Raw genomic sequence first — 107431 nt, forward strand, 5'->3', positions numbered from 1 at the left:
GCAAACAACAAACAACAATGGTCAATTGATAAATGACCCAGACTATATTAAAATACAGGTATAGCTCCAAGGTCCACACAACACAAAGAAGCATGACTCATCCTGTAAACATTAGAATTGTGAAATTGGAACTATAGGGAGCGATGCCTGTATTTTTAGCTATTGGGTTTGTGTTTGGCAAACACTACTTCTAACGGTCAAAACGTGTTGACAAAAAGATTACTCCTTAATCACAACTCAAACACTGAAATAATAAATAGCAGATCATAGCTACCACATGGAGACGGCAAACTTTTATACGATTTCTACCTAATAAACTATAGTAGGCTTAGAAAAAAACCTTATCGCATGGTTCAAAGATCCTGGACACTTTTGGTAATTGTCAAAGACCAGTCTTCTCACTTGCTGTGTCTCAATATGCATAATAATATAACAAACCTGTGAAAATTTGAGCTCAATCGGTCGTCGAAGTTGAAGAAAAGCACCTTTGTCACACGAAGTTGTGTGGGTTTTTTGATGCTTCATTTCGAGACCTCAAATTCTAAATCTGAGGTCTCGAAATCAACTTCGTGGAAAATTACTTCTTTCTCGAAAACTACATTACTTCAGAGGGAGCCGTTTCTCACAATGTCTTATTCTATCAACTTCTCCCCATTACTCGTAACCAAGAAAGGTTTTATGCTCATAATTATTTTGAGTAACCATGGAGCAATAAACTAGGTCGTTCTAACTCCTTCTAGTTTATTGCTCCATGGAGTAACTGACAATAGTGTCCACTGCCTTTAATATGTTTCAAGAGAGGGCGTATTATTTTATATCGTTTGGATCTGAAGTGTTTCAGTCGCGCATAGGCCTACTTCGTCTGTCACAGTTTTTAAAGTTATCGGTGGGATTTTCATTGAAAATTTGTTTCAAAGAATTATTTAAATTATCTGTACCTGTGTGAGCTTTTTATAAGAAAACAGGATGAAATGTGCGTGTAGATCTCCGGCGAAGTTGTAAGGTCCATATTCATAGAATTTCTCTATGGCCTATTGGAACCTCACTTCAAATTTTAAGGGCGAGCGTTGACAATGCGAAAACACATTGGTATTCCTTTACTACAGTGACATTGGTAACACAAACACCAGGTAAACATTTTTAAAACGGTCAACTTTTAAAAAATTAGTCTTAAAAGGACACATGCATGCAGGCCGTACAATCAATCCTCTTCTGTAAACAAAAGCAAAATTTTTTTTTTTTTAATTATAGAAATACACAAATTTGAAAATGAAACACACAGCTGCATAAAACCGTTGTTCTAGATTCCTTGAATCGCTAGCTGCTTATGCTGATAAAGGGGTTTTCTTTTGTATACAATTTTGGTGTAGATAAGCTTTATGAGCGCCATATTGTTTGTTGGAGCACGTGTGGACGCGACGTTGAGCAGTTCAAGGTTGGACTATATACTACAGTTGCGGGTTCTCCATAACGTCTCGCACGTGTGTCGCTCACAATAATGATATTGTTATTACTTTTAAATGCAGTTGAATTGAATTTTGGCAATGGGTTTGTAATTAAATTAACATAATTTTTTTTTTTTGCAAGGACGTTTTTCTTAACGGGGGAATAGTTTAATTGTTTATGTTAAAGGCATACCTTTGGTTGTCAACTTCCAGTATTCTCGCTTGGTGTATCCGAACATAAAAATGTATAATAAAATTTAAAAAAACCTGTGAACGTGGTCTCAATTATTGGTCATCGAAGTTGTCAGAGATTATTAAAGAACACCCTTGTTCCAAATGCTTAATAAAAGGCTTCAGCCGAAGTCTTTTGTTTATCAATTGAGTGAGAAATAACCTCTATCTCAAAAACTACTTCAAATGGATCCGAATGTTTAAATACTACCAACAGCTTGCTATTGCTCGATAAGTTTCTGCGTAACAATTGTTTTGAGTAAGTGCCTTCAAGTACGGCTACTTTGGTTTGCAAGAAAATAGGCACACTCGGAAAACGCCATGAAAAAAAAAAAACATGGCCGAAAATTTTGGACCTTGCCTCCACGCGCTTCTCGCTAGTTTATTTCTGTCTTTTATATTGATATGTATGCATTACAATGTAGTTGTTTTTGTGGAAATAAATGTGAATTGAAGTGAATTGAATTGAATTGATTTGAATTGAATGGAGATGAAAATAACTTGGCATGAAGCCACGAGACCGAATGCACACATTGCGTTTGACTCCTTTTTATGATGTCGAACAAGAATAAGCCAACTCTCCAGAACAAAATGACACATGTCATTATTAAAGATCGCTATTTCCCGACCGACTCAAATCAAATCAAGCATTTTGACAATTTCTTGAACTTTTAACTCCAGCTGTTTGTTTTCCATAATCACAACGGTTACGTCCAATGGCTTTACCCAGAATGGACCACAAACTAATGAAAAGGGTTTTAAGCACTTAATCCATGGCATGGTTGAGATAAGGGGTTGCTACACTACAGGCTAAACTCAAAAATGATAATCCATTGTTGGATATCTTGATCCACTTATGTGCAATTACAATTTAATTTATAACGGTCAATCAGTTTGTGTCAAAATGTCATTCACGTTAGCACCTTTAGACGGCTGGAGTACTCCTCGACGTTATGCCATCCCTCTACACGTGAAAACCAGTAGTGACGAACGAAACAGGAGGAAACTGACCGTCGGTCTCGTCAGTAGGCCCATTGAGTATATTCTATTATAAACAAATTTAAAGGCGGTGGACACTATTGGTAATTACTAAAAATAATTATTATCATAAAACCTTACTTGGTAACCAGTAATGGGGAGAGGTTGATAATATACAACATTGTGAGAAACGGCTCCCTCTGAAGTATTCGAGAGATAAGTAATTTTTCCACGGATTTGATTTATAGACCTCAGATTTAGAATTTGTGACAAGGGTATTTTTTCTCGCTATTATCTCGCAACTTCGATGACCGATTGAGCTCAAATTATCACAGGTTTGTTATTTTATGCATATGTTGAGATACACCAACCGTAAGTAATAGTCTTTGACCATTACCAACAGTGTCCAGTGTCTGTAAGTGGGGTGTCGTGGCCGAGCGGATAAGAGCACCGAATTCAAGCTCTGATGCTCTGATGCTTCTGTTCAGCAGAGTGTGGGTTCGAATCCCGGTCATGACACTTGTGTCCCTGAGCAAGACACTTAACTATAATTGCTTCTCTCCACCCAGGGGTAAATGGGTACCTGTGAGGGCAGAGATGGTTCTTGTGATTGATTTAGCCGAGTAGCGCATATTAATGTTGCACAGGCTGCATACTCCCCACCAGGGAGTTGAGATGGTTTAAGGAGTGAATTAAGGCCCAGTGACCAGGGGTAATAATGTGAAGCGCTTTGGGACGCCCTCCGGGTGTGAAAAGCGCTATATAAAAACGGGTTATTATTATTATTATTGTAAGTATATTCTATTAAAAACAGACTTAAGAGCACAGGAATTGATAAGAGTGTAAAACATGTGCCCAATGGCACTATTGTGATCTTGGGGTTGGTTTTGTTTTCCAACTTGTTTTTTGTTTGGATGACAAAGGCCCTGAAATAAATTTGTCTTAATTTTCGAGGGGTGTAGGGTTTTCAAGACTGATGAGCTCGTACGTTTGTAAAAGTTATTGCACAAGTTGGGAGTGTTTTTACTTGGAGGGAGAATAACTCGATTGGTCCCGATGGGACTCCCCATAATTATCAACTTGAGCAGATGAAAAAAAGTCAAGAGTCTATAAATACTACTTCTCCATTTACAGTAAAAATCTCAGGTGACTTATTCAAAGGACTTGTATTGTTTTCATACTAATTTGCATTTTGCACTTTATGATAAATGGGAGTTTATTAGTGGGGTGCACGAAACCTTAAAGTAAATTATCATGGGCTGAAGGAGGCTGATTCAAAAGATGGCGCTATTATAGAACAAGTTTGTAGAACGGGACTTCGCATAACAGGCGAACGGTGTATAATATCCTTAACTGGTTTCGATTTTGTACACAAAGTATGCTGACAGAGTCTGTCCTACCCCCTCCTAACCAAAACCCTTACCAGTGTTGATTGACACCACCTCGAAAACGAGTGGTGTGGTCCAGCTAAGGATATCACGACATAGGTCTATGTGTGTACATGTAGAATGTCAGCATTATTTAGCTGACAGCGGCCCCATCACTACATGGTTTTAAATTCTAAAAACTACATTGAGAATTAATCAAGGCTGAAAACAGCTAAAATTCACTGCACAAGAATAAAACACAGAAATTCCAAAGAGTTCGTTATTATACTCGATCTGTATTCCACACAAGAGATACCATCCTGGGGTCTCCACAACAATTAATATAATCTGAATCTGAAATATCATCTGAATGAACGATATGATATTCAAATTTGCAATTTGGCTTTGCATAAATTATCATACATTATCAATAAAACTTGTAAAATTACGCAAAGTAGTTAACAGTAAATAATACACACTATTTTATGTTATGACACACAAATAAAGGCACATTGACTTCACTAAGACAAACAAATTAAAACAAACTCCCCAAAAACAAAACAATATGCATTTTTCATGATTGTCTATTATGTCAGTGTCATCTCAATGCGAATTGAGACATAAAAATAACGCTCCTTTTTTATATTAAAATACTAGTGTTCAATTGACAATACTAAAATACATTCATAGTTAAGAAAGATTTAATTAGAAAGTATCAGGTTTCCTACAAAAATCCTCCATGTCACAGTTTAAATCCTGTAGATGCTTCGGATAATTTACCCCTCATTTGGCACATCGCGTAGCTCTATTGGTTCAAGCCCACCTGCAGTCCAGTCTTTACAATAAAATAACATAGTTCTACAAACCAGTGATTTTTAAAAATAAGTTAAAGGAACATGTTGCCTTGGATCGGTCGAGTCGGTCGGTCATACCGTGTTTGTCGACGAGGTAAAAGGAAAACCACGCAGTTTCGAGTGATACTTGCGTGGATCGATCATTATATTCTACTTTTAAAATATGCATGCTACAACAAACGGTTACATTTGCTTTTCCAACTCGACCGATCCAAGGCAACATGTTCCTTTTTAACATTACTTAAAGATAGGCACTGGACACTTTTGGAAATTGTCAAAGACCAGTATTCTGTTCTCACTTGCATAAAATGAAAAATCTGTGAACAAATTAACTTAATTGGTCATCAAAGTTGCAAGAGAATAATGAAAGAAAACACATCCTTGTTGCAAAAAATTTGAATGCATTCAGAGATGCTTGAGAAAGGCTCCAGGCCTAAAGTCTTTCTCAGATTCAATGTTTCTCAATGTTTTATACTATTAACAGCTCTCTCCATTGCTCGTTACCGAGTTAGTTTTTGTGCTAACATTTTGAGTAAATACAAATAGTGTCCAGTGACTTTAAACACAGTGATGGTGAAGGGGTGAACAAACAACAAACTCACTACCAATATGGAATGTCCGTCAAAATTCTATGCTCTAAAATACTAGGGTATAAAATCCAATATCAGAATCTTAAATTTCATTTCCTCCTAAGAATCAAATTAAATATGGAATGACTCTGACAGGAACACTATCTCCTTACAAGAAATCTGAGACATCGTCCTTGATGGATTACAAAGAAAACTGCTCCATTTGACTTTGACATTCTGTTGAGATTTCAGGAGTGATATTACAGTCTAACATTGTGTTTTTACAACGCTTACTGAAGTTTCAAAGCGCTCCAACAGTTTTGTTAAAAAACAACAACTTTTAAACCATAAGCTGATATTTTTGTAGTACAATCTTGATAATAGTACTAATTGTCTCCCAAAATAATTCCGTCTGAAATACTACAATGTTTGACAACATGAAAAAAAAAAACCGTCGCACTTAACGATCTCTATATTTAAAGACTAAAGAGACTTGCACAACTCAAATAATAAAAACTTATGCAGTATGTCTGCTGCCCTCTGTTGCCCAAAAGTCTCCCGGTTACACAGTACTGTTAAATGTTTGCTCATCCCCAGCACCTTGCTTTAACCAAAGGCGCTGGGATGGGCAAACGTTTCATGCATGCTCATTGGTTTAATAATGCGCAGTCCCATCATGCATCACACTCACACTGCGCCATATTTCTATGCACTGCATACATGACGTGCTTCCTGAACAAAAAAAATCTGTGCAAGCTGATTAGCCAATCCCAGCGTTCCTGGATAGACTGGCCGCTGGGGCCGAGCGAATGTTAAATGAGGCCTATGATTTACATAAAAAGTAGGTCCCCTATTTCAGGGTTATCTCTTACCTGCAACATTATAGCAAAATTGGGCAATCATGTCAAACTATAATCTATACCACACACAAGTAATCGCAAAAAAATCTGTTTTATGTACAATAAGAAGGCAAGCTACAAGCAATAGCACACAAACTAAATTCATAATCCTGGATCTTTTGCACCACGTCCATAGCTAAAAAGAACTTACTGCTAACTGAGGGCCCAATTTCATAAAGCCTGTAAGCATAAAAAAACCTTGCAAAGCACAATAAATAATTGCTTTACAGAAACTGGTTACAAGCCAAAATTCAAAAATTTGAACACTCTTGCAACTGGTGCACCACTGATTTTCTGCTCAGCAAAAAAATGCTGAGCAGTATTTTCTGCTTAACAGCTTTATGAGACTGGGATCTAAGTGATAAAAGCATCCCAAAGATATGGTACAACATTGGTTTGTAGACAAAAATACAATCCTTTCACTGTTCATTGTTTTAAAATAAAACATAAAAAATAAAAGCAGTGTGAAGGCCTGAAGTCTTTCTCAGATTCAAATACTTAGTGAGAAATTACCTTTTTCTCAAAAACTACTATCAACAGCTCTCTGTTACTCAAGTTAGTTTTTATGCTAATATAAATTTTAAGTAATTACCAAACGTGTCCAGTGCCTTTATTAAGTGATCTATTCAATTCTGTTTTGTGAATATTGAGTATTGTTTGTAACCAATGTTGTACCATCACACCAATGAGAAGGCAAGTGCATATGAAATAATAACACCAACCTCTAGTGGGTGTGTGGTTTCATCAAATAAAATGGCTGTTTTAGAAAATTAAAACATATGTTGACATTTTAAAATCCAAACCCAACTTTCTACTTTAATAAATAAAAGCAAGAAGCTTATACAAGAATCTGCTTTCAGACAAAGAATCTATGTCATCATGTACATAATATTGAAGCTTCTTGCCTAGCTTAAATCCTAAACATTTCCGTTTTAGTTGTAGTAAATACTGATGCTAAACTTCTCTTAAAGACATGGACACTATTGGTAACTGTCAAAGACCAGTCTTCTCACTTGGTGTTTCTCAACATATGCATAAAATAACAAACCTGTGAAAATTTGAGCTCAGTTGGTCGTTCAAGTTGCAAATTATTAATGAAAGAAAAAATCACCCTTGTCACACGAAGTTCTGTGCTTTCAAATGCTTGATTTCGAGACCTCAAAATCTAATTCTAATGTTTTGAAATCAAATTCGTGGAAGATTAAACTACTTCAGAGGGAGCCGTTTCTCACAATGTTTTATACTATCAACAGCTCCCAATTACTTAATACCAAGTTAGGTTTAATGTTATTTTGAGTAGGTACCAATAGTGTCCAGTGCCCTGAGGGTGAGGAAGTAAACTTTAAATCTATGGTGTGGTTTGAAGTATACATACATACCCACTTGGTCCACTTAATTTAACAAGTACATTTTCTCAATTAAAATATTTTGTCCATTTCGTTATTTACAATTTCAATATCTGTTAAATAGCTTTGTCTGATACAAAAATACTTTACACGTGTCACTATCAGTCTAAGAACTGTTGATATAACAATGAATTTAGGAATGTTCACGCAAGACAACAATAAAAAGCCACTTACTTAAAAAAAAAAAAAAAAAAAAAAAACGACTTTCAGCAAGTGTAAAAAAATAGTCACACCAACTTAGAATTTCTGCTTGCATAAAAATCACACACTACATTAAAAAAAATAGGCGGATGATATTTTGAAGACGGTATTTCTTTTAAAATAACCACTATTTTTAGAGGAACTTGTGCAATAATTTAGCGAAGAGTTTTAGACTTTACAGACCACCTTGTTCCTTAAAGCATACAGACAACATTGGTAATAGACCGAACCATTAGGCTCCATTAGAACACGTGAGCCTCTCAATGCCTTTCTGCACAACTCTGCCGCATGCGCCAAGCATACGCGCACGCATGTCGGACTTTATTTGTCGGACCTTCGTTGAGTTGTGATTGGTTAATACACAATGGGGCGGAGCTTAATGGATCTGTCTATTGTCTAAGGCCGGTATCCTCACTTTATGTGACACCAATATAAACATGAAATATGAAACCTGTGGAGGTTTAAGCTCCACCAGTCATCAATGGACAAAATAGTAAAACCACTTGATTAATTTTCACTGTTTTCAAACATTGGGGTTGACAGTGGCGAGCCTGTGTCAAACCACACGCCCGTTTATCCGACGTCACAATTTCACAAGGTCTAACAATCCATTGAACAACAGAGAGATGTTGCCAGTAATGCCCATGTATGGTATCGATCGTTTATTGAACGGACGTAAAAAACATGGTGAATGAAATGACTCTTGGAAATAGTTGAAGGATATTGCCAAAATAAAGACGCAAAATAAGGCGCTTGAAGCGAGATGTATGAGATGAAATACCTTGCTTGTTTGACAACCAGATCTGTCTTTTTTGTGCCTAGTGATTGCTTCAGTAAATCTGCATATTAGTATTCGACCTACAGCCTAAACTTGTCTTCCAAACTGCTTTTTATTGCAAAGATTTTAACTTTTTTCACACAAATGCTACTTAATTTTTTTAAAGCATCCATCACAAGGGCAAGAATTAATTAAAATTGTTCTAATAAATTTCTGTTCAACTCTTAAATAGGGTTTGCTGGTACATCTGCAACAAGTATGAACAAAAGTGTAAGACTTCTTACGGCCTTGAATGTGCTCAATGAGCTGACGTTTTTTTAAGTGTCATATACTTGGCGGATTTCGAATTCAGCAAAGTGATCAATTCTTTGATGGTGACGTTGCCAAAAGAACAGCCCTGTATTGTTCTCTGAAGGAGATGAGAGCCTGAGCAGAAACTTTGAGACTCATACAAGCCATGTATCCAACAATCACATCCCAAGTTATAATAATAATAATAATTTGGGAGGCGTATCATCCTTACCCCCAACTGAGAAACTGAATTGCAAAAGGATGCGGCTACAACACAGTCAAACAAAAGAAATGTAACGCCACCTTTTGGAAGCCATCCTCATCAACACATATAATGACCACTGAACAGAGGCAGAAATTGAAAATGTTTGGCTTTTCCAAAGGGAGGAAAAATTGAAAGGTCTGGAGAAAAAAACCTCATGGCAAAGGAGAGAACTAACGAACAACTCTACTAACAGCTGGCCCTAAACAGGAATAGAACAAGAGCCACAGCGATCGAGAGGCCAGAGCTTTAAGCACTAGCTGACTATGCTAGTCAGAGAGTGTACACTTGCAGTGTTCATCTCAGAGGGTGTACACCCCGATATGTGGAGAGTATGCAGTATTTCACCTAGTTTACCAGAGTCTAGTCAGAATCCATGAGACCCATACAGGAATCGAACCAGAGCCACAGCGATGATACTGTCAAGCGCTTTAAAGCACTAGCTACCATACCACCCAAATACCTGGGTAATCGCAATCAGGGGATCACTCCGAAAGTCTAGTCAGTATCCACAAGACCCGAACAAGCCACGCGGCTAGTCATCACATCCCAAGTTATGATGCTTTCCGTAGGAAGCAAGTATTGAGTGCGTCACTCCAAGACAGTCTCTTCCTTATAACATTCATGATTCATGACTTGGTGTAATGGTGTCTTTCTTTGCCTTCCACCTCTGGGACCCCAGTTCGAATCCCACCAGGGGTACCGTGTGGATTGGGTTTTCCCGTCTCTACATGACAGGTGGGTTTTCCCAGGAATTATTCTCTGAGGGTTTTCCACCTACATCTAAAACTAAGAATTTCTTCATCGTCTTCATGTTTGCTCTAATAAGAGCATTAAAATATTTGTCCTGATCCAGATCCAGAAATATTTGTACATCAGTTTTTTTTTATAAGGAGCTATGTAAAGACTGTCTTACAAGAGCAAACCGTTGTCATGTGTCCATGCTCATGAGTGATGCTACGCTACCGTGTCTCTTGGGTCGGATCTCAAGAAGTCCCGGGTTACTATCGAGGATTCTGGAGAGGATGCGACCGATGTACTCCCGTAAGTCTCGATTCAATTGCTCTTCCTCCCTCAAGGCTTGCATAATCTAAAGGTTCGAGGAAAAGGGAATCAAGATGAAATGATTTAAGACGATGGAGTCCTCTGTGATTAATGGCAATTTCTTAGAACAAAAAAAAGAGGAAAGAAGTAAAAATGTAGACTCTAAAGCAATTCAATTTGTTTAGGTTTCTTATTCGACTAAAATTACACGGCTGTAGTTTAAAAGACTAAAATTGATGTGTTTACAAAAGTATGTAAATATAATAAGAACAATTTTTTTTGAAAGCTATACAACCTGTAAATACTAAACAAACAAACCAAAAAGGACAACAGAAAAATTATTTCAAAAGATTGCTGATGTTTACTTTGAGACAAAAAAGAACTAAGAAGAAATTATAAATGCACAACAAAAATTTAACGCAATAGCAGCCAACAAGAAACCCTAGTTTGATTAAATTAGGAAAAAAACGCATGAACTTTGATACATTTGAATGAAATTTAATAATCTTTTTCCTTTAAATTTTTTTCTTTGAGTTTCTATGTTTGTGTTAGAATTTGGGATGAGAGTTACTTACATCATCCTTTGAAGACTTTTCCAGTTCGGATGCAAATGATTCTGATTTGGACGTCCCTCTGTGAAGTAAACTTCTTCCTATCTGTACACTGTTATTTAGAAGTTGAGCACTCATCTCTTCATTTGTATCCTTTAAGTTTGCATTCTCCTGTTAGATTTAAAGAAAACAGCAACGGTGAGTGTCAATGTTGAAAATTTAACCATAACAAAAAATCTGAAACTAGCAAGGCTCAATTTAGACATTAGCCCGTCTTGCAAACACTAGTCAAGATTGGTGTATGGGCAGGTCAAATCTGCTCTTAGGCGGGCTAGTCCAAAACTAGCAAGTACTAACTAACTCTCACAGGCTATATATGGAAAGGTTTGCGGTAACACCATGTAGTGACTATCTCTAATGAGTTGGGGTGGTTCTGAAAAGAACCGTTGTTTTTTAAGCAATAGAACCACCCCGACTCATTAGAGATAGTCATTACATGGTGTTACCGCAAACCTTTCCATATAATTTTTCCACCATGCAAAGTTTCAAATACTACTTCTCACAGGGTAGTTAACATTTGTGCGGGCAAGTCGCAGGCAAGTCAACATACAGCTGACTAGTTCCGGCGGGCTAGTCAAGAAAAACAGTTAGCGTCAGGCCTGACAAGGATTCAAATTTGATAAGGAATCCACCCCTTGGCAAATACTTAGGGCTTAAATTTCACAGAGATTTAAGGAAACAGTTTCCTCAGTAGTCGGCACAAGAGAAGAAGCTCATACAGCATTTCTTTATAATGCGGAAAAAAAATAACAGCTGTTTTTTCCTTCACCAGGCTGACTTAAAGTACATGTGTCACATTGGAAATTGTCAAAGACCAGGGGTGGATTTTACAAAGAGTTAAGACTAGTCTTATCTCGAGTAAGGACGAGTTACTCAACCTAATTTTGGACTAGCCGCACGTTTTTTTTATATCTCCTAATCCTAACTCTTTGTGAAATCGGCCCCAGTATCTTACAAATACATGACAAAATTACAAAAAAAAACCCTTTAAGAATCTTTTAGGAATATTATAGGAATCAAAAAGTGCCAAAAAATCTATAGGGATTCTGTCAGAATCCTATATCAATCCTATAGGATTCTATAGGTATTTGCCTATAGGAAGGACTTTTTTGTAAGGGATAACAAAGCTCAACCGGCCATCGAATGGTGTTATTCTAAAAAAAAAACAGAAGATGTAAATGAAATTTGTCTTTCAAACAAAGCATTGATGTTTGTCTTCAATCATTAAACTTGTGCTTGACCTTTAGACAGAATTTATATGGTGTTCACCTTCTTAAGACGTTTGACTTCATCTTTGATCTCCGAGTATCTGCTTGGAAGGTCGGAAACACTTGGACTTCGCATCAGCCGAGCACCGTATTCTCGTTGCTCTAGATTCTCGTGTCTTAACGCTTCAAGCTCGAGGGATAAATCGTCTACAAGCTACAGTTCAGACACCACGAAAAAATATAAGACAAACAGGTTAAGTCTAGAAACAAAAATCAGTTAAAGATTTGAGAATAATTTCAAGAATAGTAAGTAAATTTAGTGAAGTTGAAACGAGAATAATGCGAAACAACAAAATGATTATCAGCATTGGACAAATCTTGTACAACTATTATATTTAAGACCTGAAAAAAAAAAAAAAAAGTGATACAATTTAAAGATAAAGACGAGCAGAGCATAGACGAGCAGAACGTACTGTTCAAAACTTTGAGATCACACCGACCCTTTTCAGAGCCAACACAGAGATTATACACAAAGTGGTACTTGCAAGTTACTAGTACTGGTTAATTCTTATTTTATTTTCTATTGACCCAGTTCACCTGACGTCACCATCGAATAATCTTGGATGCGCCATATTGGTGGGCAACGTCAATGTGTATTATTCAGTCAAGTGCGCATTTGACGTGGGGCGGCCTCACTGCCAACCAAAATGGTGAGCGTGGCACAGTCGCCGCATGTGACGTGCGTGCAAGGGGTCAATACCATGCAAGGCTTCAAACAAAATGCTCTAGGGATCATGCCAAACAACTCAAACTAGGATACCATCACAAACACTTGAGGTACCTCCTGACACCACTAAGCGTTTCAATAGAAAACGTAATGTAAACGTACCACATTACTAGCTTTGATAGTTTCTTCCATGTCTCTCATTTCCCTGTGGTGTGTATCTTGCTTCTGTTGATAATCAACCGACAACGCCAACCACTTGTTATCAAGGTCTAGTACCTGTGCTTCTAGTCTGCTGTTCTCCTGTTACAAAGAAACCAAATCAAATGTCATCAACTCAAATTAATCTGTGTATTTTTTTGATTAGACCTGTACAGGATTATTATTGTTTTTTCTATCATGTACTTTGACGATTGGCAAACGATTGTCAAAGATTGTGATTGCTTCGAGTGTGGGCTCGAATTCCAGCTATGACTTGTGCCCTTTGAGTGAGGCACTTAATCATAATTGCTTCAAAAAAGTTGAGAAGGTACTGCATTCTGCTCCACCAATCACGCTCCTAGAGGATGATACCCATTTTAATTTTGTTTAATGCAAGTCGCCAGACCGACAAGGCCTATAAAGGCCACTTCAAGGTGTGGGCTACAATTATTTTATTCCAGAGGCCGTTGCCACCTACTCCTGGGGCTGAAACAGGGTTACCCCTTTTACAGTCCATATGGATGTAGGCTTGGGTATCATCAGTCCGAAGCCTGGCCAGTAAAGCAGAAAGCACTACCTCCCCAATTTTACAAAGCAAGTGTCATGACCGGGATTCGAACCCACACTCTGCTGATCAAACACTAGAGCTTGAATCCGGTGCTCTTAACCGCTCGGCCATGACACGCCACATGCCAACATCCTTATGGACTGTGAAGGGGGGAGTAACCCTATTTCAGCCCCAGGAGTATGCGTCAACGGGCCCGTGGTAACAGTTGATCTGGGTTGACAGCCTAAATCAGTTGAGGGTAGCTCTCAGCTTGAAGTGGCTGTCTGCTGGACTTAGGAGTTGGGCGATACCCGTAGAGTTATGTATAACAACTAGAGGGCGCACTAGCCTATATACGCGCCTCGGCATGCGCGCAGATGGCCATTTTCTTAGTTGACAAAACAGCCATCTCACAGCTTGTGTTGGTGCGGCCATTTTGTAAGTTGAACAAACAGCATCGCGTGAGCGTTCAATAAAAACAACTCCAACGTGTACTTCATATTCAACGCGCGTACAGAATGGCGCGCTTGTCATCTTGCGGCATCACCAGTGTGCCCTCTAGTTCTTATGTATAACTCTATGGCGATACCTCATAAAAAATGAAATTGAATCAAATTAAAAAAATCTTAAGATCTTTGACTTACTTGTTTCAGGTTCTCCATGTGTAGTTTCAGACGGTCCATCTCCGTCTCATGCTGACACTTCTCCTGGTCAAGAAATAATATTCTGCGAGGAAAATAACAATAGAATCTTAAAACATCTTTCTGTCTTAATGAACTTCCCTGTCCAGGAAACTTTACAAACTCCTGCATTGGGATACACACCAAGCTGGCAACAGTCAATCTCTCTCATACAAACATTGATTTAATTAAAGCCATTGGACCCTTTCGGTACAGGAAAAAAAAAAATCACAGATTTACAAATAACTTACAGGGTTTACAGAAGGTAGTGGTGAAAGACTTCCCTTGAAATATTATTCCATGAAATGCTTTACTTTTTGAGAAAACAGTAAAACAATATCAATTCTCGTTAGCGAGAATTACGGATTTATTTTAAAAACATGTCATGACACGGCAAACTGCGCGGATACACGGGTGGGTTTTCCCATTATTTTCTCCAGACTCCGATGACCGATTGAGCCTAAATTTTCACAGGTTTGTTATTTGATATAGAAGTTGTGATACACTAAGTGTGGGCCTTGGACAATAGTGTTTACTGAAAGGGTCCAATGGCTCTAACCTCTATGATTATGAATTGCAAAAAATCAAGAAATTGTGATTCTGTAACTAGACAACGCTACTTATTCTAGTCATTGTGAAATCAGCGGTTAGCTTAGTAGGATTTGAACCCACAATCTTGTGATTGCAGGCCCTACAGTCTAACCACTGGATCACAATCATATAAAAGTTCGCAAATCAAGGGGTCCGTTGTGCGTTAAGCATAACTGATTTAGAGTTTACCAATATATGTTTCAGTGACTTTTCGCAGAGTCTTTGGGAACAAAATAAAACGATAATATTCTTTATCGCCAAAGTTGAACCTCACCTGTTTGATAAGAGCTCTATCTGCTCCTCCATCTCTTTCTCATTCTTAGACTGAGGGAAGAACAAAAAAGGAATAACATCAAGATTATGCGATGTTTGAACCCAGCTACCTTAAAGGCAGTGGACACTAATGGTAATTACTCAAAATATTTATCAGCATAAAACCTCACTTGGTAACGAGTAATGGGGAGAGGTTTATAGTATAAAACATTGTGAGAAACAGCTCCCTCTGAAGTGACGTAGTTTTCGAGAAAGAAGTAATTTTCCACGATTTTGATTTCGAGACCTCAAGTTTAGAATTTGAGGTCTCGAAATCAAGCATCTTAAAGCACACAACTTCGTGTGACAGGGGTGCTTTTTCTTTCATAGTTATCTCGCAACTCCGACGACCAATCGAGCTCAAATTTTCACAGGTTTGTTATTTTATGCATATGTTGAGATACACCAACTGTGAAGACTAGTCTTTGACAATTACCAACAGTGTCCACTGTCTTTAAAGGGGAAGAATACCTTTGGGTTTTTTAAATATTTCAAAAGGTGGTCGTGTTTTTGAGATATCGCCGAACATCCGGAGCAAATATATTCATGCAGGAAGAATAATCCGTAATTGGAATATTTTTGCAAACAAAAACTATGATTCTCAAAACGCTTTGACTACTGTTAGTAAGTAGATATTGCCAATAGATATTGGTTACTTCAACACATACATTTCCCCTTTTAATTAAGTGCCTCCAGTTGCAGCCTCCAACTCAGAAACAGGCTTAATGTAGGTAAAGTAATTCCTTTGACCTCTACATGCAGCATAAGAATAAGAAATACATACCAGTTGATCTTTATGTCTCCTGACTCTGTCTTCAACACTTTCTTGATGTCTCATCTCGGCTTCTCTTAACTGTTCCTCAAGACTCTGTACCCTGGGCAATGACAATACAGGATAAAATATTAATTTATCATCCTCCTATAGAGAAATAGGTCTGAATGATAGTATAAATAGCAAGTTAACCCTCCTATTCTTAATTTGTAAAATTTCTTCTTTTTTTTTTTCATCACCCATATACACCGATGCATGTTGGCACTGTATACTCAGTTACGATCCCGAGTCCGGTGAAAAAAACAATTACAGGGATATTACTCAGGTGGGATTTGCACCCACGATCGTTGCAATTCTAGAGCAGTGTCTTAACCAACTAGCCCATCACACAGATTACCCGTTAGCTAGAGGCAGTTTGAATCCTAGATCTTGATAACATATTCCTGCAAATTGACCAACCATTTGAAACTATTCAACTACACAAGATGTGTTTTGTGGCACAGTAACCACACTCCTTCTTATTAATTGAAAAAAGATGCAAATCTTTTTAATTGAATTTGTTTGTATGTAATGAGGTTAATTATTTTGAATCCGTTGGTCGTTGGTTCAAATCCTACTCTTGTAAATTTTTCTTTGTTCAACTCAAAATCATATAAAATTTACCAAGTCATTTTCCCCCGTTGTTGATATCAAAAGTAACACCTTCTTATTTCTTTGAATACTCCACTCAAAATTATATAAAACTGCCATTTTGTACTTCACTCTAGCCCAGCCTAGCAAAATAAATGACAGCTTTGACCATCACAAACATGACATTATCTCTCTTGTCTACATTCTACTAGGGTGGGGGGGGGGTGTCGATTGATGCACACCTGCTTGCTGTCATGGGGGGCAGGTGGCGCAACTAAAAAAAAACCATAATTGATTGATAACTCTCCCATTGGATTGTATTGTATATGCACTTAACAATAGACCCAACCTGAAATAGCTTTAGGGTCAAGCGTAGCTACTGCAACCGCACTTGACTTTTGCCCCCGAATGACAAAGTGTTTCTTTAAAAGCGAGAAACTACTGTGTACATTGTTCTCGTATATTTGATAGAAAAGATATTTTATTAATTGAGACAAATTCTGTGGAAAACACAATTAAGGTTTTTCAATAGTCTGAGTATGTGCAAAGATAAAACCTAACAGGGAAAAAATAGAGAGAAAAAAAAACAGTGTCAGCTGCTTTTACATCATGGGGGGTTGGTGTCACATAAATTATTAATGGCACTTTGGCTTGAAGGGACAATTGAAAATCTACTTCTTGACTAAACAAACCGAGACAGGGATCAATGGTGCACACTTTACCTGCATGCAAATGATGCAGGCAATCAATTCGGTTGTACACAACAATAAGAAGTGAAACAAAATGGCTGCCATCTGTACCAGGAAATAACTATGGATCTTTAAAAATAACATGAGCAATTTTTTTTCTGAATGATACCATGTCAATGTTCTACCGTTAAGGTACAACATAAGTAGGATTTGAAACTTTGCATAAAGGAAGTATATCTACAATAGGAGAGGTTTGCAAATACACCATATGAATATTTCTTTTTGAGTAGTGGTGGTTCTGAAGATAACTGGAGTGGTTAAAGTATAACATGTTTGTATGTTGAATGTGAAATTAAATCGGGTTTTTGTCTGTGGATTTTTTTCACAGGTCTGGAGGAGGGGGGGAGGAGTATTGAGTAAACCGTGGTTAACACATTGGTGTATGGGTAAAAAAAACAAATAATATTCTTTATCTTGATGCAAATTTAATGTTCGTTGAAATCACTGCAGATGTCACTGCTCAAATAAAGGATTCAAACTGCCTCTAGCCACCGGGCAAGCACCGTGGTCGAGTGGTAAGACATCTGCGCAGGAATGGCAAAAGTTGGGTGTTTGAATCCCAAGCGAGTTATATACCTGTGGTTTACAAGCGCGCACACATAATGCACGCACAAGCAGAAGGACAATAATAATAATAAAAATAATAATAATAATAATGATAATAATAATAGACCATTTTTATATTGTGCTCTCATGCCTGAGGGGTGTCTCAAAGCACTTCTGACATTATTACCCCTGGTCACTGGGCCAAAAATCATTTCTTAAACCATCTCAGCTGCGTGGGGAGTATACAGCCTGTGCGCAATATATGCGCTTCTCGGCTAAACCAATCACAAGAACCATCTCTGCCCTCACATACCCCTGAGTGGAGAGAAGCTATTATAGCCAAGTGTCTTGCTCAGGGACACAAGGGTCACGACCGGGATTCAAACACACACTCTGCCGGACAGAATCATCAGAGCTTGAGTTCGATGCTCTTATCCACTCGGCCACGACACCCCACATGCATTAAGCCCTTTCTGAACCACCCCCCCTCCACCTGGAATAACTGGTTGACATTAACGAGGGGTCCATACCCCCAAGCTTTGACCCACCCATTGGATCCTCGCCTCGGTATATACCAAGTCCGACTGAAATTTTTTTTAGCCTTCGAGAAAGACTCTGCTAGGGTTGAAACGTCAGGCCATTAACTATTTTTTGCATATACTCTCGGTCCATTTGGTTGGTAAGTTGTTTGCAAACAGCTAATTCTATTTTCTAAAAAATAATTTGAGTTTGATCCATACACAACCTTTGTAGGTCATGACAGCACCAGGAATTTTGACACAGAGATCTGAGCGCCATCGAAGAAGATGTTTACTCAGACAAAAAACATTGGGGACACTTACTGGTGCATGAGCATGATCTTATCACTCTTCAATCGTCCTTGCTGTCCAGCTCGGCTCACCTGATCCTGCTCCAAGACGGTGAGTTGAGATTCTAATTCCAGCACCTGCGGATAGCGACAATGGTGATAAACACTGCTAAAGGGATCATTCAACAATGGTCTTTTTTTTTTTAAAGTAACATTTCTCCCCAAGATTCTCTAGTTTTAAACCCGGTTAAAGGCAGTGGACACTATTGGTAATTGTCAAAGACTAGCCTTCACAGTTGGTGTATCTCAACATATGCATACGTACCTGTGAAAATTTTGAGCTCAATCGGTCATCGAACTTCCGAGATAATAATGAAAGAAAAAAACACCCATGTCACACAAAGTTATGTGCGTTTAAATGGTTGATTTCGAGACCTTAAGTTCTAAATCTGAGGTCTCGAAATCAAATTCGTGGAAAATTACTTCTTTCTCGAAAACTATGGCACTTCAAAGGGATCCGTTTCTCACAATGTTTTATACCATCAACCTCTCACCATTACTCGTCACCAAGAAAGGTTTTATGCTAATAATTATTTTGAGTAATTACCAATAGTGTCCACTGCCTTTAATACTTCCTGCGAACGCGAAGCGAAGTTTTGAAGTTACAAATTTGTAACAATTAATTCGCAACAGTTGCCCTGTGCTCTACTTCTGTGAAATATTTGCAGAGAAAACGGAGCGGCGACGTCAAAATCGTTCTTCCGCAAATCATTTGCAGGAAGCATGAACCGGGCTTTTTCTAATCACAGCAATAACAAATAAAAAACACTCCGTTCAGAAAGGTTTTCAAAAATAAATTTTCTCCGCTTTTGATGGTATTTCGATGATGGAAATGTTTCTTTGGAGGATTTCTCCTCGTGTGAAATTGACATACTAGGACTGAACTTTACATTCAGTCGGCTTTCAATTTTCTCTTGAAGGATTACCAATCCTACCTTTAAAACTCTAATAAAAGCCACTTTATATCAAGAGTAGAAAGAAACCGCCTGAAACACAACACATTCATCACCTCTCAGGTGACTGCCATCTTAAAAAGGTGATTGGGTGAAGAGTCGCTTTAACTCTCTAAGGAGTTAATTGACAAGGAATTCTGGAGTACAAGAAGGGTTAGTTTCCATGCACGACTTTCTTGTTGAGATTTTCTCGTTGAGTTTTAAGGAAGTGTCATGACAGGTTCTAGAGGGCCATGACCCTCGGAGCGAGAAAGCCTTGCTCTTGTACGTGTAAATCGCTTATTGAGTCGGAGAAGTAAACAGGAAAGATGCTAAATATAGAGTATCTTCGGCCTGGATCAGGCTTAATTTTATACAGCTTTGAACATGACAAATCTGGGCCCAGTTCCATAAAGATAGTTACCACAAAAAAGTCTTACTTAGCAGAAATATGTTACGAAAAATGACACAAAGTCTGCATTATTTTGACTTGTGCCCTACTCAATTTTATGCTTAGCAATAAATTTGTCATGCAGTATTTTCTGCTAAACAGCTTTATGAAACTATTTGGTTTGGGTAAATACTTGTACACTATTTGGTTTGGAGACATTGCTCTGTAATCATCCACAGCAAACAGTGCACTTCTAGATAGTGTCCAACACATACAAAAAGGGCTAATAATGGAAAGTGGTTCTGATCGTAAACCAACTCTGCAATAATACCTTATCATTAAGTTCTAAGACGTCCGTATCTGATGCAGCATATTCTCCATAGGCATCTTCCATTGCTCCTCCTTTATTGGGTAGATTGTGTGAAGATGATGAACGGTACAAATGGCTGAAGAGCAGAATAAAAACAGGTCATGATTATGGTGGTGTCTTGAACTTTAGGAGTATGAACAAATAAGTAATAATAATAATAACCCAGGTCAAATTCCAGTTGAACCTAGTTAACTGGTGTCAACTGGTTCAACTGGATAGTGACCAAACTCGTCCATTTTCCATATTAACCAACTGGTTTGGACTAGGTTTAACTGAGTTCAACTAGGTTGAAATTATAAACCAGTAGGTTTCTGTCCATTTTCCATATTAAACCAACTGGTATTAACTGAGTTTAACTAGTTTATCAACTGGTTTTCAACTAGTTCCAGTTAAACCCAGTTTAACTAGGTTCAACTGGAATTTTGACCTGGGAAGTAGGGAGACCGCCAGCATAGGGCTGGATAGCTAGCCTCATTTGGTAGATGTAATGATGAAGGAATGCAGGATTATTTTTTAAACAACTTCTAAATGAAGGCCTAGAACCTAACCATTAAATTGATAAAGTTTAAATGGCGAGCCCCGCTCTATAGTGGTAAACTGTTGGATTACATCCAAGTGGGGTCACGGTGCCATTCACGAGTTGCACAGAAAGCAGCGTACTAATTGACAGTCTACAACATGTACAACCGGCCCTAATGGTTGTAAACCGGTCAATATAACGTCCATTTCAGACAAAATTACTACATTCCTTATAAAGAAAAGTGAACAAATAAAAAAAAAAAATATTTTTTTTAAATAGTTGAGCTGAAAATAGTTGAGCAATATTTTCTGCCAAGAAGTGCTCTGAAATTGGGCCTAAAAATCTAGTTTTCCAAACTATATTTTGGACTTGATTTGGTAGGATTTGCTACAAAATGCAACCAGCAACCCTCTTTTTCTGATTCCTTTGGTCAATTAAAATATGAATCACTAAATAGATGCTCTGTTGCTATATTTGTTTTCCGGATATCATCTGGATCTATAATTTGTTTTAATCTGGTACATGTATATTAAAGGCGTTCTGTCAGTATCACGCAATGTTCAAAGGTACAAAGGTCTCATGTAGATCGTGCAATACTAAACAATACATGGTCACTTATCAGACCCCTACAATCAGTACCCCAATATCAGGAATTATAAAACTAACACAGAGCTAATCAGGAATTATAAAACTAACACAGAGCTAATCAGGAATTATAAAACTAACACAGAGCTAATCAGGGTCAAATTTAATGGCAAGAATAATGGGATCAGCGACACATCTTTAAAAGGAATTGTATACAGGTCAAATTGATGATCACTGTCCAGGAATTACATGTTTGAAAGGGCAAGGCCTTAAGTATTTTGCGAAAGGGGATTCTATGGGAAAATCTGAAAGCCTATTGGAAAATCTGAAAGCATATGGTAAATTTTTGACAGGGCAACCAAGGCAAAGATTAGGGGCAACAGAGACCATGGCATATTTTGTGTCAGCCTACATGGTCACCATGTATTCTAAATAGCCATTATGATATAGGGTGGAAAAAAATGCGATGACACCATTAGGTTTGGGTAAATTTTGTTGAATACACCCAAACCAAAAAGTGCACTCTTACAATGTCGACCATTAATAAAAAGGTCAATGGCGGTAATACTGCAGTGATCATAAAAAAAAAACCTAAAACCAACAAAGCAAATGTTTACATGTTCAAAAAGCACAAACTGAAAAAGAAAAAGAAAACCAAAACCCCCAAGAAGAACCCCCTCCCACAATAACAATTGGAACAACAACAACAATAAAAACAGCAACAACAACAAACACATAAAAAAGACATGAATAATTTCTTACTTGTTGTTAAACTTACTTTGCAAATTCCTTGGATGATATTCTGCGTACCGGGCTGCTCCAAAGGGCAAAAAAAATAATAAAAAAATAGTTTAGCCAAATATTACCAACATATCAGATATTCAACATTGGCGATTCAAATAATGTGGCCACAACTCCATCAAAATTTTACATTCTCTTCTAAGCTTCATGAATAAACAAGACAGCATTGATTTTGGACACGTAGTCAAAACATTTGTGGCTACATTTTGCATAACGTTTGTATGGCTTCAAGAAAAGCCTAAACGCCCTGATTTATATTTATATCAGAATCTCAAAATTTAAAGGAACATGTTGCCTTGGATCGGACGAGTTGGTCTATAAAAAGCGTTTGTAACCCTTTTTTATAAAATGCATATGGTTGGAAAGATGTTTTAAAAGTAGAATACAATGATCCACACAAGTTTGCCTCGAAATTGCGTGGTTTTCCTTTTACTGTGCGAACTAACACGGTCGGCCATTTATGGGAGTCAAAAAATTTGACTCCCATAAATAGCCGACCGTGTTAGTCGACGAGGTAAAAGGAAAACCGTGCAATTTCAATGCATGTTTGTGTGGATCATTGTATTCTACTTTTACAACATCTTTCTACCCATATGCATTTTATAAAAAACGGTTACAAACGCTTTTCAAAGACCAACTCGACCGATGTCCCAAGGCAACATGTTCCTTTAATAAGCAATTATATTCGAGGATTAAGCAAATGCCAAGAAAATGTTCACAGAGGCAGTTGTTTGTGTTGAATAGACAGTGCATTTACAATGTACCATCCCTTCCATCCACAGCACATCAAACACCAAGCAATGAACTAAAACTTAAAACTGATACAAGCAAGATTTATTTAGTCAAATTCACAAACATGCTCAATTAACTCATGAAATGTTTTGAGGCACAGGAAAAAGAGCGATGCATGTGACTACTTAAAAGCCTTCCACTAATTATCACAGCAAAACAGTTAAAACTGCGTCACATCAAAACACACTCAACAATAATTTTCCTTACTTTGTTCTCTTGCAAAACAGTTACCTATAGGCCCAATTTAAAGCCGCTTATTTACGCACTAGCACAACCAAATTTTGCTTACCAGAATTTGGTTACCAATCAAAATAGCAATGCATATGTCATGTATGTTCAATCTGTGACTGGTAACATGCTTATTTCTGCCAAGCAGAAAACTGTTAAGCAGTATTTTCTGTTTTAGCAGCTCTATGAAATTGGCTCCTGGTGCATGTAATGTTAGATGCTCCACATTTCAGGTGCGGAAAGTTAACATTTTGATCTGGCAATTTGGCAACTGTCATTTTGCATAACACTTTTTCAATACTGTTTTTTAGGCAAATTCAGAAACCCAATATTGTTACTTTTATATAATCTGAGAGTAAGAGAAACTGAAAAACGTTAGGGTTATAATTTTATTGTTCAGGAGTTTGTTATAGTTTCGGAGAAATATATGTACATGAGTAGATTGAAGTGTTGATATAGAAAATAGAAAGAATTACAAAGTTAATATTCACAGACGCCAAGCTACAATTGAAACTAAAACAGTTATCAGCTGAAAAGGAAAGAATTAATAAAGTCATTATTCAGTATAGAACAAAAGGAACCGTTAAGATATTATCAGGAATTTCAAAAGAATAACAAAAGTGTTAGTTGATTTAGTAAAATTACACAGAGGTTGTTTGAGGGAATTGCAGAAAGCTAATAAAACTCGTAATCGTCTATTTTTCTCCCCGATTTGACAGCTCTCAGACAAGGGCGATAACAGTGCTACACTGTATCAGTAATGTGGGAGCCGTAGAACATGTAAATTGCTGCTTGACTTTCTCACAGCAACCTTCGTTATTCAAATAGTGGGAGGACGTTTTATAAATCTTTATATCACTACAATCGGTGGGTAACTAAATGTCTAGGGCTCTCGGCCTTTCATCTAGAATAATCAACACAAATTAATGTGAAATGAGGCAATTCACAGGCAAAAATCTAAACATCTTCAAGAAGATTTTCAATTTCTCTCCCAATTTCTCGGGAAAAGAGAGAAAACAAGTCACTTGTGCTGTCAAAGTATTGTGTTTGATTGGTTGCCTTAGAGGTCGACGTGAACAAATCTAGCGACATGAAACACTTCAGAATTGGCTGTGTTTCTCTTCTGCGTAGAATGAGACTGACAAAATATTGTATTACAACATTACTATGCAGACAGTTTGAAGTCTGTTTCTTTAGCTCACACCTGACATTCTATCTTAAAGATGACAGGGTCATTTTCATCTTGCAAAGGGCATTTTGCATTGGAAAATGATAAAGTCTATTGAAGGGACACCAGGACCAATGGCAACATATGCCATTGCCCCTGTGTCGTTTCAGGCCCGTTGTTCCTACATACGGAATGCAGTGTGCAACAGTTCCACTCTATATAAAAATATACACTTTATTGTAAAATTATTCAACATCTCCCAAATATTGCTATAGAAGAAAATAAACACAGGCAACACATCTTTAAAATATATGAAACTCGCTGAATAGATTGAAATTGAAACAGGAAGTAAATGATTGAAATATGAAAATGTGAATCATGCAAAATGGTATACACCACCAGTGTACTGATTTAGCAGGAGAGAGAATTAGCTACATGTACATGTACCTCCATGGTTAATAAAGGCAGTGGACACTATTGGTAATTACTCAGAACAATTATTAGCATAAAACCTTACTTGGTAACGAGTAATGGTGAGCTATTGATAGTATAAAACATTGTTAGAAACGGCTACCTCTGAAGTAATGTAGTTTTCGAGAAAGAAGTAATTTTCCGCCAATTTGATACCTCAGATTTAGAATTTGAGGTCTCGAAATCAAGCATCCGAGAGCACACAACTTCGTGTGACAAGGTGTTTTTTCTTTCATTATTATCTTGCAATTTCGACGACCAATTGAGCTCAAATTTTTACAGGTTTCTTATTTTATGCATATGTTGAGATACACCAAGTGAGAAGACTCGTCTTTGACAATTACCAAAGGTGTCCATGTCTTTAAAGTAGAAGGAAGAGAATAAAAGGGAAAGATGGGTTGACAATCTTTGGTAAGATGATATCCAATAACATGGAGAGAGAGAGGAATATTGCCTGGAGGTAACGCTAAGTATTCCTTGTGCATACCTTGGATTAAACCCCATTATGAATGAGTTTACTGCTGCATTTTAACGAGGTGTTTGGGTCCGTAAGAGGTGAATGTGCTTAGAATACGAACATTCCATTTAGGCAGGGTTGGTAACACATTATTATTAAAGGGATTATACAGGATTGCTGGAGACGACCAAATAGTCGCAAACAGTGGTCATATTTTGTGTGATAAACTTATTCATGAAGTACAAAACCTGTGAAAATTGTGTGAGGCAGGAGAAAATAGTGAAAACCATGCAAATTGTCCAGCATGTAAACACATTGTCTTTAAATTTTGATCCAACAACTGAAATCAGCTGAAATTGCGTTGTGTTAATTATGAGAAAATGGTGAATCCATTTACAATTTTCAGCATGTTAATATATTGTTTATTATTATTTTGGATGGACCCAAAATCATATGTAGTTTTCTTTTTTAAGGGTTGAATACAGATTTCTTAAATATTATGACTTCATCTCAGAGGTAAATATTTCACAGAAAAATATTTAGATCAGTAAAGCTTTCAAGACTAAAATCAAACAATGGTATTGTCTATCCTCCCAGTCCTATATTAATACGGCTACATGTTGTTTATTGACCGCTTGCACCAACGTCACTTGGCTTCTGTCTACCATTTAAGGGGTCAAATTACACGAAAGAATTATGGCAAGTCTGTAAGTTGCGACGCCATAAATACGCACAACAAACTGTGGCGCAACCTGTTGACTGGTTGTCTGTTAGAGAATTCCTTCACTTAAAGGCACCTATGGTAATTGTCTAAGACCAGTATTCTCACTTTGTGTATCTCAACATATGCAGAAAATTACAAATCTGTGAAAATTTGGGCTGGGCTCATTTGGTCTTCGAAGTTGCAAGAAAATATTGAAAAAGAAAAAAACACCCTTGTTGCACTTATTATTGGGCTTTTAGATGCCAAATAAAAGGCTTCAGGCCTGATGTCCTTTAATAGTGTGTAAGGCTACCTGCCTAAATTTGTATTAAACTTTAATAGTTGCCTGCACTAGTAAAGTGGACCTACATGAAGTTGTTTTTGATGTAACGTTTCTGTTTTACAAAAGAACATTTAAGATTTTACAGTAGGCTTAAAGACTGCTGCAAGAATCCAAAAGCACTCTGCATTTGTGTAGGTCAAAGCTAAATCATATTAAATCAGTTGAGCATGCCACTGAACCAACTAAATTGTTGTCCTTGGCCCTAATATCTAGGTTGATACAATTGTGTCTGACATCGATTTTACAAACATGCCCTCAAAATAAAACATCAATATCTGAAATTGAATTACACAATCCGACATGGCAATGTACAGCCAAAGTAAAGTATAAAAAAAAACAAATAAAAAAAAACAATAAAAAAAAACAACAACAACAAAGACTAAAGCGCTTTTATAGCAACACATGACCAAATCCTTCAAAAGGCATGCTTCAATCAACACGATACTGTACAACAATGACTTCTAAAAGTAACTCATTTGGAGTACAAAGATAAACACAACATAGTTACCTCAGGTAGAGTCTGCTATTACAGAGATTGCTACCGAACGAGGGGAAAATATTACCGAAGTAAATGTTAGTGAAGGTTAACTGTGAAAAAAACAACCTTGAGGGTATTTAAGGGACATGATTATGTTTGGCACGATGTACAAACAAACTTCACAAAAGGATATGAGTAAGGTTTAGATATTGGCAAGAGGGGTCTACTGGCAGAAATGTAAACCAATTAAATAAACAAATGAGAAGTTAGAAAAACAGGTCCCTCGCTACATAAACTTTCCATTGCTTTTGATTGAAAAAATTTCTGACTGAATGTTTCATTTATTTGTCTCTTTAAATCAATCAATTTTACCTGTAAATAATCACAGATAACCAGCCACAAAATGTTGCTTTTGAACCCAAACTGATGCCCGACAACAAAATATATTTCTTTCTATTCTTAGGAGAAATGGAAACCTTTTTTTAAACAAAAAAAATTACACAAATTTGTGCAACGATGATATAGAATATGCTCTAGCAATTCAAAGGTCGTGGGTTTTAAATCCCAACTGAGTGGTTTGCCTGTGGATTTTTTTTTCACAGAACTCAGGAAAGTACAGAGTAAACAGTGCTCAATACACATCAGTCTGATTGTTAAAACTAAATTATATAAAAATACATGAAATAATAATAAAAAAAAAACCCCAAACATGGTGGTTAATAATTACATTTAGTTAGTAAACACTGAATTACAGGTCGCACAAAACAAACAACGGACTAGTACATGTACATCATCTCTAAGGGACGTCATCTCCAAAGACTCATTACCAAAAGAAAAATGGTGAAAGAAAACACTCCACTTCATTTCTGAGTGAACCCTAGTTTCTTAAATATGTTGACTTAAGTCTTATTGTAGGACTAGTCCAACCATTCCTCAGACGATTCTCTCTTACTCTCTCCCTCCTTCACCCTCTACTTCATTCCTTTGCCTTTGTCCCTCTCTCATCATTCCTCATGTGATGCTCACTTTGTCTGCTTCCGCTTCTTATTGATGCGACATCTTCAGTTTCATTCGTCTTCATGACTTATTTGTCTTCCTTAATATTGCTTTTCCAATCGACTGCCTCCCCCCTCAGGATTCACTCACATCATTTGCTCTTCTCTCCTCAACTCATTTTCATAAAAAAAAAAACATTATTTCTATTATCTCCACTTGTTTCTGGAAAAAAATTTGGTTACCAGTGAAGATGTGCAACTCTAAAGATATATACTCAGTGAACATTTTCCCACGATGTCTAGCAGAGCAAAATGCTACACACAATGTCTCGGATGCTACTCAAAAATCATCATTTACTATATCAGCATTCAGACTGCACAAAACATATTCATAGTCTCAATATTTTTGCAATGCAAAATTGCTGGATGAAATCGATCCCTGATACCGTAGGCCCCACATAAGAGAACAAAATCTTAATGGAATTCGCATTTTTCGCAACCAGTCCAGACGTGCCACTCTAAAGATATGTACTTGTGCTAACAAAATTTGAATGCATTTTTGCAGTTTCTTGGTTGAAACACTCACTCGTCAGAAACTGTTTTGCAGTTTCTTGGTTGAAACACTCACTCGTCAGACACTGTTTTGCAGTTTCTTGGTTGAAACACTCACTCGTCAGACACTGTTTTGCAGTTTCTTGGTTGAAACACTCACTCGTCAGAAACTGTTTTGCAGTTTCTTGGTTGAAACACTCACTCGTCAGAAACTGTTTTGCAGTTTCTTGGTTGAAACACTCACTCGTCAGAAACTGTTTTGCAGTTTCTTTGTTGAAACACTCACTCGTCAGAAACTGTTTTGCAGTTTCTTGGTTGAAACACTCACTCGTCAGAAACTGTTTTGCAGTTTCTTGGTTGAAACACTCACTCGTCAGAAACTGTTTTGCAGTTTCTTGGTTGAAACACTCACTTGTCAGAAACTGTTTCTTGGTTGAAACACTCACTCGTCAGAAACTGTTCTGTACAGTGCCCAATTTCTTTTGCAAAAAAGAAGAAGTATGGCCAAGTTAAAAGAGCATTGCCTGGCGCCACAATTTGATCACTAAAATGGGGCATTCTATTTGTTAAGTCTGTGAATAATGTATTCTCGCATTTTCAAGCCCCAATTGTATTCTCTCTTTCTCAGTGTTTCCATTTATGTAATCACACGCACACTTTCCTCTTACAAATAAAGGTAAGTCAAAAGGGATGACGGCATAATGAAAGTACCTGACATGCAGCAGACAATTAACAATACACTCAGAATAAAAAACATTTAGTTCTTATTAATTTTGTGAGACTGTCTGAAATGGGAGTCTTTGGCTAGGGTTGGATAGCCGCACTGATACAATGTTGTGGCATAATGATCTAGCCAGAGCCGCAGCCATGATTGGCTTTGGCTTTACATGCATGTATACACCTTAGGCTCTTTGAAAACTGGCTCCGGCTCAAGCTTGGGCTTCGCCATCAATGTTAGAGCAGTGTACATTTCAAACGGAGCTGAGGTTTGGACAAATCTCATTCTCAACATCATCATTTCACTGTAGTGCAGCGGATAAGCAAACAAATTGTGCACTTTTTGACTATGTCTTGTTCCCTGAATACAACGTGAAATAACCAAAAAGACTGCACAAAAAACGAATGTGTGGGTACCAGTATAATGACTCTTTAAGATAATCATCATGGTTACCAGACTATTTTTGTCTGTTTGCAGAGGCGACTTCGCCATCAAAATTCTTTTGGGAAATAAAATCTGCGTTCAGCAAACTTCCCCAAGATCGATAACTGATGTACGCAACTATTAACCAGCAGAGGGGAGGGGACGATATTCATGCGACAGGCTCTCTTTCAAACCTTTAAGGGAACAGGTTGCCCAATGGATCGGACGAGTTGGTCTATGAAAAGTGTTCGAAACAGTTTGTTTTGAAATGCATGGGTTAGAAAGATACTTTAAAAATAGAATATAATGATCCACACAAGTATAACTCGAAATTGCAGAGTTTTCCTTTAACGTCGCAAACTAACACGGTCAGCCATTTAATGGAGTCAAATATTTGAATTCACAAAATGGCCCACAGTGTTTGTTCTCTACGTAAAAGGAAAACCGTGCAATTTTGAGGCATGGATGTTTGTGTGAATCATTATATTCTACTTTTAAATAATCTATCTACCCATTTGCACTTCATAACAAACGCTTTTCAACGACCAACTCGACAGATCCAAGGTATCCTGTTCCTTTGAGATATTTTAGCTACGCCAGTATCCCCAAGGCACATCAGATCCAGTCAATCGTCCAACCACAGCAACAAGTATCAACTCAAAAAGGGCCAAATATTTCTTGACTCATCCTCACTCAAACCTCACCACCTTTCTCCCCCCTCAAAAAGTTAAGATGCATGCTGAAAGTGACTTGTCGAATGTAGTTCACATGAAAGGTGTGGTGAACCACTAACAATTAAGTGCTATTCACACGACAGCAATTTAACAGCGGTCCCTTGCTTAATTCTAGCATGGTTGTAAAATGTAGCAATTGTTTGACAGGATTTTACAAAATAATATATTATTGTTGTCCTTTTACACAAGGTACATTTTGTTAAAATGGTATAACCATGCTAAAATTTAGCAAGGGACCCTTGCTAGATGGCTCTTGTGTGACAGTGACTTTAGAATACAGATGTTACAAAGTGGTTTGATGTTACAAAGTGGTTTGATGATAGAAATCGGAATGTAGAGATGTGTCTCATGACAGACTCAACTAAAAATCCACACTTTCCGACATTCAACACACGGTACAGCTTTGATTCAACAACAAAAACATCACCAAATTTGTTAGGAATTAAATTTTTCCTTTGGGACGATAATCTGGACGGTTTCTCTTTTGAAATTTATTCAAAACTCAAATTTGAATTGTCCCTGCAACAACAGAGCCTCTGAAGGAATGAATTTGTCTATAATTTCTCCCCTCGTTGCGATTAAAACCGCAAATTTGCACTGTTCAATTTAAGACCCTAATTAGAAATTCCCAGGTGTCTTTCTTTCGCCTCCAACACAGCGCATACTACAAAGTACCTCAAAGCACTATTATCATCAGATCATAAGCACATCATTAGTACCCTTTGATACCTTGGATGTCTTGCGCAGAAGCCCCTTTGTAGCTTACAATTTCATCAATGAATTTGACGTGCGTATGGAAAGGCAAATTTGAAAGTAGTGTTTTTTGTTGGCGATCAAAGCTACATCTTTCCTTTGAGATATAATGTTATGTGACAGTGATACACAGCATGCAGTGAGTTACAAGTGTTACAAAACATGGAAAGGGGAGGGCAGTGAGTGGGGGGGGGGTTGGTTGTTATTACTCGGTCTGTACCATTTCATTCGTCGCATGTGAGACCAAACGTCTCTCTTCATCATGATCTGCCGTGAGCGGGTATCAAATGGCTGCAGAGAACTATGGGAAGGAATAAGTAAGCAGGTAATAAGGAAATAGATGGCTGACTGAATAGTGGGGGGTCGTCTTGAAACTGAAGGAGTTTGGACAGGGAGTGGCACATTTTGTTATACAATGAATCATCTAGTACAAGTTGAAGGTGGGAAACAGTGATTTGGCTGTCAATTTATTCACTGTTTGTTTGTTTATTTTTGTGCGAATTATTACGGCCAATGAATTTCCTTTGGGTGGGTTACAGGTTTTAAGTCAATGAAATGGTTTTGTACAACACATATTTTGTTTATGTATTTCCACTGGTACCACTCACTATACATGTACATCTAACAGGGTGTTTCTGGTCTGCGACCAGTTGGCGATTTGCGAACACACAATTTGCGTTTTGCAGAAAACGGAAAATCCTTGGCCGTAATTATTTATTAATGCATTAGGTGTCATCAATTGTCATCTGTCAAACAACACAAATGATTAATGAACATTTAATAGTACACATTTAAAATATTTGATTACTATCAGTTATAGTTAATATATGAAATGCAGCGATAAAATGTGTTATGACAATGAGTTAGCATAATTAATATCAACAATTATTTGAGTTTTCCTTACATGAGTACATAGTAAACACTTCAACTTTAATTATGATAAACGGAAAAGACACGAAAACTGTGTTCAATTATTACTATGTAAAGCACAATTCAAACACCTCTCCGAAGTTGTGGGTGCTCTGAAAACATAAGCATGCGATATTGTACACAAAACCCTGTGTCATACATTACTGGTCTTGGTCCAAGACTAAGTCATACCCTAAACTTGATTAGCTTTGTTCTTGAATTCATCTCGATCGAGGGCACGCTTTTTGTTTATAAATTCATCGTGGCTGATGACTATCTGTTGTAGTCAAACTAACGATAGTGACGCCCTCCATTATTGGAATTGATCCATTTTGGTGCGAATGTCTTGAAACCAAGACTATACTTTCACACCTGAGCTATGAATTCCCCGGGAAATTCCTGGGAAACTCTGGTTGACCTTCTCACACCAACGCTGTAACAGTTTGTCAGTCTGAACATGGTCCGAAACACCCAAAAGTGAGCAGTGGTGTCTGGTAAGGTTGTTCCTTTTCTTTGATTCTGAACAAAAGATGCACGAGATTGCAGGCTAGTTTGACAAACATTGGCTTGTGATGAATTCGATTGAAAACTTGATGATCAGATGGCAAAGAAATTGCTTTTTGAAGATTGCTATCGTACAGCTCTCTGAAGACCTTACAAGATTTCTTTTTTCAATCTTCTAGGGGGCAACTGGTTTGTGATATTCATACCTTCATTCCCCATCCAGTCAATATTATAATGTAATTCAACATTGCGGTTGCCTGTACGTGCTTTTAAATGAGTTTTTTTTCCCCCTCTGCAGTCGCAAACATCTTCTGTACCCTGCAGGCAAGTACTACATGTTATCTGCACGTGCATCTTCCACACTTTTTAAACAATTTTCTTGTTTTGCTTTTACTAAGGCAAATAGGCACTTCAGATTCAGGCAAACATATTCATTTTATATACACTGTGGATTGTAAATAATACATTGTACATTATATTTAACTTGTAAATATTAATAATGAATAGGGTAGATGGCCTTAGCTTTCGATCCAAACTGGACCTGCTTCAGAGGCAACTTGTAAATATTAGTTATGTTTTGGACGATGACTGTTTGGAAATTGGATTAAAAACTTGCAAGCAAGTGATGTTGACAAAGGGAAACTAGCTTTATGCAAACGTTATAAATGTAAGAAGTTAAAAGTATTAAGATAGATAGAGCTGGGAATTTTTTTTTATCACAAATTGAGTTGTGTGTTCAAATATAAACTATTTTTTTTTTGGGGGGGGAGGGTAAACAAAGAATTGACTAGAGTGGGATTCGAACCAACGACCTCCGGATTAACGTGCCGGCGCTCTACCAACTGAGCTATCTAACCCTATGTTGGCGGTGTCCCTATTTTATCAATATCTTTGTTCGGGGGGTGCCAGTCAGCAACAATATAGAAAATAGTGAGCCTTTTCATTCACCATTTAGTTTTTGAGAAAGAATTTGCTGGGGTTTGAAACGTCAGGCCATTAACTAATTTTTGCATTTATACCATCGGTCCATGTGGAAGGTAAGTTGTTTGCAACAGCTAATTCTATTTTACCATTTAGTTGAGTGACAACACTTTAGGTCACAATAGCACCCTTATTAGAGTTCTGTTTACCATTCTGAAAACTGTGTGGCTGTTCAGTCTTTATTTTTCGTTTAACAACTATTTTTCTGATGGGATTAAAACCGATCACTAGTGACCAGCCGGCGCCGGCCGGCGCTTGCAAGAGTTAAATCAACTCTTTTTAACCGTATTAATTTTGGATTTTACCCATACACCGATGTGTAATAGCACTGTATACTCAGTACTTTCCCCCCGAGTCATGTGAACAAATATCACAGGCATGTTACTCGGGTGGGATTCGAACCCACGACCCTTGCAATTCTAGAGCAGTGTCTTATTAACTAGACTACAGAGGTTGCCCCGTAGCTAGAGGCAGTCCGAATCCTATGTTTTGGCAGCGGGTACCGATATGACAATAAGAGATGTTAAATTTGCATCGGGGCTAAAGAATATTAATTTTGGTTTTTACCCATACACCGATGTGTGTTAGCACTGTCTTCTTAACCGCTTCAATGATGGACGCTACAGTACATGTACTATGCCTACATGCAGTAACAATGTATGAACGAACAAAATTTACAAAGACTCTGGACACATTTGGAGTGAATCGAATGAAACTTTGGTTTAGAATCCTTCACACTTCTCCAAATTGCAATTACTTCGCAGTGTGCCTTGAAGCCAGTCTCGCTTTATCGAGTCCTGTGGCTCTAGGTCATATCGAGTCAAAGACAATTCCTCGTGGTTGAATGGCGATACGGCCACACACTCGTTGAATGTGATTAGAATGTAATATACAGCTGGGGGATTAGTGTACTTCGTATGGAGTGTGACAGACATTTCATGCTCACTTGAGCCCACTGTTAAAAAGAGCGGTCGTCAACTAAAGTGGAATACTCAACGGGATTCAAATGCCAGGACTTGGCTATACGGTATTTGATTCATTTATTTTAAAACATTTTCTTGGTTACTGAACCTAAACTCTGTCTCGACTTGTAAGCCTGGGGACGTCTTCGCACAAAGGGAGGAGAAACGTATTAAAGAATCATATTAAATGTGGGAGGGCAGACGGTAGACAGGACGACCCATGAGGGATCAGAACCCAGGTTTGCAGAGTTGAGCAACTTTGCGTGTCAGTGATCTGATGCGGCATTTAGAGTGCATGATAGGTAACATCCGAGTCTAATTTAATTGCAATACCTTCGTTTTACAGCGCCCACTGGAGCACAGACTTCTTTGAGCCTTAATCACAAAATTTCATACTAAGCAGCATCAAAGTATGGGACCGATTGTCTCAGGCCGGAGTTTGATCCTCCGTAGTCGGATTGAGTCTGAGAGGGATTTGAACCTAGGTCTGCAGAGGTGAGTTACCTTGCATCTACAGTGACCTGTAGGGTACATCAAGTGAGGGTAGGTATGTTTCAGAGTCTAATCTTGGACCTGACCATAAATTCTCAATGGTCGCAGAACTGGAATTTCATCTTTGTGAGGGCAGGGCCAATTTCTTTTTGAAAAGGGCAAAGTTTCCATTTGAAAATTTAAAAATAGATGAGAAAGAGAAAACCAGGGCCGAGACCAGGGCAACAGTGGCCAGGCCTGAGTCACTCTGAGACCAGGGGGACAACGGACCCATTAAGGGTTTGCAGAGACAATGTTTAAGTTTCTTTAGGATTGTAAAATAGTAAGACACTTTCAGTTGGCTGTCTCTAGAAATTGCCTTGTGTGACAAGACACTTGTGTCCAATGAAGCAATGAGATGGGTTTGGTTGTCAGCAACCTCTCTCCTACTCGCATCAGTCAAGTAGAGTTTGAGAGCAAATGGCATCTTATGATTTGCAGAGATGAGCTACCTAAGGATGTACATCAATCTGATAATGAGGAACTTCAAAAGATTACCTTGGTTGCATCGGTTGTGCCTGCAAAACCCTAAACCTGATCCAATATGCTAGATTCAGTTCGCTTGGGTTGACAGTTGTCAGCGGCAATCTTAGAGACACTGGACACTATTGGTAATTGTCAAAGACCATCCTTCTCACTTAGTGTATCTCAACATATGCATAAATTAACAAACCTGTGAAAATTTGAGCTTGATTGGTCGTGGGAGTTGCGAGATAACTATGAAAGAAAAAAACACCCTTGTCACACGAAGTTGTGTGCTTTCAGATGCTTGATTTCGAGACCTCAAATTCTAAACTTGAGGTCTCGAAATCAAATTCATGGAAAATTACTTCTTTCTCGAAAACTACATCACTTCAGAGGGAGCCGTTTCTCACAATGTTTTATACTATCAACCTCTCCCCATTAAGCGTTACCAAGTGAGGTTTTATGTTGATAATTATTTTGAGTAATTACCAATTGTGTCCACTGCCTTAAAGTCGATCCAATAATGGCATTCACTGTACAGAGTCCACTGAATGTGATCTGGCCATCTCATTGAGATCTCATGTCGGCGCTGACGGTAATAATGTGTTAAACCCAATGTCATCAAGAGTGTCATTATTTGGCAACGTGTCTGGACCCAAATTCAATCAAATCCAAGCTGCTCGATGATACATCAGACACAGTTCACAATTCCAAATTGTTGAAGCTGATCTTGAGATTTGCTGTCGACTTCCTTTGTACTTAATTGTTGCATAAATGATCGGTCAGCAGATGATTTTCACTCTCTGCCTTACTTTGGTGATATTAATTTAAATGAACAAGAAGCACGATAGCTACACAATGATGCTGATTACCATTTTCATAAAAACATACAAATGAGGATTTTTGAGACGCTGGCTGACAAAAATCAGTAAAATGTAATTTGTCCTTTAAAATCAGAATGTAATTTTACTCAAGAAAAAACATATTGAGGAATGAAAATATTATGAACCATGCAACAATGTTAGGGTCAACATCATTTGAACTTTGAATGACCTTTGACAACTAGACGACCTTAGAGGTACCTACCCATTGTTCGTGCTCGTCGGTGTTTGTCTCTCCACGGTATCAGCCGAATCGCTGAGGCTGGCAACATCTTGCACCTCTAAATCGATGCCGGTGGGATTCTGACCAAAGTCTTCAAATCTCTGCTCTTCATCGCTGGGTAGAGAGGAGGTGGCATTGTCATCCACAAGCTTGGGAACTCTGAGCATGGGGTGAGAACAAATCCTTAAGAAAATCTGAAGACAAGTTTCATTCAGGAACACTTTATTGGGTGGTCAGGTTGGTGAAGGGTGATCTCTGGTCGCCTTCCAGCTCTGGAACCCTGGTTCAAGTCCCACCAGGGGCACCATGTGGACTGGGTTTCAGTCTTGACTGGGGTGGTTTTTCTCTTGAATAATTCTCTGGGGTTTTCCTCCCACAACTCTGAAAGTTCTTCATGGTCTTCTCTCTTCTTGTTTGATTCTAAGAAGAGCGTTAGGAATATTTTTCAAAATACAAATGTCCAAACAGAGCCTACATGTATGTACATGTTGACAAGTAGTCTGGCCCCTTTTATGGGGGAAGTCTAAGTTACAGCACACTGGGAACCCTAGCAAAATGGCCACCTCTTAATTTGCACATGCCTGACTGCATTCCAGGTACCGTTCATAGAGTTATATATAAGAACTAGAGGGCGCACTGACCTATAAACGCGCCCCGGCATGCGTATAGGCGGCCATTTTCTAAGTTGACAAATCAGCCATCTCACAGCGTGTGTTTGTGCGGCCATTTTGTAAGTTGAACAAACAGCATCGCGTGAGGGTTCGATAAAAAAAACCTCAAACGTGTATTTCATATTCAACGCGCGTACAGAATGGCGCGCTTGTCATATTGCAGTCCCGTCGCATTTGTGCACGCAGCATCACCAGTGCGCCCTCTAGTTCTTGTATATAACTCTATGGTACCGTTAGAGGATATACAGCATACTACGCAGTGCAAACACACAAACATGTATGGCAAAATGGCGACACGCTTTGGGCTTTGTATAATTTTTTTCTTGGACAAACTAAATGATACTTACATTGTACCTGTATGGTAATTTTTGCTATATATAGACACATGTTACACAATATGGATTTTGCATTCGAATCCATTATTAAAATGTGCAGCGTTCAAACATGACTCACTCAGTGGTCCATGGGTTCTGTGTAAACGACTACATCATGTTTTTTTACTATGGTGGTACCATATGCTGAGATTTTTATCAAGCGTTATCCTATAGTTTCTTCAACGACGTAAAAATGTACAAGTAACATGTTTCATAGTTTCTGTAGTTGATTTACAATATTTCCTGCATACAATGTTTAGACATTTTAACTATACTTATGTGCACCGTGTTCTACATGTATCGCGGCACATTTGGGTGATTTTTTTAACACTATTTAGAACCATAAAAATGTAAATGTTCAATCGAATGGTTGGTCGGTTAAACCATCACAGGCTTACCTCACTGACCCAAAATGTAGCAGTCAGTGAAGTGGTAGGCTGGCTTAATAACACTCCGCACTAATACTTTTACAAATCTATTTCTAATACAAATTTCCCCTACAGAAATGCCCCTTCATGAGGGAAGTTCAAGGCCAGCTTATCAAACCTAACTCTTTTTTCTTCTTCATCGCTTTCACTTTTAAATGTCACTGAATGAAACAAATTCAAATTCTCACTGTTTGATTGTGAGCAATTACATGGTAAGAAGGAAGAAACAATCACACTAATATTGAGAATTAAGATCTCATCAAGGGACGTTGCATCAGTAAACATTGCATAACATTCCTCGCAATTTAACAAACGAAGGAGAAATCCTGAGTAATCACAATGCACTTACCTCAAACCATCCGAAGAGAAAAATCCATTCATGTTAACAGAGGGAACGGCAATAGCACTATCCGTATCGTCACCATCTATCGCGGGACTGTAACCGTCGTATAGCAAAGGCGACGTGTTATCCTCGCTCATGTCCGTAAGGGCACTATCGTCATATTCGTTGAATGTACTCTCCGATGTCTGTAAATCACACGGAAACACGAAGTACATGTATTGTTATTAATTTAATAAATTACAGAGGACTTGTTCAACGCCAAATTTGATCACACAGTGCTTTTCATTTCTGCCCGTGGTGCGTGTAGCAGACACTGCGGTTGATGATACAAAATACCAGTGCACAAATGTAGAGCTGTATTGGAACTTTAATTTGTGGTGAGAAGAAAATACATTTGGGCATTCAGCTATTCAAGACAGCGTTGTGAATAACAGCGGGGAAAAACAAGTCTTAATAGATAGGTTTTCCTGTTTGTTCAGCGTTACTGCCCACTCTCATCCACTAATGGGTAAAGTAGCTGCCGGTGAGCTGATTAAATATCTGTCAGGTCATTTTAGTTGTTTGTTTACTTTCCCAGTGCTAAATTATTATGTAAAACATTCATTCTGTGGGTTAGATGTTTAGTTTCACTAAATACTTTCCTAAAATTCAGTACACATTATTAGTTTTCTTTCAAATCAACTCTTTTAAAGTCTTGAATGTATTTAAATTTAGAAAACAAAAGCAAATGAAGACCAGGCATATTTTTTTGAGATCAAATTTTCTTTCTAATACAATAAAAGAACAAACAAATTTAAAGCAATCTTTACATTTATACTATCGATAATTTTCAGGATAAAAATATTATCCTAGAGTTAACTTACAACAAAATTAAAGCTAATACATGGGACAAGGATACTTGTTGCCAGATAAATTAACGCTAGCATGCGTTCTAAGAATGTATGACACAAATATTTTTTGTTAGAATCCTGATATGCGAATCACACCCGAATGTGAGCAACCACTACGTGGTTCTCAGTTAGGCAAAGTTCAAGATTGTTTCCAACTACATGTAACCTGAAACGGAGGTCAAGACTTGTTCTCAGTTTTCTACATTGAGCCGTGAAAAATTGATTTACTTTCATATTTTTTCGGCTTAATTTGACTTTCCCCAAAATATTGTCTAATTTTATGACTGTGATTTACGCCAAACTAAAGTATTTGGAGAAACAGAATCGCGCACATGAAAACAAAAAATGGTTGGGAAACCAGCCGCGGATTACACCAAACTCATCCTAACTTAGGAATAATCTTACAACTTAAGACAAGTTAAGTTCCCTATCTGAAGACGTAGGACGCATTGAACACATCCTTAGCTAGGACGGGTTACTCGTCCTAACTCGAGATAGGATTAATCCTAGTGTTTCGTGAAATCTGTCGCAGCTCTTTTCAGAGCCAACACTCACACAAAAGATATTTACACATGGTTGTACCTTCAAGTTTACCATGTTCACTATTTTCTATCTATGGTTAGGGACCATTGGGATCATCTTTGCACCTGATGTTCAAATACGCACAAGACTTGAACAGTCTATTGATATTACATATTGTCAGTTAAAGGCAGTGGACACTATTGGTAATTACTCAAAATAATTATTAGCATAAAACCTTACTTGGTTTTGACGAGTAATGGGGAGAGGTTGATAGTCTAAAACATCGTGAGAAACGGCTCTCTCTGAGGTGCCATAGTTTTCGAGAAAGAAGTAATTTTCCACGAATTTGATTTTGAGACCTCCAGTTTAGAACTTGAGGTCTCGAAATCAACCGTCTAAACGCACACAACTTTGTGCGACAAGGGTGTTTTTTTTTCTTTCATTATTATCCAAGGTCGATGACCGATTGAGCTCAGATTTGCACAGGTTTGTTATTTTATGCATATTATAATGTTGAGATACACCAACTGTGAAGGCTAGTCTTTGACAATTACCAATAGTGTCCATTGCCTTTAAAGAGTTACCCATGAAGCACCCAGCAGGTCATGTGCAGTGCCCTTCAACTTCTTACCTCAACCTTTCTCAGGTTCAGTCTTGAATTCAAACAAGTACACTTGGGACCACTGTACTATTATTTCAGACGGAAGAAGGAAAACAAAACCTGATCTGGCTGAGAGGGCACCATGTATTGAACTTTTGTCCATGATATAAAAAACATGCCCATCTTGTTGTGTTATTCCCAGCACACATCAGAAAGGGAATTGACGTGGAGAGAAAATTGATTTCCTTTTCATCGAAATGTGGATTTACCGGAGATTGTTGCCTACGGTGCACACTCCACAGGGAACTGAAAAATACATATCGATACTGGTGGCAATACATGTTATCATTCTATTGTCTATTATTCCAGAAGCGCATATATGCAATCAATTTGCACCGAGGATAAAGACTTTGAATTTTGGTTTTACCCATTTATACACCAACGTGTGTAAGCATGCACGCACTGTATACTCAGTACTTTTCTTGAGCTCTGTGAAAAAAATATCACAGGCATAATACTCGGGTGGGATTCGAACCCACAACTTTTGCAGTTCTCGAGCAGTGTCCACTACCAACCAAATAGTCCATGAATATACTTGGACACAACTGATCGCTGCCAATTTTCATGTCAATTGTCAACATTAAAAACCTCCTCTATGGAATAAACAGCCGATTTATAATTCCAATCATAAGTTAAAATAAATTAAAGGAATTGATTAATGATTTCCAACACAATTATAGACTTGATCAATATCTATTAAGAAAGCCACATCCTGTGTGTCCCTTTAAATTAAATTAAACTTTCCTTTACACATTGGACATTATAGACCATGTGACCTGTGACATCACTTGTATGAAAAAAAAAAGAACAACGGAGCCTGGACTTCCAACAGGCATAAATGTTCAAAGCTCAATGGAGGAAAACATAAAATCTTGTACTGTACATTTGTCAATACAAAGAAAGGGAGCACTTCTCATAACTGCTAGTAATTGTGTAGCTCATGTAATATGGAATTTTTGATGCAAAATATACAATTTCCCATCTGACCAGGGAGCCCCCCTGTCATGCATCCATATGTACACACTTTCCATATGACATGTACAAAATAATAACCCTGGTATTTTATCTCAGAGAATTAAGTGTACATTTTCATGGTACCTGTACCATTCCTATTAATTAGCCCACACAACCACTCTATAGGTCATGTAGATGCATGTATCACTCAATCCATACATGTTAATTGAAAGCTGACTCATTCATGGAAAAAAATTATATATATAAAAAGGAAAATCTAACAACTAACATCAAATAAAATGGCGGCCTATAAAGCTCATTGCAATACATACTGTACTCTCTCAACATAAAGCAAATTGACTAAACTTTTCTTTATTTCATTGATAGGTTGACAAATTGTTTCTTGTGGAAATCTTGAATAATGTTAGCATTCCGGTAAAGTACATGGAGAACTTGAAACATGTCAACATTTTCAAAGGTGCACAAGCCTTGTCTATAAAAACAGTGTCCATGGCCATAGTGAAGTCCTTTTAATTTCCCACTAAAAACAGATGGCATTAAACTGGCTAGTTGGAAGGTAATGCGGTCTGGTCCCTCAATCAAAAATTAAAAAACCAACAGGTTGGTAACAATAGGACAGGGACTACACTGGCATTCACTGCTCCTCAATCAGTCGTTACGCATACTTGATATTTAACCATAGTCCATGATGTTTGCAGCCAAACTCCTTAGCGACAGCGCAAACAATTTATGCATAATACATGCAAGGTTTGATCATACGAAAGACAAAATACTCGCTGCACTTGGGCCAACGAAAGTTGATTATAATTTGTTGTCAGCGCCGGTGCGTGTAATTAGGGCAAGCATGGCAAATTTTTAATATTTATAACTTGTATGGTATAAAAATTACACCGAAAAATTTCTATCACCAAACTGTTTGCAGTAAAACTTCTTAGTGACGAAGCAAACAGTTTATGTATGTGCGGGGTTTGATCTAGCCTTGATCAAGGCTGTGTAATAGTTTGCTTACTTTAAAGCTAAAAATGTGCATAACCACAGCCGCACGAATGCGATGCCCGAATGCAATGCAACTCCTGTTCCGGTCTCCCCGACTGTCTTTAAATAGCACACCACGCTCTCACCCAAGGAAGCACACAACCGCTCGTTTCCACAGTTCTAGTCCCACACACACGTCCGCTATTCCACACACCGCTATCGCCCACAATCCTAGCACGTGAGCCGTCAGGCTCACAGCATTGACGATCTTGTACACTTCCGGGTCTTGCGGTTACGGTAATGAGCGTGCTCTACTTGTAATAAAAGGCTCTTGATTGGCCATTGGAAGTGGTCATGTTTGAATATAATGACGACGACGCGATTCCCATTGGGGCGGTCTGTTATAAAGGTCAAAATAAAGGTCAAATTTTGTGCAGCTGATTGGACGGCTGCAAATTAATGATTCATATCCATTTCCTCTAGACCAACAATAATGGTGTGTGATTGGCTATTAGGAATGATGTATTATTTATGAAATAAATCTTTGCATATCCACTCACACCCCCCCCCCCCCCATTTTCCACGGATTTGCGAAGAAAAACAATGATACACATAAGCCACTCGGTTTACAAGATCATCAAGGCTGTGAGCCTGACGGCTCACGGGCTAGGATTGTGGGCGATAGCGGTGTGTGGAATAGCGGTGTGTGTGGGGGGCTGCGTACAGGCGCTGTGTGGTGCGTGAGAGAGTGCGGTGTGCTATTCTTTTTAGAGTCAGTCGGGGGACTGGTTGTATTATATCGCATTCGGGCGGCTTAGGTTTATCCTTGCTCTATGGTTTTAGCTAGAGTAATTGTCTACACAGCCTTGATCAAGGCTAGGTTTGATCATACGACAGACAAAATACTTGCTGCATGCACTCGGGTCAATAAAAGTTGCTCATCACTCAGTTTCTTGTCAGCATCTGCATGCAATTTGCAAGCATGGCAAATTTTCATTATTCATAATTTATAAAGTACCAACAAAAATTACACAAAAAGACTTCAATCGACCATGCTGTTTTCAGTCAAACTCCTGATTGTGACGAAGCAAACAATTTATGCATAAATACACGTGAGGTTTTATCGACATACAACAGACAAAATACTCGCTGCACTCGTGCTAACAAAAGTTGACTAATATCAGTTTCTTTTCAGTGCCTGCATTTAATTTCAACCAGTACAAAAATTACAAAAAACCAGCATAGCCAGATAACATTTATTTTTAGCCACACTGTCATTATTTTCCAGCAAATGTACCCATACCTTCACACACAAACCATGTCAAAGGATCTAAGCCCAGCATAGATTCATTGTTCTGCTACAAAACAGCAACAGCAATACGAGGGAAAAAAAACAAATTTTTGACAACCTTGCCAAAAAGGGTAAAAAATAATGAATTTATGACAATTTTTCCCTTGTTTCTTCAATGGATTGATTGACTAACAATCACTGTTCCTATAGACTTCAACAAACACACAGAAGTTCCATATGGCTATGATGTGAGCTGTATCCATGCCTGGAGATCCATGTAACACTTCCTTCAGGACTTTTATTCTACGTGATACTCGGCAATGTCCGTAAGTCAGGGTATAACGCCAAGCATTGTAATTGTAATTTATGATCAGAATCTTAACATCTATCATTCTCACACAAACAATCACCATGATTCTTTTGTCCGTGTGTTGTACTCACCAGAACTTCCATGTCCATGTTTAAATCCCCGGTCAAGATTAACAAGGACGAACAGCCATGTGTTAAAGTACTGGCTCTGCCTAAAGCTAGTTGTTCAATCAATCTGCATCCTAAAAAGCCATCATGGATTTCCTTATTGTCCAGCAAAAGCACCCATACCATCACACACCACACACAACCATGTCTATACATGATGATCTATTGAGTCCATATACTCATTATGAAGCGTCTCTTAAAATCAGAAACAAAACTTTTGACAAGGGTAAAAAGTAATGAATAACGAAAACTACCTTATCAACTTTCAGAATCGATTGGAAAACATTCAATTCTCATAGGCGTCAACAAACCATGGAGCAATAAACCATGGAGGTAGAAATACCTCCATGAATAAACACACAGAAGTTCCCTATGATGTTAACTGTATCCATGTGGACACTTCCCTTTAGGGTTTTGAATGTAATTTATACGTGCAGAATCCTGTCACAGAGTCCCTTTACTTATTCGTTCCCACACAAACCATTACCATGATTAACGTATCTGTGGACTCACCAGAACTTCCATGTTCACGTTTAAATCCTCGGTGGTCGGTGATAACAACTCAACAAGAATGGACGCCACGTGTAAAAGTACTGGCTTTTCCTAAAGCTTGTGATTCAATCAATCTGCATGAAGACTAGGTACTACTTAAGTCAACCTCCAACACACTCACTTAATACATAACACATCCAGGAAGTGGCAACAACCTTGTGAACGATGTATGAATTTGCTGATCTAATCATCAACATAAAAACCATTCAGATTTTACATGAGTTTCCTGTATTGGTTTCCATGTGTGGTTTGCGACTGCAATGTCACCCACTCAGTTTCTGTAGTCTTGCATTGTGAGAATTAATAATAACACAACCTTTGACCGGCAATTTTTTTTATAAGTATCATTGGACACACAATACTCCACCCCTCACAATAGCAAACAAGGTCGCAGGACAATTAAGTTGAACACACCTGTTCAGTGACATGGCTCATTTGCATATCAAAATAATGGCTTACAAAAAAATAGACTTGTAAAAGGTATTTAGCGTCTCACTTAAAAACAAATGGATTGTGTATTTGTTACTAATTTAAAGGGAATACAATTTTGAAACAGTCTCTGCCAGACATGGCCAGACTAGTAAATATGTCAACAAAAACAACTAAGTTGAACTTCTACCTCCATGGTTGAACACACCTGTTCAGTGACATGGCTCATTTGAATATCAAAATAATGGCTTACAAAAATAGGCTTGTAAGTAAAAGGCATTAAGCTTCTCACTTAAAAAATGACTTGTGTATTTGCTACTACATGTGTAATTAAAAAGGAATAAATTTTGAAACAGTCTCTGCCACATTTCCAGTAAACATGTCACCAGAAACAATATTAGCCTACACAAAATTTAAACTGAAACCATGGAAGAAATAATTTATTCCTACATGCTAAAACTAACAGCATCTGCAAGATTTCAAATCAGCACTGCCCCCCCCCCCCCCAACTTAAGTGAAATAAATCCTCCAAGAAACTTAAGCTTAAATACAAATAATGGGCCATTGGTGACCACTGAAATGTGTGTGCAGGATGTTTACACGGCAACAAAGAAAACTCAGACCAATTAATCATAAACGTCAACAACTCTCAATTAGGTCATCACTTCCCCTCAGGAAATTTTGTTTTGAAATCTGAGGGAAATTTCACCCGCCAGAAATACACTCTCCCCGCAATATAACTTGTCCGCAACCCCTTTGGGTAAAAATAGATTATTCCTAATAAAAGTGAAAAGTCATCCAGCCGCTTCCATTTTTATCAAGGGTGAAACAACTACTGAAACATTTATTATTTTAAAAAATTTGAAAAGTTATTCAAGACACTTCCATTTTCATAACGGGGATGGGAAAAACTACTAAAAGTAGCTTATTATAAAACAAATTAAAAAGTTATTCAGGGCGCTACCATTTTCATCAAGGGGGAAATAACTAATGAAAAACAGATGACTCTGAAATAAAATTGAAAACTTGTTTAATAAGCTTTACATTTTAATTGAGGGAGAAAACATATTGGGAGGGTGGAAAATTCAACAAAAAGCTGAGTGCCATATGAAAAAAAGATTCAGATAAATTTGTTGTTTACCAAGCAACATTTTAATGATATTCAATCATTTAACTGAATAATTTGTTTATAAAAACTGTGACTGATGTAAAACAATTAAATATTTATATGTTTACAGACACTAAAAATTACTCATACAAGAAATGTCATTACCAGAACAACAAATCAAGTATGTACTCTGTAATAAATTAAAACAATTTATTTAGAGTATGATTCATACATTCATTCATTCATTCATTCAAACTTATATTTATTTTCATAATTCATGAAAACAGAGTACAAACAATTTTTTTAAAAGAAATAACCAATGAACAAAGCTATTTAATGAGTGTGAGAAAAAAAAATAGATGCATCATCTGGAAGCCGAGGCTTATGTAGGGATGCCTGGGGACAGACAATACACGGGGATCACAGAAATGTTTAAATGTGTCACAGAAAAACTCTGAATCACAAGTCTTTTATCTCATATCATTTATAATCAAAGGCACAGAGTAAAGTTTTCTAGATTTTAAGTTTCACAGGTGGGAGAATTCTCAACTTTAGCCCACCTCTAATTGAAGCATTTGAAGGGACAATAGTTCAAGGTATTGACCCCCCCCATGGTAACCAATTATGGTCTTAACAGAAACCCAGCAGGTCAGTACCATGGATTTAATACTGAGCATTTCTCTGGATGATTGGTTCTGAGTTTGAACCAACTAATCTAGGAGCATTCACATTACACTATTGGTAATTACTCAAAATAATTATTAGCATAAAACCTTACTTGGGAACGAGTAATGGGGAGTTGTTGATAGTATAAAACATTGTGAGAAACGGCTCCTTCTGAAGTAACATAGTTTTCAAGAAAGAGGTATGTTTCCACAATTTGATTTCGAGACCTTTGATTTAGAATTTGAAGTCTCGAAATCAAGCATCTGAAAGCACACAACTTCGTGTGACAAGGATGTTTTTTCTTTCATTATTATCTCGCAACTTCGATGACCAATTGAGCTCAAATTTTCACAGGTTTGTTACTTTTATGCATATGAGATACAGCAATTGAGAAGACAGTGTCTTTAAACATTTTCCAAAGACCTACATTGACCCTACTCCAAAACTCCACCATTAAAGGCACTGGAAACCTTTGGTAATTGTCAAAGACCAGTATTCTTACTTGGTGTAGCCCAACATATGCTGCATAAAAATGTATAATGCGCATTAAATAACAAATCTGTGAACATTTGCACTCATTTGGTCATCGAAGTTGCAAGAGAACAAATAAGGAAAGTAAAGACACCCTTGTTGCACAAATTTGCGTGCTTTCAGATGCCTTATAAAAGGCTATGGCTTGAAGTCTTTTAGTGAGAAATTACCTCTTTCTCAAAAACCAAGTTACTTCAGAGGGAGCCGTTGCTGACAATGTTTTATACTACCAACAGCTCTCCCCTGCTCATTTCCAAGTGAGTTTTTATGCTAACAATTATTTTGAGTAATTACCAAAAGTGTCCAGTCGCTTTAACCATAGAGCAAGGACTAGATGTTTCTTTTTAAAACCAACAAATGAAGAGATTGTTTGAATTCACTTGAGACAAACAAAATACTTTCTGCAAAAAATCAGTGTACTCAATCTCACCTGCCGTCCGGAAAACAAATGCAATGCAGCGAACAAAATAATCAGACCAAGAAATCTCAAAGCATGAGCGTCGAACAAGACATTGGACATCACAGACTTCACGCCAAAGGAAATCAATACGGTGTTCGCAAACTGTGCACCGTTCATAAATGAAGCTTCACTGTACAGTTCATTGACAACACGCTAGATATAAGCCTTCCGACATTCGCCATCGTCTGTTCTGAGTACTACATAATCCACTCTCAGACTCTGCGAATAATAAAAGGTGCATCCAGGAATACTTACACTTACAGATGGTCTGACGTGACATGTCCGCTAACACGAATGTTTACTAATGCAAGTTTATCTTTGACAAGGCCCTCATGCTATCAGCTAAAAGCTATCGCATTCTTACACAGCACAGGACAGCTGAGTCCCTACAAGCCGGCTGCATTTGTCGTTACAAACGAGTGACAACCGCCCCCCTAAACACACAGATTACAATTTCAGCTCATCATACCCATATTTCGCACAGTACAGTGCATTTTAAAACAAATTATCATCCATACACCAACAGTACATCGTTGCTAGTTTGAGGTTACTGCAACAAAATTCTTAAATAGTACTAATTAAGAAATTTAAACTTACCTTTTTTTCACTCAATTAGTAGGCCCCAAATCCCACTGAGTAAAGACCACTCTGCATGCATGATGAAGAACCATACTGACTAATAACTGTCAATAGAGGGCAGTGTTTACAGCTAACAGTTACAGTTCCTGACACTTCACAGAGACTTTGATGATAATGATAGTGCTACTAATTTTGGGTGTGGTGCCGATGCATCATATGATTAAGCATATTGAACTATCTCAACAGACCTTTGGCTTGCAGGTGCAATCAGGACAAGAAACCGTGAATAAATTATAATTTCAGATCAATAGCAATCTCCATGTAGACTTCTAATATAATATGGATTCACTCTCCTACATCAAATGTATGCAAGTTGCGTATTAAATGCATGGATTACCATTCTCAAACCATGTCAAACATTTTTTTTTTATTTCTGTAGATTTAAGTCCCTCAAACAAGAGGACATTGTAGGTCATACCCAAACCATTGCACAAATTCACTGGACACATTTGGTAATTGTCAAAGACCAGTATTATCACTTGGTGTATCCCAAAATAATTATTATGCATGCATACAATAACAAATCTGTAAAAATTCGGACCCACTTGGTCATCAAAGTTGTGAGAGAATAAAAAAACACATCCTTGTTGCACAAAAGTGGTATTTCAGGTGCATAATGAAAGGCTTCCTGAAGCCTTTTAATTTTGAGTGAGAAACTGCCTCTTTCTAAAGAACTGTACTACTGTACTTCAGAGGGAGCCGTTTCTCGCAATGTTTTATATACTAACAACAGCTCTCTATTGCTCATATCAAGTAAGTTTTTATAACAATTATTTTGAGTGATTATCAACAAATTAGTGTCACTGCCTTTAACAAGTAGCGGCCATTCTGTTTTTCATGTATTCATATAAGCGTAACCGCAATTGGGTTGAAAAAAAAAACCAAAAAAAAAACAAGTCTGTTACAGGGAAGTTTTTCATTGATTAGCCAGCTAGACCTTAGCTTGTCTTGAGCAAGTCAATTCAATTCAAAATTAACTCAATTCAAATCATTTCAATTAGATCCCAAAAAGGATAATTCAATTATACTTGCACACAGTAAAAACATTGAAATATTGAAAATGGTTCTAGGGCTTTGTACAATTACAAGAAAACAAAACAAAAAACACAAGTCCGTCAGCTTTCTAACTCCTATCCCTATTTTTAAGTTTTGTTGAGAAAATCTACCATTTAAACAATCATTGCAAATATATTGTTTTTACATGTATCCAAGTAAACTGGGGTTTCCCTTTTACAATAGAAAAGAAGCTTGCAAACTTGCCTTAGTTGCATGTTTAAATATTGCTTTTTTCTTCAACAGAATTTGTATGGGATTTTAGACTGGATGTATAGAACTTCGTTAGCATAAAATGTTCAAGATCTAATGATTGGTTGATGCATTGTTACAGTACATTGGGGAAACAGCCAGACTGATTAATTGCATGAATGTTTAATGTCTGTTTACTGAAACAGCCAATCTCAACCACTGAGCCACTAAGAGCATTTTTTCTGAAATTAAAAACAATCACTCTTTGGAATTTGACCATAGTAACCATCATTTATTGTGACAGGTATAATTGACTCGCCCGCCGATGTTATCAATAAAGTGAAAGGACCAAAAGTCAATTCGCCAGAAAAAAAAGTCAGAAAATCAGAATTCTGCCTTAAAGACAGTGGACACTATTGGTAATTGTCAAAGACTAGTCTTCACAGTTGGTGTATCTCAACATATGCATAAAATAACAAACCTGTGAAAATTTGAGCTCAATCGGTCGTCGAATTTGCGAGATAATAATGAAAGAAAAAAAAAAAACCTTGTGTCACAAAGTTGTGTGCTTTCTGATGCTTGATTTTGAGACCTCAAATTCTAAACTTGAGGTCTCGAAATCAAATTCGTGGAAAATAACTTCTTTCTCGAAAACTACGTCACTTCAGAGGGAGCTGTTTCTCACAATGTTTTATACCATCAACCTCTCCCCATTACTCGTAATCAAGTAAAGTTTTATGATGATAATTATTTTGAGTAATTACCAATAGTGTCCACTGCCTTTAAAAGTAAAAAAATAAAAATCATCATTGTAATGAATACATTGTGGTAGATTTCACATGTAAGCATTAGCAAATTATAGAGCAGTGCCAAAGTGGTGGAATGTACACACGATCATCTCTGAATTAACTATAATTAAATGCAGCCTTGATGGCAATACCCATCTACACATCTGACATCCAAATACTTCCCTCCGCCCATTTTTTCGTCCTGTTAAAATAAACCAAGGCCATTGCTTCATTTCCATGAAATCCCGACACCGTCATCATATCCCAACCACTAACTATAAGACATTCAGTAATGCAGTAAATACTTGGCGTACCAAGGTATCTACCTACGCAATCCTCTACAAAATATTGATGTCTACATTTTCATCACAAGACCTACTTTCCTTCAATTCCCGCCATCTAACCTTGTGATAACGCAAAGCTCGCAATCGTAATTCATTGTCATGTTGTGTACGGCAAGTACACGCTGTTGCTATGGTTACAAAAAACAAGACCTCATCATCATAAAATATCAGGGTGCTTGAGTTAGCGATAGCTGTGTATCTCATGTAGCACTGTGTACATGTATGGCTTATTATAATACAAATAATGGTTACTACAGTATTGTGTAGTATAAAAACCATTGTTCATCTTTTAAAATTTTCCAGAGAATCGTTCAAGGGTCTGTATAAATGTTTGGTTTGGTATTGACTCCGAAAATATTTATTTCTTTTGTGATAAGAAGCATAGCAGCTTTGAATAGTAAAATGCATTTTGTGAAACATTTTCACTTCAATGTGCTGCAGTTATGGGGAAAAACACCTTTTTATTCACAACATTTGAATATGGGAAGTCATACTGGTCACGCTTCTAAGATTACGTGGGTTCCTAATAGGGATTAAATGCTTCTTCCTGCGTGGACATCACTCGGCAATATCTCAACAAATTGAATCTTGGCGATATCTCAAAAACTCGACTTTTGAACTGAAATTTTCATTGGTTAGGTTTATTGTTGTCTTATTATAGGATTGAAACATTTGAATGATTCAAAATTCCCCCCAAAATTTTTCTAAAGGGAGGTATACCTTGCTAATTACTCCAAAAATGAATGACCATAACAACTTAAATTCGTCAGGGAGCACTGCAGCTGTTGATAATGTATAAATGGTTTATGGTTTACATTTTTTATTTAACTCCGGGACTGTGTGCTTGTTCATTGAAAGCTTATATTGCAACTGTCAAGTTTCTCACTCCTCCTCGATTATAACGATTATTATTCTGTTGTTTGACCTTTAAACAACTTCCTCAATTAAGTGAAACAAACATTTCATGTTGGAAAACAGGAAATAAATGTACCTATCTGGATGAAAAAAAAAAAAAAAAAAAAAAAAAAAAGCAAATTATTTCAACTTTGTGTGTATTATACATGTGTATTGCATAAATCAAGTGTAACTGTTTTAACCTACATACGAAGTGTGGACCTAATAACAGAAGAGGTCCACATGAATGATGTGGGAACTTTAAACACTACGTGGACTTAAACACGCCCACAGTGTTATTTACGGTGTTGAAGCATAGGATTTTTCCTCAAATGTACATAAATGTCAACCGCAGTGACTGAAACACAGAGCTGCGTGTATGGGCGTGTGCAGGAGATAAAAATGTTGTTTCCACGACCTTGTCTGTTGATGTTTTCATAACATACAATCTACACAATGCAAGGCTTTGTGTAATTTTTAAGTAATTTTTCATGCAGCGCATAATTGCAGACGGTAAAATAGACAGTTTCTTTGTCTTTTTTTTAAGGACATTTGTGCCATAAAAGAACCGTATTTTTTTAATGCTTATATCTACAGCAATCCAGACTGAAAGTAAACTTGCTCAATCACTGCTCGGGTAAGCAGGTGCAGACAGAGCTAACTAATGATACAGTGTAATGATACAAGTCAAAGATACGCTCCTTAAAATGCTACAAGATTGAAGGATAAGATGCGACCGAGATGGATTTTAAAGACTTGAGGGGGGAGATATGATTTATGCATTTAAAGGGAAGGTAGACGTTTGATAATCACTCTAAAAAAATTAATGGCAATAAAAACTTTTGGTTAGAAGCCCCATGACAGCTTTTCCTTTGAAAGAAATATTTCACTTTGAATTAATCTAGATGTAAAAAGAACAGTTTAAATTATGCAAGTTTCTTTTTCAATTCTGAGCATTACTGTTGGTAATGCATTTCAGGTGGTGTATTCTAATTAGGGATTATTCTTTCTTCGATTTTTTTAATTTTCAGTGATATCTCAAAAACACAAGCACTTTTTGAAATGAAACTCTCACAGACTAGTTTTATTGTATACATACACTACATGTACATGTACATAATTTTAGGGAAAAAACAATCATGGTTAAAAAAAAAACTTATAGGTAATACTTTGCCTTTAAGTTCGTTGTATTTGTTAAAAGTCTGCTGTCAATGATGTGTATTTGAACTGAAAAGACAGAGGCGACAGAGGTATTTTCTTTCTTAGGGTCAATCATAGTAGAAGAATGATGTTTACTTTCTTTCTGTTAGTGTTAGCGAAATTGTCTGCCTAGAGCAGCTATGAGATCAGGCCAACTGGCAAGCTACTCAAACACATCTTCTCACTTTGTTTTTTTTAATTTGTAATAACAATTAGACATCTGATATTTTGCCGCCAGCAATTTTGGTTGGAAATCACAATAAGTAACATGAAACCGTTGATTTCCAATAGTAATCAGTAAGTACAGTATTTTTAAAGGAACACTACAGAATTGGTTTTTTGTAACTATACAGTTGCTGGAGCTGTATGTAAACACATCATGTAGTCTACCATTACATAAACTGACCCACCTGGAGAAGTTTGAAATCATTCCGCCATCTGGGTCACGAGAAAATAGTGAAAAACCAATTACACATTTTGCATGACATCGGTGCAAAAAAAAAAAAATTAATAAAACGCTCACTGAGCAATAAACTCCTAACGCAAAGTAAAATTATTTATTTCTCACCAGATATGGCATTTCAGGCAGAACTTTTTTAGGGGATGTTTTCTACTATCATCATCATTAGACCGTGTAAGTTTTATGTAATTTGTGATCTTGCGATTTCGTTTCTCACCAATTCTTTAACAATACTTTAAATAAGAAACACAATACTCCAGATGTGTTGATATTTTATCTCAAAGAGGAATGGATTAATTGATTTAATATTCAACTCTGATCTTTAAGGCACTGGACACTTTTGGTAATTACAAGAGGTATTCCAACATAGGCATAAAATAACAAGCATGTGAAAATTTGGGCTCAATTGGTCTTCAAAGTTGCAAGAAAATGATGAAAGAAAAAAAAACACGCTTGAAACTATGTTACTTCAGAGGGAGTCGTTTCTCACACTATACACAAGAATTACTTTGAATATCTTTCCAAAACTACAGGCCTTACATGTCACTATTCAATCAAGAACATTTCAAGGGATGTTTTCCACCATGACTAGGATATCCAGTCAATTACATGCAAATTAATTATTTTTTTACAACCTTATGTAGGCCTACATTGATTATAAAACAGTGACACAGGTTAACTGTCAGCGGAGCCTACTTGTATGTTCGACAATGTCGTCAAAAAGCTACCAGCAACTTTTGGTGCACATCATTGTGGGATATATTACTGTACATTACTTACCGGCTTTACAAACATGTAGGAATCCAAATTTCATTTTGTCAGTGACAGATACCAAATATTGCATTGCTTGGCAAAACGCTATTTTAATTGCAGTTTGTGTGGTCTTCTTGAAAATAGAGAATCTAAATATTGTTTTATCCTCGCAGTTTCTGTCAAATATTTTGTTCAGAAGCAATCTTCTACATGAACAGAGACTTTCAAAGCTTTAAGGGAGGGGATACCTTTGGTTATAACCCCACAAAGGAATGAAAGTAAAATCTTACTACCATTGGAATAAATGAATGAAAACTCTTTGATTTCTTTAAGGAATAACTGGGAGATTTGTGTCAAAAATTGTTTTCTAAAGCAGTGGGTTCCCAAACGCTTCGGCCAGCGACCCATTGAAAGTTTCAGGGACTCGACGACTGCAACCCACCTTCCAATCGCTAGCCAATGGAACCCCCTGCTGCTGATTTAATGTCTAAAAAAACAGGCCAAAATCAACAGGAGTAAATTATTTATTGAAATCTTTTGTTAGTACAGGTTGATGATAAAAGGTGAAATGCAAAATAATTAAATCCCCCAGAGACCCTTTTAATCTAAAAGAGAGAGAGTCCACAAATCATCATTGCTTATTTTGATTCTGCTAGTGGTTCCACCGGTTGATGAATTGAGCAAGGTGATTTCAAACTGATGATTCTCCTGGTTAATGGTTGTTTTGCTGTTGTGATTGATTGCTTTTATCTGTTTTACTTTATCCTTTAAAAACGCCATGTCAGATTTTTGGCCGATTTGACCCCAAAAATGTTGATTTAAAATTCAATAGGTAATTTGATGGGGGTCGAGAAAGTTACAAGCTTTCATTTGAGCCATTGCTCGAAAAAGTCCGCCAATTATTAGTAGCAGTTAAATAAAGTGCTCAAAATTAGTTTTTGTCGGGATCCCGACAATACATGTATATCACATGACCAATTCTTATGTGTTTTTTAAGAAACGTTTTAAATTTTTGTCATGGTTCCTGACCATTAAAAGTAAAAGTTTAACTTTTTTTTGTTAGAGCGGGTGATACTCTTTGAATTTTTTAATGTTTGGGGCTAAAAATCTGACATAACATCTTTAAAGTGCTTTATAATGATCGCATCTGTGGACCTTATTGTTGCCTTTTTCATGATTTCACTGTTCATTGTTAAAAATAAAAGTTATGAGTTTTCTTATTTTGATTGCTTAAAAGCGCCTCTCGGACTCGGAGCATTTCTGCAATGAAATCAGCGCTACATCACTGTATTTTATTATGTATTATTAATGAAATGAGTGAGTTGATAACATTTCAAACTGATGATCTAAGCAAAATTTATGCAGACTGCAAACTGACAAGAGTGCTGCACAAAATCTACAAATTTGAACTGTGAGCTCTTGATGCAAAGAACCTAGAGACAAGGTTCTAGCCAAGATTTGGTAAAAGGGTAGTCAAAATTTGCTGGAAATATTAAAAATGTTCACGTACTAAACATTGAAGTGCAAATGACAGACAAAACAAGGTGTCCAAATTTGATAAAGAGTGTCCAACAAATACAAAGACACCCCCCTCTGGCTAACACTTTTTAAATGAGAGATGAAGGGAAAAGCTCATAAATGACACAAAATGAGCATCTTTTTCAATAGGCATTTCTTTCATGCTAAATCTTGGCATGGCGAGGTGGTGATTTGGGCAAGAAGTTAGCAAGTGGAGACTCCGTCTACCTGTTTGAAGCCAAGTACCGGAAGCACAGTCTTTGAATTATGGGCGCACGCAAAGCAGAAAAGCTTGCGAGTGAAAAAGCTTGCGGCTACAAAGTCTGCTTAAATACATTTATCTTTCGTTTTGAATGTCTCTGTAATCTGGGGTGTTCCATATGGTTTTGTTTTAATTTTCGTATGTATTTGATTTAAGTTAAAAAAATATACTATAAAAAAAAGCCCCAGAGAAATCACATCCCTAAATAACTGACAAAAGCCTAAACCTCAGCCAAAGCCTAAGCCTAAGCTTGGGCTAAAGCCTAAGCCTCAGCGATAGAATAAGCCTCAGTCAAAGCCTAAGCCAGAGCCTTAGCCCAAGTCTAAGCCCAAGCAGTAGTTTGAAAAGGTTCTGGGAATGATTTTAGTGTACTTACTCCGTTGCTATGCGTGTCATCATCATCTATCTTTGTCTTTCCATCTGACCAAAGGAGGGGAGAGTCGCAGGATCCATAGACTAAGCTTCAGTCAAAGCCTGATCATAAGCTTGAGCTAAAGCCTAAGCCTCAGCCATAGACTAAGCCTCAGTCAAAGCCTTAGCATAAGCTTGAGCTAAAGCCTAAGCCTCAGCCATAAACTAAGCATCAGCCAAAGCCTTAGCATAAGCTTGAGCTAAAGCCTAAGCCTCAGCCATAGACTAAGCCTCAGCCAAAGCCTAAGCATAAGCTTGAGCTAAAGCCTAAGCCTCAGCCATAAACTAAGCATCAGCCAAAGCCTAAGCCTAAGCTTGAGCTAAAGCCTAAGCCTCAGCCATAGACTAAGCCTCAGTCAAAGCCTAATCATAAGCTTGAGCTAAAGCCTAAGCCTCAGCCATAGACTAAGCCTCAGTCAAATCCTTAGCATAAGCTTGAGCTAAAGCCTAAGCCTCAGCCATAGACTAAGCCTCAGCCAAAGCCTAAGCATAAGCTTGAGCTAAAGCCTAAGCCTCAGCCATAAACTAAGCCTCAGCCAAAGCCTAAGCATAAGCTTGAGCTAAAGCCTAAGCCTCAGCGATAGAATAAGCCTCAGTCAAAGCCTAAGCCAGAGCCTTAGCCCAAGTCTAAGCCCAAGCAGTAGTTTTGAAAAGGTTCTGGGAATGATTTTAGTGTACTTACTCCGTTGCTATGCGTGTCATCATCATCTATCTTTGTCTTTCCATCTGACCAAAGGAGGGGAGAGTCGCAGGATCTTACTTGCGCTAAAAAAAATAATAACAAGAGAGACAGCTGTTAAAAATGGTTTTTCTTTGGCTTTGCATCTTGCAGTTGCAGGTATTTTTGTTAGGGTAAGCGTTTTTTTTTCTTCTTCTCACATGATTATAACACTTATGGAACAAATGTACAGTACACAAATTTTTCATTAATTTATTCATTCACAATGATTTGAGCCCCAAGTACATACATGAAGGGCCTACCTGCACGGGGCACAGACTGAATCCAATATTAATAAAGTGTTTCTAATAAAAAATCACATATAAAAGGCCTGAATGCTTAAATCCTGTGTCCCAATGTTTTTAAGTATTTACCAAAATGTTTACTTCTTTGCAAATATTCCTTCTTAGAAAACCCACAATCGGCTATGTACTATTTCAGCTCATTTGTTTGTTTTGAAAGCACTCAATAGTGTTGCTCAATACATTGTAGTTCAGATGGGAATTCCCTGTTCAGCACCAGTCTTCCTCCACAGGTACCCAGTCTTGGTTCCTGGACCATTGGTGTTGCGCACTCACACACAAGCAACGTTCGGATCTATATGCACAGCAAAGTGTATATCATTGTGATGAATGAACTAAAAGGGCGCTCTGTATTTCTGATTTCAAGATCCCACCGAGAAAATCAGAAAATACAGAGCTCCCTCTACGTTCATTCATTACAATGCGTATACAGTTTTTGCCGTGCATATCATAGATCGGAACATTGGTTGTGTGTGGCCTCGCAACATCGATGGTCTTGGAACCAAGACTACAGGTACCAGGCACTTAAAGGGACACATCGCCTTCGTTCGGGCGATTTGTGCTATACAAAGCTCCTGAAAGGGTTTGGTATGAAAAGAATATGATGGGAAATACAATGTTTTAAAAGTAGCATAAAATGCTCCACACAAATGGCTTAAAAATTGTGAGGTTTTCCTTTTACTTTGTGAACCAACACAATCATTTTGTAAACTAATATATAATAGGCCTTTGAATCCACAAAATTGGGGACTGTGTTAGTTCACAAAGAACACAATATTGAGGCATATGTACTTGTGTGAATCATATTCTACTTTTAAAACATCTTTTTTTCGTTCATTTCATGTGGAACGTTTTCAAATGTTTTCTTTTACAGCCCAGTTTGTACATCCAAGTCGCACATCCAAGTCGTACATCCAATCCAAGTCGTACATCCCTTTTAAGTTAAGTTAGTGAACAACATTGGGGTTTATTCCTGTTGGAAATATGATTCCTGTTAGAGGAGCCCATAGGTCAGGACTTTGGAATGTTATCTTTCTAGTAGAAAGAGATCAGTCCAAAGTGATGTCAACCAGCTGCTCATTGGTGACACTCAAGTTCTGACCTCTTGGTCTTTTCTCAATGTTTTGACTGTTAGGGAAGAAACCACACACAAGCTCTGACTCCATGCTCTGATATTTCTCATATCTCTGAATATCTGAAAAGGGTTGACCTAAGGGGGGGGGGGGGCTGACTGATCAACCATGCACTGCATGCTCTGACCAGACTATGCTCTGACCATTACATGTACATGTATAATAGCTTTATAACACCCTTACAAATATTCTGCCTTTACATTGGTTTAGAGCGCATCACATGATATATCTTAGTTTTACTAGAAACGGCGGCCGTGTGATAGTGCATCGTTTGCCGTGTGATAGTCTGACGACTATCACAAGGCGCGCAGTACCCAGACGTCTTCTTACCCACCTCGAACCCAATCAGTTGTGCATCTGTGTATCTAAAACGCGCGTACAAACGGTATGTGTACGAGGATGATAAATAGTCTGTTGGGGTGTTATAAAACAAATATGACTGATTTTACTCGTGCTATGGTTATAAAACTCTGACTCCCTCGGTGATCCCCGGACCGTTCCATTTTCCAAAATAGAAGTCGCTCCAGGGATTACCTCCGGAGTCGTAGTTTGAACCATAGCACTTGAAGTAGTAATTTGTTTGTATACTATGAGGATGACCATCATCTGACCACCTTTCTCTTCTGAGTAAAAACCTGAAGAAGGCCTGAAACTTCATGGAGGCAATCAAGTTGGTGTCTTAAAATCCTCCATTAGAAATTTACAATTTCCTCGTAGGTTGCCCTTTACCAATTACCAATAAGGAGAAAATGCCTTGGTGACTGCCCTTGCCCTTTCAAAAACAAAGCATACAGTACAGGCCTAAACCTGGTTCAATTGGCAACTTATTTTGTTTCAGGGACTTTTTTAAGGTCCATTCTCTTGTTTTGAGGTACCGGCCATCACCATCTAACCAACATGAATGACCTGTGAATATTTCATACATTAATTAGGTGATCTTGTTTTAACAAAAACCACAACAAATGGATGATGTTTTTATGAGGTTTTTATTTATTGCAGCCCCTGTTTTTGTTGTTGTGTGTCATGAAAACAGCACAAGATGGTTGTTTTTTTGTGTACAAAATAGGCTACTTTACTCTTGATTGTGAGAAATAAAGTAAGAAAGGGTGACTTTACAAAACTATTTCTCAAGAAAGAAATTTCTGTAGAAGTGAGAAAACTTTCTTGGCAGAAGACTTATCACCTTTCTTATATGACATAGACAGCAAATTTGTAAAGTAAAATTAAATGATAAAGCATCATTTTTTTCCAGCCCCTGAAAGCATTGAGGAATACCATGAGGCCTACATTTACAACTCGCAAACTTTCCTACATGTTGCAACAAAGGACTTATTTACAAGCAATAAATTATAATTGAGTTGAAATGTGAGATTTAGGGGTCAATGTTTCTGGTTTAACAGTGGCACCACGCAGCGTCTAGGCCCTGACTACACCATGGGTTAAAAATACACATTGAGGTCACAGAGTTGCTTGAATTCTGCAAAAAATCCCTACTCTGTTATTTCATCACTTTGTGGTGCTATTGTTCATTCAGATGCAATAACAATAGATTGGCTCTCAGAGTTGCTATTGCGAAAAACAAAGTAAAACTACCACTCTGTTCCCCATGAAGTTATTCAAAACCCCCAAAGTCTGCAATAATAAACGAATGTATTCACAAAATACTGGTGTTGTGTAAGACAATAACTTACCAGGGTAAGGGTTTACTTAAAACTTTGTTTGCCAAAACCACACACGGTGTCAGTCCATTTCAATTCCAGGGAAAAGTTTTCTTGACAGATTATATTTTGAGGGAAACATATGATGAGTTCGTGAGAAGAGTTGTCACAAGAATGAAGAAGAAAAAGCACGAGAGCCCTTTTCAAGAAAAAACATTTCCATTTAAAAGACCAGGAGTGGATTTCACAAAGGTAGCATGCTAAGAGATAGGTCCAGTCCTAAGTTAGGATGAGTTACTGGTCCTAACTTAGGACCAGTCCTATCTCTTAGCATTGCCAAGGACTAGTCCTAAGCTAGGACTACCTTTGTGAAATCCACCCCAGACAAAACACAATTGGTTTTAACACTTTTTAAAATTCTACTGTTAAGTGTGTGACCACTGATTTCGATCAAACATGTACAGTTTAGTTTGTTTAAAATTGCAAGATGGAAAATTATACACACTTGTTGTCCCTGTGCCCGAATTTACCCCAGTTGTTTTGCCCAAATACAAGAGAGCAGAAGAACCCCACCCCCACAGCCATCCCATGGGTCATACACCTATGCCGGAATACTAGTAAAATTTCTCCTAAACTGGTCGAGCCGGCTAACGCATTCATATTTCATAGAATAAGGTTGACTGGTACTAGCGAAAAAGCTGACAAGCTAACTGGTTCAGCTGTCAGGTCAATGAACAACTCTGATTTTCTCTTCCAAACACCAAAGAGTATGATTTTTTTCTTCTTCATCCTGTTAAAGAGCTGCATACCTTTTACTGTAGGTTCTGTGGCAACGGCTTGAATTCCTTGGCAAAAAGAGTTATAATTTATTTCCCCAGTGTGTGCTGGATCCAAAAGTCCCAATAGACGTCCAAGTTCCTGCAGAGGGGAAATAAGGATTCAAAGAGGAAAACAATTAATGCAAAAATTGGAGACTAAAAAAAGATTGTTTTTGAGTTTCGCAGTTTTGATTGAATCTATTTCAGGTCACACATAGGGAAAGTAAGGAAGCAAAACAGCCAGTGTATATTTCATCAGGAATTTATCAAACTACACAAGAAAAGCATCAAACCCTTTATTAACGATTCCACCCCCATTGCTCTGCATTTAACGATTCGGCTTATTAACATTACAGGTGTTATAACATCATTTATTTATGATTCCTTGTTTAATAACCATTGAAATCTGAGCCTAAAATTGTAAACAGTGTATTGTGACTTTATTGGGATTTTTATTCTTTGAGTGAAGGAACTCCACCCCCCCCAAAAAAAAAAAAACAAAGTTAAACAAATCAAACAAATTTAAAACCAGAAAAAAAATCTCCAAAACAACAAAATTTGATCAAACACGTTCTCTCCTGAATTGTGGATTTAGGCCTATTAAGGGGAAAAAACACAGAAAATCACACAAAAACAAATGTATGCAAACTCAAAGGTTGAAGCAGGCGGAGGCATATCATTTAACTTTATTTCTAATTTAGTGTAAACCTTGGGATCACCCAAGTTACCCATTCTAGTCAATATGTCTGTTTTCACCTAAAATTTATTTATGTACGGGTCCAGTCAGTTTTTACTTGGGGTTTATAAGCTTGATATAACTTAATAATAACAAAAATCACTTGTTACGTAACACAAATGAAAAAGTTCAACATCATAATTTTACAGATATTTCAACAACACCACCACTTGTCTTTGAATTTGAGGAAGTATTGTATCCTACAGTTGAACAAACAATTTGAAATCAAACTGCAATTTCAATTGTAATTGCATTTATATCAAATAATGAGACAAAAATTATTAACATGGGGCCTAACTACAATGACTGTAGGCAAAGAAAAATGAATACATTGTAAATGCACCTGACTACAATTGGTTTATATTTGGACAGTAGCCCACTGTATTATTTCTGGATTTAAATCCAAAGAATTTGCAACTAACTTTTTAAAGTAATTTTTTCACCTGTTTAAAAATTAAACACAGCTACATGTATAGTGCAAACAATCGATTTTGATTGAGGCTTTATTCACAGCAGAATGAAAAAGACATGTCCTTAACGCCCATTTGTGGGAAAAGCAAACACTCATACCCCCCTCCAAAAACCGTTAGATTCTTTTGTCCATTGAGATCGTTGGTCACCCTTTTCATTGTGTGCGTAACAAAAGACCCTGTACTTAACATGACAATGAGGGCAGAAAGCGCCTAGTTTTGAACCAGTACTACTTCGATCGGTTTGGGTCTTATTATGGTTTTAGACTGAGTCATGTGGGGTTAGGACAAGTGTGTACATCCGTGTTGAGAAATTGAGAGGTATTACATTGCACTGGTATTGATCATCAACAGGGGGGGGGGCTAAATGTGGGGGCGGGCGGTTAGGAAATGTTTGGGGGGGGGGGTAAATAAATGTGGGGGGGGGTGCGGGAAGCCTGTTGGCCCACACCCACTTTTTGTATTCTTATTTATTTTTGTTGGTGGGCGAGCAACAACAATTAGTAAAAATAAAATGAAACAAGTGCCATTCTCATCTAATAGATGAAATTTCAGGGTCTCCCCATACATGTGTCGGGCTGATACGTGCACATTTCAAGACTATTCTCAGAAGGGCAAGTCAGTTTTCCTTTGGTGAAGGGCACGTCAATGAAGACAACATTGATGTTGATAATAACCGGGCCATGGAGACAATTATGTCCGTAATTAGCTACAGGACAAAGTCAGTTGGCTCAATAAGGACAATGTGCATACAATGTGCTTTAGACTAATCCGCCATCAGAGAACATAAGGAATATAGCTTTAAATGTTCACTGTTTTGGAACATCAAATGTTGGTGTACCAAGATCAAAGTTCCTTAATTTATTGAATGACTTATTTCTCCCAAACTTTCAGGCAAAAATACTTCAAGGGAAGTTTTCCAACCTGACCGCCCTTTATACAATAATGCACATCCTTTTAAATCCCCAACACGAGAGGTGGTGGAAATACCGATCCATGACAAACACTATGAACGTCATCCACTTTGCTAGTTTCATATTTGAACATTGTAACAATGATAGCATCAGGTTTTTAATCAATAATTCTCGTATTAGATTTTTATCGGCTGCATTGTATGAGTCATACCGTTTTTAAAATTAACAAATACAGCTGCTGGTAAAACAACTGTGGTCCCCACCCTAGACAGAATACTGTAGAGTTCATGAACCACACTGGCATGTAGCGCACATATTTTATGTACGTCATAAACACTCATTCATGGAAAAGATAATGGATTTTGACAATTGATGGTCTAAAAATGTTTGTGCAGTGAAATGTCTGACAAGATTTGAAAGACTTGAAAAATCAATGACAAATCGTAAATTGTAATACTACTATCTTTTGACTCGAATGAATTATTTCCACCAAGAATAACATTCTTCCACACACATCAATTCTTTTTAAAGAACGCTCTACAGACATTTGTTGTACTGGATGTGTTTCTCTGCGCAATAAATTTCAATAAATAAAAATAAAAAAAATTATTCTCGGATAGCTTTCAGTTTCTAGCCTGGAGTTTCGTCTAGAAACAGAAGGCTGTTTTTGGCAAATGCCACCCAAGTAGATTACTTTTAAGTACTTCTGTTATTTAAAGTCTATACTTTGCTGGGGAACCAAGCAGTGAAAGCACATTGTTTGGTCGTTATGGCTCCAAAGTTTTAACATCTATATTTTTTAACATAAGCGACTATAAAAACGACCAATGTCAAAAGGGAAGCATGATGTATTATGACTAATGGCAACGTGTATGAGAAAAGTCCATAGCAGCCCAACATTAATGGACGAGACAACACTAATCCTACCTAGAACTATGAGGTTTGTTTTACTATCAAGTATCTGCTATCGCTTCCACGAACCATGACTATGAAATTTGTGGAGACAATAGTAGCTGAACAACCTCAACATTGGTCTCCCTCCGCTTATTACATGGGGCTAGGGGGAGACCCTCCCCCTTCGGGCAGAAGAGGTCATGGCCTCTCCTGCTTTGGAATGTCTCTATTCTCAACTGTTCTCCATGGTTCTACCATAGACCTTATTGCAAATACCAATGCGCAAGCGCAGACTGTTGAATGAGGTGCATTGTGGGATAGATATCGATCAAATTTTGATATCAGCTAGACCACAATGCACCTAATTCCAAGCTTCACGCGTGCGCCCCAGTATTTGCGAAAAGGTCTATGGAGCTATAAGGTTCTACCAATACCATGGTTCTTATACAACAAAGCTTTTGAAATAAACATCTAAAACAATGCCTGATTTTCCTACACTACAATTTCTAATAATATAGTATAATATCAAGGGATAACATTCCGTATGGCGCCACCACTTTTTTACTAATTTTTACAAAAAAGGATATCTCATTGAGGTAAATTAGATACTATATTATTTCATATGGAATGAAAAAGTGGTGGCGCCATACGGAAACTTTTCCATATCAAGTTACATTTCTCAGTTCATTGACTCTTGAATAGGGCCCTCCTTAGTTCAAATCATTGTTCATAAATTTCCATTTTAGTAAAAAAATTTGCAGGCAAAATTTTCAAAACATGGGGGTCCTTCCTCCTGATCAAAATACACCAACTTAGTCCATGGAAGAAGGAAAATCCTCCATGCTTAGTCCAGCTACCAAACCTCCTAAATTGTATAATCGTGTATTGTACTCAACAGAAAACATGAACACATCTAGCTGACTGCCGCTGCCGACATCAATTTGTGAATCTGTTTGTATCCTGTTAATCCTGGCAACTGACTGACTATCAAATAGAAGTACTCACGTCTTGATCGTGAACTCCGAAGTCTTTCGCCAAATCTGCAAATCTATCCGCCGTGATGTACCCGAGGTTTCCTTCGTCCAGAGCCTCAAAAACAGTCCTAAGATGCCGATCAGAGGCCATGGCCTAAATAAGATTATCAATTCCTTTCTCCATGAAAGACTTGCCTCACAATTTCGCTGACATTTTCGAGGAAACTCCGGGAGGAAAATTCAAGCGTTGCTTTCGTATCCTGTTGTTACCGCATCATCAGCTGTGTGCGTGTGTTGTGTCTGCTGCTGTTTTGTGTACATTTTCCTTACCGTCCCGTATAAAGGACCGCACCACGCGCTAAACATAAACTTGTACAAGCCTGTCTGTCACTACTTTATTGCGGTACCTCCCAACGTTGGGATAATCATGGAGGAATAAATTAGAATAAAATCTTGGATCGCCAATTCAAAAATCGCCGTAAAAACTTTGGCTTATTATTGCAGTGGTTTTGCACTGTTTTTGGTATGAGTACTGTTTTTATAGTTTATCGTCAACACCCCACCCATAAGATAACAGTTTAATTATCATATTCTCACAACAGCTCAAAAGTTACAAAGGACTTGGAGCAACTTTAAAACACAGCGTTTGTTGACTTTCATCTTTGGTCAACCATGGAGGATGGGTCACCAACTCAATTTCTAAAAAACTTGTGTTTCGGTCACTTCAAGGCTAAGGTCTATTCGCGAAAAGATTCAAGGTGAATCAGCTATAATAGACTCAAACAATGGATGTCTGACAAACAATAATAAAGTGTGACGCATACTGTGTATGTGTTATTGGTGGTGGTTTGGGACGGAGGGGGGGGGGGGGGGGGGGGGGGCTAGATGCAACTCGGAGAACACATCGTTTTAGAGGTAGATAGTGATGGATTATCGGTGACAACCTCCACGATACAAGCTAGATTCAGGAAGATAAATTACCATAGTCAAAGTTACATACATTATATCGTACATGTTACTCCTTTTTAATCTGATTAATTGAACTCTGAACTTGTCACTCACATAACCGTTAAATTTAACAATGAGAGTGTAGGGCAACATCACCCCCCCCCCCCCCAAAAAAAAAAAAAAAAAAAAAAAAAACTCGTGATTTTAAAGTTCAAGCATCGGAGATAAATGATGGTTGGAGTAATTACAAACATACAATTTGGATAGTGTTTTTTTTTCTGTGCAAGAACTTTATTGAGTGCGAAAGTGGTACATTCAATAGCCATGAAACGTTTAAAAATATTCTTTAAAAAAATAAAAGAATAAAATGAAAGAATAAACGAACTACATAAGAATACATAAATAAGTAGCAACAAATAATAAGGAATAGCTAAATAAAAAAAAGTCAACAAATTAATTAACAAATATAATAATAAGAGATATGGGCCTATATATAAGCAAACAACATCATTTTTTTTTTTTTTTCATTTTCAGCGATTTCATCTCAGTTATTGTACCGTATGATATACTGCATAACCAAAAGAGGGCGCTATTCTATACTAACGGGGCCGGCCAAAATAAATTGACTAATAGAACTGTGAGGTAGGCCAACGCTGAGTAAACTAATCATAGCAAAATGTAGGAGCATTTTTTTTTAAACAAAGTAACTACAGGACAAAAATGTAATATTGACATGCCTGCACATTTACATTGAGCCTCCTCTCAAATAATCCATTGTTTTTTTTTTAAATAATAATAATAATAATGTTATAAACACTGGGTGCAGGAGAACTACTTTTAGGAAAATTAATGGTTTTACAAATTTACGTGGTAAGAAAGAATATTCCAGAAATGTGTAAACCTCACTAGTTTAGTAATTCTTAGACGGCCTCTTTAAGAATTAAATCAGTTTCAGATACTTTAAACAAAATTGAGAAACATTTTACTTCGAAGTTATCATGGTTATATAAAAAGATACAATTTTTTTGCCTCCAAAACAAATTTGAAAATAAAAGGCTTTACTGCGGTAACGCTTCTCAGATTGTGTATTCCTTTAGGAATTATTCTGTATTTCTGCGTCGGACATTCGCTCCGGAGTTCAGGGGATATCTATAACGCAACCACCTTTTGAAATGAAATTTTCACTGGTAAATAATTGTTATTGTACGTACACTTAACTAACATTAATACATTTTTGGTTTTTGCTGGCCGTGTAAGAACTTTATGTAATCCGCCATCTTGGTCACGAGAGAATAGTGAGAAGAAAAAAAAAACGATTACAAATTTTGCATTGTATCGATGCCAAAACAAACAAATTAATGAATAAAACGCTCACTGAGCGATAAACTCCAAACGCGAAATTAGATTATTTATTTCTCATCAAATATGAAATTTCAGACAGAAATATTTCAAGGGATGTTTATCATCATCATTAGAACGTGTAAGTTGGGGGTGTTTGAAGTTGTCTTTCCCACGAAGTTGGTTCATAACTGTGTTGTCTCCTACAACCACATACTGATTCGATCATTCTGTCTTTTAAACCGTCAAGTTTGTTTTCAAGGAACACGTTGCCTTGGATCGGTCGAGTTGGTCTTTGAAAAGCGTTTGTAACCGTTTGTTATGAAGTACATTATGGTTAGAAAGATGTTTTAAAGTAGAATACAATGATCTACACAAATTTGCCTCGAAATTGCGTGGTTTTCCTTTTACTTTGCGAACTAACACCGTCGGCCATTTTTGGGAGTCAAAAATTTGACTCCCATAAAACAAATGGCCGACCGTGTTAGTCGGCAAGGTAAAACGAAAACCACGCAATTTGGAGTGTCACTCTAAACACAGTTTTCCCACAAGTGTCATCAAAATACCATAGGTTACCACACCATGTAAAATGACACGTACCCGTCGCACGAGTGACAAGCTCAGTTGTGTTATATATTTACCTTCGTGCTTGAACAATAATTTTGGAGAGAGCACAATGGTGTTTACATTTCGAACTATTGGTGCGTAAGTAAATTTTGCAAATTAGCTGGCTACAGCCAAACGGTTGGGATGGCAACCTGAAAACACACAATAATAATAATACAATCGAAGTCTTATATAGCGCACGTATCTACTAAACAACGTACTATTTGTTTATACAAACTTTCAGAAAGATAGGTTATTGCAGTGATGAATTTTGAAACCCAATTAGTTGGCACATTATAAGAATTTACAAGGTGCTGTGTCGCATACAGCAGCCACAGCCAGGAAAACCGGGGTGAACTCCTTCTCTTTTCGATAAGTGCACTGGGTTCGTTTACATGCGTTTACACAACACATGGGACCAACGGCTTTACGTCCCATCCGAAAGACGAAGCAATGGTTAAGTGTCTTGCTTAAAGACACTGGATACTATTGGTAATTGTCAAAAGACCAGTCGTCCCACTTGTTGTATCACCCTTGTCACACGAAGTTGTGTGCGTTCAGATGCTTGATTTTGAGACCTCAAATTCTAAACCTGAGGTCTCGTAATCAAATTCGTGGAAAATTACTTCTTTCTCAAAAACTACTCCACTTCAGCCGTTTCTCACAATGTTTTATTCTACCAACCTCTCCCCATTGCTCGTTACCAAGTAAGGTTTTACGCTAATAATTATTTTGAGTAATGACCAATAGTGTCCACTGCCTTTAAGGAAAGTGTCACGGCTTGGGATTCGAACCCACACTCTGCTGATCAGAAACACCAGAGTTTGAATTCGGTGCTCCTAATCGCTCGGCCACGAAACTTCCACAAGTGTCACCGATGTTTTAAAGAGCCAGTCAAGAGACAATAAGAGCACACCGAGATCCTGGGGACTATTGTAGTTATTATATATTATTCTGATCCAATTTAGCCAGGGCAGAATTATCCCAGTTCACACCGGTCGCACGGAGAGTGGGCGGGGTGGGGGGGGGGGTTCAGCCGATGGGTGTCTTCCTTTGAAAATGCTGTTTGTCTTTATCTAATGAAGTTGATTTATGCTGTCTCTTACACATGCACTTAATGCTTCAGTTAGTCTATTGTATATTCTGTTTTAAACTGCCAAAGTTTGTTTTAAACTGTCTCGGAGTAAACGCACTATTGAAGGTGTTCCCTGTCGGTTCATGCCGGTCATTGCCGGTGATTAGACTGCCGTGAAGAACAAAACAGATTGGTGTGAATTGAAATACTCATACAAGTCAAAAGTGAAAGTTCAGCTGAATACAGTGCTGCCTAAACTTGCTGCTAAATCAGGAAATATTCATGGCGACTTCACAGGAACGTCGAATACATCCACGGTGAGTGATTTCAGCGGGTATCGTATCTCTGGCCACATCAATCGCTAACGGACACCGTTATAGTTCAAAGTAGACACAACCCTCAATATCCTTGCAGGCTGACCTCCACACAACCAAACTCCTTCTTGAACAACATCTGTGCAGCCGATCCACATACCAACGCTCTCTTTCACTGCCCATTCGTAGATGAAGTGGTTTTCTTCTCTTGAATCAGGCACTACGAGGTTGCTCCCTGGTCGCTTGCATATCGCATCGGCTTGCATCCAGTTCATCTTATCAGGGAGTAAGATGTAGCAAGACTCACGCCATTTTACCCAGCCAGTTGGACACGAGGAGAGGACGATACCAATGCGTTGCATTGTCGTCAATATTAAGAGATGAAACAGAATGGTATTCATGCTTTGAAGAAACAACATTATCTTGCTGCTCATCAACTCGGGTCTTGTCACTTATAAACACGGTCTGCCTACTGAATTTAAAGTGACATACGACACCACACCATAGGCCTTTCGTCGCAACATGGTCAAAATAGACGAGCTCGGTTGTTTACATACGACACCACACCATAGGCCTTTTGTCACAACATGGTCAAAATAGACGAGCTCGGTTGTTTACATACTACACCACACAATAGACCCTTCGTAGACAAGCTGAGTTGTTGCTATCCTAAACTGACGAGTTACTTGGAGCTTATGGCACGTATAACTTATAAAAACACTTTATTACCAAACCGTAATGACAAAGGCCCGTTATCCGTTCGACAAGCTCAGTTATTGGTTCTTTATTAAATTTCTAGCATACACTTATTTATTGGAGATACCCTTGGGACTGTTGTTAGCATAAAGACCTTCACATTGTTCGCAAAATTAGCTATACGGGCAACCGGAAAACCTCTTGTACCTGACATTTTCAAGGATCTGTATCAAAGATAGCATGAACACAACAGGGGATATTAACTATGGATCCACGGCCCATCTCATAATAGCCACCAACAAAGGATCGTGCGAGCTTGGCTTCGCACATCACAATACGCCTACTTCGGACTCAATATTGCCACGATGACGTCAGACTGTTCTTAATGGACACGAAGCAACCATGTTGGGGAATTAATTAACCGATTTTGTGAATTTTTTTAGGGTTTTATTTGAGCCACGGGAATGATTTGTTGAAATCAGTGAGTAAAGTTGCGCAGCTAGCGACAGAATCGAGACCTCTAAAAGTCAGAGTAATGAGGCTTATATTTTATGCAAATGAATATAACACTAAGAATACGTTCACTGTGTAGTCTAGGATCGGTTCCCGTCATGGGGGGGGGGGGGGGGGCGTTCAGCAGGAACTAATGAAAGCGGAAAAGCATTCATCAAATTCTATCAAAATGTATAAATCAATGGAACGATTTTTTATTTCTAAACACATAATTACAATAACACAGCACTTTCAAATTATATTGTTTATGGAATAACAACACGGAGATTAGAGTTAAAAACACGTTTGGCTAGTACACAAAATATTGACTGCTTAGAGTGCTATGGTTAAAACTACGACTCCCGAGGTGATCCCCGGAGAGTTCTATTTTAGAATAGAACGGTCCGGGGATCACCGAACTTGAAACTCAAGAAAACATGTAATTTTTAGAAAACGGAGTCCAAAAATCTTTGAGGGCGCACTTGGTATCCTTGTACGAGAGCACGAGAGTTACGGCAATTTGCGATTCAGAAGCCATTTTATTCCCCAAGAAACGCACGGACGAACACGGAGTAGTCGGCCCATTAGGTTGGGAGACAACATGGCGTCCAGCAATCACGTGACAAAAAACTGCATTTTTTTGTTTCACCTTCGTGTCGCAACTCCCTCAGTACACAGCTCCGCCCTGCAATAGCAACACATTATTTGCCGATCATTTGGGTGACATGATTGGCTTGTTGGCTCGCCTCTTACCAAGGTGACCCCGGTTCGATTCCCGGACAGGGCCATATGTGAGTTGAGTTGTGCGTTGGTTCTCTGCTGTGCCATGAGGGTTCTCCAGAACATTCGGTTTTCCCCCCCTCGGGAAAAATCAAACACTTTCGATCTTTGGCTATGCTTCGTGGTTATAATGGGTTGATGTGGCTGGCAGCCAAAGGGGCCCTTGCATGCCTGCTTCTCTAACACGTTGTAGCCGCGTCATTCGCAATATTCAGCACTTCGCTGTGAGTAAGGTTTTGTTTAGCCCCCCCCCCCAAAAAAAAAAAAACAAAATAAATAAATAAAAAAAATTATGTTATGTTAAACGCAACGAGTTTGATAATAGGAGGCGTTGAGAACAAAAATGTGCATTGTCATTATCATCCAGATATAAAGTTGAATTGTACTTAGTGCTCAGGATTTAAGGAAAAAGACTATTGACGTTATTGGCGTCAATAATTTGTGAAAATTGGTCAAGAAGATTACGTCACAAGACGCATGTGCGTGGACTGTCCAATCACACACACACGATGGTGCATTGCAGTTGCTTTTGCCAACTTTCTGCAATTTGAGGAATAAATGAAACAATTCAATAATTTATGTCAAATGAATTCAGGACCTAACACGACTGCGCTCCTACAATAAAATTGAGTAGTTTCTACATAGCAGTATGGGTGCCAAACAATAATGTTGCGAGAGGAATCTACTTCACAAAAAAATATCGACTTGTGATTATAAAGTTTTCTCTTCATAAAACCTGTATATCGCCGTGTATTATTTACTGTTGACTCCAGTTAAACTGGTGTATTTCAAGCGAATACACACTTAAGGTTCTTCTCACTGGATGTATCTCAACATATTATGCATTATAACACACCTGTGGAAATTTGAGCTCAATTTGTAGACGAAGTTGCGAGATAATAATGAAGAAAAAAAACCTTGTCATACGAAAGTTGTGTGCTTTAAGATGCTTATTTTCGAGACCTCAAAATCTAGTTCTGAGGTCTCGGAATCAAATTCGTGTAAAATTACTTCTATCTCGAAAACTACGTCACTTCAGAGGGAGCCGTTTCTCACAATGTTTTATACTATCAACCTCTCCCCATTACTCGTTACCAAGTAAGGTTTTATGCTAACAATTGATTTGAGTAATGACCAATAGTGTCAACTGCCTTTGTTTACCTAACTATCTGATGATGCCTGTAATTTGTGCAAGAAAGAAGATGGCAGCCGTCTCTTTACGAAACATCCACCCGAGCCAAAATGGCCCTACGTGACGTTAATTGCTATTAAGAATCCGTCGATTTTTGTTAACATCTGCGGTTTAAAGTCACCTGGAAGTGGTATTTTGTCAAAATAAAGCTTTTGTCACTAAAATATGTGTTTTGATGAGTGGAATATTAGTAAAACAATAAATTAACTTAAGGTTTATAACAAATTAGTTTCCATGTTATTTACTCGAGAGGGCGCTGATCGCGACGTCAATCGAGGCGCGATGAATCGCATGTTCAGTGCCAGCACAAGATAGTGAGGCTTGGCGCAAGCTAAAAACATACCCTCAAAGTTGATTGAAACAATACCTGATTTTTTTCACGTTAGGCAAATGCTCCTTTAGGTTCGTTACGTCTTTCTGGTACCTTCTTCCACTTCCCCACTAGATGGAAAAATTGTTAGGATGGCGTCATGTTTTAGAAAAGAACTTTTCTCTTCATGTCAAAATGTGTATTGTATTCGACCGGATTCTTGCAGCACGACGCGTCGTGACGGATCGGAGTGTTTGCTGCACAGCGCTGGAAAAGACGTCGGACCGGACCATATTGCAAACTGACCCCAGCTTTAGTTGTTTTGCTGCATCAAGCAGCAATACACCTGGTCGACATTGCCGGAAAAATGAAAACAAAAAAAAACTTTTTCGAAACGTACAAACTCACGACTAGGACTTGAATGTTAGATCGAGGCAAAGTCTGCCTCGATTGACGTCACAAAATGGGTAGGCGGAGTCACCCCACACAACTTTTTTTTAAAGCATATAAATCGTTTAAAACAATTACTCAAAAAAATGTATTGTTCAAGAACATACTCTTGCATGCCGCCTCGGCTTGTATCCAGTTCATCTTCTCAGGGAGTAAGATGTAGCAAGACTGACGCCATTTTACCCAGCCAATTGGACAAGAGGAGAGGACGATAACAATGCTTTGTACTGTCATCAATATCAAGAGATGAAACAGAATGAAATTCTTTCTTTGAAGAAAAAACATCATCTTGATGCACAACAACTCTGGTTTCCATGTCACTCTAAACACAGTTTTCCACAAGTGTCATCAAAACACCATAGGTTACCACACCATGTAAAATGACACGTACCCGTCGCACGAACGACAAGCTCAGTTGTGTTGTTTATTTACCTTCATGCTTGAACAATAATTTTGGAGAGAGCACAATGGTGATACACTTCGAACTGCTGGTGCGTAAGTAAATTTTGCAAATTAGCTGGCTACAGCCAAACGGTTGGGATGGCAACCAGAAAACACACAATAATAATAATAATAATAATAATATCGAAATCGTATATATTGCACGTATCTACCAAACAAGGTACTCAATGCGCCGAGTATTTTTTTATACAAACTTTCAGAAAGATAGGTTATTGCAGTGATGAATTTTGAAACCCAATTAGTTAGCGCCTTATTAGGGTTTACAATGTGCTGTGGCGCATACAGCAGCCACAGCCAGAAACATCGGGGCGCACCCCTTCTCTTTTCGATACGTGCACTGGGTTCTTTTACATGCGTTTACACAACACATGTGACCAACAGCTTTACGTCCCATCCGAAGGACGAAGCAATGGTTAAGTGTCTTGCTTAAAACACTGGACACTATTGGCAATTGTCAAAGACCAGTCTTCTCACTTGTTGTATCTCAACATATGCATAAAATAACGAACCAGTGAAAATTTGAGCTCAATCGGTCGTCGAAGTTGCGAGATAATAATGAAAGAAAAAACACCCTTGTCACACGAAGTTGTGTGCGTTCAGATGCTTGATTTTGAGACCTCAAATTCTAAACCTGAGGTCTCGTAATCAAATGCGTGGAAAATTACCTCTTTGTCAAAAACTACTCCACTTCAGCCGTTTCTCACAATGTTTTATTCTACCAACCTCTCCCCATTGCTCGTTACCAAGTAATTTTACGCTAATAATTATTTTGAGTAATGACCAATAGTGTCCACTGCCTTTAAGGACACAAGTGTCACGGCTTGGGATTGGAACCCACGCTCTGCTGATCAGAAACGCCAGAGTTTGAATTCGGTGCTCTTACCCGCTCGGCCACGACACTTCCACAAGTGTTACCGATGTTTTAAAGAGCCTGTCAAGAGACAATAAGAGCACACCGAGATCCTGGGGACTATTGTAGTTATTATATATTATTCTGATCCGATTTATCCAGGGCAGAATTATCCCAGTTCACACCGGTCGAACGGAGAGTGGGCGGGGTGGGGGGGGGGGTTCAGCCGATGGGTGTCTTCCTTTGAAAATGCTGTTTGTCTTTATCTAATGAAGTTGATTTATAATGTCTTTTACACATGCACTTAATGCTTCAGTTAGTCTATTGTATATTCTGTTTTAAACTGCCAAAGTTTGTTTTAAACTGTCTCGGAGTAAACGCACTATTGAAGGTGTTCCCTGTCGGTTCATGCCGGTCATTGCCGGTGATTAGACTGCCTTGAAGAACAAAACAGATTGGGGTGAATTGAAATACTCATACAAGTCAAAAGTGAAAGTTTCGGCTGAATACAGTGCTGCCTAAACTTGCTGTAAATCAGGAAATATTCATGGCGATTTCATAGGAACGTCGAATACATCCACGGTGAGTGATTTGACAGCGGGTATCGTATCTCTGGCCACATCAATCGCTAACGGACACCGTTATAGTTCAAAGTAGACACAACCCTCAATATCCTTGGAGTCGGTTTGATCGTCCTCAAGAATGGTGACGTTGTTGAGTTGACACTTCTTCTCGTTCTCGCTGCTCTGCCGAACATTAAAGGAGCGGCATCGAGGATCTGATGTACACGCCCAGCCACAAGCAACCACACCCTCTACGGCCAGGTTGTCGATGACGTGTTTGATGGGGCAGTATTGAGAGACACGCCCATTGTGATCAATCAGGGTGTGGTAAACTGGCACGGTAGGGACCGGCATCTCACATACGGCTTCTTTATAAAATGTGGTATCGACATATTTGCAACTTACGTCATCAGACCAAGCTCCACCTTTGAATATAGTCATTCGGGCACAGTTCAACCCTGCGTCGCTGTGAGGCTGGTTCGGATACCAGTTGGTGAATTTTGCAGGCTGACCTCCACACAGCCAAACTCCTTCTTGAGCAGCATCTGTGCAGCCGATCCATAGACCTCCCTGTCCTTTCACTGCCCACTCGAAGATGAAGTCGTTTTCTTCTTTTGACTCAGGCACTATGAGGTTGCTCCCTGGTCGCTTGCATGCCATCTCGGCTTGCATCCAGTTCATCTTCTCAGGGAGTAAGATGTAGCAAGACTGACGCCATTTTACCCAGCCAGTTGGACAAGAGGAGTGGACGATAACAATGCTTTGCATTGTCATCAATATAAAGAGATGAAACAGAATGAAATTCATTTTTTGAAGAAAACACAACAACTATGGTTTCCATGTGTCACTCTAAACACAGTTTTCCACAAGTGTCATCAAAATACCATAGGTTACCACACCATGTAAAACGACACGTACCCGTCGCACGAGTGACAAGCACAGTTGTGTTACATATTTACCTTCATGCTTGAACAATAATTTTGGAGAGAGCACAATGGTGATACACTTCGAACTGCTGGTGCGTAAGTAAATTTTGCAAATTAGCTGGCTACAGCCAAACGGTTGGGATGGCAACCAGAAAACACACAATAATAATAATAATAATAATAATATCGAAATCGTATATATTGCACGTATCTACCAAACAAGGTACTCAATGCGCCGAGTATTTTTTTATACAAACTTTCAGAAAGATAGGTTTATTGCAGTGATGAATTTTGAAACCTAATTAGTTAGCGCCTTATCAGAGTTTACAATGTGCTGTGGCGCATACAGCAGCCACAGCCAGGAACATCGGGGCGCACCCCTTCTCTTTTCGATACGTGCACTGGGTTCTTTTACATGCGTTTACACAACACATGGGACCAACAGTTTTACGTCCCATCCGAAGGACGAAGCAATGGTTAAGTGTCTTGCTTAAAGACACTGGACACTAATGGCGATTGTCAAAGACTAGTCTTCTCACTTGTTGTATCTCAACGTATGCATTAAATAACGAACCAGTGAAAATTTGAGCTCAATCGGTCGTCGAAGTTGCGAGATAATAATGAAAGAAAAAAACACCCTTGTCACACGAAGTTGTGTGCGTTCAGATGCTTGATTTTGAGACCTCAAATTCTAAACCTGAGGTCTCGTAATCAAATTCGTGGAAAATTACTTCTTTCTCAAAAACTACTCCACTTCAGCCGTTTCTCACAATGTTTTATTCTACCAACCTCTCCCCATTGCTCGTTACCAAGTAAGGTTTTATGATAATAATTATTTTGAGTAATGACCAATAGTGTCCACTGCCTTTAAAGGAAACAATTGTCACGGCTTGGGATTCGAACCCACACTCTGCTGATCAGTAACACCAGAGTTTGAATTCGGTGCTCTTAACCGCTCGGCCACGACACTTCCACAATAGTGTTACCGATGTTTTAAAGAGCCTGTCAAGAGACAATAGGAGCACACCGAGATCCTGGGAGTATTGTAATTATTATATATTATTCTGATCCGATTTATCCAGGGCAGAATTATCCCAGTTCACACCGGTCGAACGGAGAGTGGGCGGGGTGGGGGGGGGGGGGGGTTCAGCCGATGGGTGTCTTCCTTTGAAAATGTTGATTTATAATGTCTCTTACACATGCACTTAATGCTTCAGTTAGTCTATTGTTCTGTTTTAAACTGCCAAAGTTTGTTTTAAACTGTCTCGGAGTAAACGCACTATTGAAGGTGTTCCCTTACGGTTCATGCCGGTCATTGCCAGTGGTTAGACTGCATTGAAGAACAAAACAGATTGGTGTGAATTGAAATACTCATACAAGTAAAAAGTGAAAGTTCAGCTGAATACAGTGCTGCCTAAACTTGCTGCTAGATCAGGAAATAACTGTCATGGCGATTTCACAGGAACGTGGAATACATCCACGATGAGTAAGTTGACAGCGGGTACATCGTACGTCTGGCCACATCAATCGCTAACGGACATCGTTACAGTTCAAAGTAGACACAACCCTCAATATCCTTGGTGTCGGTTTGATCGTCCTCAAGAATGATGACGTTGTTGAGTTGACGCTTCATCTCGTTCTCGCTGCTGTGCCAAACATTAAAGGAGCGGCAACGAGGATCTGATGTACACGCCCAGCCACAAGCAATCACACCCTCTACGGCCAGGTTGTCGATGACGTGATTGAGGGGCCAGTATTGAGAGACACGCCCATTGTGATCAATTAGGGTGTGGTAGACTGGCACGGTAGGGACCGGCATCTCACATACGGCTGCTTTAGATGCGGTGCTATTGCATTTTATGGTATCAGCCCAAAGTCCATCTTGATATCGCGTCATTCGGGCACAGTTCAACCCTGCGTCGCTGTGAGGATTGTTCGGATACCAGTTGGTAAACTTTGCAGGCTGACCTCCACACAGCCAAACTCCTTCTTGAGCAGCATCTGTGCAGCCGATCCACAAACCTCCATTTGCTACTGCTACCCACCTGAGGATGAAGTCGTTTTCTTCTCTTGAATAAGGTACTACGAGGTTGCTCCCTGGTCGCTTGCATATCGCCTCAGCTTGCATCCAGTTCATCTTCTCAGGTAGTAAGATGTAGCAAGACTGACGCCATTTTACCCAGGCAGTTGGACAAGAGGAGAGGACGATAATAATGCTTTGCAATGTCATCAATATCAAGAGATGGAACAGAATGGTATTCATGCTTTGAAGAAACATTGTAATCACACGCCACAGTAACTCTGGTTTCATTTGAAACATAAACTGACACACAACTGTCTTTCACCAATCATGGATTGAACATGCAATCAACAGTGGATACACCACAAGTATACAGCCGAGAGTGTGTGTCCTATCGTCATCTTCACCGATATCAACCGCTTCTGTCAAATCATCTAAAATTAATAACTGTTTTTGTTTTAAGTGCTCTAAGTGTCTCTTACAAGTTCACTAAATAATGAGCCTAATGGATTCGAAGCCAGCGAAAACAAGGGACCCGATGGAGGTAGACGATCAAATAATTACACTAAGAATAATTTATTCGATTTCTGAAAAAGGATGATTATACAAATAATGGATGCATATGCATTAGAGATTATCGCAGCATTATATAATCCCAAGGTAGATATTGTCTTCTTTGTTTCATAAATAAATAAGGGAATAAAAGGGTAGCGACGAGTTCTTATACACTACCGTTTAAAACCGGCTGGGTCGTGGCCGTGCGATAAAGGCTCGAGCCGAAGGTTTTAAACTACAAGGTTTTAAACGACAAGGTTAAACGGCAGTTTAAGAACGAGTCACTGCTCTTCTATACCCATGCATAATTGCCTTTTTGGTTAACAGGAGTAATGAAGTAAAAAACAAAATTGACTCCCATAAATGGCCGACCATGTTAGTCGACGAGGTAAACAGAAAAACTGTGCAATTTCGAGGCATGTTTATGCGGATCATTGTATTCTACTTTTACAGCATCTTTCCATCTATGCGCATTTATTAACAAACGGTTACAAACGCTTTTCAAAGATCAACTCGATCTATCCGAGGCAACGTGTTCCTTTAAATGCAAAAGAGTGAAAAACAAAACACTCAATGAAGAACAACAGTGGTTAAGAACTCATCAATTAACAGTCGCAACAACAGTCAGGCGGTTGCAATACTAATGGAAATATCCAGCAACACACCGAGAACATTGATTCACTTTCTACATGATAGTGTTTTTTGTTGTCAACGCAACTTGTAGGTTAAGTTACAAGGAAAGAGATATTACAGTCACAAGTGAAAAGTTAAGCTGTGAACGTTATTATACTTATTGAGATATCAGGAAGATATCATAAAGATGTTGAATAAAGAAAGTTAGCCTGCACGGTCTCAAAAAGTCGTGCTGTTCAAGAAAACCAATTCACGCGACTTGTGCTATAGACATAAAACAATCCCCCAAAATACAGCACAAAAAGATACTAACCTTTCTCTAATATCAAGAATAATTGTCAGTGAATGAAAATGAAATGCTTTCATAAGAATCACCTGCTTAGCACATGGAAATCTTGCTTAATAGTAAAAACAGTTCACGAAAGACAGTGGATACTATTGGCAATTACTCAAAATAATTATTAGCATAAAACCTAACTTGGTAATGAGTTATGGGGAGAGGTTGACAGTGTAAAACATTGTGAGAAACGGCTCCCTCTGAAGTGATGTAGTTTTCGAGAAGGAAGTAATTCTCTACGAATTTGATTTCGAGGCCTCCAGTTTAGAATTTTGAGGTCTTGAAATCAAGCACCTGAAAGCACACAACTTCGTGTGACCAGGGTGTTTTTTCTTTGATTAATATCTCGCAACTTCGATGACCAATTGAGCTAAAATGTTCACAGGTTGGTTATTTTATGCATATGTTGAGATACATCAAGTGAGAAGACTTGTCATTGACAATTACCAATAGTGTCCAGCGTCTTTAAAGGGTCTATGTACTTTTTGTAGGACAAAAAACACAATGTCCACAGATTTACATTAAACTTACACCGTTTGAAGATAATGATAGTAGAAAGCTTCTCGAAAAATATAACTTGCCTCGGTGCTGTAGTTTTTGAGAAATGAGTAAAAGAATTCAAGAAAATAAGTTTCGTCTCAGTGATCATGAGACGAAAATTATTTTAGCATGTAAAAACGTAATTTCATGACATTGTTTTACTCATTTCTCAACAACTACAACACCTCAGCAAGTAATATTTTCAGGAAAGCTTTCTACTATCATTATCATCAAACGGTGTAAGTTTAATGTAAATCTGTGGACATTGTGTTTTGTGTTACAAAAAGTACCCAAACAGCCAATATTCCATAAAGTTTTCATTATTGCGATTGTCGTTTTGTCCTAAGCAAAACAATGTTTCAAGCTTTTTTCTGCTAAACAGCTTTGTAAAAAACTGTGCAATACCGATCATATTTGCTGATATCCGATTCATCCAGAGCAGGATTGTTCCAGTTCACAAGGATCGACCGGGTGGTATTCAGCCAATGGGACCTTCATTAATTTGAAGATGTTTGTCTCATAAAATTGATTCATACGTCTCTTACATTAACATAATGCTTCGGTTAGTCTGGATTTACTTTTAAACCGTCAATTTTGTTTAGAACTGCCGCAATCGAACGCACTACTGTGAATGAGTGTCAGTTCATGTCAGTCTTTGGCGGTGATTAGACTGCATCAAACAACAACAAAGCAGAAGTTTCCAAAATATATGATTTGCTGATTTAAATACTCAAAGGTTAAAGTAGACACAACCCTCGACGTCATGGGAATCGGTCTGATCATTCTCAAGACGAGTGACGTCATTGAGCTGAGATTTCTTCTCTTTCTCGCTTCTCTGCCAAACATTAAAGGAGCGGCATTGAGGATCTGATGTACACGCCCAGCCACAAGCAATCACACCCTCTACGGCCAGGTTGTCGATGACGTGATTGAGGGGGCAGTATTGATAGACACGCCCATCGGGACCTAGCAGGGTGTGGTAGATTGGCACAGTAGGGGCCGGCATCTCACATGCAGCAAATTTATGGATGCCATTCTTGCAACTTATGTTATCAGACCAAACTCCAGGTGCTTGAACTGTCATTCGGGCACAGTTCAAGTTCATGTCGTTTCTTGGGTTGTCGTTTTTCCAATTTGTGAATCTTGCAGGCTGACCTCCGCACAGCCAAACTCCTTCTTGAGCAGCATCTGTGCAGCCGATCCACAGACCTCCCTTCCCTTTCACTGCCCACTCGAAGATGAAGTCGTTTTCTTCTTTTGACTCAGGCACTATGAGGTTGCTCCCTGGTCGCTTGCATATCGCCTCGGCTTGCACCCAGTTCATCTTCTCAGGTAGTAAGATGTAGCAAGACTGACGCCATTTTACCCAGCCAGTTGGACAAGAGGAGAGGACGATAACAATGCTTTGCATTGTCATCAATATCAAGAGATGGAACAGAATGGAGTTCATGCTTTGAAGAAACATTGTAATCACACGCCACAGTAACTCTGGTTTCATTTGAAACATAAACTGACACATCTGTCTTTCACCAATCATGGATTGAACATGCAATCAACAGTGGATACACCACAATTATACAGCCGATAGTGTGTGTCCTATCGTCACCTTCACCGATTTCAACCGCTTCTGTCAAATCATCTAAAATTAATAACTGTTTTTGTTTTAAGTGCTCTGAGTGTCTCTTACAAGTTTACTAAAATAATGAGCCGAATGGATTCGAAGCCAGAAAGCATAATTTATTCAATTTTTGAAAAAGGATGACTATACAAATAATGGATGCATCTGCATTAGAGAATTATCGCAGCAATATATAATCCTAAGGTAGATATTGTTTTCTTTGTTTCATAAATAAATAAGGGAATACAAGGGTAGCGACGAGTTCTGACACTACCGTTTAAACCGGCAGGGTCGTGGCCGTGCGATGAAGGCTCGAGCCGAAGGTTTTAAACTACAAGGTTTTAAACGACAAGGTTTAACGGCAGTTTAAGAACGAGTCACTGCTCTTCTATTCCCATGCATAAATGCCTTTTTGGTTATAAAGGGGTAATGAAGTAAAACAAAAAATGTACTCCCATAAATGGCCGACCATGTTAGTCTACGAGGTAAAAAGAAAACTGTGCAATTTCGAGGCATGTTTATGTGGATCATTGTATTCTACTTTTACAGCATCTTTCCAACCATGTGCATTTATTAACAAACGGTTACAAACGCGTTTCAAAGATCAACTCGACCGAAACGAGGCAACGTGTTCCTTTAAATGCAAAAGAGTGAAAAACAAAACACTCAATGAAGAACAACAGTGTTTAAGCACTCATCAATTAACAGTCGCAACAACAGTCAGGCGGTTGCAATACTAATGGGAATATTCAGCAACACACCGAGAACATTGATTCACTTTCTACATGATAGTTTTTTTTGTTGTCAACGCAACTTGTAGGTTAAGTTACAAGGAAAGAGATATTACAGTCACAAGTGAAAAGTTAAGGTGTGAACGTTATTATACTTATTGAGATATCAGGAAGATATCATAAAGATATTGAATAAAGAAAGTAAGCCTGGTCTCAAAAAGTCGTGCTGTTCATTGGCCTCCCTTTGTCTGAGATCCTGACGTAAATACGAGACAACACACATGAAAGTGAGTCTGGTGCTTTTTTGTACATTCATTCTCTATAATAAACTGCGTGGTTTTGTTTTCATTACACGTCAAAGCAATGTAGGTTGAAACCCAATGTTAAAAAGAAAACCAATTCTCGCGACTCGTGCTATAGACATGTAAAATCCCCCTGAAATACAGTACAAAAAGATACTAACCTTTCTCTAATATCAAGAATCATTGTCAGTGAATGAAAATGAAATGCTTTCATAAGAATCACCTGCTTAGCACATGGAAATCTTGCTTAATAGTAAAAACAGGTCACGGTGAAGAACGGCTCCCTCTGAAGTGATATAGTTTTCGAGAAAGAAGTAATTCTCTACGAATTTGATTTCGAGACCTCAAATGCAGAACTTGAGGTTTTGAAATCAAGCACCTGAAAGCACACAACTTCGTGTGACCAGGGTGTTTTTTCTTTGATTAATATCTCGCAACTTCGATGACCAATTGAGCTCAAATTTTCACAGGTTGGTTATTTTATGCATATGTTGAGATACATCAGGTGAGAAGACTTGTCGTTGACAATTACCAATAGTGTCCAGCGTCTTTAAAGGACAAAAAACACAATGTCCACAGATTTACATTAAACTTACACCGTTTGAAGATAATGATAGTAGAAAGCTTCTCGAAAAATATAACTTGCCTCGGTGCTGTAGTTTTTGAGAAATGAGTAAAAAATTTCAAGAAAATAAGTTTCGTCTCAGTGATCATGAGACGAAAATTATTTTAGCATGTAAAAACGTATTTTCATGACATTGTTTTACTCATTTCTCAAAACCTACAGCACCTCAGCAAGTAATATTTTCAGGAAAGCTTTCTACTATCATTATCATCAAACGGTGTAAGTTTAATGTAAATCTGTGGACATTGTGTTTTGTGTTACAAAAAGTACCCAAACAGCCAATATTCCATAAAGTTTTCATTATTGCGACTGGTGCTCCACTCGTTTTGTCCTAAGCAAAACAATGTTCCAAGTTTTTTTTCTGCTAAACAGCTTTATAAAAAACTGTGCAATACTGATCACATTTGCTGATCCGATTCATTAATTTGAAGATGTTTGTCTCATAAAATTGATTCATTACGTCTCTTACATTAACATAATGCTTCGGTTAGTCTGGATTTACTTTTAAACCGTCAATTTTGTTTAGAACTGCCGCAATCGAACGCACTACTGTGAATGAGTGTCAGTTCATGTCAGTCTTTGGCGGTGACTAGACTGCATCAAACAACAACAAAGCAGAAGTTTCCAAAAGATATGATTTGCTGATTTAAATACTCAAAGGTTAAAGTAGACACAACCTTCGACGTCATGGGAATCGGTCTGATCATTCTCAAGACGAGTGACGTCATTGAGCTGACATTTCTTCTCTTTCTCGCTTCTCTGCCAAACATTAAAGGAGCAGCATCGAGGATCTGATGTACACGCCCAGCCACAAGCAATCACACCCTCTACGGCCAGGTTGTCGATGACGTGATTGAGGGGGCAGTATTGAGAGACGCGCCCATCGGGACCTAGCAGGGTGTGGTAAACTGGCATGGTAGGGGCCGGCATCTCACATACGACTGCTTTAGTTGCGGTGCCATTGCATTTTAAGTTATCAGACCAAGGTCCATTTTTTATCATTCGGGCACAGTTATAACGTGTGTCTTCCAACGTGAAGTCTGTTTTCCAGTTGGTAAATCTTGCAGGCTGACCTCCACACAACCAAACTCCTTCTTGAGCAGCATCTGTGCAGCCGATCCACATACCGCCATTCCCTTTCACTGCCCACTCGAAGATGAAGTCGTTTTCTTCTCTTGAATCAGGTACTACGAGGTTGCTCCCTGGTCGCTTGCATATCGCCTCGGCTTGCATCCAGTTCATCTTCTCAGGGAGTAAGATGTAGCAAGACTGACGCCATTTTACCCAGCCAGTTGGACAAGAGGAGAGGACGATAACAATGCTTTGCATTGTCATCAATATCAAGAGATGGAACAGAATGGAGTTCATGCTTTGAAGAAACATTGTAATCACACGCCACAGTAACTCTGGTTTCATTTGAAACATAAACTGACACATCTGTCTTTCACCAATCATGGATTGAACATGCAATCAACAGTGGATACACCACAAGTATACAGCCGATAGTGTGTGTCCTATCGTCACCTTCACCGATTTCAACCGCTTCTGTCAAATCATCTAAAATTAATAACTGTTTTTGTTTTAAGTGCTCTGAGTGTCTCTTACAAGTTTACTAAAATAATGAGCCTAATGGATTCGAAGCCAGAAAGCATAATTTATTCATTTTTTGAAAAAGGATGACTATTACAAATAATGGATGCATCTGCATTAGAGAATTATCGCAGCAATATATAATCCTAAGGTAGATATTGTTTTCTTTGTTTCATAAATAAATAAGGGAATACAAGGGTAGCGACGAGTTCTTACACTACCGTTTAAACCGGCAGGGTCGTGGCCGTGCGATGAAGGCTCGAGCCGAAGGTTTTAAACTACAAGGTTTTAAACGACAAGGTTAAACGGCAGTTTAAGAACGAGTCACTGCTCTTCTATTCCCATGCATAAATGCCTTTTTGGTTAAAAGGAGTAATGAAGTAAAAAAAAAAATGTACTCCCATAAATGGCCGACCATGTTAGTCGACGAGGTAAAAAGAAAACTGTGCAATTTCGAGGCATGTTTATGTGGATCATTGTATTCTACTTTTACAGCATCTTTCCAACCATGTGCATTTATTAACAAACGGTTACAAACGCTTTTCAAAGATCAACTCGACCGATCCGAGGCAACGTGTTCCTTTAAATGCAAAAGAGTGAAAAACAAAACACTCAATGTAGAACAACAGTGTTTAAGCACTCATCAATTAACAGTCGCAACAACAGCCAGGCGGTTGCAATACTAATGGGAATATTCAGCAACACACCGAGAACATTGATTCACTTTCTACATGATAGTGTTTTTTTGTTGTCAACGCAACTTGTAGGTTAAGTTACAAGGAAAGAGATTTTACAGTCACAAGTGAAAAGTTAAGGTGTGAACGTTATTATACTTATTGAGATATCAGGAAAATGTCATAAAGATATTGAATAAAGAAAGTAAGCCTGCACGGTCTCAAAAAGTCGTGCTGTTCATTGGCCTCCCTTTGTCTGAGATCCTGACGTAAATACGAGACAACACACATGAAAGTGAGTCTGGTGCTTTTTTGTACATTCATTCTCTATAATAAACTGCGTGGTTTTGTTTTCATTACACGTCATAGCAATGTAGGTTGAAACCCAATGTTAAAAAGAAAACCAATTCACGCGACTCGTGCTATAGACATGTAAAATCACCCTGAAATACAGTACAAAAAGATACTAACCTTTCTCTAATATCAAGAATCATTGTCAGTGAATGAAAATGAAATGCTTTCATAAGAATCACCTGCTTAGCACATGGAAATCTTGCTTAATAGTAAAAACAGGTCACGGTGAAGAACGGCTCCCCTTTGAAGTGATATAGTTTTCGAGAAAGAAGTAATTCTCTACGAATTTGATTTCGAGACCTCAAGTTTAGAACTTATAAAACACTGTGCAATACTGATCACATTTGCTGATCCGATTCATCCAGAGCAGGATTGTTCCAGTTCACAAGGATCGACCGGGTGGTAATCAGCCAACAAAGGACCTACTGGGAAGCTTAAATCAAGCAGTGACTTATAAATATTCGGCCTCAATATTGCCATGATGATTTGCAGTGTGACGTCAAATTGTTTATTATATTATTTGTTTAATTTGTTCTTAAAAATTTGTTGATATCATTTCCTAAACTAATTTGAAATAGAGGTTGTTGTTACCATGACATCCGTTTTTATATTTTACCTTGTTTCAATAAGGTACACATTAATAATAAAACTGCTATTTATAACTACAATTTTAAAGCAAAACATAATGAACACATTTGTGTGGACTCTATTGTTATTTAGCTATCTGCTGCTGTTGCTTCAGCTGTTGTTGTAGTTGCTGTATATATATATAGGCATGGGTATAATCCACATAGAAGCCTGGCTGATGGAGCAGTGTACTTCATTCCCGACCTCTTTAAAATTGCGTAGTTTTCCTTTTACTTTACGAACTAACAAGGTCGGCCATTTATGGGAGTCAAAATTTTGACTCCCATATATGGCCGACCATGTTAGTCGACGAGGTAAAAAGAAAACTGTGGAATTTCGAGGCATGTTTATGTGGATCATTGTATTCTACTTTTACAGCATCTTTCCAACCATGTGCATTTATTAACAAACGGTTACAAACGCTTTTCAAAGATCAACTCGACCGATCCGAGGCAACGTGTTCCTTTAAATGCAAAAGAGTGAAAAACAAAACACTCAATGAAGAACAACAGTGTTTAAGCACTCATCAATTAACAGTCGCAACAACAGTCAGGCGGTTGCAATACTAATGGGAATATCCAGCACCACACCGAGAACATTGATTCACTTTCTACATGATAGTGTTTTTTTGTTGTCAACGCAACTTGTAGGTTAAGTTACAAGGAAAGAGATATTACAGTCACAGGTGAAAAGTTAAGGTGTGAACGTTATTATACTTATTGAGATATCAGGAAGATATCATAAAGATATTGAATAAAGAAAGTAAGCCTGCACGGTCTCAAAAAGTCGTGCTGTTCATTGGCCTCCCTTTGTCTGAGATCCTGACGTAAATACGAGACAACACACATGAAAGTGAGTCTGGTGCTTTTTTGTACATTCATTCTCTATAATAAACTGCGTGGTTTTGTTTTCATTACACGTCAAAGCAATGTAGGTTGAAACCCAATGTTAAAAAGAAAACCAATTCTCGCGACTCGTGCTATAGACATGTAAAATCCCCCTGAAATACAGTACAAAAAGATACTAACCTTTCTCTAATATCAAGAATCATTGTCAGTGAATGAAAATGAAATGCTTTCATAAGAATCACCTGCTTAGCACATGGAAATCTTGCTTAATAGTAAAAACAGGTCACGGTGAAGAACGGCTCCCTCTGAAGTGATATAGTTTTCGAGAAAGAAGTAATTCTCTACGAATTTGATTTCGAGACCTCAAATGCAGAACTTGAGGTTTTGAAATCAAGCACCTGAAAGCACACAACTTCGTGTGACCAGGGTGTTTTTTCTTTGATTAATATCTCGCAACTTCGATGACCAATTGAGCTCAAATTTTCACAGGTTGGTTATTTTATGCATATGTTGAGATACATCAGGTGAGAAGACTTGTCGTTGACAATTACCAATAGTGTCCAGCGTCTTTAAAGGACAAAAAACACAATGTCCACAGATTTACATTAAACTTACACCGTTTGAAGATAATGATAGTAGAAAGCTTCTCGAAAAATATAACTTGCCTCGGTGCTGTAGTTTTTGAGAAATGAGTAAAAAATTTCAAGAAAATAAGTTTCGTCTCAGTGATCATGAGACGAAAATTATTTTAGCATGTAAAAACGTATTTTCATGACATTGTTTTACTCATTTCTCAAAACCTACAGCACCTCAGCAAGTAATATTTTCAGGAAAGCTTTCTACTATCATTATCATCAAACGGTGTAAGTTTAATGTAAATCTGTGGACATTGTGTTTTGTGTTACAAAAAGTACCCAAACAGCCAATATTCCATAAAGTTTTCATTATTGCGACTGGTGCTCCACTCGTTTTGTCCTAAGCAAAACAATGTTCCAAGTTTTTTTTCTGCTAAACAGCTTTATAAAAAACTGTGCAATACTGATCACATTTGCTGATCCGATTCATTAATTTGAAGATGTTTGTCTCATAAAATTGATTCATTACGTCTCTTACATTAACATAATGCTTCGGTTAGTCTGGATTTACTTTTAAACCGTCAATTTTGTTTAGAACTGCCGCAATCGAACGCACTACTGTGAATGAGTGTCAGTTCATGTCAGTCTTTGGCGGTGACTAGACTGCATCAAACAACAACAAAGCAGAAGTTTCCAAAAGATATGATTTGCTGATTTAAATACTCAAAGGTTAAAGTAGACACAACCTTCGACGTCATGGGAATCGGTCTGATCATTCTCAAGACGAGTGACGTCATTGAGCTGACATTTCTTCTCTTTCTCGCTTCTCTGCCAAACATTAAAGGAGCAGCATCGAGGATCTGATGTACACGCCCAGCCACAAGCAATCACACCCTCTACGGCCAGGTTGTCGATGACGTGATTGAGGGGGCAGTATTGAGAGACGCGCCCATCGGGACCTATCAGGGTGTGGTAAACTGGCACGGTAGGGACCGGCATCTCACATACGGCTTCTTTATAAAATGTGGTATCGACATATTTGCAACTTACGTCATCAGACCAAGCTCCACCTTTGAATATAGTCATTCGGGCACAGTTCAACCCTGCGTCGCTGTGAGGCTGGTTCGGATACCAGTTGGTGAATTTTGCAGGCTGACCTCCACACAGCCAAACTCCTTCTTGAGCAGCATCTGTGCAGCCGATCCACATACCGCCATTCCCTTTCACTGCCCACTCGAAGATGAAGTCGTTTTCTTCTCTTGAATCAGGTACTACGAGGTTGCTCCCTGGTCGCTTGCATATCGCCTCGGCTTGCATCCAGTTCATCTTCTCAGGGAGTAAGATGTAGCAAGACTGACGCCATTTTACCCAGCCAGTTGGACAAGAGGAGAGGACGATAACAATGCTTTGCATTGTCATCAATATCAAGAGATGGAACAGAATGGAGTTCATGCTTTGAAGAAACATTGTAATCACACGCCACAGTAACTCTGGTTTCATTTGAAACATAAACTGACACATCTGTCTTTCACCAATCATGGATTGAACATGCAATCAACAGTGGATACACCACAAGTATACAGCCAATAGTGTGTGTCCTATCGTCACCTTCACCGATTTCAACCGCTTCTGTCAAATCATCTAAAATTAATAACTGTTTTTGTTTTAAGTGCTCTGAGTGTCTCTTACAAGTTTACTAAAATAATGAGCCTAATGGATTCGAAGCCAGAAAGCATAATTTATTCATTTTTTGAAAAAGGATGACTATACAAATAATGGATGCATCTGCATTAGAGAATTATCACAGCAATATATAATCCTAAGGTAGATATTGTTTTCTTTGTTTCATAAATAAATAAGGGAATACAAGGGTAGCGACGAGTTCTTACACTACCGTTTAAACCGGCAGGGTCGTGGCCGTGCGATGAAGGCTCGAGCCGAAGGTTTTAAACTACAAGGTTTTAAACGACAAGGTTAAACGGCAGTTTAAGAACGAGTCACTGCTCTTCTATTCCCATGCATAAATGCCTTTTTGGTTAAAAGGAGTAATGAAGTAAAACAAAAATGTACTCCCATAAATGGCCGACCATGTTAGTCGACGAGGTAAAAAGAAAACTGTGCAATTTCGAGGCATGTTTATGTGGATCATTGTATTCTACTTTTACAGCATCTTTCCAACCATGTGCATTTATTAACAAACGGTTACAAACGCTTTTCAAAGATCAACTCGACCGATCCGAGGCAACGTGTTCCTTTAAATGCAAAAGAGTGAAAAACAAAACACTCATAGAAGAACAACAGTGTTTAAGCACTCTTCAATTAACAGTCGCAACAACAGTCAGGCGGTTGCAATACTAATGGGAATATTCAGCAACACACCGAGAACATTGATTCACTTTCTACATGATATTTTTTTTTTTGTCAACGCAACTTGTAGGTTAAGTTACAAGGAAAGAAATATTACAGTCACAAGTGAAAAGTTAAGCTGTGAACGTCATTATACTTATTGAGATATCAGGAAGATATCATAAAGATATTGAATAAAGAAAGTAAGCCTGGTCTCAAAAAGTCGTGCTGTTCATTGGCCTCCCTTTGTCTGAGATCCTGACGTAAATACGAGACAACACACATGAAAGTGAGTCTGGAGCTTTTTTGTACATTCTCTATAATAAACTGCGTGGTTTTGTTTTCATTACACGTCAAAGCAATGTAGGTTGAAACCCAATGTTAAAAAGAAAACCAATTCACGCGACTCGTGCTATAGACATGTAAAATCCCCCTAAAATACAGTACAAAAAGATACTAACCTTTCTCTAATATCAAGAATCATTGTTAGTGAATGAAAATGAAATGCTTTCATAAGAATCACCTGCTTAGCACATGGAAATCTTGCTTAATAGTAAAAACAGGTCACGGTGAAGAACGGCTCTCCTTTGAAGTGATATAGTTTTCGAGAAAGAAGTAATTCTCTACGAATTTGATTTCGAGACCTCAAGTTTAGAACTTGAGGTCTTGAAATCAAGCACCTGAAAGCACACAACTTCGTGTGACCAGGGTGTTTTTTCTTTGATTAATATCTCGCAACTTCGATGACCAATTGAGCTCAAATGTTCACAGGTTGGTTATTTTATGCAAATGTTGAGATACATCAAGTGAGAAGACTTGTCGTTGACAATTACCAATAGTGTCCAGCGTCTTTAATGTCCCATCCAAAGGACAAAGCAATTATGGTTTAGTATCTTGCTCAATGAAACAAGTTCCAGACAAGGACTCAAACCTATAATATATATATATAGCTCAGTTGGTAGAGCGCCGGCACGTTAAACCGGAGGTCGTTGGTTCAAATCCCGTTCTAGTCAATTTTTCTTTGTTCAATCCTAAATCATTTAAAAATGTACCCAGTCAGTTTCCCTTGTGGTTTATTATTTGATATATATATATATATTATATATCAAATAATAAACCACAAGGGAAACTGACTATATAATATATATATATATATATACTAACCTTTCTCTAATATCAAGAATCATTGTCAGATACACAAGCCCAATAACCCGGGGAGACCTATTGTATCTGGGAATGGTAGCCCCACAGAGCGCATTTCTGAGTTTGTCGATAGCTTCCTCAAACCCTTAGTCTGCCGTATTCCTTCCTTCATCAAGGATACCAAAGACTTTCTCCACAAACTAGATGAGGTCAAGCACCAAATACCTGACTCTGCTATTTTGGTTACTTTTGATGTTTCATCACTGTATACTAACATACCCCATCATGAAGGCATGAGTGCATGTGTCTCTGCCCTCAATGCTAGTAATCAGTCCCGCCCCTCAGTGAGTCATATTAAGGAACTCATGAGCCACATTCTAATGAAGAATAATTTCACATTTTCTGACAGGCATTTTCTACAGGTACAGGGTACTGCCATGGGTACCAAAATGGCACCCTCATATGCTAACCTATTCATGTCTCAGTTGGAGGACAGACTCCTGTCCTCCGCCCCCAACCGACCACTAGTTTGGTGGAGATTTATTGATGATATTTTCTCCATCTGGTGTGGTGACCAAGACAGCTTGGATGAGTTTATTGACCATATCAACTCATTTCACCCCACCATAAAGTTCACTACCGAACAATCTCTCACCAGTGTGAACTTTCTAGATGTGACAATAACCAAGTCTCCTAATGGCCTTGTCACAGATGTTTACAGTAAACCCACCGACACCCACCAGTACCTTCTCTCCAATAGCTGTCACCCTAGTCACTGTAAGAAGGCAATTGCTTACAGTCAGGCCTTACGTATCAGGCGTATCTGTTCCACAGATACCCTGTACAAGAGGCGCTCATCAGAGCTAAGGAAACACCTTGTATCTAGGGGACACAGCGAACGTAGGGTCCAACTTGCTATCAACAGGGCTCTCAACGTACCTCGTCATACTCTGTTGACTAACACGGGAGCTAAAAAAGCTCCTACCAATAGAGTTGCTTTGGTCACCACTTTCCACCCCAAACTACCCAAACTTCCCTCAATTCTCAATAATAACATGCCTATACTTCACTCCTCCAGCAGGTTACACTCAGCAATCACTGAGGTTCCCATGGTTGCATTCCGCCGCCCTAAGAACCTTGGTGACATACTAGTCAGGGCCAAACTTCCCCCAGGTACAGTCCAAACACAACCCCCGACAGATATACTGGGCTGTCACAAATGTACCCGTTCCAAATGCAAAACGTGTCTGCACATTAAGCCCTCACTTAAGGTGAAGAGTCATACCACTGGCTCTTCATACAACATCAAGACCGACTCTGAATGCAGCACGTCTAATGTAGTCTATGTCATATCATGTAAGAGATGTGGGCTACAATATGTGGGAGAGACTAAGACCAAACTTAGTCTTCGCTTTGCGAATCATGTCTCTTCCATAAAGACTAAGAAACCGTACCCAGTCTCTATCCACTTCAACAGCCCCAATCATAGTGTCATTGATGTTGAACTTCTGGTGATTGAAGCTTGCAATGGTGATGACACACACCGCAAGAATAGAGAATCACACTGGATTCACCAACTCAAGACAGTCAAACCCTTTGGACTTAACATAAACACTGGTGTTAAATAACTTCTCATTACCCTCCACTTCACTTCTGCCTAAGAACTTATATGTTGTATATATTCTGTACATAAAGTATAAATTAACCTAGTTTAAAGTTGTTTTTATAAATTCATCACTGTAACTATCTGATGTAAGTAACCCCCCCCCCCCCTTTTTCCACAGGTCCCTCATACCTATTTTTAAAAATCATCATACCTTTGATCTTGCTATTCTTATTAATTGACCATTGTTAGTTGCATCATGATGCAACTTGCTCTCTAATCCTACCCTTTCATGTCTCCCTGCATTGTTGTCGAACAATACTTTTACCACTTTTATGGTCCAGTAACCCTTCCTTTCATTCTAAACATCCTTTGTCCTCGCCACTCCACTCCTATTGGTTCATAGCCACCAATATTGTTTCTGAAATAGGAACTTTGATTGGCTGTTATTTTCCCGCTTCTTTCTGGATCCTTTCCTTAATCCCTTTCCCCCTCTCTTTTTCTATAAATGGATATGTATTTGTTTGTACTTGTTTTATGCCTCTGAAGAAGGTCCGGATTGGATCGAAAGCTAAGGCCATCTACCCTATTCATTATATACATATATATATATATATAATATCAAATAATAAACCACAAGGGAAACTGACTGGGAACATTTGTTTTAAATGATTTTGGATTGAACAAAGAAAATTGACTAGAGCGGGATTTGAACCAACGACCTCCGGTTTAACGTGCCGGCGCTCTACCAACTGAGCTATCTAGCCCTATGTTGGTGGTCTCCCAATTTTGTCAATATCTTTGTTCGGGGGTGCCTGTCAGAAGCCATTAAACCGCAAACTGCCGTGTAGCCAGGGATCACACCCGGGTAAAGATACAACCTGGGAAGCGGCAGACAGGGGATCACCTTAAGGGGATGCGACTTTTTTATATCAGATATCAAATAATAAACCACAAGGGAAACTGACTGGGAACATTTGTTTTAAATGATTTTGGATTGAACAAAGAATATATATATATTTTTTTTTGGGGGGGGTTAAACAAAATTGGATTTCATTATCATCAAACGGTGTAAGTTTAATGTAAATCTGTGGACATTGTGTTTTGTGTTACAAAAAGTACCCAAACAGCCAATATTCCATAAAGTTTTCATTATTGCGACTGGTGCTCCACTCGTTTTGTCCTAAGTAAAACAATGTTTCAAGTTTTTTTTCTGCTAAACAGCTTTATAAAAAACTGTGCAATACTGATCACATTTGCTGATCCGATTCATCCAGAGCAGGATTGTTCCAGTTCACAAGGATCGACCGGGTGGTAATCAGCCAATGGGGCCTACATTAATTTGAAGACGTTTGTCTCATAAAATTGATTCATTACGTCTCTTACATTAACATAATGCTTCGGTTAGTCTGGATTTACTTTTAAACCGTCAATTTTGTTTCGAACTGCCGCAATCGAACGCACTACTGTGAATGAGTGTCAGTTCATGTCAGTCTTTGGCGGTGATTAGACTGCATCAAACAACAACAAAGCAGAAGTTTCCAAAATATATGATTTGCTGATTTAAATACTCAAAGGTTAAAGTAGACACAACCCTCGACGTCATGGGAATCGGTCTGATCATTCTCAAGACGAGTGACGTCATTGAGCTGACATTTCTTCTCTTTCTCGCTTCTCTGCCAAACATTAAAGGAGCGGCATCGAGGATCTGATGTACACGCCCAGCCACAAGCAACCACACCCTCTACGGCCAGGTTGTCGATGACGTGTTTGATGGGGCAGTATTGAGAGACACGCCCATTGTGATCAATCTGGGTGTGGTAAACTGGCACGGTAGGGACCGGCATTTCACATACGGCTTCTTTAGTAAATGTGGTATCGACATTGCAACTTACGTCATCAGACCAAGCTCCACCGTTGTATATAGTCATTCGGGGTCAGTTCAACCCTGCGTCGCTGTGAGGATGGTTCGGATACCAGTTGGTAAATTTTGCAGGCTGACCTCCACACAGCCAAACTCCTTCTTGAGCAGCATCTGTGCAGCCGATCCACATACCAACGCTCCCTTTCACTGCCCACTCGAAGATGAAGTCGTTTTCTTCTCTTGAATCAGGCACTATGATGTTGCTCCCTGGGCGCTTGCACGCCGCCTCGGCTTGCATCCAGTTCATATTATTCTCAGTGAGTAAGATGTAGCAAGACTGACGCCATTTTACCCAGCCAGAACAAGGACAAGAGGAGAGGACAAGAGGAGAGGACGATAACAATGCTTTGTATTGTCATCAATATCAAGAGATGAAACAGAGTGGTATTCATTCTTTGATAAAATAAAAACACCATCTTGCTGCACAGCAAAACACAGTGTCTTACCTCGTCTTTATCAACACATGGGTTACCACATAATGCAGATGTACTATTAGCCTCGCCAAAACAACGTGCTCGTTATCAAAGGATAGTATGCAAAATGAACTGAGTGTTCTGTGGCCGTCGTCACAATTGACAATTTCGGAATTGGTTTGTAATTAGCAAACAATTGCAAATTTACCCTTTATTCAGTATCTTAGCCAGCAGTCAAACGGTAGCAATTTCAAAGGCCAAAGTGTTTTTTGTAATTACAAACAATTGCAAATTACGCAAATTAAGCATACAGATTGTAGCTATTGTTCAATATTTGTTTCCTGGTGACGCATGTGTATAGCTAACAGTCAAACGGTAGTAAAAGCAAAGGGCATGGGAATACCACAACAACAACGAGGGAGTTTGAAAACCCATGCGATATGTCACCATTAAAGGGCACTGTCGTTGAAAACAACGTATAGTGTGCGACCAGGGCCCAATTTCATAAAGCTGCTAAGCACACAAATTTTCTTAGCATGAATTTCTTTCCTTGATACAGACAGGATTACCAACAAAAATTCAATTGATTGTATATTTCTTGTTACTGGTATTAAGCTGTTGTTTGCTTATCCTGAAAATCATGTGGAAATTTGATTGCTAATCCCGTTTTTAAAAGGAAGACATTTCATGCAAAGCATTTTTTTTGTGCTTAGCAGCTCTATGAAATTGGGCCCAGATGGTTTCTTAAATATTCATATAACTTAATTGTGAGACGACTATAATCATCCTTATACTAGCAGCTATGAAACTAGCCTGTATATCTGACGTCACACTTCGAGGCTCGTGAAGAAATTAACGCCAGAGACCGTCCATCCAGGGCCCAATTTCATGTCTCTGCTTACCGTAAGCACAGAATCAGCGCTTACGGAAGCAGGGAATTCTGTGCTTACGGCAAGCCTATTTCACGGGTTAGCGGCAAATGTTGGCGTCTGCCCGTGCGTACTCCACGTTATATAGGCACTCTACGCTTACAAGACTAGCGCAGAAATTCGGCGCTTGCAAGTAAGCGGGGAATCGTGATCGTAAACGCAGATTTTGGCGGTAAGCAGAGCCATGGAATTGGGCCCAGGCTGCGTGTACATTCACCTTTGACCTACATTCATTTCACATAGGGTGCGTTCGTTTAGCTTCCCTGGGTCGACCCCAGTGTGTGATAGGTTTTTTTTCCCCAGGACGAACGTGTGCTTATAATTAGCCACGTTCGTCCTGGAAAAAACCCTACCACACACCGGGGTCGACCCAGTGAAGCTAAACGAACACACCCATAGAGAAACCTTCTTCCTCCATGGAGATACGCAGTCAAATTCTACACAAACATGCAAGTACATGCACATGCACGTACTGGGTACATTACACACATACGTGGACACAGCTTGCAGACGACCAAAAGTAAGCTTTCCAGGTCTGTGTTTTGATTGGTCGTTCGAGGTGACTTCAGACCAATCAAAACAAACCCAGCTACGGTAGCTTTTAGTCACTGCATTTATCCATTGGTATCATTGTATCCAATGGAATCACTTGATCTGAGTAGCGGGTACTTAATCCTTGCGGATAAAGACAGGGGCCCAGTCTGTCTACTATAAAACTTACGATAACAAAATTTGGGCTAAAAGACATTTATTCAAAAGGGGGCAATAGGGGAACTGGAAATCTATGATTATGTAGGTTTCTCCAGAAATTAAGGTAATTTAAATTCATAGAATCATAGTAAAACTGTATCTTGGGGATATAGTTATAAACCAAGTTAGCTTGCGGTGAGTGGAATTGTTGATGTTGTGTTTTTTGGGGCTCCCATTAATATTGCTTAAGTGTGTGACCAAAACAAAATCCCATAGTTTATTGGACATAGATATTCAAATTCACCAGACTCGCAGGCTCGTTAATTTTCCTATTAACGTCAGAAACCCTGAAATAGCAAACGCCAATGTAGAATGAGGGCATTTAAGACCACCGCTCAATATCACATGATGAAGATGACACTGCCTAAATCGATATGAGGAATATTAGTTTAAGAATAACTATCTGTTGATTGATTTTACACGACCTTCCTTGTATAAGTGAATCAAAGAAACCTCCAAATTTGATAATTTGGATAATTGCAATAAAACATAGATCAATATTGTCATAAATGCTCAGAGTAGACACGAAGCTCTTCCGAAGCAGAACAAAAACACTGGCAGGTCGACAGTATATGGAACCTTTTTAGGTTGTTAGCGAGAGAATAGTGATGTTTCTTCGAAGCTTGAATATCATTCTGTTTCATCTCTTGATATTGATGACAATCGTCCTCTCCTCTTGCCCAACTGGCTGGGTAAAATGGCGTCAGTCTTGCTACATCTTACTCCCTGATAAGATGAACTGGATGCAAGCTGAGGCGGCATGCAAGCGACCAGGGAGCAACCTCATAGTGCCTGACTCAAGGGAAGAAAACGACTTCATCTTCAATTGGTTAGCAACAGAAAATACAGGTTTGTGGATCGGCTGCACAGATGCTGCTCAAGAGGGAGTATGGTTGTGTGGAGGTCAGCCTGCAAGATTTACCGACTGGAAAACAGACTTCCCGTTGGAAGACTCACGTTATAACTGTGCCCGAATGATGAAAAATGGACCTTGGTCTGATAACTTAAAATGCAATGGCACCGCAACTAAAGCAGTCGTATGTGAGATGCCGGCCCCTTCCATGCCAGTTTACCACACCCTGCTAGGTCCCGATGGGCGTGTCTCTCAATACTGCCTCCTCCATCACGTCATCGACAACCTGGCCGTAGAGGGTGTGATTGCTTGTGGCTGGGCGTGTACATCAGATCCTCGATGCCGCTCCTTTAATGTTTGGCAGAGCAGCATGAAAGAGAAGAAATGTCAGCTCAATGACGTCACTCGTCTTGATAATGATCAGACCGATTCCCATGACATCGAAGGTTGTGTTTACTTTGAACTTTGAGACCGACATGAACCGACAGTTATGCGTTCGCTTGCGGGAATTCGAATAAATTTGATGGTTTAAAAGTAAATCCAGGCTAACCGAAGCGTAATGTGGATGTGAGAGACCTTATGAATCAACTTTATGAGAGAATAACACCTTCAAATGAAGGCCCCATCGGGTGAAATCCCTCCGGTCGATCATGCTCTCGATGAATCGGATCAGAAACTATTGGAGATAACTTTGAAGAAAAACAAATCAGGGTTTCATAAAGCTGTAGTAGAAAAACAGTTTGACACAGTTCTTTGCTCAGCATGAAAAGGGTGGGGCACCAGTTACAATGATGTAAATTATATAGAATGTTGGCTGGTAACCTGTTTTACTATAAGCAAGGTTTTCCTGTGCTTAGCAGGTTTTTGCTTACAGGCTTAATGAAATTTGGCCCTGGAGTTTCAGAACAAAAGACATAAAGCTGCATGGCAGATTATTAACCAAATAGTCAAAGCATCAGAAGCCTCATGGCTGATATTATTCTAATTTCATTTAATTCCAGACTAGCCTCCGAGTAAGCCTTTTTGAGGTATGGTTGACACCATAGAAGTGAGCTGTTTGGTTTAGGTGTATACGTCATGCAACTATAACCCACACATAGTGTTATGTGTCTACCATACTTCGAAATGGTTTTATTAAAATACCTGAAATACCTGAAATACATCTATGGTATACCTCGAAATGGTTTTATTGAAATACCTGAATACATTTTTAGTTGTAATCTTAACTTTTTTCTTCATTGAAAAATGCCGAAGAACTAAATTGATTCTCGTGAAAGCATTTCATTTTTCATTCACTGACAATGGTTGTTGATATTAGAGATAGATCTTTCGTATTGTATGGGGATTTTACATGTCTAGAAAAACCAAGTACGAGTCGCGTGTATTGGTTTTCTTTTTAACAAGAAAGAGAAGAAATGTCAACTCAATAACGTCACCTTTCTTGAGGACGATCACACCGACTTGAAGGATATCGAGGGTTGTGTCTACTTTGAACTTTAATGGTGTCCGTTAGCGATTGCTGTGGCCAGATATGAGGTTGGTACCCGCTGTCGACTCGCTCAATGTTGGTGTATTCGACGTTCTTGAGAAATAACATTGACAGTTAATTCATGATTGCTCAGCAAGTAGTCACTTATTCAGCTGAAACTTTCACTTGTGACTTTATTATCTCTTTGTTTGTTCTTCACCTACAAATTGCGTTGACAAACAAAACACTATATTGTTGTCGTAGCTTTAAAGGCACTGGACACTATTGGTAATTACTCAAAATCATTTTTAGCATAACAACTTTCTTGGTATCAAGCACTGGAGGGCTGTTTATAGTTAGTATAAAACATTGTGAGAAACGGCTCCCTCTAAAGTAATTTTCCGCGAATTTGATTTCAAGACATAAGAATTAGATTTTGAGGTCCCCAAAATCAAGCATCTGAAAGCACACAACTTTGTGTGAGAATGGTGTTTTTTCTTCCACTATTATCTGGCAACTTCGACGACCAATTAAGTTTAAATTTTCACAGTTTTGGGTGTGTTATGCATATAATGTTGATATACACCAAGTAATCAGACTGGTCTTTGACAATTACCAATAGTGTCCAGTGTCTTTAAGTAGAAAGTACATTAATGTTAACCAGTTATAGCTGGTTAATACGCTTTCCATTGCGAAAATAATGTTCATTTGTTTGACTCATTAAAGACAGTGGACACTGTTGGTAATTGTCAAAGAATAGTCTTCACACTTGGTGTATCTCAACATATGCATAAAATAACAAACCTGTGAAAATTTGAGCTCAATCGGTCGTCGAAGTTGCGAGATAATAATGAAATAAAAAACACCCTTGTCACACGAAGTTGTGTGCGTTCAGATGCTTGATTTCGAAACCTCAAGTTCTAAACTTGAGGTCTCAAAATCAATTTCGTGGAAAATTACTTCTTTCTCGAAAACTATGTCACTTCAGAGGGAGCCGTTTCTCACAATGTTTGTTACCATCAACCTCTCTCCATTACTCGTCACCAATTAAGGTTTTATGATGATAATTATTTTGAGTAATTACCAATAGTGTCCACTGCCTTTAAAGCCATTACACTTTCGGAACAGAAACAAAAATAAAAGTTCACAGATTTAATAACTTACAGGGTTTACAGATGGTGAAAGACTTCTCTTGAAATATTATTCCATGAAACACTTTACTTTTTGAGAAAACATTAAAACAATTATCAATTCTCGATATCGAGAGTTCCGTTTTTTATTATTAAACACATGTCATGACACGGCGAAACATGCGGAAACAAGCGTGGGTTTCCCGTTATTTTCTCCCGACTCCGATGACCGATTGAGCCTAGATTTTCACAGGTTTGTTATTTTATGTATAAGTTTTGATACACGATGTGTGGGCCTTTGGACAATACTGTTTACCGAAAGTGTCAAATGGCTTAAAAAAGTGTACAGTACCCCAGCAAGTATTAAAGGGATGTTATTGGCCCAATGACCAGGGTACTTATGTAAAGCACATTGATACGGTTATTGTGAAAATTAGAATTTGTAATTATTATTGTTATTATTCTCAAGTTAAGGTATGAATCGACAAGTGGCTTAGAAGAGTCTGACGTCACGCTGCAAATCATAATGGCAATATTAAAGCCGAATATTTATAAGTCACTGTCTTGATTTAATTAAGCTATTAAAACCAGGAGTAGGTCCTTTATTGCTTGACAGTGGATCAATATTCCCAATTGTGCTGCTATTATCTTTGAATGCCTCTTCAAAATGTCAAATATAAGAGGTTTGCGTTTGTCGCCATAAGGTAATTTACGAGTCAATAATAGTATTCTACCCATTTTATAAGTAAGACACTGAGATAGACGAACGTGACTACAGGCCAGTTTTGAGTGTGGTAGCCTATTGTATTTTGATGTGAAGTCTCTGTCTGTGGTGAAAAAACTGCTTATTGAAGTGACGAGTGTAGCAAGATGATGTTATTTCTTAAAAGCATGAATACCATTCTGTTTCATCTCTTAATATTGATGATAATTCAAAGCATTGTCATCGTCCTCTCCTCTTGTCCATCTGGCTGGGTAAAATGGCGTCAGTCTTGTTACATCTTACTCCCTGAGAAGATGAACTGGATGCAAGCCGAGACGGCATGCAAGCGACTAAGGAGCAACCTCATAGTGCCTGATTCAAGAGAAGAAAGCCACTTCATCTACGAGTGGGCAGTGAATGGGAAGGGAGGTCTATGGATCGGCTGCACAGATGCTGCTCAAGAAGGAGTTTGGCTGTGTGGGGGTCAGCCTGCAAGATTCACCAACTGGAAAGACGACAGCCCAAGAAACGACACGAACTTGAACTGTCCACGAATGACAGTTCAAGCATCTGGAGTTTGGTCTGACAACATAAGTTGCAAGAATGGCGCCCCTAAATTTGCTGCATGTGAGATGCCAGCCCCTACCGTGCCAATCTACCACACCCTGCTAGGTCCCGATGGGCGTGTCTCTCAATACTGCCCCCTCAATCACGTCATCGACAACCTGGCCGTAGAGGGTGTGATTGCTTGTGGCTGGGCGTGTACATCAGATCCTCGTTGCCGCTCCTTTAATGTTTGGCAGAGCAGCGAGAAAGAGAAGAAATGTCAACTCAACAACGTCACATTTCTTGAGGACGATCACACCGACTTGAAGAACATTGAGTGTTGTGTCTACTTTGAACCTTAAAGGAGTCCGTTCTCGATTGAATTCGAGCTTCTTGTGAAAACACTTTGACAGTTATTTCCTGATTTATCAGCAAGTAGTTACGTGTGCAGCTGAAACTTTCACTTGTGACTCTATCATCTATTTTCGTATTGTAACTTAAATTACAAATTGCGTGGACAACAAAACCACTGTATTGTTGTCGTAGCTTTAAAGGCACTGGACACTATTGGTATTTACTCAAAATAATTTTTAACATAAAAACTTTCCTGGTATCAACAAGCATTGAGCTGTGTATAGTTTAAAACATTGTGAGAAACGGCTCCCTTTGAAGTAATTTTCTGCGAATTTGATATCAAGACATCAGAGTTAGATTTTGAGGTCCCGAAATATCAAGCATCTGAAAGTACACAACTTTGTGTGAGAAGGGTGTTTTATGTTCCAGTATTGTCTCGCAACTTCGACGACCAAGTAAGTTTAAATTTGCACAGTTTTTTTGTTATGCATGTTGAGATACACCAAGTGATAAGACTGGTCTTTGACAATTACCAATAGTGTCCAGTGCCTTTAAGTAGAGAGTACATTAATGTTAACCAGTAATAGCTGGTCAATACGCTTTCAGTTGCTAAAATAATGTTCATGACTTGTTTTACTCATTAAAAAACACACCAAAAACCCAAAAAACTGTACGGTTACTCAACAAGTATTAAAGGGATGTTATTGGCCAAATCACCAGGGTACTAATGTAAAGCACACTGATACGATGATTGTGAAATGTTCTGTATAAGAATTTGTTATTATTACTGTTGTTATTGTTCTCAAGTTAAGGTATGAAACGACCTGTGCTGATAGTCTGACGTCACACTGCCAATCATCATGGCAATATTGAGGCCGAATTTATAAGTCACTGTCTTGATTTAGGCTTCCCAGTAGGTCCTTTTACTGCTTGACAATGGACCAATAATCCTTATTGTTCTGCTATTATCTTTGAATGCCTCTTCAAAATGTCAAATATAAGAGGTTTGCGTTTGTCGCCATTAGGTAATTTACGAGTCAATAATAGTATTCTACCCATTTTATAAATAAGACACCGAGATAGACGAACGTGACTACAGGCCAGTTTTTAGTGTGGTAGCATATTGTATTTTGATGTGAAGTCTCTTGTCTGTGGTGAAAAAACTGCTTATTGAAGTGACGAGTGCAGCAAGATGATGTTATTTCTTAAAAGCATGAATACCATTCTGTTTCATCTCTTGATATTGATGACAATTCAAAGCATTGCTATCGTCCTCTCCTCTTGTCCAACTGGCTGGGTAAAATGGCGTCAGTCTTGCTACATCTTACTCCCTGAGAAGATGAACTGGATGCAAGCCGAGGCGGCATGCAAGCGACCAGGGAGCAACCTCATAGTGCCTGATTCAAGAGAAGAAAGCCACTTCATCTACGAGTGGGCAGTGAATGGGAAGGGAGGTCTATGGATCGGCTGCACAGATGCTGCTCAAGAAGGAGTTTGGCTGTGTGGGGGTCAGCCTGCAAGATTCACCAACTGGAAAGACGACAGCCCAAGAAACGACACGAACTTGAACTGTCCACGAATGACAGTTCAAGCATCTGGAGTTTGGTCTGACAACATAAGTTGCAAGAATGGCGCCCCTAAATTTGCTGCATGTGAGATGCCAGCCCCTACCGTGCCAATCTACCACACCCTGCTAGGTCCCGATGGGCGTGTCTCTCAATACTGCCCCCTCAATCACGTCATCGACAACCTGGCCGTAGAGGGTGTGATTGCTTGTGGCTGGGCGTGTACATCAGATCCTCGTTGCCGCTCCTTTAATGTTTGGCAGAGCAGCGAGAAAGAGAAGAAATGTCACCTCAACAACGTCACATTTCTTGAGGACGATCACACCGACTTGAAGAACATTGAGTGTTGTGTCTACTTTGAACCTTAAAGGAGTCCGTTCTCGATTGAATTCGAGCTTCTTGTGAAAACACTTTGACAGTTATTTCCTGATTTATCAGCAAGTAGTTACGTGTGCAGCTGAAACTTTCACTTGTGACTCTATCATCTATTTTCGTATTGTAACTTAAATTACAAATTGCGTGGACAACAAAACCACTGTATTGTTGTCGTAGCTTTAAAGGCACTGGACACTATTGGTATTTACTCAAAATAATTTTTAACATAAAAACTTTCCTGGTATCAACAAGCATTGAGCTGTGTATAGTTTAAAACATTGTGAGAAACGGCTCCCTTTGAAGTAATTTTCTGCGAATTTGATATCAAGACATCAGAGTTAGATTTTGAGGTCCCGAAATATCAAGCATCTGAAAGTACACAACTTTGTGTGAGAAGGGTGTTTTATGTTCCAGTATTGTCTCGCAACTTCGACGACCAAGTAAGTTTAAATTTGCACAGTTTTTTTGTTATGCATGTTGAGATACACCAAGTGATAAGACTGGTCTTTGACAATTACCAATAGTGTCCAGAGCCTTTAAGTAGAGAGTACATTAATGTTAACCAGTAATAGCTGGTCAATACGCTTTCAGTTGCTAAAATAATGTTCATGACTTGTTTTACTCATTAAAAAACACACCAAAAACCCAAAAAACTGTACGGTTACTCAACAAGTATTAAAGGGATGTTATTGGCCCAATCACCAGGGTACTAATGTAAAGCACATTGATACGATGATTGTGAAATGTTCTGTATAAGAATTTGTTATTATTACTGTTATTATTGTTCTCAAGTTAAGGTATGAAACGACCTGTGCTGATAGTCTGACGTCACACTGCCAATCATCATGGCAATATTGAGGCCGAATTTATAAGTCACTGTCTTGATTTAGGCTTCCCAGTAGGTCCTTTTACTGCTTGACAATGGACCAATAATCCTTATTGTTCTGCTATTATCTTTGAATGCCTCTTCAAAATGTCAAATATAAGAGGTTTGCGTTTGTCGCCATTAGGTAATTTACGAGTCAATAATAGTATTCTACCCATTTTATAAATAAGACACCGAGATAGACGAACGTGACTACAGGCCAGTTTTTAGTGTGGTAGCATATTGTATTTTGATGTGAAGTCTCTTGTCTGTGGTGAAAAAACTGCTTATTGAAGTGACGAGTGCAGCAAGATGATGTTATTTCTTAAAAGCATGAATACCATTCTGTTTCATCTCTTGATATTGATGACAATTCAAAGCATTGCTATCGTCCTCTCCTCTTGTCCAACTGGCTGGGTAAAATGGCGTCAGTCTTGCTACATCTTACTCCCTGAGAAGATGAACTGGATGCAAGCCGAGGCGGCATGCAAGCGACCAGGGAGCAACCTCATAGTGCCTGATTCAAGAGAAGAAAACGACTTCATCTACGAATGGGCAGTGAAAGGGAATGACGGTATGTGGATCGGCTGCACAGATGCTGCTCAAGAAGGAGTTTGGCTGTGTGGTGGTCAGCCTGCAAGATTCACAAATTGGAAAGACGACAGCCCAAGAAACGACATGGATCTGAACTGTGCCCGAATGACGATTTATTCTGGTGGATGGTCTGACAACTTAAGTTGCAAGAGTGACGCCCCTAAATTTGCTGCATGTGAGATGCCAGCCCCTACCGTGCCAATCTACCACACCCTGCTAGGTCTCGATGGGCGTGTCTCTCAATACTGCCCCCTCAATCACGTCATCGACAACCTTGCCGTAGAGGGTGTGATTGCTTGTGGCTGGGCGTGTACATCAGATCCTCGTTGCCGCTCCTTTAATGTTTGGCCGAGCAGCGAGAAAGAGAAGAAATGTCAACTCAATAACGTCACTTGAGGAGGACAATAACACCGACTCTAAGGATACTGAGGGTTGTGTCTACTTTGAACTGTAATGGATGAATTCGATGTTCGTGTGAAAATGCTGTGACAGTTTTTCTTGATTTCTCAGCAAGTCATTACGTATGAAACTTATGCTGAAACTTTTACGTGTGACTTTTTTTATCTCTTTCTTTGAAAATTTTATCTACAAATAGCGTTGACAACAAAACCCCGGTAAATATTTTCGTAGCTTTAAATTAATATGTGTTGTTATTGTAATTGTTGTTTTAATATTCCTTTATTCAGCTAAGGTCTCGAATTCGAGCATCTGAAAGCGATTTTTTGTTTCCCTCCATTATTCTCTCGCAACTTTGACAGCTAATTGAGTTGAAAATTTCACTGGTTTGTTATTTTATGCATACAATTATGTTGAGATAAACCAAGTGAACAGGTGTCTCGTGCCTTAACACAAGAAACTCAAACTCATGCCTTCAAGTACAATTTGATACCTCAGCTGAGGCCTTTAATATTCAATTCAAATATTTTATGGAAGCATTACTTCTTTCTCAAACTACGTTAACAAAAATATAGCCCCAAAACACCAAAAAACAAGCAAATTGGGTCGGGCGAGTTGGTCCATGAAATGCGTTGAAACCGTTTGTCATACTAATGCATATGGTTAGAAAGATCTTTTAAAAGTAGAATAATTTTAACAATCCACACACAATATGCCTCGAAATTGCATGATTTTTCCTTCTACGTCGTGAAGTAACACGGCTCGCCATTTTGTGGAGTCAAGTTTTTGACTCTCCACAAAATGGCAGAACGTGTTAGTTCACAAGTAAAAGGAACCGTGAAATTTCGAGGCATCTCAGGCAGGATGAAATTCGTGACTTGAGTTTTCAAGAACGTCCATGATCAGTTTATGAACATTCATCAACAGTTCATAACTGTTCATTACAGCAGTTTATGAACCAAGTTCATGAACTTCAATCCATCCATTCAATTCATGAACATTTAGTGGACTTTCATGAACTTCATGGATTCTCACGAAAGTCAATCTAAAACTATCTTTGCAGTTTAAGGAATAATCTTGACTGTACTGCAAAAGGTTTTTGAGTTACCAATACAAGAATGTTTGATGAATATTCATGAATGTTCATGGTTGACAAAAGACATGAAGAACAGTGATGAACATTCACGAGTTTCATGACCTCATTTCATTTTGAAAATGTCGAAAAAATGTGAAATTAAAAAACTGGACTAATTCCAATTTTGTTTTGTAAACATTTATGTGTGATTTTTATGATTGCAAAAAACTTGGGTATAAATTTGATGAAA

The 107431-nt window shown here is 38.4% G+C and overlaps 7 protein-coding genes across 10 annotated transcripts; 4 read left to right on the forward strand and 3 right to left on the reverse strand.

The window, feature by feature from the left end:
- Positions 1 to 8512: 8512 nt before the first annotated feature.
- On the reverse strand, positions 8513 to 65392 carry LOC117292651 (rab11 family-interacting protein 4B-like). 4 transcript variants are annotated; one of them, XM_033774783.1, is made up of 17 exons: positions 65150 to 65392; positions 61122 to 61230; positions 57184 to 57266; positions 38457 to 38635; positions 36617 to 36793; positions 31399 to 31479; positions 27034 to 27063; positions 22341 to 22376; positions 20419 to 20533; positions 18739 to 18842; positions 15984 to 16074; positions 15162 to 15211; positions 14261 to 14342; positions 13034 to 13171; positions 12206 to 12358; positions 10901 to 11047; positions 8513 to 10371 (listed from the first exon to the last, which is right to left on the reverse strand). In XM_033774783.1, exons 1-17 carry the CDS (start codon positions 65267 to 65269, stop codon positions 10213 to 10215), a joined length of 1854 nt encoding a protein of 617 aa, XP_033630674.1. In that variant the 5' UTR covers positions 65270 to 65392; the 3' UTR covers positions 8513 to 10212. The 4 variants fall into 4 exon arrangements, with proteins under 4 accessions (XP_033630674.1, XP_033630675.1, XP_033630677.1 ...); XM_033774784.1 differs by lacking the exons at positions 27034 to 27063; positions 31399 to 31479; XM_033774786.1 differs by lacking the exons at positions 57184 to 57266; positions 61122 to 61230; positions 65150 to 65392 and adding an exon at positions 48585 to 48661.
- Positions 65393 to 69446: 4054 nt separating this feature from the next.
- Positions 69447 to 69761, reverse strand: LOC117292397 (perlucin-like protein). The gene has a single exon (XM_033774426.1). It carries the CDS (start codon positions 69759 to 69761, stop codon positions 69447 to 69449), a length of 315 nt encoding a protein of 104 aa, XP_033630317.1.
- Positions 69762 to 80935: 11174 nt separating this feature from the next.
- Positions 80936 to 81742, reverse strand: LOC117292398 (regenerating islet-derived protein 3-alpha-like). Its single transcript, XM_033774427.1, has one exon. The coding sequence runs from the start codon at positions 81740 to 81742 to the stop codon at positions 80936 to 80938; it is 807 nt and encodes a 268-aa protein (XP_033630318.1).
- Positions 81743 to 97913: 16171 nt separating this feature from the next.
- On the forward strand, positions 97914 to 98579 carry LOC117292402 (galactose-specific lectin nattectin-like). Its single transcript, XM_033774430.1, has one exon. The coding sequence runs from the start codon at positions 97914 to 97916 to the stop codon at positions 98577 to 98579; it is 666 nt and encodes a 221-aa protein (XP_033630321.1).
- A 3020-nt stretch (positions 98580 to 101599) lies between these two features.
- Positions 101600 to 102319, forward strand: LOC117292403 (C-type lectin lectoxin-Lio3-like). Its single transcript, XM_033774431.1, has one exon. It carries the CDS (start codon positions 101600 to 101602, stop codon positions 102317 to 102319), a length of 720 nt encoding a protein of 239 aa, XP_033630322.1.
- Positions 102320 to 103474: 1155 nt separating this feature from the next.
- Positions 103475 to 104244, forward strand: LOC117292404 (type-2 ice-structuring protein-like). The gene has a single exon (XM_033774433.1). The coding sequence runs from the start codon at positions 103504 to 103506 to the stop codon at positions 104242 to 104244; it is 741 nt and encodes a 246-aa protein (XP_033630324.1). The 5' UTR covers positions 103475 to 103503.
- Positions 104245 to 105399: 1155 nt separating this feature from the next.
- On the forward strand, positions 105400 to 106175 carry LOC117292188 (galactose-specific lectin nattectin-like). The gene has a single exon (XM_033774141.1). The coding sequence runs from the start codon at positions 105429 to 105431 to the stop codon at positions 106104 to 106106; it is 678 nt and encodes a 225-aa protein (XP_033630032.1). The 5' UTR covers positions 105400 to 105428; the 3' UTR covers positions 106107 to 106175.
- The last annotated feature ends 1256 nt before the right edge of the window (positions 106176 to 107431 follow it).

The sequence above is a fragment of the Asterias rubens genome, chromosome 7, assembly GCF_902459465.1.
Source record: "Asterias rubens chromosome 7, eAstRub1.3, whole genome shotgun sequence".
NCBI classification, from domain to species: Eukaryota; Metazoa; Echinodermata; class Asteroidea; order Forcipulatida; family Asteriidae; genus Asterias; species Asterias rubens.

What these genes read in the sequence shown, in the direction of transcription:
- LOC117292188 (XM_033774141.1), top strand. Translation starts at nt 105,429, where the DNA reads ATGATGTTATTTCTTAAAAGCATGAATACCATTCTGTTTCATCTCTTG.
- LOC117292398 (XM_033774427.1), bottom strand. Translation starts at nt 81,742, where the DNA reads ATGATTGGTGAAAGACAGATGTGTCAGTTTATGTTTCAAATGAAACCA.
- LOC117292397 (XM_033774426.1), bottom strand. Translation starts at nt 69,761, where the DNA reads ATGCAACGCATTGGTATCGTCCTCTCCTCGTGTCCAACTGGCTGGGTA.
- LOC117292403 (XM_033774431.1), top strand. Translation starts at nt 101,600, where the DNA reads ATGAATACCATTCTGTTTCATCTCTTAATATTGATGATAATTCAAAGC.
- LOC117292651 (XM_033774783.1), bottom strand. Translation starts at nt 65,269, where the DNA reads ATGGCCTCTGATCGGCATCTTAGGACTGTTTTTGAGGCTCTGGACGAA. An exon ending in TTCTCTTCGGATGGTTTGAG is followed by an intron (nt 36,794 to 38,456) that starts GTAAGTGCATTG and finishes CCCCATGCTCAG; the next exon opens with AGTTCCCAAGCTTGTGGATG. An exon ending in AAGATCATGCTCATGCACCA is followed by an intron (nt 16,075 to 18,738) that starts GTAAGTGTCCCC and finishes GTCATTGCCCAG; the next exon opens with GGTACAGAGTCTTGAGGAAC.
- LOC117292404 (XM_033774433.1), top strand. Translation starts at nt 103,504, where the DNA reads ATGATGTTATTTCTTAAAAGCATGAATACCATTCTGTTTCATCTCTTG.
- LOC117292402 (XM_033774430.1), top strand. Translation starts at nt 97,914, where the DNA reads ATGACAATCGTCCTCTCCTCTTGCCCAACTGGCTGGGTAAAATGGCGT.